At 40.9% G+C, this 144,179-nt stretch overlaps 2 protein-coding genes and 2 pseudogenes across 8 annotated transcripts; 1 reads left to right on the plus strand and 3 right to left on the minus strand.

The window, feature by feature from the left end:
• Window positions 1-19,484: 19,484 nt before the first annotated feature.
• On the minus strand, window positions 19,485-83,408 carry FAM114A2 (family with sequence similarity 114 member A2). Of its 5 annotated transcripts, none has more exons than XM_012521231.4 (14): window positions 83,352-83,408; window positions 79,612-79,856; window positions 79,172-79,271; window positions 78,661-78,753; window positions 70,094-70,182; window positions 63,785-63,919; window positions 63,133-63,291; window positions 61,992-62,115; window positions 42,914-42,993; window positions 36,277-36,396; window positions 35,631-35,770; window positions 33,433-33,505; window positions 28,751-28,804; window positions 19,485-20,809 (listed from the first exon to the last, which is right to left on the minus strand). In XM_012521231.4, exons 2-14 carry the CDS (start codon window positions 79,840-79,842, stop codon window positions 20,714-20,716), a joined length of 1,494 nt encoding a protein of 497 aa, XP_012376685.1. In that variant the 5' UTR covers window positions 79,843-79,856; window positions 83,352-83,408; the 3' UTR covers window positions 19,485-20,713. The 5 variants fall into 5 exon arrangements, with proteins under 5 accessions (XP_012376685.1, XP_012376686.1, XP_012376684.1 ...); XM_012521232.4 differs by having other exon boundaries at window positions 83,331-83,386; XM_012521230.4 differs by lacking the exon at window positions 83,352-83,408 and adding an exon at window positions 80,602-80,705.
• On the minus strand, window positions 23,042-26,567 carry LOC101438762 (epithelial splicing regulatory protein 1 pseudogene; annotated as a pseudogene).
• Window positions 48,833-56,312, minus strand: LOC139439864 (histone deacetylase 2 pseudogene; annotated as a pseudogene).
• On the plus strand, window positions 83,387-101,317 carry MFAP3 (microfibril associated protein 3). 3 transcript variants are annotated; one of them, XM_004482603.5, is made up of 3 exons: window positions 83,387-83,508; window positions 92,381-92,844; window positions 97,047-101,317. In XM_004482603.5, exons 2-3 carry the CDS (start codon window positions 92,550-92,552, stop codon window positions 97,832-97,834), a joined length of 1,083 nt encoding a protein of 360 aa, XP_004482660.1. In that variant the 5' UTR covers window positions 83,387-83,508; window positions 92,381-92,549; the 3' UTR covers window positions 97,835-101,317. The 3 variants fall into 3 exon arrangements, with proteins under 3 accessions (XP_004482660.1, XP_004482659.1, XP_071066938.1); XM_004482602.5 differs by having other exon boundaries at window positions 83,388-83,476; XM_071210837.1 differs by lacking the exon at window positions 83,387-83,508 and adding an exon at window positions 88,368-88,419.
• Window positions 101,318-144,179: the final 42,862 nt, after the last annotated feature.

Below are 144,179 nucleotides of genomic sequence, written 5' to 3' on the forward strand. Positions count from 1 at the left end.
CCAGGTCCGATAATATCATGGCCCTGGAGTGCTTGTCAAAAATACAGATGCTCAGGCACCCCTGCCATTACCCGGAATCGCAGGCGGAGGTGATGTCCTAGGAGTCTGCATTTTAGCAAATTCCCATTTGGTGATTCTTACGCCGCTGCAAATGTGGAAGCCCCGGGAATGATGCAAAGGGCACGGGCCAGGGTCTTAGCCCCGGCTCTGCCAGAGCAGGCAGCCCTTGGACTGGCCCGATTTCCCCACGCAGGAAGTGAGGCCACGCGTCCAGGCGGGAAGCACAGAACCCCGCGACGCCAACGCCAACGCGAGGAGCAGGAGCGGCAGGAACTGCGCGCTACCTTCCCCTGCAGGGGCCTCTCCTTGAGAGTGAGGGGCCTGGGCACACGGGAAGCTTCTGGAGTCAGGTGAGGAGGGGCGCTGCTTCCTCAGGGCGCTCTGCAAAAGGCCAGCCACGCGGTTCTAGGGCGGAAGAGGGGGTGCAGGGGAGCTGGTCGCCCTTGAGCGGTGTAGCCCATCCAGCGGAAAGGAAGTTCCTGCTCCGTGAGAAGCAGAGAGAACTGCTCTGGGAGCCACGGGAGCCACCACAAAGGGCGAGCCCTCCCTGAGAACCCGGTGGGGGGGGGGGGGGGGCAGGAATCCTGGCTGTTCCTGGAGGAACGGCGCCTCTACCCTCTACCACCACCACCCCAGGGCCCTCCCTTCCTCTCCCCTCCTGGGTGCCAGTATCCTGGCTGGACTCGCAGCTCCCTGCACACTGGAGACAGATGGGGTCTCCCTTAGACTAGAAAATCAAGGCCCAGAGAGAAGGGAGTCGCTTGTCCAGCATCTCTTTGTGAATCCTCAGCCCAAGGCTCACAAATTCTTCATGACAGAGTAGACAGAAATGGATTATGATTTCCATCACAGAGAGGCGAGACCCAGATCAGAGGTGGTATGCAATTTGTCCAAGAACACACAGCAGAGTTGAGCCTCACGTGCAGCATAATTCCTACCAAGTCATGGGTGCTTTTCCCTGATTCAGGTAAGAGATTAGGCCAGGTGACCACTTGGGTCCCTTCCAAGTCTAGCTTTTGTGGTTCCAGGGCCCCAGCCTGTATACTTTCACAAACTGCCTCTCTGAGAGCCCGAACTCCTGAATAATCATGAGCCTACCAATTCTAAGTGTGGCTGTGGAACACTAGTCCCATCGGATGTTAAATAAGTTTAACTGAAAATGTTGTCAAGTACATGTGGGAAACACTAGGTTAAACTGTTGTCTTTGTGGCACAACTTCTCAAAGCCTTTATTTTTTTTAAAGGTTTATTTTATTATTTCTTCCCTCACCCCCACCCTCTACTCAGCCCCCCTTGTTTGCAGTCTCTGTCTGCTCTCTGTTCATCTTTTTAGGAGACACTGGTAACCAAACCTGGGACCTCCAATGTGGGAGGGAGACACCCAATGGCTTGAGCCGCCTCCACTCCCTGCTCCTTGTGTCTCTCATTGTGTTTCCTTGCTGTGTCCCTTTGTTCCATCATCTTGCTACATCATCTTGTTGCGTCAGCTTGCTGCACCAGCCCATTGCATCAGCTTGCTGTCTTGCTCATCTTCTTTAGGAGGCATGGGAACCGAACCCAGGACCTCCCACATCACAGGTAGGCGCCCAGCTGCTTGAGCCACGTCTGCTTTCCCTCAGAGCCTTTAATATGCTGGTGGGCCCTGTGGGTCTGTAAGAAGGAAAGAAACGTGCAGGATTAGCAAAACCAATTTGACAGCAGAACTCCTTTCTTACAGATCATCTCTCAAAGTTAGCCTTTTATGGAGTCTTCTTTGGATAACCAAGGCATCATTGCCCACAATTACTGTCTTTTTGTGCTTCCTGTGGAAACTGTTGGAGATTGAATCATGGCCCCCATAAAGACACGTTCAAGTCCTAACCCCTATTCGGGTGTGGGTGAATCCATTGGTAAATAGGACCTTTGAGGATGTTATTATTAGTTAAGTGTGGACTCATTTGTGAATAGGACCATCAAAAATCCCCTTTAGATGAGCCCAATCAGGGTGGGCTTTCAACCACATGGCTGAAGTCCTTATGAGGAAAGAAAATGGAACATAGAAGAAGGAGCCAGAGGCCAGCAGAAACCAGAGGAGCAGACACAAGGAGAGAGAGATAGTCAGGTGAAAAAGGACTGCCTGAACCACAGCCTGGGAGAAAGCAAGTCTTGCAAATACCTTGATGTTGGCCTTCTGGCCTCCAAAACCCTGAGACAATCTATACCTGCTGCGTAAGCCAATCCATTGCATGGTGCTCATCAGAGCAGCCCTGGTGAACTAAGACAGAAATAGCACTGACTATCCTTTCTTAGCATTTGTGGGCTTCACGCCAAGTTGTTTCTCTAGTAGACAAGACAGATTGCCCACAGTATCCTCATCCTCCTGCCTGGATGCCCTGGCACCAACCAGCTCATGGTTACTCAGGAGTTCGGACCCTCAAAGAGGTAGTGTATGATTCTCCAGGACTCCTCCTCCCATGTTCCATTCTTCTCCAGCTCGCCTCTGCCAAAGAATATACATATATATATATGAGCTATAACATATATAAAAGGGCAAAATTCTAATGGTGAGCTTTAGGCACTGGCCAGTGAAGCTGAAAGGGGAAGGAGAGGAATAGAGACATGAAATCTTTGCTGTCATTTACTAAAGCTACAACCTTTAGCAAGTTACTTCCCTTTTCCTGCCCCAATTCCCTGTTCTGTAAATGGATATTGTGGGGATTAAATGAGTTCCTAGATAACAAGCACCAGGAAGATTCTAAATAATGGACTATATTACTAATATAGCGATTATTATCTGAAATAATACTAACTTAGTGATTTCCTTTTCCTTATAACTCAGAAATATAGCCCTTTATATGACATAAATATGGAACAATGTGAAACAAAAGAACAAAGAGAACCAGTAAGTACGTGAAGGTTTAGAAAAGGAAAGGACTGATACGTGCCACAGGGTCACCGCAGCAGGCGTCCTGGAGGAGCCGACACGTGAGCTGGGCAGGCGGGAGCGGAGGGGACGGGCAGGCCCGTCCTGGGAAAGGAGGGGCACCAGGTCAGCAGAGGCCTGGCCGGCCAAGGAGCACAGCGTGAGCCTTACTGCCTTCGCTCCACGTGAGTGCTCCGAGGAAGATTGCTGCTGACAAGAGACCAGCCTACCCCTGGGAGCTGGCAGCTTTGTTGATGTTTTGCCCAGGAATAGAGTCATCTCCAGGTCTCGGAGGTAACAAGACGCGACAGATGATCTGTTGAGCAGAATGGAGCGTTTGCCTCCCCAGCTTGCAATATTTGCATCCTGGGCAGATCTGCCGGGGGCTTCTCCAAAGTCCTGCCAGGGTCAGCTTGGTTGGGAATCACTACGTCGCAAGAGTCAGAATCCCACTGGAGCTCGGCGGCGCTGCACGGAAGGGACTGCTGAGAAGAGTCAGGAGGACGTCCAGGAAGCCAAGGCCAGGAAGGGCCGTGGGACCTCTGAAGAAGCTAGGAAGACACCGAGTGCCAAGGCAGGAGCAAGGAAAGTCTCTGACTTTCTCTCTTCCATTCCCTCCCCCACTCTGACTCTGTCTCCTCTGTGCATGTCTCTCTCTTCTGTCTCTCTCTCTGGCTGGCTGTCTCTATTTATGATGGACTCCAATCTCCTTTTTTCGGTGTGCCTCTCTTTCTCTCTCTGTTTCTCTCTCGCCGTCCCTGGGACTCTGATCTCTACGCCAATCCGCTTCTCCCCCTCCATCCCCCTGAAATCCACAGTCTCCCGTGTCCTGCCTGCTTCTCTCGCAGGCGCTCTCTCTGCTGCTCCTCAGTGTACTTGGGCCTGAAATCACCACCTCAGCTGTAGCTCCTTGACCTCTCAGCCGTGCCCAGCGCAGAGGCCAGATGACCACGCCAAGTCCAACCAGGGTTTACCAGGAAGAGTCCTGTGACACCGGGATGGTTTCAGGGGCCTGTTCCTTCATCTAAGAAGGGGTCTGGGACAGGCGTCACCCTACTATGGGACACTTACAACAGGACAAAATCGCATGGTGGAAAGAACTCTAAATTCAGAATCAGGTGTTTAGGTCTCGTCTCAGCCTTCTCAGCAAGGAACAGCTGTGTGACGGGCCAAGCTATGTCCTCTCTCTGGGCCTCAAAAACTCCATCTATAAAATGAGGAGTTGGATTAGGGGTTCTGTTAAGAATATGCAAAGTCCCAAATTCTATGTTGTTCTATTTAGAGAATATAAATGGAACCCAGAAGAAAGAGAGAACATTAAAAAAATGACAAAAGTTTTGTGTGATCTATATATCTTTTAAAAATAGATTAAACATACATTTTTTAAAAAATCAACCCAAATATGAATTGCCTTAAAATTCACTGATGAATTACAAAAAAAATAAATTTTTTGTGATGTTGGTAAATGTTAAAAAAAAAAAAAAGGTGCAGAAAACAACCATGCCCTGTGAGAAAACAGGTGATAAAACTGTATCTGATGCAAGAAGTAAGAGAAGGGGAGCTGTCATTTCTGGGTGCAACAGAGAGGGGCTGGTGGTTCCTAAAGCTCAACCTTCCTTACCTGCGGAGGTTGTTTTAGACACCAGTTCCCAGCCCATCCCCTGACAGTCTGATTCAGCAAGTCACCAGAGTTGAATTCAGTGCAAGTAATCTCAGCACCACTCTAGAAATGCTGAGTAAGACTTTCCAGGGAATTAGAGCTGCCTGGTGAGATCTGGGCTTCCTGGGGAGAGCAGTGGTCTCCCTACCTTTCAGGAGGCAAGCAAGGAAGGCAGGGCTGCGCAGGATGACTTCCAGTCCCTTATTTCCCCAGTTCTCTAAAGTTCAACAGAATCAAGCCTCCATTGGGAGCTCAAGGCCAAAGCTGGGGAAGGTTTCAATCTCTTCCTCAAACTGCTTCTCTGAGTCTCCCTCAGAGCCCACAGACCTGATGTCCAGCCAGGAGAAGGGGGGATGAGGGTGAACTTTCCTCCTCTGACGCTCCTATTAAGCTCCTGGATTCTGTGTCAGTGGAAGTGCCTCCAAGACGCTTTCTTGAACTTGAATTCACTCATCTGCAGAAAGGAGATTTGGGGAGGAGGGGATCTTGAGTCCTAATCTCCACCAGGGAACTGCAGATTCTGAGGCCAGAAGATAAGAAGAAGGGGTGCCCCCGGCCCTCCCCTGTCAAGGCTACCTCCTCTTGGAAGCCTGTGATGGGGTCCCAAAACCCTGGCCTGTGTTCAACACCTGGGGCTCTATGTGGCTTGGGACGGACACACTTTTTTTCCCCAAATTCTACTCAATTTATTCGTTTTTTTAAAAGATATTACATTAAAAAAATATGAGGTCCCCATTCGCCCCCACCGCCCCCACCCAACCACTCCCGCCACAGTAACACTCTCCCCCATCATCATGTCACATCCATTGCGTCTGGTGAGTACATCTCTGGGCATCGCTGCACCCCATGTCCCATGTTCCACACCATAGCCCACACTCTCCCATGTTCCATCCAGTGGGCCATGGGAGGACATACAACATCCGGCAATTGTCCCTGGAGCACCACCCAGGACAACTCCAAGTCCCGAGAATGCCTCCACATCTCTTCTCTTCCTCCCATTCCCCACACCCAGCAGCCACCATGGCCACTATTTCCACACCAATGCCACATTTTCTCGATTATTAACCACAATAGTTCATGAATAGGATATCATTAAGTCCCCTCTAATCCTTACTGTATTCCTCCTTCCTGTGGACCTTGGCTTGGTTGTGTCCATTCCACATCTATGTCAAGAGGGGGTTTAGATTTCACATGGATACTGGATACAATCCTCCTGCTTTCAGTTGTAGGCACTCTAGGCTCCATGGTGTGGTGGTTGACAATCTTCAACTCCATGTTAGCTGAGTGGGGTAAGTCCAATAAATCAGAGTGTAGGAGCTGAAGTCTGTTGAGGCTATCATATTGTCAGTCCAGAGATTCAAATCCCCTAGATATATCTTAAGCCCCAGCACCAACTACAATTCCAGTAAAGTAGCATGAAAGTCTTGTGAAAAGAGATCCCATCTGAGTCCAGCTCCATCATGCAGAAACACCAGCTCCAAAGAAGGGCCAATTGGCATGGCAGTGAACCCCATCTGCCATGACCATAGAACCTGTGGGTCTCTTTAGCCCTCAAAAGGACCAATACCTAGGGTTGTATCTACTTTATCTGTCTCTGAGACTCTGCTCAGGTGTGCATAAGGGCAACCCCTCTGACAACCTCCAGACTCTTTTTCAGAAACTCATAGCCATGTGAACTCATTTGTCTTTTCCATTTCTCCCTTACTTTAGGGACAGACACACTTTAAAAGAGAGCTCAGCGATTCACAAAGCACCTCGCAACAGCCATCCACTTAATCCTCCCAACAATCCTATGGGGCTGACTGGCTGTGTATCAGATGGGGAAACTGAAGTTTGGAGAGGCTGGGCTGGAGGAGGGACAGAGCTGGAGGAGACGCAGCTCTCTGCCGCCTCCTTCCTTGCCCATTTCCATCCCACCAGGAAAGCTCTGGCTTGGAGAGATGGAGGGATCACCATCCCCAGAGGGGGCTGGAGCTGAGACCAGCAGGCGTGGTTGTCATGGTAGCCAGTGGACCGTGCAGTCAAGGTTCATCTCCTCACTCATCGTGCAGACGCTCCTGTCTCAGGAGGAAGGGAGAAGTGATTGACTGGGATCGAAGCCTTGGAGAAAGGGGAAGCAGCAGGTCAGAGGGGAGGACAGCATGGATTTGGGTATCGGGGGACCTGGGGCCCACGCGTGTGTCCTGGAGACAGTCCCTGCTTCCCCCCAAGCCTCTGTTCCCTAGTGGACATTCAAGGAGTCAGACTTCAAGGTTACCTATGTCCCTTCCTACTTTGGCATTTCAGGCTTCTGTTGGGTTGACTGCCTCCTGGGTCTCTGCCTAGCCACTCAGAGCAGAGGACCAAGTAATAAGCACCGAGGAGGTTCAGAGTTCACAGCAGGTCCCTCAATTTTCAGAGCAGCTCTGCCTCTGCCTTCTCAGCACAGCTGCGCAGTAAAGTTGCCGGTGGACGGCAGCCTGGCAAATAGCTGCCGTGATCAGAGCCGACCAGAAGATGGCGCCAAACGCCCGTGAGATCCGGAACAGTCTCCGTACCTGGCTTTATTTCTAGGGCTACAGCTGCAGTAACCCAGCCCCAGAGCCGGTAAGAGGTGTCCTCCTGGTCTCCCGTCTGCTAAGAGGCAGGGCTGGAAACACAACCCCATTTCCTGCGCCTCAGAACAAGTATCCTCCTACTCCACTCAGCTTATGCCACAGGACTCAAATTGAGTTCATTGCAAGATGCTGGTCTCCTTATATCTCATTTACGTTGGTTGATGGGGACCAAGGAAGGAGCTCACCGTCCAGGGGAGCCAGATTAGCCAGTCAGAGCACCTGGACTCCATACCTCGGCTTCCCGCACCCCAAACCCCTCCCCAGTTCTTCATCTTCAGCTATGCAATGATGCTCAAAAACATCTGCCCTCAATCAAGGGTCCTGAGTGAAACACCATGAACTTTAAGTGGAGGGGGTGGGGGCCTTCATTGTTGCGGAGGGGTGCAGATAGACAATGTGGTACAAAGGGAAAGGGACTTTGATGCCAAACACCCATATTTTAAGCTCTTCCCCACCCCTCCCCCCACTCCCTACGTCACCCTATCGCCGACTCCCACAGCTGTGTTGACTTTAAGCAGGTCTCTTAAGCTCTCCAGACCTGTTTTCTCACCTTCAATTTAGAGCAATGATACTACAGATGTATTGGCTTGTTTTAAGGATTACAGTCAATAATTTATAGTAAAGCTCTGAACACAATGATCATTACATAGTAAATGCTCAATAAATATTAGAATTTTGTTGTTAAGACAGTGTCTTAGCGTGACACTTGCCAATGCAAGGTACTGCCAGTGGGTCAGCTTCTATAATGGGAATTTTATTTGGGGTTAGAGCTTATAGTTCCGAGGCCATGAAATGTCCACACCAAGGTACCATGGGAGATGCTCTCTCACCAAAGTCAGCCACTGGTGATCCTGGGGTCCTGCCACGTGGTGAAGATGGCAGCCCATCTCTGCTGGGGTCCCTGCCTCCCCCTCCAGAACCATCTCCCAGAGCTCAGCTGTGGGCAACCAGGCAAAGGGCTTGTGTTTTTTCGGGCCTCCTCTCTCTGCCTAATCTTCTCCGCTTTCTTCCAAGTTCAGCTGCAGACTGTCAGGCATCTGGCTCATCTCTTCAGCCTTGAGCTGCTCCGTGGGCCCAGCCTCTTGGGGCTTCTTGCTTATGTTTTGGCTGCTAGTGATCAAGTCCTCTCTCACATGGCAGGGTCAAAAATGACGGCTTGCTTTCTCTGCATGTGTCTCTGTGACTCAAATTTATATAAAACTCCAGTAAGAGGGTTGATACCCAACCTGAGTCACACCTCACTGATGTAGTTCAATTAAAAGGACCCCACAAAGAAAAAAAAAAAGGATGCCACACTCACAAGAATGGATTAGCTCAAGAACACAATCTTTTATGGGAGGGGTGGAGACTCGCCAAATTCAAACTGACACAGACACGTCAAAAATAATGTAAACAAAATGATAAAAACATGTATGGGTACCCAAGGCTTGGCAAGTGTATGTGGACAAGTCTGCTGTGGAACCATTTCTCCTTAACTCCTCCAGCTGCCCCTTCTCCAACCCCTCACCCCACCGCGTAGCCACTGCCCCCAGCTCCATTCTCATGTCACCGGTTCCTGCAGTTAATTAAGGCATTTTTCTTTTTCTTTGTGTCACCTCCTGATTCTGTGTGACACGAGAATAACTGTAAGAACTTACCAAGGATGTTAGGCAGTAGGGAGAGGCTGGGATCCCAGGCGAGGTTGTGGGGGTCGCATGCCCAAACCCAAGCCCTTACTTCACACCCTGGATTTCTCCAGAATTCAGAGAACAGTGTGTGCCATTTCCATTCCCTTCTCCACTCCAGACAGATCGCCTTCATCCCTCGATTCCTCTGACCCTCCCCTGAAGATTGTCCAGCACCCAGCTTCAGAAACCAGTTACTGGCCTGCCTCCTCACCTGCAGCCCACGCCAACCACTGCCTTCCCACACTGGATTCTATGGTGTCTCAGATTCCCAGGTATAGATGTTTCTCCAGTGAGGCACAAAGCTCCCTTCTGGGTATGGAGGTGGTACCCTCTCCTCTTGTCTCCTACATAGTGCCGGGCACAAGGCCGGGAAATCAGGCTGCTTAGGGCAGTGGAAGGAGCGCTGTTGCTAGCAGCCAAGGGGCCCTGTCCAAGTCCTGGCCGGCTCTGACATACTGTGTGACCTGGGGCACCCCCTTTGCCACCCTGGGGGACACCTGCCCTTCCACCAGGGCTTGCCCTGTGCCTCCCCATTCAATTCACTTCTGCCCTGGGCTTTAGCAACCTGGGGTTTGGGAATCAGTACTGCTTAGACATGGGACTTAGGCAAATGGCCCTTTGATGGAGCTGGGACTGTTTCCCTGACCAGCCAAGGTGAGGCTGGAGCAAAATCAGAAGAAGAGCTCGTCCTCTCTAGGGACAGGAATAGTGTCCTCTCCCTACCAAGTCCACACTTCCTTTCCCCAGGCCTGTCAGCCCTACTCAGTAATTTGTGTAGGTGGGGTTCGAGTCCACCCATGTGGCCATTGAACTTTGATTGGACCATTCACAAAGCACTGCAAGTTACTTCACGGGTGGCCAACAGCTTCATTCCTGAGTCCTCTTAACCCTGAGCAGAGCCCACTATAATCACACAAAGGTATCCTCAAATCCTCAAATCTAAAGGAACCATGAGAGGCAAAAGAAAAACCCTCAGCACTGTTTATCTGGGAGTCTTGTTTGATTGTGCTATTTTCCTTTCTCTGTTCTTTCACATGGGATCTTGGCATCTCTCTCCACTTGGCCTTCAGTGCAGCCTGTCCTGGCTTCCTTTCTGTGGTTCCAAGCACAGGACAACAGTCCACCAGGAGAAGCTCAAACCTGAACAGTAAGGTCACCACAGAGAGAGCATCTCTGGAGAGGCTGGCGACCTGGACAGAACTCATTTCCTGACCATCTTGGCCCAGGGAGGTACAGGGTCTCACCGTCTGCTCTACCTTCCCCCATTGCTCCCCACATGGCTTACTTTTCACCTTCCCCTTCTCCTTCTGTTGCTCCTTCTCCTTATCACCATCTCTGCCATATCCTGGAAGGGGTGGAGGAGAACAGGTGAGAGCCTGACTTGGAGGCGTGACTTGATCTTGTCAAGATGCACCTGCTCCCATACCCGTCTCTCCGCTTTCCCCTCTGCCTTGCACCTACATGCTCTTAAGCCTTCTCAAGGCCCTTACACATCTCTTATCCCATCTGACCATACTACTGCTTTCAGAGATGGTCAGGGAAGGGAATACAGACCCATTTTACAGAGGAAAATGTAGTCCAGAGAGGGAAGTTGACATCTCTAGAAACACACAAGGAAATTGGTGCCATGGTAGGAAAAGAAACTAGGATTCCTTCCTCCCAGTCCAGGGTCCGTCCCCAAGTCAGGCATGTCTACCAATGAAGGAAATGTCCCCTGCTCCCCCATCAAGCTGGTGGCCCTCCATCCAGGATGAAGGAAATAACCCGAATCCAGATTTGAACTTGTCAAAGTGTCTAAGAAGAGGCTTGGTCAGGGGTGTCCCTCACCCCACGACCCACTCCCTTCCCACATTTCTCACACTTCCAAACCCGAAATTTAAGATTCATTCCTCAACTAGGAAATGCAACCACAGATAGAGAGAGCAAGGGGGAGCAGGCTCTGACCTGGTGTTATGTCCCAAGGGCTTTATCGCCTGACTCCTCACTTTGAGAAGCAGATATTAGTATTTACGTTTTGCTAAGGAGAAACCAGTGTCAGTAGTATTCATTTACTCAAGGATACTTTTTAACATTTTAGACCTTATGGTGCTTTATTCTCCTTCAAGGCTTTATAGACATTATCTTAAGAGAGGCACACGATACCACAAGGCAAAAGAGGCAAGATTTTATGGGTGAGAAAACTGAGATTTAGAAAGAAAGGTTAAAGGACTCGGGCAAGAAGCCCAGTTTCTCCTCTCTCAACCTCAGTAACATCTCAGAGTCACACAATGAAGACAGCAACAAACCCGGCTTGCAGAGTGTCAGGAAGCTTGTTGGGCCTCATAATGTCCTCTGACATCTGTAGTCATGGTCCTCACAGCCTACAGGGACGGAGTGACTACTAGTTCCCAGCCACTGTGCCAAGCACATGTGCCTCATCCTACCCATTATACAGATAATGAAACTGAGGCAAAGGGTGTTTGAATGATTTCCCAGGTCACACACCCAGGGAGAGGTGGGATCAGGACTTGCACTGAGCCTGACAGGCTCCAGAGCTCACCCTCACTCTTAAACATTTTGCTGTCCTGTCTTCTAAGGGGAAATGAGCTGGGAGAGGATCGAAAGCCGAAGTGGCTTTTTATTTTATTTTATTTTTATTATTATCATTTTTTTTAAGATACATGGATCACACAAAATGTTACATTAAAAAATATAAGAGATTCCCATATACCCCAATCCCCACACCCCCCACTCCTCCCACATCAACAACTTCTTTCATTAGTGTGGTACATTCATTGCATTTGATGAGTACATTTTGGAGCACTGCTACACAGCATGGATTATAGTTTACATTGTAGTTTATACTCTCTCCAAGTCCATTCAGTGGGTTATGGCAGGATATACAGTGTCCTGCATCTGTCCCTGCAATATCATTGAGGACAACTCCAAGTCCTGAAAATGCCCCCATATCACACCTCTTTTTCCCTCTCCCTGCCCTTAGCAATTCCGGTGGCCACTGTCTCCACAAACGCCATTAACTGTATATACTAGGTGGCAATTGTCCCTCACCCTACTCCATTAGAGCAGCCCTCTCTTTAAGCCATGCCAATCCTGAAGATGCAGGAAAGGAAAACCAATAATCACGCAAAGGTATCCTCAAATCTAAAGGAACCATGAGATGCAAAAGAAAAACCCTCAGCACTGTTTATTTGGGAGTCTCATTTGATTGTGCTATTTTCCTTTCTCTGTTCTTTCACATGGGATCTTGGCATCTCTCTCCACTTGGCCTTCAGTGCAGCCTGTCCTGGTTTCCTTTCTGTGGTTTAATAGCACCAGTTGCATTTCCAGGTAGGTTTTATGCAAACTTGCTTGAGCCCACACCCTCTTCCCTCTGCCTCTACTTTAGGTAATCAAAAGAGACAGGCTGTGATAGCAATTTAACCCAGAGAAATCTTTAGGGACCCTAACTCTATCAGAGAAAAAAGTCTTATTTTTCACATTCAATCAGGTTATAACAGGAAGTCTTAAGTGAGTCACATCCCTTCAAAGGGTGAAAAATTGCTCCGTCATCCTCTCTGTGGGGCTGCATTTCTCCTTCAACCTACCCAGGCTTATCTTCTTCCCTGAAGCGCAAGACTGGCAGTTCTTAAATTATTTCTTTACTGCACCCGATTAAGTTCAGGTCAGAATTCTCTAATTGGCTCAGCATGCATTCAGGCCCAATCTAAACCTTGTGGCCCAGTCTCCTCTTTCATGGCTGAGAACTAAGGTGGTTCCAAGCACAGGCAGACAAGGCTTGAATCTCCATTCCATCTCTCACTGTATGACCTTAGGCTGATTTCTTAACCTCTGAGCAGGATGGGAAGAATGGGATCAGTATTTAAAAACTTTTGGCACTTTAGCCTGGCATATAGTATCTACTCATTAGTTTCAACATAAGAAAATCAATCAACATAATACACCACACTAACAAACTGAAGGGAAAAAAACACATGATCATATCAATCGACACAGAAAAGGCATTCTACAAAACCCAGCATCCTTTTTTGATGAAAACACTTCAAAAGATAGGAATAGAAAGAAAAATTCTCAATATGATAAAAGCATATATGAAAAACCCACAGCCAACATCATACTCAATGGGGAAAGGTTCAAAGCTCTCCCTCTAAGATCAGGAACAAGATGAGGATGCCCATTGTCACAATTGTTTTTCAATATTGTGCTAGAAGTTCTAACAGAGCAATTAGACCAGGAAAAAAAATTAAAGGCATCCAAGTAGGACAAGAGGAAGTAAAACTCTCACTTTTGTGGATGACATGATCCTGTACTTAGAAAATCCTGAAGTATCCATGATAAAGCTACTTGAGCTAATAAATGTGTTCAGCAAAGTGGCAGAATACAAGAACAACACGCAAAAATCAGTAATGTTTTGTAACTAGCACTGAACAATCTGAGGAGGAAATCGGGGGAAAAAATTCCATTTACAATAGCAACAAAAAACTCAAATTCCTAGGAATCAATTTAACCAAAGAAGTACAGGACCTATGTGCAGAAAACTACAAAACAATGCTAAAAGAAAATTCAAAAGACCTAAACAAATGGAAAAACATTCTGTGTTCATGGATTGGAAGAATAAATATTACGAAGATGTCAATCTTACCCAAGGTGATTTATAGATTCAATGCAATGCCAATCAAAATCCCAACAGCTTACTTTACAGAATTAGAAAAGGCAATTACCAAATTCATTTGGAAGGGAAAGCACACCCGAATAGCCAAAAGCATTCTGAAAAAGAAGAGCAACGTGAGAGGAATTTCACTGCCTGACCTAGAAACATATTACAAAGCTAAAGTGGTCAAAACAGTATGGTACTAGCATAAAGACAGACACATTGATCAGTGGAATAGAATTGAGAATCCAGAAATAAATCCTTACCTATACAGTCAATTGGTTTTTGACAAACCTACCAAGTTAATGTTAATGGGACAAAACAGTCTCTTAAACAAATGGTGCTGGGAGAACTGGATATCTATAACCAAAAGAATGAAAGAGGGCCCCTACCTCACTCCCTATACAAGAATCAACTCAAAATGGATCAATGACCTAAATATAAAAGCCAGAACCATAAAACTACTAGAAGGAAATGTAGGGAAACATCTTCAAGACCTTGTAGTAGATGGTGGTTTCTTGAACCTTCCACACAAAGCACATGCAACAAAAGGAAAAAGATAAATGGGACCACCTCAAAATTAAACTTTTGCATCTCACAGAACTTTGTCAAAAGGGTGAAAAGGCAGCCAATTCAATGGGAGAAAATATTTGGAAATCACATAGCCGATAAGGATTTAATATCCAGGATATATAAAGAGATGTTACAACTAAACAATAAAAAGACAAACAACCCAATTAAAAAATGGGCAAAAGACTTGAAAAGACATTTGTCCAAAGAAAAAATACAAATGGCAAAAAAAACACAAGAAATGCTCAACAGCACTAATAATTAGGGAAATGCAAATCGAAACTATAATGAGATATCATTTCACACTTATCAGAATGACAACTATTAAAAAGACAGAGGACTGACATTTTTCATTTTTTTAATACCCCAATTTATTTTTTATTTTATTTTAGTTTTTCTAAAGTATTGCATATTTTATTTCTTACCTTTAAGCTTAACATTATTTTTGCATTTTCCTATTAATTGAATTTGGCAATATACTAGGCTTCATTTTTTAAGAAGTTTTGGATAACAGAGGGATTCAGCTATGGCAGGGGAGGAGCACTGGTGTGGGGAGTCATTGATGGGGGATGCATGGGTGGGAGTTCTCCAGGGCACACATATAGGATATGTAGGTATTTTTGGATGTTTGTTGGTATTGACACAGTGGGTAGTTTCATACAACTGAGGGAGTGCTGAGTTCCCGTCCTGGGGAGCTCTGTAGCACTCCCCAGTGGAACAGTAACAATCCCCCAAGTGCAAGGGCAAAGACCAGTGAAGAAGGATCCAATGATGGCCCTTGATACTGATGACTATGCTTAAGAGCCTGTGTGCTTGAAATTTCAACTTGGCCTAAAGGTGCAGGATACCTAAGAGTTACCTCCTGAGAGCTTCCATGTTGCTTAAATGTGGGCACTCTCTAAACCAAACTCAGCATATAAATGCATTATCTTCCCCCCAGCATGGGACATGGCTCCCAGGGATGAGTCTCCCTCGGCCAAAGGATTACTACCTAGCACCGGCTGATGATGCAACTAGAAAAAGGCTTTGAAAAAAAGGGGGAAATGGTAAAGACAAATGAGTTTATATGGCTAAGAGACTTCAAAATGAGTCAGGAGGTCATCAGATGGGTCGCACTTATGCGTTTCTCAGCAGAATCTCAGAGACAGCCAAAGTAGATACAGTCCCAGGTAGCAGTGTTCCTGAAGGCAATGGAAACACCCAGGGCCTACAGTCATGGCAGATGGCTCTGGAGTTCAATGGCTTGCCAGTGGGCCCTACATTGGAATTGTGCTCCTGAGTGTGATGGAGTTGGACTCAGATGTGACCTCTCTACACATGCCTCTTCTGTCACTTTTACGGAACCTGTGGTTGGTGCTGGGGTTGGTGTACCCCCAGGAGATTTCAATCTCTGGACTGTCTGATGTGCCAGCTGGGCCCTGAACCTCAGCAGAATTTGCAACACCTACTCTCGAGTTTGTTGGGCTTCCCAGGTCAGCTAATAAGGTTAGGATGGTCAACCACCACACCAAGGCACAGAGAGAGAGTCTACAACTGCAAGTAGGAGAATGCTATCCATCAACCATGTGGGATCTAAGCCCACTCACAATTTAGAGGTTGAGTGGGCATCACCATCCCAGGGTCCTCAGGATGGAGGAATAAAATATGGATTAGAGTGGACTTACTGGTATTCTACTATAGAATTATTGTGACTCTAGCAATGGAAGAAATTGTATCATTGATGTGGAGACAGTGGCTACAGGAGTTGCTGAAGGCAGGGAAAGGGAAAAAGAGGTGTAATATGGGGGCATTTTCAGGACTTGGAGTTGTCCTGAATCCTATTGCAGGGACAGATGCAGGACATTATATATCCTTTCATAACCCACTGAATGGACTGGGAGAGTGTAAACTACAACATAAACTATAATCCATGCTGTGTAGCAGTGCTTCAAAATGTATTCATCAAATGCAATAAATGTACCACACTAATGAAAGAAGTTGTTGATGTGGGAGGAATGGGGGGTGTGGGGAGTGCAGTATATGGGAAACTCTTATATTTTTTAATGTAACATTTTGTATGATTTATGTATCTTTAAAAAGAAGATAAAAAAAAAAAAAAAAAGACAGAGGACTCCAAGTGTTGGAGAGATAGGAACACTCATTCACTGTTGGTGGGAATGCAGAATGAGTGCCCCTGTGGAGGAATGTTTGGCCATTCCTAAAGAAGTTGAAGGTAGACTTGCCATGTAACCCTGCAATATCACTACCAGGTATATACCCAGAAGAAATGAGAGCAGTAATACGAACAGACTTCTGCACACCGATAGTCATAGCAGCATTATTCATGATTACCTGGTTAGTATTAGCTATTATCATTATTAAGATTAATAGAATGAAAGTGCCTCAGTATAGATCCTGAGAGTTAGGGGCTGAGGCAGAATTGGAATCCGGCTCTCCTGATGCCTGGTACATTGGCTGCTGTCAAACCCTTGCTTTTATAAGTGACTTTAATTTGTCAAGTTTTCTTCACCTAATTGATTCAAGATATGGTTTGAGTGATGCTCAAAACAGAATTCTGTGAACATCTTTTCCACTAAATCAGTAAATTTTGATGAAGGGTGATGGATCAGAATCTCCCAGGAAACCTTTCCAAACCCCACATGCCCTCCTCTCACCCTGCTTCCTTTGACCAAAGAACCTGCTTGGGAGGAGTCAGATCAGGTCACAGTTTCCACCATCCCTGCTTCCAAGTGCCATGACAGGGAAGTCCAAATAGGCAATAATACCTACCTGATTTTTGTTAAATCGTCACAGGGAATAGGCAGCATTTCCTGAGTCTTGCTCTGTAGGCCCACTGCCTACATCCTTTTTTTTTTTAATTGAAATATTTAATGAGATAAGTAAATTCACAGTTATAAGAAATAATACAATTATAATGCTATAAGAGATTTCCTGTGTGCCCTTTAGCCTGTTTCCCCAAATGGTAACATCTTCCAAAACTAAAGCATAATTTCAAACCAGGATATTGACAGATACAATCTGCTGATCTTATTCAGATTTCTCCAGTTTTACTTGTACTTGTTTATGTATATGAGTATGCATTTAGTTCAACACAATTTATCACGTTTAGGTTTGTGTACCCACCACCAGTCAGGATATAGAACAGTTCCATCAATGGATCCCGTATCACCCTTTTAAAATCACATCGACCTCCTTAACCTCCCTCACCCCCATCCTGAACTCCTGACGACCACTAATCTGTTCATGTCTACAATTTTGTCATTTCAAGAACATTATAGAAATGGAATTATATTGTGTTGTAACTTCTTGGAATGGATTTTTTCACTCACCATAATTCCCTTGAGATTTATGCAAGTTCTTGCATGTATCAGTAGTTTGTTCCTTTTAATTTCCAAGTATTGATACAGTATGGAGTACCAGTGTGTTGAACCATTCACCTGTTAAAGGACATCTGCTGGTTTCTAGCTTGTGGCCATTGCAAATAAAGCTACTATGAACAACTATGTAACCCACACACACTAAGAATTAGCTCATATTATTATATGACAGGCACTGTTCTAAGCACTTCACACAGATTATTTTACTTAATCCCATCGATGACTTTATAATACAGGTTCTGTTAGGTAATCAGTTTGACAAATGACAAAACTGCGATTTAAGGGGCCAAGTCACTTGCTCATGGTCTTAGGACTGGAAAATGAGGGAGCTGACTTTCATTTTTAGTCTCTTTGCCCCTAACTTCTACACCAGCCTGCATTGCCCTGCCTCACAAAAGCAGTTGAGGATTACAGAGAAAGGTAAATTCCAAGGTATGTTGTTCTCAAGCTGCTCGTGGAGCATTAGCTTCCCCTTTTAACTATTTGTGGTTGATGAATAATAGATGATTCTGTAGTTCTCTATAGAGCAAAGATTGGCCTTTTGAGGCAAGACACAAGCCACCAAAGCAAAAGTAGCAAATGAAGCTATTGATGGTTGCATCTGCAATAATTTGCAATGCTGACCTGACTCTACAATCACAAAACAGTTTTGGCACAAGTCCATCCATCTCAGCCACTTTCTTTCTCAGAAGGCTTTGTAGCTACAATGCAGTAAGCTTGATCAGTCAGTTGGCACCAGTGTGAGCTCCTAGGGAACAAGCATCTGCATCTGTCCCCACAGCACTCAATCCAATGTCTGCAAGAGTAGCCTCTCAGTAAATATATGCAGAACCCCAGTTGAGGCTCTGGGTGTAAAAAAGACAGCCCTGTGTCAGGAATCAAAAGACCTGGATTCAGGTCTCAGCTGATCCTCCTCACCAGCTATGTGACTTTGGGGGAGTCACCTTCTTTTTCACTGTCTCTAGTTGTGAAATGAGGGCTTTCAATCATATATGCTCTTGAGTCCCTCCAGTTCTATATTCTCTGCTGGTAGCAGTGCACTGGGCCACTCTTTTTTTTTTTTCCTTCTCCTTCCTTCCCTAGTTCCTTTTCTTCTTCCTTCCTTTTTACTTTTTCTTTCAGCCAACCAACAAATATTTCCTATTATGTGCCAGACTATATCAGAAGCTGTGAATACAATGGTGAGCAAGATAAATATAGAAAAAAAGGGTAGTTATATGTTTGCTGATTCACTGAATACTAAGGAATATTTAGTTCTTATTTTGAAACTTTTGCTTCAACATACAAACCAACTATGGTTTTTGGTACTACCAATGATATGCATGGAAGAGGTACTAAACACTTGGGATAAAATTTATCAATTTGAATAAAAACAGCAACAATTATTATGTAGGCAATTCATGTTTAAACAGGTTTGGACTGAAACTGCCGAGGTTACTGCTCAGGTTACCCAATGGAGATTAGCAGGTAGAAACTCTGTGACAAACTCTGCCCAATTCCCAATTTACAAATAGCGCTTTAAAAAATTAAGCATATTAATGCATTCAGTCAAGTTGGGAAAATAATTCCTCTTTAGAACTAGCTTAATGGTATAATAATGGCCAATGTGTGAAGAACGAGACTAAAAACCTTGTTCAAGAAAACACCTTGCTTAGAGGATACAAGTTCAGCAGTTGAAATTGGGGCAACAGATCAGGCCTTTCTGATATTTCAGAAATATAAACCAGAAGGCAACTATTTTTCTGATATTTCAGAATTATTCAAGTTTTTAGGTAGGGAAGAGTGGAATTTTTCTCTAAAAGCAACATTTTAGTGCTGCTGTTATACCTTTTTAACTCAAATATATTTATTTTCATCCTTGCTTACAAACCATCCCCTATCCCAAATAAGGCGATTATATTAATTACATTAATATCAATCTACGTTACAGTTCTGCTTTTTCTTTTTTTTTTGTCAGTGAAAGTATTGGGACTTGTGTTTTGAAGAGTAAACAGGAACAACTGGCACAATTATTAAATTTTATTTTTAAGTCTTTAGAAAATGAATGGTGGGCTCACAAAAGTTACCTGAATCATTAAAAACAAGAAAGTTGGGGAACTTTTTACAAAGAGTGGATACTAAAATAGCTTTTTTGAAGATGACACCTTAATAGTCTCTTAAGTTGTTAAAGAAAGCAAAAGAAGGCTTAAGATCTTAAGGATAAAAGTTATATCTAAAAAGAAAAACATGAAGAATACATTTTTAAAAAGGGAGAAAAAAGATATATTGTGTTTTATAGGTTAAATCCTGTTATAAATGAACATATTTTTATGGGACTCCACCATCCACTTCAACAACATTCAAACAGTAAAAACCCCATTACAAAAAGAGTTTTAATACTCCTTTGGAGTTGGCTGTTAACAAATTTATCCTGCATATAGGGTATGCATGAAAAACATTCTGGAGAGACTCAGAATATCTGTAAACATGAAAACATTTTCTATGTTGCACTTACTGATCCTGAATCCAATTAAATGTGGGTCAGCTGTAACTTTGACGCTTATCATCCTGGGGTGGGGGTGGAGAAGCAATTTGAAGCCAAAGGGCACTCTGCTATATTTAATTCATGTGACCACAAGTAGAGTATACTTTCTCTCCAGTGAAATAGCAGATACAACTTCCTAACCATTTCTGAGAATTTATGGGATAAAGGTGTATCATTACAGTTTATACATACTCAATTTTGTTAAAGCCATAGATTTTATTCTAGAAATGAGAAAATACTTGGCATTAATAGATGAAGCATATGAATTTTGGAATATTAAATTAAGTTCTTTCTCTCTTAGTTAACAATTATATACATGGGTAGGATTTATATCCATAGCAAAGTTGTTACTGTGTTGCATCATGTCAAAGAAAGACTGGTATTTTTGCCTGAGTTTCCCCTAATCTTTCTCTAGAGTAATTATTCTTGGACTTCCACAAAAATTATTTTTCAAATAACTTATTAATCATAATAATTGGGAACAGTAATGTGAGGATCTGAATACTTCAGCCAAGCAGCAAACGCAACAAATTTCCTCTTAAAACTTGCTCTCTTGCCTGAATTTTTATATACTAAAATAATCCCTTCTCCTTCATTTCTGTAGGGGTACCCAGAAAAAAGAGGCATTTCTTGGCCATCACAAGTTCCAGGTCGAATCTTCTCCATTCTTCAATGTTCTAAGGAACACCTCTGGACCTGCAGCTCATGCCTATGGTAATTCAATCTTGTTCTCAATGAGAGAGATCTCCAGCACAGGTAAGAGGAGCTGAAAGGCATCCTGGATGTAGGAAGCACTGTTTGATGCCTGCAAGGATTGAAAAAATAAGAAAAAGAAAATATCACAGTCACTTAGAAGGAGAAATATACTATGATTCAACAAAAGAGCAGATTGATTTTTTTGCAAACCTAACTGAATTTGTAGCCTGGCAAATAAAAACACAGACATGACCATTTTAGTAAAGTTTATTATAGGGGGAAAACCATCTAATCTTAAGATACAAAAGCACCAAAAAGACTACCAGCATTTTTGTCCAATGTGCCCATCAGAAATGGTAACTCAAACTTAGAATTCAAGGCTTACTTATTCCCTGATTGAGTAAATTCTGTCACAGCCTTTTTGGGGGAGAGGGGAAATATTAAACAGGCAAATTTTAACATCAAATTTAACAATTCTACAAAAACTCAATAGTATTGTAGAGAGTGTTACTGTCTATTTTAAAGTCTTTCAAAGCTTTAGGCAGACAGCATCCTAAGGCATCAAGAATTTTTTTTCTGATCTTAAGTGCCAGTTATCACCGATTTTCACACAACATTTTTTTCTTCTATTGCAGTTAAAGGGCAATTACTGGTCAGTCAAAGAGCAAAAAGGTGAAGTGGATTTGGCTCAACTGATAGAGTGTCTGCTACCATATGGAGGATCCAGGATTCAAACCCAGAGCCTCCAGACCTGTGTGGTGAGCTGGCCCATGCACAGTGCTGATGTGCACAAGGAGTGCCAAGCCATGCAGGGGTGTCCCCCGTGTAGGGGAGCCCTATGCACAAGGAGTACGCCCCGCATGGAGAGCCACCCCGCACGAATAAAGCACAGCCTGCCCAGGAGTGGCACAGCACACACACAGAGCTGACGCTGCAAGATGACGCAGCAAAAAGAAACACAGATTTCCAGTGCTGCTGACAAGAATGCAAGCGGACACAGGACACATAGCAAATGGACACAGAGAGCAGACAATGGGGGACAGGGAGAGGGGAGGGGAGAGAAATAAATAAATAAATCCTTTAAAAAAAAAAGGAGCAAAATGTTTGGCTTTCCATTCAAGGTAAGGTGTTAATGAAAGTAATGCAAAATAAATAAAAATAGCAACCACATAAGTCTTCATGGCACAGTATCCAAGCAAAGGACAATAGAGTAACTTAAAGAAATATGTGCGTTTAGTTAATCAACTCCAATTTTCTGCTTTGGAATTACATGAGGCAGCAGTACTAGCTAGTATCTACTTTTATAGAAGAAATACACCTAAACTCATAGTTTTAAACACTGACAGCATCAGTACCTGCTCAGTGTTTACTTCTCAGTCTAGCATGTAGACTATATAGTCCTATGCCTTTAAAAGTTTTAATTAATTGACATTAAGGCATTAGAAGAAAAGGTTTCAGGCTATTTTAATATATATAAGCATTCACTTCAGTTCAGTTAGTATATTGCTTTCTAGAATACAATGTTCAAATATTCTCATTTCTGAATCATTAAAAACTATGGAATTTTTAAAGTCCAAACCACAAATAATGAAAAAAGTACATTATAAAATATTTATGATGTTACAGTTACAGTCCAAACAAGAAATTACTAAATATATATAGTTGCCTCATTTTTGGTTTTGCATTTTGGCCCCTATTTCATTCTTATTTACAACTGGTACCTGATGAAAAAGAATTTCAATTATTTAACTATGTATGCTTTGTGGGAAGTACACCATATGTCTTCTAATTTATCCTAAGGTGTTTTAAATAAATTTTTTTAATTCGACATCATGATGACCAAGAAACTGGGAAATATTGTTTTATTTCATTCTTTTTCTTAAGTTTGTGAGTTAAGTATTCTAAGAGCTTATTCTTGAATTACTTAACTTAGAAAAGGGCACAACTGTACAGAGGATGGAGAGTGAATGAGTGGCAATATAAAAAAATTAATTTTCCATAACAGAGTTCATGGTAGAGATGGTCAGCTCTAGTGGACTATTTTTTCCCCAAGACTTTTAAATAAGGCACCTTATCATGTGCCACTTATGGTGCCACTTAATCTAGAAGTAATGAAGACATATGACTTCAAATTCACATTTTAAATGCCTACTTTCAATCAGCAAGAAAGGAGCCAGGTATGTATGCTGCATGTTGCTTGCTAGGATTTGGCTTCATTGGGTCAAATTTTTCACTCCACCAAAGGTTAGGGCACAGACCCCTGTCCAATCATGTTTGCTGAAAATACTGCAGCCTGAGTAAAGACAAACTTTGCCTGAGGTTGCCAGAAGTCTTCTGTCTGACGGTTTCATGATCACTATTTATCTTTCAAATCCTTCTTTCCTAAGGATGGTCAAATTTCTGGGGCCCTTAAATACAAACCCATTCTTTGGGCAGAGTCCTGGCCTGGTCATTTGTGTGTACAGGTCCATCCTTGGTTGCAAACTGGGAACCTCGGAAGAAGTTAAGAATTTCCTTAATTCAGTATTGTAGGCCAGGCCCTGCATTCTGACCACCACACCAGGTTGTGGAGGGATACCACTAAGATCAGCAGCTGTAGAGAAGTAGCCAATACTATCAGGTGAAGCTGAGGGCCCAGGATAGTATGCTGTGTAGTTCATGAAGAGCTGAGTGCCAGATGGATAGCATGCAAAAGTGCAGAGGGCTGATAAACAGCAGTTTCAGTAGGAATAACTGCTGCAGGGACTGGAAATGTGTAGGAAGGAGGAGAAAGCGTGGTAACTTACAGTGGGGATAGGCATTTTTATTTAAATTGCCCCCCTTTAATACAAAGTTCATCTCCATGACTAAACACTGAGAGACTTCAACATATCTGTCCTACATGGGGGTTTTGTTGTTGTTGTTTTATATATTTTTTTATTGAAGTATATCACTCATACATAAACATACATAAACAGTAAGTGTATAGTAATAGTTGTGAACTTACAAAACATATATATCATACAGGATTCTCATACCTCATCCTACCACCAATACCTGGCATTGTTGTTAAACAGTTTTAACCAATGATTAAAGAGCATCGTGGGAATGTAAAGAAGCATAAGAAAAATACATCTGGAGGCTTATTTTGTTCCTTTAACTGGGCCATATCTTTCTGTTTCTTGGTGTGGATTGTAATTTTTGTTTGGGGTTTTGGCATTTGGATTACAAGAGTATTTGTTCTGGGTGCAGTTTTTCTTTTTAGTTTAGGGCTTCCTGCCCTTTCTCTCTTGCTGGTTGTACAGTAGGAGCCAAGGATGTAATTGGTGCTATGAACTGGAGGATCAAGCTGCGCTCATTGCCCCAGGGGCAGGGATGGAGCTGCAGATGTGGGCAGCAATCTATGCAGTATGGGTCCAAGATGACCACAATTGCCCTGGTAGATTTCCGATTATTCAGTCTCTGCAGTTACCTGGATAGGCTGGTGCAGGGCCTGCCAGCCTCCTCCCTGCCAGATGTGGGACTGAAGCCTAGACTAGGGCTGCAGGCTGATGTGAGTGAAAGAAATTGTCCCCACTGTCACCATGATTTTTGGTTAGCCCGTCTTCCCCTCATGCTGGGGGTGGAGTAAAAATGGCAGCTACCAGCCTCTTTCGCACCTGGACAGTTTCAAACTAGCTGTCCCTAGGGTTATATTTTAGCCAGCCTAGTTTAGTAATCAGTGGCTGAAATTGGTGGCCAACAGTCTCTTCCTCCCGTTTTTGAGAAATGCAGCTTCCAATTTCAGCCACAGAATAGCTCCTGGGGCTTGCACTGCCAAAGTAAGATCATCACTGACCTCCACAGCATGGCCTGTAATTTCCCGGAGAGGCTGGCTCAGGTCCCCCAAGCTTCCTCCCTGCTAGAGGTGGGGCTGGGGCTTATGTTAGAGCTACAATCTGACCTGGATGGAAAGAAGCCGATTCCTACCTGCACTGTGATTTTCGGTCTGCCCTGCTTCCCCTCATGCCAGGCGTAGAGTTAAGATGGTGGCTACCAGCCTCTTTCTGACTTGGACAGGTTCAAACTTCAGATGTTCTTAGGAATATACTTTAGCCTTCCAAATTTACTATCAGTAGCTGAAGTTGGTGCCTCGCTGTCTCTTCCTCCCCCATTTTCGGGAAGTGGAGCTTCCAATTCTAGCTGCAGAATAGCTCCTGAGGCAGCTTGTACCTACAGTGAAGCATGGGCACCAGCCTCTGTGGTGCGGACCTCTCTACTTACAAATCTTCTCTGCAGATGGGCATTCCCCTCCTTCCATTTCTTCAAGGATGTTGTAGGGTGCTCTTCTGGTCTCCTACAGTCCCCAAACAAGTGCTTCAGATAGCTCAGGGTGTTTACTAACTGCCCTGTAGTGGGAGCTGACTCTAGGGGTTCCTAACTCCACCACCATTTTACCGGTTGTCCCATGGGTTTTTTTTTAATGACACTTCTGCGCAGCCATAAATGCTTTGACTGAAGACTTCATCTGGATAAAGGCATCTCCTGATGCTGGCCCTGGTGATTCAATAGCATGTGAACCCCGTGAGTTTGAATATCTGTGGAGAACTTCCCCAGGAAATCCAGGATGTCCTCAATTGTGGCTACATTAAGACCCTGAAGGGATACACAGTCTCTAACATTTGTAGGGGGCACAAAATGCTGAGGTAATACTGGAATAATGGTAGGGGTTCGAAGTGGAATAAGAGGAGCTAGAGGAGGATTGATTTAGCACCTGCTGAACTTCAGCTCCTGTGCTCCTGAAAAGCTCAATGTATCTTCTACCCAACAAGTCCTTATGCATCCGCCATGCATTCGCATATTCCTCAAAAACAAATAGGACAAAAGCATCCTGTTGGCCTACCATCTGGGCAGGTGACAAGGAGGATGCCTTCCTTTCCCTCAGTGATAGGGCAATATTGTCCAAAAAAGGCCACCACTTCTTCTGCTATGGCTGTGAAAGGCAGCCCCTGCAGGCAGATAATAACTTGATTTTCCTTGGAAAGAAATTGGGCTACTTCATTAGATGTACCACCAGCAATTTTAAGAAAATCTTCACCAGTTGCTTCATAAACCTCAATGTATCTGATCCCCATGTGATGTTTGTGCCTCTATAGTGCTAGTTGTCTGTGCTCTTCACTTACAAACCTAACTAGACTTTAGAAAGGTTCTCCATTCCGTTTCTTCAACCCTGAGCATTCCAGCAAAATGCAGCACCTCCCTTGGCAATAATGAATCCTTTGAAGACTCTTGCAATATCTTGATCTGAAAACTGCCATGGTAAACCCCGTGCCCTGACTACAGTGTTATTATCAATAAATTTCATCCTGCCACAAGTGCCATTTTCCAATTTGTAATTTACTCTATCTGGATCTGAAAACCTGTGATTATAAAGCTCTGAAATCATTGCTAAAATTATATTCCCCATATCTTCAACTTGAGAGGCTCCATATTGGGAGTCTGAACTATTCTCGTCAAAACTCAAACACTCTGTCATTGCATCAACATCCAGTTTGTCAATATCAGGTGAACAAGGGCAACACTCCTTGAATCCTTTTCCAAGAACAAAAAAGGAATAGAAGCATTCAGGCAATAACACATTCTTCTTGGAAGCCTCAAGGTGCAGAATTTGCCTGAAATGAAGCAGCTCATTAGTATAAAGACAGAAGGAAGTCTTTACCCCAATATTCAGCTCATTGCTCACTGACTGATTAAACCGTTAAGAGGGCTTGGTCCACCTCTGGTGCCAAGGAAAGGCTTTTGCTATCAATCCTAGTTTCTTCTTTGCAATGCTCTGCCAGTTCCAACTGTTCCTGTCTAACTAGTACTTCGTGCAACTGTCCCACCTTCTTGTTGGCCAGACCCACCATGTTCTGTAACAGCAGGATCAGTAACTTCTCATCCAAGCCAAAATTGGCCTGGGTAGCCCCAGCAGTGATCCTTGGGTAGCACCACCAAGTAATCCAGAGGAAGCTGTCATGAGGATAGGTGGGAAGGGAGAAAAGAGGGGATCTCCTGAGGTGGGGTGGAAGTAAGAAAGGGAAAGCCTGTGCTAGAGCCTCTTCTAAGAGAAAAGAGTGCCAACCCCCTCTCCTTGCCATCATCTGTGCAAAAGGCAGTAACCAATCACCCAAGCCCACACCTGGCCCATGCTTCACACCCATGGTTGGGAATGTCACAGCATTTTACAGTTAGTTACTCAGATGGATTTCAGTAGGCTGTGAATCCTGCACCTATAGGATTTCCAGCCCAAAGCAATCAGGAAACATGAGATGGCTGCTTACTGACATAAACAAGGAACACTCCTTTCAGAGATGACATAGTATAAATGTATTTCTATCTGGCACAAAAGACATTTATGAAAAGTGTTATGGAATCATTATGCTCAGAGTTTCCCTGGCCTTCATTTGTATCTGACAAGCTCTCACCTTCCATAAAAATAATAACAGAGATTCACTATATTAAGACAAAAATTTATAATTTCAAGGACAAGAGTGTTTCATATCTACAAAGAAAAACAACTCAAAATAGCAATAGGGTGCCCATATGAAGTGAGATAACCTTTTTATTATATTTATCAATTGCAAGTATTCACTTCTACTTAAAGTTGAGTGTGACATCTGGTACCAAATTTCCAAGCCTAAAGAGATCTCAGAGATCATCTAGTTAAATCTCTTATTTTGCACATGAAGATGAGACAGTTAAGGAGGTAGATGCCCAATCCAGGTCAGTACTGGACTCCTGGTTTGGAAGCAAACCTCTTTCAACTGTACCACTCTGCCATTTACTAAATCATAAGCTTTAAAAAAACAAGAACAAAAACAAAACCTCAAATGATCAAAAGAATTTTTCTGATAATTCAGGGAAAACTGTACAGTTCAAAGCATTCCTTGATGGTAATTTTAAAAGCATTTAATACAAGAGGTAACTGGCAAGTAGGAAAAAAGGTTTTCAATTCATATTTAAAACCTAACCAATTATCAAATATATATTTCTCCCCCTTGATTTGCATAAATATGTTTTATACAGATCATCAAAAGCCTAAATTGTTTGGATAATTACATTTTTTTTTTTTAAGATTTTTAAATTTTATTTTATTTATTTTTATTTATCTCTCTCCCCTTGCCCCCTGGTTGTCTGTTCTCTGTGTCTATTTGCTGCGTGTTCTTCTTTGCCCACTTCTGTTGTTGTCAGTGGCACTGAAATCTGTGTTTCTTTTTGTTGTGTCAGCTCTCCATGTGTGCAGCGCCATTCCTGAGCAGGCTGCACTTTCTTTCGCGCTGGGCGGCTCTCCCTATAGGGTGTACTCCTCGCGCATGGGGCTCCCCTACGCGGGGACACCCCTGAGTGGCACAGTACTCCTTGTGCGCATCAGCACTGTGCATGGGCCAGCTCCACAAAGGTCAAGAAAGCCCAGTGTTTGAACTGCACACCTCCCATGTGGTAGAGAGACGTCCTAACCACTGGGCCAAGTCCGCTTCCCAGATAATTACATTTAGAGTTCTTAAAATACGGAATCCAGAAAGTACCACAGAGGGACAGAATCAATCATAGTATCTTCTCATGCCTCCTTCTTCTATGGACTTACGTCTTCCACCTCCTTAAGTCATTCTAACTGAGACAATATAAAGCTAGATTTCATGGTAAGGAAATTAACAAAAGGTTTTGTTTTTAAACAAATTCCCAATAGATAAATCTGAGTCCTTTAGAAAGCAGTGTTTGCCTGTTTGAAATTTTCAGCCCATGTTTACCAGCTGGTCTCCAGAAAGTATTTCATTACTGAGAATTGTCCAGTAAGCTACCAAAGGGTAGTACTAAGTAATGATAACCCACTGCTTCTTTCTTTCCACTCTACCCTGCAGCTTCAAGTTTTTGCTTTATAATTAATGAAAAGGGCATACATCAAATGCATACCATTTTGGCCATATCTGTATCAACATGGCTAAACTATCAAGGGGGTAAAAAACAAACAAACAGAAAAGCTAAAGACTTAAGAAGAGTTAATTAATATACAACACCTTAGGAGTCAGAGACTTAAACAATTACCACTAACCTCTAGAAATACTGCTGTGATTAACGGGTTGAGGATGTCTGCCTTCTCTTTGACCTAGAACAAAGGTACAGTGTTAAGTGAGGAGAGCAGGTTAAAAAAAAACAGTAGGTCAAGTATGATCTCAACTGTGATGCACACACACTCCCCATACATAAATATAAATATAGAAAAAATCTGGACTGACAGAAAGCAAAATGCCATCTCTGGAAGGTGAAATTGTAAGTGCTTTAAGTTTCCTTCTTTATACTTTTCTGTGCTATCTGAACTTCATGCAGGGCTGAAGGAAACTTTGGCCAGAAAACTTGAGAACAATTTTAAAACAAACTATGTAGCTATGGAACTCAATTGTTTTTAAGAGGTGTTATCTGGAAAAGTCTCATTTCATGGAAATAATCCAAATTTAATATTTTCATGTTAGCACCTTATAATTGATTTGCTGGGTTAAAGTATCTTATGGAACATGTGGAAAAATTTGGCTTCAGAAGATTAACTTCAGGAAACCCAGGAGCTCTTTTAAAGAAAATACAAAGTAAAAGAGCAACAGTATCACAGGGTTATCTTTTACATGAATAATCTAAAGTCAAAGTAAGAAAAATTTGTTTGGGCCATGATCTTGATTAAAACAAATTTAAGAGCCCAGAATAATTTTATTGCCAGCACTGAAATATTTTCTATAAAGCAATTTCATTTGCTTGTTTAAATATCCTTGATTTTATGCTAATTCATGATTACTGGTTCCTCAATCATCTCCCACAGTTTGTACACCTTCAATAAATTACTACAATTTCATTTTTTAATAGAAACTTTTAGCTTTAAGTGCAGCTTTCCCATTGGCTGCATAATATGAGAGTCACCTCAGTCTAAATAAGGAGCTGCACTTTAAAGCCAGAGTCAAAATTGGGGGATTTTTATCTTATCAAGAGGTCTATATTTCCAGTAAAGGTCTCAAAGGGAAGCACAAAGCAAACTGCAGACTTCATAAAAAAAGAATAAAAATGAGTTGAAAAAATCAATTAGACATAGAAAGCTGATCCTAAGTTCATTTAGCACAAAACTGATGTTCAATAAATATTTGTCTAATTAAATGTTTTCTAAATTATCTGCTTCAGACAAGAATAAAGTACAATACATGGTGGAAAAAAAAAAGGTTGAAGGATTCATACTTCTTGATTTCAAAATTTATTAAAAAGCTACAGTATTACAGTAGTGTGGTACTGGCATAAGGGTAGACATATACACCAATGGAATAGAATGAGATTCTAGAAATAAGTTCATAGTTCTATGGTCAACTGATTTTTGACAAAAGGGTAAAGAATTCAATGAGGGAAAGTCTTTCTAATAAATAGTGCTGGGACAACTGGATATCCACAGGTGAAAGAATGAAGTTGAACCCCTACCTCACACAATACATAATAAAATTTACTAAAAATTGATCATAGAAGGATATAGTTGTGCAGTGGATGGACATAATAGTGGTGCAGTGATGCTATTGTGCTGGGTGGTCCTGGTTTGTGAGGGTGGTAGAGTGGGGAGGGTGGGTTGGACTGTCCATGGAACTGGGGGGAGGGTTGGGGGAGGGAGCAGGTGAACTATGGGGATTTGCAGGTATATGGTTGAAACTACAATGTTGGCAAATGTGGCAGGAAAGGGTTACTGGTTTAGGGGGCTGGATGTGAGGACATACAGGATAGGGCACATCAGGGGCAGGCAATGTGTACTGTTCATCTTGTCATAGTGTGTTGTATCAGTGGGTGGAGATTCACATAATGAGTGGGAAGATGTTGGACTCCCATACTAAGGAGTCTTGCTAGGAGTCTTTTGAGAGCATAGGCAGTGCATAATTGGGGAGAAAAGGCCAGTATGTCAAGCCCTTGATGCTGCTGCAATTAACTATGAATCTTGTCCTTCAATGAGTTAAACTTAGTGGTTACAGTCGGTCCTGAGGGGATGGGAAGGTTGGAACAGAAAAGATGGAATGTGGGACAATTTTGGGGGGATGGAATTGTTCTACATCATCTTGCAATGATGGATGTAGACCATATTAAACTTCATCGAAATCTATAAAAGTATATGGCCCAAAATGTAAATCATAATGTAAATCATTAACTGTGGTTAGTAGTAATGTTTCAATATTTGTACATCAATTGTAACAAATGTACCATCCACATGTAAACTGTTATTAATAGGGGAAAGGGTAAAAGGGGGAGGATGTTGGGTACACAGAAATCACCTATATAGTGTACGTAACTTTTCTGTAACCTAAAGCTTCTCTGAAGATAAAATGAAAAAAATAAGACACTGGGGGAATAAACAGAAGAAAATGTCACTGTACATATAAGGCAAAAGAACTTACAGTGATGAAAGATAAAATGTCAAAAAATTTTTTAGTTTTATGTATTTTTTATTATTTCAAACCTATAAAAAATTTTGTATTTTATTTGTTATCTTTAAAACTATCATTATTATACCATTTTTCTACTAATTATAGTCAGTTCTTTTGTTGGCTTTAATTTTGAAGACATTTTGAACCACAGAAGGGTTACAACTGTGGCAGGGGAGGATCACTGGTGCAGAGTGTCTGAGATGAGAGATGCATGGGAGGAGGTTCACCTGGGGCATACCTATAAGGCATATGAATGTGTTCAAGTGTTCATGGGATACTGTCACACTGGGTGGAGATTCACATGATAACCAAAAAAATATTGAATTCCCAACCTGGGGAGCTCTGGCACATTTTCAAATGGAACAGCAAGAATCCCCTGAGTATAGGGACAGTGACTAGTGAAGGAGGATGAACCACTGATGGTCCCTTAAAAGTGATGACTGTACTTATGAATCTTTACTTTTGAAAGTGAAACAGCCTAGTATTATAGGGTACCTAAGAGTTACCTCCTGAGAGCCTCCTTGTTGTTCAAATGTGGCCTCTCTCTAAGCATATAAATGCATTACCTTCCCCCCAGCATGGGACATGACTCCCAGGGATGAGCCTCCCTGGCAATGAGGGATTACTACCAAGCACCAACTAGCAATGGAACTGGAAAAAGACATTTGACCAAAAGGGGGAAAGGGTAAAAACCAAATGAGTTTACATGGTTAAGAGACTTCAAAGTGAGTCAGGAGTTTATTCCAGAGGTTACACTTATGTACGTCTCAGCAGAAACTCACTGTCTGCCAAAGTAAATACTGCCTCATATAGCCTACTCCTGAGAGCTCTGGAGACATCCAGACCCTAAGGTCAGGGAAGACAGCTCAGGAGTTTGATGCCCTGCCAGTGGGCCCTACTTTGGAATTTATGCTCCCCAGTGTGACAGAGTTGGACTCAGTTGTGATTTCCCAACACATGGCTCTTCTGCCCCATCTAGTTGGACCTATAGTTAGTACTACAGCTGATCGGTGTATGTCCAAGAGACTTAAATCTCTGGGCTGTCCATGTACCAATTGGGCCCTGAATCTCAACAGATTTGCAACACTTACTCTCCAGTTCATTGAACTCACCCAGGACAACAAACAAGGAGATGATGTTTGACAACAACCATCTCAAGGAACAGAGAGAGTCTGCAACTGCAAGGAAGAAAGTCCCACCCATCTGGCCCATGGGATCCAAGCCCCCTCTCACTTAGAGGCAGAGTGGACATCATCATCCCAGAATCCTCAGGACTGGGGAATGAATGATGAACTGGAATAGACTTACTGTTATTCTACTATAGACTTATTGTGGTTCAAGCAGTGGAAGAACTTTTATTACTGATGTGGATGCAGTGGTCACTGAAGATTCTAAGGGGAGGGAGAGGGAAAAATAAGTGTAATTTGGGGGTATTTTCAGGACTTGGGCATTGTCCTCAATGACACTGCAATGACAGATACAAGCCATTATACATCTTGTAATAACTTACAAAAATGTGCAGGAAAGAGGGTAAACTACAATGTGAATGCTTAATCCACGCTTAGTGGCAATGTTCCAAATGTGCTCATCAATTGTAACAAATGTACCACACTAATGAAAGATGTTGTTAATGTGGGAAAATGTGGGAGGGCTAGGGAGTGGGGCATATGGGTATCCCCTATATTTTTTTACATAACATTTATGTAATCTTAAGTTTCTTTAAAAAATAAAGTATATTTTAAAAAAATGATCATGGGCATAAATGTAAGAACTAAAACTATAAAACTCTTAGAAGAAAACACTGGAGTAAATCTTCATAATCTTTAGTTAGGTGATGATTTCTTAGATACAACACTAAAAGCCAAGTGATAAAAGAGATGAACAGATAAATAAAAGGTGGTACATCCATACAATGAGATATTATTTGGTAAGAAAAAGCATTAATGCTACATGGATAAACCTTTAAAAAGTTCTGTGAAAGAAGACAGAACAAATACCACACAGTATATGATCTCACTTATATGAACTATCTAGAACAGTCAAATCTATAGACAGAAAGCAGATTAGTGTTATTTAGGCTGGGGGAAGAGTGGGAAAGGAAGGGGGTAACTGGAGCGTGACTCATCATGGTATGAGATTTTTCTGAGAGAGAATGAAAATGCAGCACAACTCTGTAAATATACTAAAAACCCACTAATTGTACACTATAAACAGGTGAATTTTATACTAATGTAAACTATATCTCAATTAACTTGTTTTAAAAAAAATACCAGACCCAATAAGTGGTATGAATCCCTACCCCAGCAGTTGATAGGCAAGTGGTGAACTCTTTAGATAGAGAGGACAATTCTTTACACAGCACAACTGTCATCCTAAGAAAGAAGAGAGAAAAGTCAAGTGGGTTCATTCTTTTTATTTTCCTTTTTTTAACTTAGCTTTATTTAACAACTTTTAGAAGAAAGGGAGTATATATGCCCAATTCAGCTACCTAATATATGTGGGACCCATTTGAGCAGGCATTCATGCTACAAGGAAGAGAACGTTCAGTCCCTAGGAAAATATTTTTCCCCCAAATCCTTTACAAAGCACTATACTATCAAGTTAAATCAAAGGAAATAACTGAAATGCATTTTAAGGAAACAATGCAGCATTTAAAAGCTTAAAAATCATTTAGAAATATATTTAAAATAAATATGTACTCATTCATTCACTGAACAAATATTTACAGAAAGTCTATGTATCAGGCACTACGAATGTATCACTGAACAAGCAAATTTAAGTTTTCATGGATTCTAACTTACTTGCTAATTAAGTGGAAAACTCTATATGAACAAATAAAATTAAATATATATTATTATACATACCAATCTATAAACATATACATATACATACATAAACAAACTAGGTGGTGTTAAAAGAAGGCAGAGTAACAACTCTAAGCAGGAGACTCGCATCCATCAACCATGTGGGTCTAAGCCCCCTCTTGATATAGAGGTAGAGTGGACATCACCATCCCAAGGTCCACAGGATGGAGGAATAAAACATGGATTAGAGTGGACTTACTTTTATTCTATTACACAACTATTGTGACTAGTAATGGAAGAAACTGTAGTATTGATCTGGAGAAAGTGGCCACAGTAGTTGCTGAGGGCAGGGAGAGGGAAGAAGAGATGTGATATGGGGCATTTTCAGGATTTGGAGCTGTCCTCAATAATATTGCAAGGACAGATGCTGGACATTATATATCCTGCCATAACCCACTGAATGGACTGGGGGAGAGTGTAAACTACAATGTAAACTATAATCCATGTGGTGCAGCAGTGCTCCAAAATGTATTCATCAAATCCAATGAATGTGCCACAGTGATGAAAGAGGTTGTTGATGTGGGAGGAGTGGGGGGTGGGGTATGTGGGAACCTTTTATATTTTTTAATGTAACATTTTTCGTGATCTATGTATCCTCAAAGAAAACAATTTAAAAAATTATTAAGTGAAAAAAAAGGCAGAGTAAAGAATTAAAGAATGGTGGGATATACTATTTTAGATTTAGCGATGAGAGCAGGCTTCTCCAAGAAGGTGGCATTTGAGTTAAAATATGAATTCAATGATGAAGCAAGCCAAGCCTGGAAGAGCATTCGAAACAATAGGAAGAGCCATTTTTTCCAGAGGACAAGCTGCTTTGGGATTGTAAGTCCCTCATCCTTAAGGATGTGCTAGATAAAAACAGTTCTCCCTAGTGGTATGTTGTAGAGGAGACAACTTAGCTGCAGATGAAGAGGAAGTCTGGATAATATCAAGGCACCCTTCCAATCCTAATATACTAGATACTCTCACACATGTTTTTTTCAATGAAAACTCTATTTAATCAGAAGACTTATTCAGGAACTCCTGGGACTATTTTAAAAACAGTCTACTATTTTTGAATATTTTTGTTAAAAATCAGCCAATCGATCAGGAAAAGAAATGGGTCTGAGACTCAGCTAAACTGGGTTTTATATCCTGATCTACATAACATGGGCAGATTACTTAACTTCTCTGCATCTGTTTCCTCATTTTTAAAACTAGACTAATCACCTACCTTTAGGTATAACATTAGAAATTGTATATGTAAATCCCTTAGCATGTTGCTTGGCATATAACTGGCACTTAATAACTAATAATTATTAACAATTGAGATTCTTAAAACTGTTTTCTCTTTTTTACTTATGCCAAAATCCATTCCTAATAACTAATAAAGTGAGAAGAGCTAATTTTCAGAGCATGAGTTGGTTAATAGAAAAGGGCAGATATATCCATGTAGATTTATCATGACTCAATGAAGAGAAACACCACCCTTGGCTACTTATTAACTAAAAGCCAAAATGAACAAACTGTTAATATGTGAACAGGTTCGATGTGAACAGCATGTTGTTGAGAGGGAAGTTTATAAAACTCTGGAAATCAACTGAGAAAACTCTTTCAGCAATTTGCATCATTTAGAGGGATACTCATTACTTACTGGGAAAGGGTTCTGCTCCTTTCTTTGGCTGTCACTTCCTGCTTCCCGCCATGCAAAACCAATGCTGCCGTTTTATGGAACAGTTCAATTGAGCAGGCAGTCAGTTCTGCTAGGCTCCGGATTGCAAATGCATGGATATCCTGGAAGGAAAAACAAAACAAAGCAAAGCAAAACAAAACATTGTGTTTTTTATCATCTAGGAAATGATACCACCTTCCTTCTCACACACTGAAAATACTGAAGATTCAATTTCTTAAAAGTAGCAGAAACTAATAGTTGCCCTCAATAAACATTCTCCTCTGCCTCCATGGCAGTAACAGCTGGGCTCATAGCTCCAAAAAAGAAAGCCTCCTCTGAAGTAAGGTATGGCCATATGCCTAAGTTTTGGCCAAAAAGATTTAGACAGAGTGCCTTGTGGCAGCTTCTAGGAAACTTCCTCATGACAAACACATATGTACTCTCTGTATCTTTTCCTTCACTCCTACTTTCAGCCTATAGCCTGAAACTAAGATGTTGCAATTGCAGATCACTGGCTGAAACTGTGCATAGCAGTGCAACCATATATAAGGAGAATAGTCCCTGATTGCTATACCCATGTCTCAAATCTATTAAAAAATAATAATAAAGGCTTAGCTGCTTTGGTTACCTCTATTGAATTTTTATTAACTTGTTCAGTACTTTCTCCTTCTAACTGTTTTTCTCCTCCTTCCTTTCCTAATGGCTTGGTTAAAGATGTCCTGATCCAGTCACAGGTAGTATTTCTTGCCTAAAAGAGAAAAAGATTATTGTCCATCAACAAATCGATTCATCTTATCGCATATTACAGAGCACACTGAAGAGAACATCTACTGTTTTTACCTGGCCAGTCTCCATATCTCTTTTCTTTTGGTGGCAGATTCTAGATTTTTCTCAATTCATGTGGTTTGGGTGGGGCTGCCTCAATCCTCTGGCTCCAAGAATTGGCAAATGACTCACGTTTAGCTACTAACACTATTTTATCCCTTTGTCTACACAGTGATTGGTTCATTGATGGGAAATTGACCCAATCCAAGTCAATGGGTATCAGCCCCAGGATGTCTAGTAAAATTACTAGGAAAGGGAAGCCTCTTTCTATTGAAACTACTTGGCTAGAAAAGTCCCCTGAAGCTCTGGTGGTCATCTAACCACCAGGTAGAAAAGCTTCCCTAAGAATGAAGCAGAAGAAAGCAGAGCCTAGAGATGGAGAGTGGCAGGCTCTTGGGTAGAGCCATATCTGAAGCTAGTCATGCCCTTAAATTTTCTCATTTCTTGAGCTCATGGATTCCCCTTTTTTCTTAACCTAGTCTGACTGGAGTCTCTGCCATTTGCAACTAAGAAAGACCTGGGTTCTCAGGAAATGCTTACTGCAAAAGTAATTTTATATAAGATAATATATTCAAAGCTGTAACCAAGCAATAGGAGTCCAGACAAGATCTTGAGAGACATTCCACTGAGATCACAGTTTTTATTATTACAGATATGGCATTGGAGTTGGGACTTTAAGGATCAACAGATAGGGCTACACTCAAGACTAGAACATGAATGAGCCAGAGCAGAACCTATGTTCCCAGATATTCACTTCATGTTTTTTCCCCTAATATATATTATAGCACAAGAACCCTAGTTCTCATCTTTAACCTTCCTGCTACTTAAGCATTAACCTCTCAAATTCCAAAAAATCAAACAAATAGAATGATGAACTATATAAAAGTTCAGAAGCAGGAAAATACAAGATATGCTAAGGAAACTGAGATATCTGGCAGGCATTTGTTAATTCATTCATTTATTTATTGCAAATAATTACTCCACACTGTGCTAGGTGCTGGGGATATAGTGGTGAATAACACAAACTAGGCCCCTGCTCTGAGGAAAGACAATTAACAAGTGAACAAATAAATAAATACGCAAAGGAAATGAAATGGAATGATGAAGAGTGTGGCCTGGGTGAGCAGAGGGCAGGTTTAGTTTGAATATTTCAGAGGAGAGATATTTGAGCTGAAATCTGAAGGATAAAAAGGAGTTAGAAGTCAGTGACCCAGTGGAATTGGGTGGGTTGGGGTATCAGCGCTCTCGAGCCCTGCCCATTGCCCTGGCAACACAGGAACTTCCTTTCAGAATGCAATCCTTTTGCCCTTTACAAGCAGTAAAAAAATCTACCCTCACTGGATGTAGACAACAGAAGAACAAATATTGGACATGTAGTGCACGACTTCTTTTACATTTGCCTAACGTACCAGCACCACCTACCTGGTAATAGTCGTATTAAGAACTCTTTATCATTGGTGTAAAGGCAGTGGCCACCAGAGGTTCTGAGGGGAGTGAGAGGGAAGAATAGGTGGAATATGGGGCATTTTCAGGACACTAGATTCATCCTGCATGACACTGCAGTGACAGATATAGCTCACTGTATACCTTGTCAAAACTTACAAAATTATACAGGACAAAGTGTAAGCTGTAATGTAAACTGGAGTCCTTGATTAGTGGCAAAGCTTCAATATGTGTTCATCAATTGTGGTACAATTGTAACAAATGTACCACAGTAATGAGGGATGTTGTTAATGTGGGAAACAGTGGGGCATATGGGACTCCCTTATATGTATATTTCGTGTGTAACATTTGCATAAATTAAAGCTGTTTTCAAAATAAATGAATTATTAAAAAAAAAGAGTTAGAGGGAGTGGATGTGGCTCAAGCAGTTAAGCTCCTGCCTCCCACATGGGAGGTCCCAGGTTCAGTTTCCGGGGCCTCCTAAAAAAACAAAAACAACAACAAGCAAAACAAATGAAAAAACCAACTCAGAGGAGCTGATGTGGCTCAGTGGCTGAGCACCAGCTTCCCACATATGAGGTCCCAGGTTCAATCCCAGGCCCCTGGAACATCAAAAAAAAAAGGAGTTAAACACACAAATATTTAGGAAATAAAGTTGTAAGCAGAGGGAAATCAGCTTGGTGTATCTAAGGAAAAAAGCTAAAGTCAGTATGGGAAGAATACAAAGGGTAGGGGAGCATGAAAGGTGACATTGAAGTGGTGAGATTTATAGAAGAGGACAATGAGAGATGAGGCTGGAAAGAATCAAAACAGTTGACAATATTCAAACACTATTTAAAACTTTTTGCACTCCTTTGAAGACAGAATAATGAGAGGGAAAAAAAACAAGATTACCTGAGATTTTAAAAAAAGAAAAGAAATCAGATTATCTGAGATTTTAAAAAAGAAAAGAAAGATGGAGAAAGATAAGGCCACATAAAAGAAAAAATAAACTAATACTGTAAACTTAAAATACTTGAGACATTTTAATAGGTATAATGCATACCCAAAGTGACCTCTCTTGTAATAAACACACTAAATGAAATCACCATGAACAACTGTGCCAACTCAAGGCAATTTATCATCTCTTTCTAAAATTGTTCATATCAACTCCACAACTCCTCACTTCATTTCTCCCCCCCAGATGATTCAGCCTGCAACTCCCTCTGGTGGAATATGGAGGTCTGGCAATAGAATAGGAGTTATCCAAGGTCAGACCACACGTGCATGTCATAGTAAGAATCAGAACCATGTCCCCAGACTCCTGCTTTGGTGCTCTTTCCCCTACATGATTCAGCCTCCCATATAAATCCATGAGGACAATCAGGCTCTGGTCCTTAATGATTCTACATGTTAAGGCTTAATGTCCCAAATTTAAGCAATCTGAAGATTGCTTTCAGAGGAACTACCACGTAAAGTTAGTCGCCTTTTAAAAATAGTTTATTTATTAACATGATCTCCTTGAGCACAGAACCTACATCTTTCTCATTATTGTTTTTCCCTAGCACCTATAAAAGTATCTAGCATAATAAAGGTTAATTGAACATATATATATTTACTGAAGACCTAAATATATAGGGCATTGGGCTAGTTTCTGTAGGGCCATCAACAATGAACACTGATTATATGCAAGGCATTTTTGTTATCTCCAGCTCAGAGAGAGAAGAAACCGAAGTTAAGCAACAGAGAGGTTAAGCAACTTGTTCAAGGTCACACAGAAACAGAAAGTAAGAGGTAGTAGGGTTGGTATTTAAAGGCCCGATCAGGCAGAGAACCTTCTTCAAGAAACTTAAGGTTTAGGATGGCAGGTAAGATACACACATTTAAATAAAAATAAAAAAATAAAATATAATACATTAATGAAAAGACATATAAACAAGGTTAAGTGTATATAACAAGTTTTATACATATATAAAACATATATGTAATATGTTAACTTGTATATAAGAAGAAAATAAGAAAATATAGCTACTTATCTTTATAGAAAGAAACACAGGAAGGATAAATCAGGAAACAATGAAGTTAGATACCTAAAAGAAGAGGCGAATATGGAGTGGATGGGAACTGGGAGGGGATGATACTTCTTAAATTTTTTTTACAGTATTGTCTTTTGGAAATATAAATTAAATTAACATGGCAAGGGGGGCAGAGCAAAAAATCAAATTCTTTTTAGTAAGTTGGTTTTATGGCAGTAGGGGCAAAGCAATGAAATTATACGAGATGTATTATAATATTTGAGCAAAAAAGGAAATATACTCATGTTGTTAGGAGACAGGGTTCTTACTGTGGAAGAAGGAAGATACAAATGAGAAATGTGGAAAGGCAAGGTAGAACCCTGTGAGAACTGACTGAAATTGGAGGTATTTGTATACTTGTGTTTTCTAACTGTGTATATGTGTGTGTGTGCACATTTATATATGTGTATACTTTTGTGCACACATACTTGTATATGTATGTAGATGTACACATATACATGTGTGTGCACGTGTATGTGTATACCTGAATCCATTTTCTAGCTCTGCTGATCTAGAAGCAAAGACCCTTCAGTAACAATGAACACACTTAGCACCCAGGCCCTGGTCTGTAATACCAAATAGGACATAGGGTTCCTCAAAGAAATGGCTGATTTTAGAGCTAGGGCAGGAAAGGTACAAGATTATCTGGAATATCTTGAATATCTAGTTTTGCCAGAAAATAGGAAAAAGTTAGAAAAAAGTACTTGGGCATGTCACAAGGAAATAAGAGCTAGCTAGAAGAACAATTTGAAGACCAAAATAATTAAGGACTATGATGAATTATAAACCATTGGGGAAAAATAGAAATCCATGAGGCCTTAACAAAAATAGAAAAGAAAGAAATGGGGGAGAAAAGAGATCTCCTGACTACAACATAATGCTGAAAGCTAAATGTATATACGGATAGAGTGCTGGGGTTGAAAAAATAATTTGCACCATCACAGTGAAGTGGTTCAGCAAGTATCAATAGATGCTAAATCTCAAGAGAGAAATTATGAGGAGTAGGCATATGTATGGTCTGAAGGTATATCGCCAAAGAATGCTTATCAGTAGCACAGGAAAAAAAGTAACTATATAGTGAGAAATTAAATGACACATCACCAGTGAGCAGCAGAAGACAGGACACCACATCACTTATAGAGTATCCTGGTCAGGAATGCATAGCTGACTCTAATCTTGAGAAAACATCAGAAACACTCAAAATGAGAAATGTTCTATTTTTACAAAGGGGGGGCACTGTATTTTCAAAAATGGATCAATGTCATAAAAGACAAAGAGGAAGTACCTGACAATGAAATACAATTCATGTTCATGTACTGGCTCTGGTGCTAAAAGAAAAAAGTTGATATAAAGATTATAAAGGGAAGCAGATGTGGCTCAAGCAGTTGGGTACCCGCCTATCACATGGGAGGTCCCAGATTCGGTTCTCAGTGCCTCTTAAAGAAGACAAGCAAGACAGCAAGCTGACACGATGGGCTAGAGTGGCAAGAAGACGCAAAAAGATGATGCAACAAGATGACACAACAGAGAAACATAATGAGAGCAGAGGTGGCTCCCCATTAGGCGCCTCCCTCCCACATGGGAGATACCAGGTTTGGTTCCTAGTGCCTCCTAAAAAAAGAAAAGAAGACGAGCGCACATCAAATGACACAGAGAGCAGACAGTGAGCACAAACAACGAGGAGTAGGGGAAGAGAAATAAGTAAATAAATAAATCTTTTTAAAAAATACCTTTAAAGCTTATTGGGTCAACTGACAAAAGTGGAATATGGGCAACAGATTAAGTAAAAGGATGGTACCAATGCTAAATTTACTGAAGTTGATAACTATACTATAGCTATGTAAGGAAATACTGATATTCTTATGAGATTCATATTGGAGTATTTAGGGATAAAGGGCTATCTTGTTTGCAATTTACTCTCCAATAGTTCCAAAAACAATCATATGTGTATGTATACATATATATATATTTTTTTTTTCTTACAGAGAGAAAAAAGAGAGGAAAAGAACATACGCAAGCACAAGTGATTACACAAATGAGGTATAATATTAACGATAGATGACTCTGCATGAAAGGTACCTGGATGTTGTTTTGACTATTTTTTCAAACATTTCTTTAAATTTGAAATCTTTTCAAAATTAAAAAAATAAAAAGGAAGTGCTGTGGTAAAATGCTATGGTTCAGGTGAGGGAGATGAGCTGCCAGGGAGGTGATCTGAAAAGCTTTCTTGGAGAATGGCGCATTTTCACTGGGCATGGGAGAGTGAAACCAAGCATCATTTCCATTACACTGGGGAATGGGGGTGAAGGAAGATGGAGAGATCTCAAGCAGCCCATGTCCCAGGGAATAGTATCCCACATGCTGGAGCTGGCATATATGCTATTGGGTACTACTCTGGAAAAAGGCCCTTCCTGCCCACTCTGAGCTTTGACTAAAGTCCCACCATGTTCCAGATATGTGAAGACAGCTCAGGAATTATCGCCAAAGGTTAAGGCTGGGGCCATGGGACTCTCTTATTTCCATATGCTAAATTGTCATTATCTAGATCACTGGGCTCTGGGAAATGGCAACCTCTAGCTCCTTAAAGCCAAGGGCCACATCCCATCATCTCTGAATTGCTCAGTGCCCTGAGGACCATGAGACCTCAAGAGAAGCTTACCCTTTGGTGTCATGCAGCAGCGCCAACTTTAACTAACCAAAAATGTGGCCTAAATTAAGCTTTCAGACAAGCAAACAATTCCCAGTGAAAACAGGTGAGAATGGGAGACAAGTTGGGGGGCAAATGTGAGATCAGTATGCTAACCTGGAGGAGCAGGAGGCAAGCAGAAGGTGGGGAATTCAGAATATACTCATGATATTGGCCAGGAATTTACAATCTTATGCTTTATGCCAATAAATCCATATTACTGAATTAATGAAAATCACCAAGAGGTAATAACTTACCCTGGTCAGTTTCTCTGGTTTGGAGGAGATGTTCAGCTGGGAAAACAGCTCTGTTATCTCTTTGGTAAAGTCTTCATCCCCTGAAAAACCAAGTTCCATGTAAAATACCATAGAAAGGAGGAAGAGAAGGAGGGGAGTGGTGGTAGCAGTAGTGATTAAAAATGGCAGCAGGAGCAATTTACATGAGCATGGTACATTAGTGCTTACAAAATCCTTTTAAGTACATTATATCAAGGAATTCTTTCAAAAGTCCTGTAATAAAAGTGGTATTACCTCATTCTAAAGATGAAGAAACTAGGGCTTAAGAAGGTTAGGTGATTTCCCTGAGATCTCATAGCAAAGACTAAGAGTCAAACCTTGGCCTTCTCACCACTGTCCAAGTCCAAGGTTCTCTGCATTACATCCCAGAGCATGAATGGAAAACTGCTAAAAGCAGAGGACCAAAAAGGTACTATGTACATGTTTCCAGGTAAATGGAATAGAAGCCAGGATCTAAAAGATGAGTATAGGCTAGTCAGCAAAATAGGAAGAAAGTGTCATGCAGAGGAAACAAGTGCCAAGATCCAGATGTAAAAGAATATGTTAAGAAGTTTAATACAGTGGGAGTGTCTAGTACAAGAGGAAGAAGGAGGTGGAGTCAGGCTGCAAAGGTAGGTAGGTCTCAGATAATGAAGGGTCTTATAAACCACAGTGAGGAATTCAAACTTTATACTGAGAAAATGGGGGGCCAATGGTTGACTTTAAGCAGAGACTGATATACTCAGATTTGATTTTTACAAGATCACTTTGGCTGCCAGAAAAGGAATGGATCAAAAGGCATAAAAACAGGAGGCAGGAAGGCTGAGGCAATAATCTAGTATACAGGTAAGATATAATGGCAGATAAAAGTAAAGAAGATGAAAAGGGGATGGTAAGGAAGCTGTTAGAGTAAGCGTGGTGAGAGATGACAGGGAATACCAAACATCTATACTTAGGAAACATGTAAGCAAATGGATGAGTTAGCACCAAAAACCAATCGACACATGCTCTCTTTCCCTTTCTGCTCATTTAAATGCTATCCAATCATCCTTTTGAGACCTAGACCAAGGCTCCTCTGTACCCCAGAATGCAGAAGAAAACTCTTGTACACAGAAATTTTTTAGCACTCACTACCATCTATATGACTATTTCTCAATCGCTAGTCCATGGCTTAACAGTACAAATTATTACTGCTTCATACCTGCTTCCTCCCCAAAACCCCCAGAAAGAAATAATTGTACCTTGGCTCCTCTTTCTCCCTCTGCTATCCTTTTGTCCCTCCCTCTTAGCAATTGAGGCAGAAAATTAAATAGTTTCATGATCACAGGTATAATATGGTTTGGGAAAAGCTAATCTAACTGATGCAACTCTGACCTACATCTCATCTAAACAACTCCTAATCATATCCTACCATCTGCTTCCGTGTTATCGTTTGAGCATCCATTTATATAGCCTGTCAAGGGGGGAGGGGCTCAAACTGAGTCTCCTAATGACATGGTCAAATCAAACAAAGCCCTAATCTTAACATAATTTAATCAAAGGCCTCTCAGCTGTACCTAACACAATCAAAGGGCAGCACACCTAGAGGAATAGATTAGTTTACAAATATAACCTCTTTTTGGAATTCATAAGTAATACCAAACTGCCACAGAGGGGCTCTGCAGAAAGGCTGGAATCTTTCCAAGCAAGACATGGCCTGTGGAGGCCAAGGGACCAGGTGCATAAGACAGAGAGGCAAGGGCTAAGTATGTTGATGAAAATGAAGGCGACCATCACCAGAACCAGGTTCTCTCCCCTCTGCTACCTTCACTTTTTTTAACAGCTTTATTTGTACATAATTAAATACCCAAGGTCATTGTTACATTCTCAACAGAAATCACTGGGAGAGTTACACAGGTATACTACGTGCTATCTTTTTGGAGTCCTGATCTCTAACAGGTAGGGGAGAAAAAAAAACGAGACACAAATCCATTTCTTCAGAAAACCCAGGATATTTAAAGACTGGGATTTCTGATTACTTATACATAGTCAGATGCTGGCTAAATTAAATACTGTTAATGGCACCAAGCACAAATAAATAAAGCTTATAAATAACTGAGGAATGCTTGGTTAGGAAAAATACAGCAACATAAGCAAATCAAAATTAATGTATGGATTTCCTTTTAAGCAAGATATTCAAAATTAAAGTCTTTATCTATTTACTTATGCTTTCCTATTAAAATAATAATAGCCACCTTTGTTTAGTGCTTACTATATGTCATACATTAAATAATATATCATTTACTCCTTATAACAATTTGAGAGACATATTACCCTCTTCTTACAGATAAGGAAACAGAAACTCAGTAACTTCCTGAGGTCATGTGACTATTAAATTGCTGAGCTTGATTTTGAACACAATTCTAACTCCAAAATCCATGCTATACCACCTGCTTATTATCTCAGGACAGCTTTAAAAACTTATATTTAAGAACTATTTTCTAATGGTGATCAATATCTTTACATACAATAAGATTTCATTTAGTGCAATGTTATATATCCTGTCAGTTTGCCTTCTTAGAACACAGTATGGAATACAAATATGAACAAGTCTCTGCAGAATCTATAAACTTTAAATCCTTCTCTGGCAGGAGAGATCCTAACATCCTTACTAAGAGCTCTTTGCTCTTAATATACAACTCAATAAAACTAATTATCTGGTTTCCCATAGTCGGCAAATTAGAAAAGAAAACCAAATCAAGTTCAGAGAATATCAGAAGCAAGCTCACAGACAATAAGAGAAGTAAAAGATAAATGCACAAAAGGAGATAAAGAAGCACAACACTAAAAAGCAATTGGAGACATTTTAAGGTCATAATAATTCAGGATAATTTCATCTAGCAGTTCATAAACTTTTAGGTCTCAGTACCCTTTCACGCTCTTAAAACTTTTTGAAAATCCCAAATAGCTTTATTTATGTAAGTTATATTTTTTTAAGGTTTATTGTACTAAAAATTAAAACTAAAATGTCTGAAGTATTTAACTCATTGAAAAATAAGAGTAACCCCATTACTTGTTAATATATTTAATATATTTTTAAGAAAAAGAGCTGTTTTCTAAAACAAAAAAAAAATTAGTGAAACGAGTGTCCCTGTTTTTTACAAATCTCTTTAATGTCCAGTTTAATAGAAGACAACAAGATTTTCTGCTTTTGCATTCAATCTATTGTGATGCATTATTTTATGTATATGAAGAAAATTCAGCCTCACAAAAAAAAAGGTAGTTGGAAAGGACAGCAGTCTTTTCCTAGTTTTTGCAAAAAACATCTTGGTATTATTCTGAAAAGAATTTTGACCTCTCTGACTCCATGAAAGGGTCTTGAGGGCACAGGGATCTGTAGACTACATTTTGAGAATCACTGATTTAATCTACCACTTGGTAACTGGAACTATATATCTTAATGGACACTAAGGGAATTTTTCTATTCACTTTTTTTTTTCATTTTAAAAGCAACTTATTGAAGTATATCACTCATACATGAACATACATAATAAGTGTATAGTAAAAGTGTGAATTTACAAAACAAACATGCATAACATCATACAGGGATCCTATACATTATCCCACCACAAATACCTTGCATTGTTGTGAAATATTTGTAACAAATTATGAAAGAACACCATCAAAATATTACTACGAACTATAGTCTGTATCTTATATTTTTTATATTTTTCCCCAAACACACCCTATTATTTTGTTGTTGTTGTTCATAAACCATGTAATTTACCTAACATGTACAATCAATGGTATTTGATATAATAACCAAATTGTACATTCATCAATTCAATCAATATTAAGGCATTTTCATTTCTCAAAAAAAAAGAAAAACAAACCACTTACATACTCATATGTTAGAACTACTAAATACAAATCCTATAATGTGCTTTCACCATTTCTATTCATTTCCAAATGTTTACAAACTATTTTTTTTACCAATTCTGCACAGAGTAAACCTCAGCTTCCCTTTCTCTAACCAAATTCTTTTCTCTAATGACTTATATTCTAGCTATTAGCTCCATAAGTTTCATTATATTTAGGTCATAATAGTGAAATGATGCAATAATTGTCCCTTTGTGCCTGGATTGCTTCACATAATGTCCTCCGGGTTCATCCATGTTGTCATATGCTTCACGGCTTCATTTATTCTTATAGCTGAATAATATTCCATTGTGTGTATATTCCACAGGTTGTTTATCCATTCATCAGTTGACGAACACTTGGATTGTTTCTGTCTTTTGGCAACTGTAAGCAAGGCCACTATGAACATCAGTTTGCAGATGTCACCGCTCTCAGTTCTTCTGGGTATATATGTAGTAGAGGTATTGGTGGGTTGCATGGTAAATATATATCTAACTTCCTTAGGAACTGCCAAACAGATTTCCACAGTGGTTGTACCATTATACATTCCCACCAACAGTGAATAAGCATTACTTTCTTTCCACATCCTTTCCAACACTTAACAGTTTTCTGTTTTGTTAACAGTAGCTATTCTAGTAGGTGTGAAATGATATCTCATTGTGGCTTTGATTTGCATGTCCCTAATAGGCAGCAATGAACATTTTTTCCACATGTTTTTTCACCATTTGTTATTTCTGCTTTAATTCAGGTCTTTTGCCCATTTTTAAAATCAGGTCATTTGTCTTTTTATTGTTGAGTTGTAGGAACTCTTTATATATCATGGCTATTAGACCCTTGCTAGATGTGTGATTTCCAAATATTTTCTCCCATTGACAAGGCTGCCTTTTTACCCTCTTTACAAAGTCCTTTGATTGAGGTGCAAAAGTGTTTAATTTTGAGGAGGTCTCATTTATCTATTTTTTCTTTTGTTTCTCGTGCTTTGGGTATAAGTTTTAAGAGACCCTCATCTACTACTAGGTCTTACAGATATTTCCCTACATTATCTTCTAGGAATTTTATGGCCTTGGCTTTTATGTTTAGGTCTCTGATTCATTTTGAGTTGATTTTTTTATCGGGTGTAAGATAGGGTTTCTCTTACATTCTTTTGGTTCTGGATAGCCAGTTCTCCCAGCACCATTTGTTGAAGAGATTGTTCTGTCCCAGACAAGTGAACCTGGAAGGCTTATAAAAAAAAATCAGTTGACCATAGAGGTGGGGTCTATTTCTGAACTCTCAGTTCGATTCCATTGATCAATGTGTCTATGTTTAGGCCAAATGCCATGTTGTTTTGACCACTATAGCTTTATAATACATGCACTTCAAGATCAGGAAGCGTTGAGTCCTCTGGCTTTGCTCTTCTTTTTTAGTATGCTTTTGGCTATTGAGGACCCTTTCCCCTTCCAAAAAAATTTGGTAATTGACTTTTCTATTTCTGTAAAGTAGGCTGTTGGAATTTTGATTGGCATTACATTGAATCTATAAATCAAACTGGGTAGAAATGACATCCTCACAATGTTTAGTCTTCCAACTCATGAACACAGACTGTTCTTCCATTTGTTTATGTCTTCTATAATTTTTTTTAAAGGTTTATTTTTTATTTCTCTCCCCTTCCCCTCTCCCCAGTTGTCTGCTTTCTGTGTCCATTTGCTGTGTGTTTTTCTGTGTCCGTGTTCTTATGTGTTCCTGATCTTAGAGGGAACACTTTCACCCTCTCTTCATTAGGTATGATGTTGGCTGTGGGATTTTCATATATGCACTTTATTATGTATTGAGGAACTTTCCTTCTATACCTATCTTTTCAAGTGTCTTTTTTTATGGCCTTTTTTAAAAAAAAGATACATAGATGACAAAAAAATGTTACATTAAAAAAAATTAAGAAAAATAAAATTAAAAAACAAAAAATATAAGAGGTTCCCCACCCCCACCCCACTCCTCCCACATCAACCACCTCTTTCATCGGTGTGGCACATTCAATGCATTTGATGAATACATTTTGGAGCACTACTAACACAGCATGGATTATAGTTTACATTGTAGTTTACACTCTCTCCCAGTCCATTCAGTGGATTATGAAAGGATATAGAATGTCCTGCTTCTATCCCTACAATATCACTCAAGACAACTCCAAATCCAAAAATGCCCCCATATCGCACCTCTTCTTCCCTCTCCCTACCCTCAGCAACTCCCATGGCCACTGTCTCCACATCAATGATACAGTTTCTTCCATTGCTAGAGTCACAATAATTTTATAGTAGAATAATAGTAAGTCCACTCTAATCCATATTTTATTCCTCCTTCCTGAGGACCCTGGGATGGCAATGTCCACTCTGGCATTGGGGTTGGTATGTGCTCAGAAGTCTTGAATCTCTGGACTGTCCATGTGCCAGCTGGTCCCTGAGCCTCAGCAGAGTTGCAACACCTACCCTCTGATTCATTGGTCTTACCCGGGTCAGCTAACAGGGAGGTAAGGAAAGTTAGCCACCACTCCAGGGAACTGAGAGAGTCTATAACTGCAAGCAGGAGAATCTCATCCATCAGCCATATGGGATCTAAGCCCCTTCTCAATTTTGAAGTGTTTTTTATCAAGAAAGGATGCTGGGTTTTGCCAAATGCCTTCTCTGTATCAATTGAAATGATCACGTGGTTTTTTTCCCCTTCAATTTGTTAATATTGTAATGTCAACTGATTTTTCTATATTGAACAAGGAATAAAACCCACTTGATTATGATATATAATTTTATATGTTTTTGGATTCTATTTGTAGTATTTTATTGAGAATTTTTGCATCTATGTTCTTTAAAGATTGTAATTTGCTTTTCTTCTAGCTTTTCTTCTATCTGGCTTTGGAATTAGGGGTGATGTTGGCTTCATAAAATATGTTTGGTAATTTTCCCTCCTTTTCAATTTTTTGGAAGAGTTTAAACAGGATTGGTATTAATTCTTCTCTAAAAGTTTGGTAGAATTCATCTGTGAAACCATCTGGTCCATTTCTTTGTGTTGTTAGGAGATTTTTGATGACTGTTTCAATCTCTTTGCTTATAATTGGCTTGTTCAGTTCCTGTATTTTGTAGAGTCAGTGTAGGTTGTGCATTTCTAGGAATTTGTCTATTTCGTCTATTTTGTTGGCATCTTGTAATATTCTCTTATGATCCTCTTCATTTCTGTGGGAACAGTTGTAATGTCCCCCTTTCCTACCTGATTTTATTTGAATCTTCTCTTTTTCTTTGTCAATTCTATTGATTTTCCTTAAAGAACCAGCTTTCAGTTTTGTTGATTTTTTTGTTGTTGTTCTCCATTTCATTTATTTCTGCTCAAATATTTTTTTCCTGCTTGCTTTGGGTTTGGTTTGCTGTTCTTTTTCTACTTTCTCCCCTTGTTCAGTTAGATCTTTGATTTTAGCTTTTTCTTCTTTTTTAATATAGACATTTAGGGCTATAAATTTCTCTCCAGCACTGCCTTTGCTATATCCCCTAAGTATTGATAACTTGAGTTCTCATTTTCATTTGTCTCAAGATATCTACTAATTTCTCTTGCAATTTCTTCTTTGACCCACTGATTGTTTGGGAGAATGTAGTTTAGCCTTCATATATTTGCAAATTTTCCCCTTTCCCACCTGTTATTGATTTCCAGCTTCAATCCATTATGATCAGAGAAGGAGCTTTGTATAATTTCAATCTTCTTAAAATTATTGAGAGGTATGTTGTGGTCTAACATGTGGTCTATCCTGGAGAAAGATCCATGAGCACTTGAGAAGAATGTACAACCAACTGGTTTGGGGTATAATGTAATGTATATGTCTGTCAGGTCCAACTCATTGATCATATTGTTCAACTTCTCTGTTTCCTTGTTGATCTTCTAACTGGTCTATTTTTTTTTTTTTTTTAGGACAAAAATGTAAAATTTTATTTCCTGCTATTTATAAAGCCTACCTTTCTAACGTCCATAAAAGTAATGCTATAACAATGTCTCTCTTAAAAAAACAATTAAATGATCAAATTATCCCAATGCCTGTAATTGAAACACAGAGATGAACTACTGCAATATTCAAATTCTATTTTTGATGTGAATGGAATGTTGAAATCTCCCCCTATTGTAGAGAAGTCTATTTCTCCTTCAGTTTTTCCAGAATTTGCCTCATGTATTTTGGGACACCCTGGTTAGGTGCATAGAATATTTATGACTGTTACCCCTTCCTGGTATTAATATATAATGGCATTTTGCATCTTTTATCACTTTTTTCCTTTTAAAGTATGTTTTGTCTCACACCAGTAGAGCTACTCTTGCTTTCTTTTGCATGAAATATCTTTTTCTAACCTTTCATTTTCAGTCTATTTGCATCCTTGGATCTACATTGAGTCTACTGCAGATAGTATATGGATGGCACGTTTTCTTTCCTATCTATTCTATTAGTCTATGTCTTTTGACTGGGGAGTTTAATCCATTAATATTCAATGTAATTACTGTAAAGGCATTACTTTCTTCAGCCATTTTATCCTTTGGCTTTCATACATCGTATCTTATTTTGGTCCATCTTTTGATCTTTTTGGTTAGCCTTTCTGTTAGTCTTCACTTCCACACTCTTCTCCAAGCCTCTCTCTCTTCTCTTTTCTGGCTGCACAACTCCCTTTATTGTTTCCTGTAGAGCTGCATTCTTGTTTACAGACTCTTTTAGTTTCTGTTTATCTGTGAATATTTTAAGCTTACCACCATATCTGAAGGGCAGTTTTCCTGGATAAAGAATTCTTGGCTGGCAGTTTTTCTCTTTTAATACCTTAAATATATCATACCATTGCCTTCTTGCCTCCATGGTTTCTGAAGAGAAATTCATACCAATTCTTACTGGACATCCCTTGTATGTGATGTGTTTCGCTTTTCCCTTGCTGCTTTCCAAATTTTCTCTCTTTGGCATTAGGCATTCTGCATTTTATGTGTCTTGTGGTAGGTCTATTTGGATTTATTCTAATTGGAGTACACTGTGCTTCCTGGACATGTATAATCATGTTTTTCATGAGAGGTGGGAAATTTTCAGCCTTTATTTCCTCAAATACTCTTTCTGCCCTTTTCCCTTCTCATATCCTTCTGGAACTCCCATAACATGTATGTTGGTGCACTTCATTTTATCATTCAACTCCCTGAGACCCTGGTCAATTTTTTCCATTCTTTTCTCTGTTCTTCTCTTTCTTCAATTTCAGTTTTCTTTCCTCTACATCACTAATTCTTTCTTCCATGATTTCAAATCTGCAGTGTTCTGTGCCGCTATTGTATTCTTAATCTCACTTATTGTGTCTTTCATTCAAGTTATTTTTCTATCCAGGATTTCAAATTTTTCTTTGTGCTCAGTGTCCTACTAATGTCTTTTATTTCTTTAGCCACATTGTCTTTCAACTACATGATTTGATTTATGAGATTTGTATGAATCTCATTGATTATTTCAAGTCCTGTGTCTTGTCTGGAGCTTTGATTTGTCACTTTGCCTGGGTCATACCTTCTGTTTTCTTTGAATGGCTTGTAATTTTTTCCTGATGCCTAGGCATGTTGTTCTGATACTGAGTTTATTCTAATGTTCAGTTTCTCTCTTACCTAGAGATTTACAGTTAAGTAGCTGTGAGGTACCACTGTCCTTTGACTCCTGATTCAACTTGTTGTAGATATTTAGGATTGCCTGTTTAACTGCTGAAACCCATTACTGGTTAAGGACCCAGTAATGGGGTGCAGGCCAGTTTTCAAGGGCCTTGGAGAGGATGGCAATAAAGGCACTTGCTTGCCTTTTATTTATTATTTCTTTTTTGTGTGCACTTTTATAGTCTGGTCCGAAGATGGTGCTCATTAGCAGACCGCTCGGCCCAGACTCCAGGCACTTGGTGGGGATGCATTCAGAGTAAAGTCTCAGGTGGGTGGGCAGTGCAGATGCGATATCCTCAGGGCTGGCCAAGCCTCACAAACAAGCTTTCTCAAAAGCTGTTCCCCACCCTTCACCAGTCACACCTTCCCTCCTTCTGCCTCCTCAGCAACCAGACTATAGCAGTAGGAGGGTGTTTGAGAAAGCAAATTATCTTTAACTCCCTGCAGGTTCTCAGTAGAAATAATGTCACAGTCTTACCTGACCTGAAAGTGCAGGACCCCCAGTGCAGCAACCAAGTGGCTGGTCAGTATCTGAATTTGCTGTAGTCTATGTCCCCCCCTTTCTTCCCCACCTTTTTGGGGGAAAAGGACCCCTGCAATCAGTCCACAGCCACCGCAGGTCCACAGACTGCTATTTGCTCCATAGGTGGGGGATGGGCACTCACTGCTGCTTTTGCAGTTATACTCATGGGATTTTTCAGCCAGCTGAGACTCCTTTCCTTTGCTCCTCTCACTTCTGGGTGGTGTCTCACCTTCCCCTGCTGTCCTGAGCCAGAGCAGCCCTCCTGACAGTCTCTGCCTGTCTTCTATTTTTTTCTCAAAGGGAAGTGATCCCTCCGCCTTGCTAATCCTCCATCTTCCTGAAAGCCTCTCTAATAATTTTTTTTCAAGTACCATTTTAAATAAAGATAGTTACAAAAGATAGAAAAATCAGTTCAAAAATGCCAATTACTTCTTTAATAGATAAGTTTTTTGGATATAATAATTCACATGAATTTAAAATATTTTCACATATAGCATGGCAGAGAAAAGAAATTTTGCTTCATAATTCAAAAAACTCACAATAAAACTGGCCAAGAAAAAGAAAAAGGAAAAAAAGCCACTTTGAAAATAAATACAGTCCATGCAAAATAGTATAAAAGGAAGCCAGAAGTCTCCTTCAAAAAGAAAACATTTTTCTTCCCAATTGTTCCTCAATTTTTAATGGTTTCCTGAAATTGGTAAGCCTCTCAAGTTCAGAGATTACTGAACTGTTCTGTATTTGGCTCCTTTAGTATCTGTCTTTTTCACCACTATTGTCCTTAGATTTATCTTCTTCCTTAACATCTGCTTTTTCATCCTCTGTTGTCATCTTTTCTTCTTCAATTCTTTCTTTGCTCCCTTCTTATGATCAGCCACATTTCTACAACCTCCTTCTCCTTCATCCTCAGAATCTGAGAATTCTTCATCCCAAGCTATGCACTTGTCTGATGCTTGAATAGAAATTCTCTTGTCTGGATCTTCTCCATCTTCATCTCCACTGTCTTCATGAGCTGCATCTTCTAGAATAGCTTACATTTGGACACCAGGTTCATGATGTAACATGAACAAATTTTCAAATAAGTGCTGTTTTATATTTTCTATATATTCTGGAGTGTTCTGGTTTGTCATGTTTGATGGACTTATATGCAGTATGCAGTCTGGTCCGAAATACTCAAAGTAATAATTATATGGCAACTCATTGGGAATCTTGCAATCAAGGGTAACTGTAGTCTCATATATCCAATGTCAAGCAACATTATGGATTGTACATCCACCTCCCCCAAGCATCAGTAATGGTAAGTTGAAAGTTTTTACAATTTCTCCACATTTAGCATGATCTTTGATTGATTGAAGCAACCAAGTCTATTGCCAGATAATGAGTCTATACCACATTATAATACCACAGAACTGGTTTGATATATCTCCATGAGATAACAGGCTTAAATATCTACCATCTCACATTGGGGAATTGACAGCATAGTACTTCCCTTTTCCTGCACCAATATTCCTCAAGTCTCCTGTGCCAGGAAAGTTTTCTGCATATTTATGGAATGATACAGGCATTATATGACACACTGTATACAATGTTTCTTCTATACCATCATCATGATGGATATTAGTATCAATATATAAGACTCTATGATGATACTTTAGCAATTCAATAATAGTAAGCACAATATCATTAACATAACAGAATCCTGATGCTTCCAATTTCTTAGCATGATGTAATCCTCCAGGCCAGTTAACAGCCATATTAATTTGTTGTCGGTTTCACTTCATGGCCCCAGCAACTGAACCACGAGCTGAGAGGTGACAAAACTCACAGTCTGTCAAACACTAGACAATCTTCTCCAACATTAAATTTCCGCATCCGCTTACTATACTCAGGAATGTCATCCAGTACTAATGAATGTAGAAATTTGATATACTCGTTTCTGGGGTATTTTGTCATTTCTTCAGCAATGGCTATATGGGGCCTATAAATTTCCATTTCCATAAGCCTTAAGTTAGCAGCAAGTTATGAGTTATGCAGATTCTATGGTTTCATTGTATGAACCTGTCCATAATAATAATTTCCAATATCACCATCATAATAGCAGCAGACTTTCTTCTTACCGTCTCCCTGACGGTACGCCTTGGATGCCCTGGCTGCCTCTGGGCTCCAGCTCCTCTCTCTTCCCACTGCTGCAGGGAGAGAAATGGGCCATGGTGCAGGTGGAGGTCGCAGTCCTCCAGGAAAAGGCAGTTTGGAGGGAGGAGAGAAGGGGGCAGTGGGAAGGGTCGATATGGCCCCACTGAAGGGCCAAGAGAGCGGAACTGCAGGCAGCAGCAGCGCCAACTCACAACTCTATTCACTTTTAATATTTATAAGTGATTGTTTCATCAGAAAAGATGAAATTACATTCATCGATACTACCACTAATTTTTTTAAAAAGCCAGCTGGTGTGTAATATATCTTAAAATTGTTTCTAGCTCAATCTTCAAATAAAATAACCCTTGGAGTTGAAGAGTCAGGTACCCAGATACGCTTCACTGAAACCACCTCATTCCATTATAATTCCGCAAAAATGAGTAGTTACCATATTTACATTTTAAATGAGTAGTCACTATATATATTAGTCAGCCAAAATGGATGCTGATGCAAAGTATCAGAAATCTATTAGGTTTTATAAAGGGTGTTTATTTGGGATAGCAGCTTACAGTTACAAGGCCCTAAAGAGTCCAATTCAAGGTACCATATGAGGTACTTTCTCACCCAAAGTCTGCTGCCACGTGTTGAAGCAAGATGGCAGGTGACATCTGTGAGGGTTCAGCCTCCCTCTTCCTCTTAAGGTTCCATGGTCCACCTTCTTCCATTCTCAGCTGTAGGCTGGCATTGGGCTCCCCTCTCTTCCCAAGGCTCATTTCTTTCCAGGCTCAGTTGCTCTGTTCTTTTCACAAGGTCAGCTGTAAACTATCAGGCTCTTCCTGGGGCAGGATCCTCTGTGTATTTTCTTTGTGTGAGTGTCCACCCAGCAAAGGAGTGGAGACTCAAACTGAGTCCCCTACTGGCATACCCAAATCAAGTAAACATAGCCTTTGAATTTAATATAATCAAAGGTTATCATGCCCAGAGGAACCAAACAGTTTACAAACATAATCAATATCTCTTTCTGGAATTCATAAATAATATCAAACTGCCACACTACACTTACATTTTCTGAAGGATGCAGATATTAATATTGAAATATAGAATAAAAAAACTCTTGAAAATGAAAAAGATAAACCATCACCCACATTTCTGATAGCTGCCATACTGCATGCCTCAATTCAAGATGGGGTAAAAGGCCACAGGAACAGACAGGCATGGGTGAAGGGTAGGAGTATAATAGCACACAGGGACTATGGGAAAATATGGCATCGGATTAGGTAGATAAGGCTCAGCTCTCACAAAAACAATGGAGAAAGAGCCAAAGGCTGCCCAAGGGACCTGCTTTGGGGATCAGCAGACCAGGACAGTGCTTCAGAACTCCCAGGAAGGTGAGAACAGTGAGAACAAGCAGCCAAAAAAAAAACAAAACTGTGAGTTACTAAACCTCCTGGCTGCCAAGAAGGGCTTCCCACGCCCAGGTATTCAGCAGGAGTAAATACCCTGGCTCATTTCAGCTGACTGAAAGGGGAGCAGGCATCTTCCTCCCTCCCAGCCTTTATAAAGGAAAAAGGAGAGGGAGTCAGGGAGCTTTTCTTCAGTGAATTCGGCCAGTGGAGCCCACTTTGAATCTTGGCTCTGGCCAGACAAAAACAAAGGAAAACCAAATGAGATTTACCTCTTAGAAAAGATGCACCAACAAGCGCCATCAGCTGACCAGTCTATAAATTACATGGACAGAAACTGCTTTTAGAGCTCTCTTTACCCCACCCCTGGGTATAAGTCTGCACCCCATTAGTGAGCACAATTTTGGTAACTTGAGCAGGGCAATTTTAAAGACTTGGGATAAGTTTAACCAAATATCAAAGAGCTGTGAAAGGCAAGAGAGAGAAACTGGCCATGAGAGTAAATTCACAAAGCATATCAGAAGCCTAGACATCAGCGAAAAATTACAAGCCATATTAGAAAACAGGAAGAGATGGCTCAGCCAAAGGAACAAACTAAATATCCTGAAGAGATTCAAGATTTAAGATGATTAATCAATGACAATCACACAACTCTCCTAAATAATTTTAAAGAACTGAAAGAAAATAAGACTAAAGAGATAAAGGATATTAAGCAGACACTGGGTGAGCAAAAAGAACAATTTGAAAGTCTGCAAAGAAAAGTAACTGACCTTATGGGAATGAAAGACATGATGGATGAGGTTAAAAATTAGAGGCACATAAGAGCAGAACTGAACTTCTTGAAGAAAGAATTAGTGATTTTGAAGGTAAAACATCAAACTAGAAAAGACAGAAGAGAAAGAGAATGGAAAAAAATGGAACAGCATCTCAGAGAATTGATTCACAACGTGAAATGCAAAAAACAATGCATTATCAACATCCCAGAAGGAGAAGAAAATGGAAAAGCAGCAGAAAGAATATCTGAGGAAATAATGACTGAAAACTTCCATGCCCTTATGAAAGACATAAATATCAATATCCAAGAAGGACAATGCACCCCAAACACAGTAAACACAAACAGACCTACCCCAAGAAACCTATTATTCAGAACAACAAATACCAGAGATAAAGAGAAGATTTTGAAAGCAGCAAGAGAAAAGCAAAGCATCACATGCAAAGCAAACTTGGTAAGATTAAGTGCCGATCTCTCATCAGAAACCATGGAAGAGAGAAGAAAGTGGTATGATGTATTTCAGGTATTCAAAGAGAAAAACTGCCAGCCAAGAATTCTGTATCCAGCAAAACTGTCCTTCAAAAATGAAGGGGAGTTCAGAGTCTTCATAGGCAAACCAAAAACTAATAGAATATGTTACCAAAAGACCAGATTTACAAGAGATTCAAAACGGAGTGCTGCAGCCTGAAAAGAAAAAACAAGGGCAAGAGACTTGGAGAAGAGTATAGAAATGAAGACTACAAGGAAGGGTAAAAAAGATAGACTGTAGTATGATATAACAACAGAAAGCCAAAGGTCAAAACAGATGAAGTAAGTAATGCCTTTACAGTTATAACAATGAATGTTAATGGCTTGAACCCCCCAATCAAAAGACACAGACCATGAGCCATCTATATATTGTCTACAAGAGACTCACCTCAGTCATAAAGACACAATCAGGTTCAAGTGAAGGGTTGGAAAAAACATTCCATGCAAACAGTAACAAAAAAAGAGTTGGAGTAGCAATACTAATATACAAAATAGATTTTAAATGCAAAACTGTTATAAGGGATAAAGAAGGTCATTATATATTAATAAAAGGGGCAATTCAATAAGAAGAAATAACTATTCTAAATATTTATGCACCTAACCTCAGTGCCCCAAGATTCATGAGGCACACAATGGCAAAGCTGAAGGGAAAAAAGAATGTCTCTGCAATTAATAGTTGGAGACTTCAATACACCATTCTCAGTATTGGATAGAACATCTGGACAGAGGATGAATAAAAAAACAGAGAACCTGAATAATATGATAAATGAACTAGACCTAACATATCTATAGAGCACCGCACCCCAAAACAGCAAGATATACATTCTTTCCAAGTGTTCATGGATCTTTCTCCAAGATAGACCAAATGTTGGGTCACAAGACAAGTCTCAAGAAATTTAAAAAGATTGAAATTATACAAAACACCTTCTCTGATCATAACGGAATAGAGCTGGAAATCAATAATGGACAAAAAAAAGGGAAAATTCATAAATATATGGAGATTAAACAACACACTCTTAAACAATCAGTGGGTCAAAGAATAAATTTCAAGAGAATCCAGCAAATATCTTGAGACTAATGAAAACCTACGGAAAACATATCAAAACCTATAGGAAACCACACAGCAGTGCTGAGGGAAATTTATAGCCCTCAATGCTTGCAATAAAAAGAAAAAAGAGCTAAAATTGACCCTCTAATTGCACATCAGGAAGAACTAGAAAAAGAACAGCAAACTAATCCCAAATGAAGACAAAGGAAAGAAATAGTAAAGATCAGAGCAGAAATAAATGAAATCAAGAACAAAAAAAAAAACAATAAAATTAATGAAACCGAAAGCTGATTCTTTGAGAAGATCAACAAAATTGACAAACTCTTAGATAGACTGACAAAGGAAAAAAGAGAGAAGACACAAATAAATAAAATCAGAACTGAGAGGGGGGACCATACCACTGACCCCATAGAAATAAGAGAGATCAGAAGAGGATACTATGAACAACTGTATGCCAAAAAATGTAGAAAATATATAAATGAGATAGACAAATTCCTGGAAACACATGAACCACCTACAGTGACTTTACAAGAAATAGAAGACCTCAACAAACCAATCACAAGTGAAGAGATTGAAAGAGTCATCAAAAACATCCCAAAGATTAACCCAGGACCAGATGGCTTCACAGGTAAATTCCACCATTCATTCAAAGATGAACTAATACCAATCTTGCTCAAGCACTTCTAAAAAACTGAACAGGAAAGAATGCTACCAAACTCATTCTCTGAAGCCAAAATCACCTTAATACCAGAATGAGATAGAGACTACAGAAAAAGAAAAGTACAGACCAATATCTCTAATGAATATAGATAAAAAAATCCTAAGCAAAATACTGGCAAACAGAATCCAAAAGCACATTAAAAGAATTATACACCACAATCAAGTGTGTTTTATCCCAGGTATTCAAGGGTGGTTCAACACAAGAAAATTAATTAGTGTAATAAAGCACACTGATAAATTGAAGAAGAAAAATCACATGATCCTCTCAATTGACACAGAAAAGGCATCTGACAAAACACAGCACCCTTTCTCGATAAAAACACTCCAAAAGATAGGAATAAAAGGAAGAGTTCTCAATATGGTAAAGTGCATATATAAAAAAACCTACAACTAGCATTGTACTCAATGGTGAAAGACTGAAAGCTTTCCCTCTGAGATGAGGAACATGACAAGGATGCCCACTGTCACCATTATTGTTCAATATTGTGCTAGAAGTTCTAGCTAGAGCAATTAGGCTAGACAAAGAAATAAAAGGCACCTAAATAGAAAATGAAGTAAAACTTTCACTCTTCACCGATGACATGATCCTATTCTAGAAAATCCTGAAAAATCCACAACAAAGCTACTAGAATTAATAGCCGAGCTCAGCAAAGTGGCAGATACAAGTTTAATGCCCCAAAATAAATAGCATTTCTATACACTACTGATGTGCAATCTAGAAGAAAATTTTTTTAAAATTCCATTTATAATAGCAAACAAAACAGTCAAATATCTAGGAATAAACTTAACCAAGGACATAAAAGACCTGTATTCAGAAAACTACAAAACATTTCTAAAAGAAATTGAAGAAGACTTAAATAAATCGAAGGAAAATGTTGGAAAACATCTTCAAGATCTTGTGGTAGGTGGTAGTTTCTTAAACTTTATGCCCACAGCATGAGCAACAACAACAAAAGTAGATGAACAGGAACTCCTTAAAATTCAATACTTGGGCACCTCAAAGAACTTTAAAAATCCTTAAAGAATTAAAAAATGAGCAAAAGACTTGAAAAGACAACTGCCCAAAGAAGAAATACAAATGGTAAAGAAACACATGAAAAAATATTCAATATCACTAGCAATAAGGATTTCACACCTATTAGACTGGCCAATATTAAAAAGTTAGAAAACGGTAAATGTTGGAGAGGATGTGGAGATAGGAACACTTACTCAGTGTTAGTGGGAATGTAGACTGGCACAACCACTGTGGAGAACTGTTTGGTATTTCCTAAGAAAGCTGAATATAGAATTGCCATGGGATGCAGCAATACCATTGTTAGGTATATAACCAGAAGAACTGAGAGCAGTGACATGAATAGATATCTGTACACTGATGTTCATAGCTGTGTTATTCATGATAGCCAAAAGCTGGAAACAACCCAGATGTCCAGTAATTGATGAACGGATAACCAATTACAGAGTGTGCTCACGATGGAACATTATGTAGTGGTAAGAAGAAATAAAGTCATGAAACATAACAACATGGATAAAACTGGAGGACATTATGTTGAGTGAAGCAAGCCAGACACAAAAGGACAAATACTGTATGACTTCCCTATTACGAACTAAATATATTATGTGAAATATAAATATATCATGTGAAATATGAATATGGGTAGAACTGCAATATATAAGACCATTTTTCTTTGAAGCTGAACAAATGTAAGTTAATAGTACAAAATGTTAATACCAAAGACCAAAAAAAATTATACTAAGTGAAGGACACCAGACACAGAGTATTAGAGATTGTATAATTCTATTTATATAAAATATAAATATAAATCAATTTATAATGATGAAAGATTAGTGGTTATATAGGACTGAGGAAGGAATGATAAGGCATGTGATGTCCTTCTTTTTGGAATAATGAAATTGTTCTAAAATTTTGAGATGATGAATGTACAACACTGTGATTATACTAAAAGCCACTGATTACACACTTTGGATAGAATAGCCAGAAACAGCAACTATGTACAGTGGGGGAAGCATAGAGAGATTGAGAGATAAGGAAATTTCTTGTCTGTTTTTAGTTTTTTATTATTATTGAGAGAATGACAATGTTCTAATGATTGAAATGATGAACACACAACTATGGGATTATAGCAAATACCACTGATTTTGCACTTTGGATGAATTATATGTTTATTAATATCTATCAATAAAATTAATTTAAGAAAAAAAAAGCACATAGGAATGACCAGTCAGATTTGTGCATGAAAATTCTCACTGAAAAAAAGTATATTCCAGATAGTGTAATTAGAGAGATCATTTATTTCAAGAGCAATGCACTGCATACAAACACACTGCAACCTCCCCACTAAGATGAATTTCCATATTACCTTTTTTCTCTTCTTCTTCTTCCTCACAGAACTCTCCTAAGGAAAATGCTTCTTTGAGTTGCTCCAATTCAAGTTTTAGAGTCTCTAATTCTTCACCACTCAGAGAATTAAGGATAGAATTTACCTGGGTAGACATAAAATAATAGTAAAATTTTGTGGGAGTATGAAAAAAAAAAGGAAAGCATTCTCAAACGGAAAAGAGACAGTACTTCAATTTGAAATCAAGATTATGAGCCCAGCAGCTAATATAAGTTACTCCTAGGGAAGAAGACTTGGCCCAGTGGTTAAGGCGTCCGCCTACCACATGGGAGGTTCGCGGTTCAAACCCAGGCCTCCTGTGGAGTTGGCCCATGCGCAGTGCTGAAGCACACAAGGAGTGCCATGCCATGCAGGGGTGTCCCCCACGTAGGGGAGCCCCACATGCAAAGAGTGCACCCCCTAAGGAGAGCTGCCCAGCACAAAAGAAAGCACAGCCTGCCCAGGAATGGTGCCACACACACAGAGAGCTGACGCAACAAGATTACACTACAAGGGGAGGCACAGATTCCCAGTGTCGCTGATAAGGATGGGAGCGGTCACAGAAGAACACACAGCGAATGGACACGGAGGGCAGACAACCGGTGGGGGGGGAATAAATTAAAAAGTGTAAGTTACTCCTTGAAAGAACCTTAACAAGAGGTCACTTGTTAAAGAAAGGGGATAGTGAGAACTTGTACTTCCAAAAATAATAAAAGCCAGAAATGTCTGAAAATTACTAGTGCTTAACAAGTTTAGAAATTAAGGAGAAATGAAATAGTCTTGAATCAATTAAAAGGTAAGAGGTGCCTATATCCAAACTGGCAGTTTAACCCAAAAAAGAAAAGAAACAGAAAGTCCAATGCAAAGGAAAAATAACAATTGTGTTATAAAGACCATACTGTTAGTCTGCCCTTTTTAAAATAGCACTTGATTCACTCTATTTCTGACAGTTAAGTCAAACATTAGATTCTTTTTTGTTTCAGTAAAGTATTTCCAAAGATTCTTGAGCCTCCTAATCTGAAATGCATCTCACATTCCAACCATATAAAGAGAAAAGAAACTAGGTACCATTCCTTTGCTTGAAGAATTTTTTCCAGTTAAAAAAATGTTTGTTTGGAATTACCTTTATTTCACTTTCTTGGGAAAGCATCTCCAGAGCTTCTAGATGTGAAAGGCCTTGAAATTCATCAAAAAGTAGCCCATAATGAGTTTTCTTGTCCATTTCCATGGTAACCTCATTGGATGCCCATAGTTCTTCTTTCTCTTTTGCCTCTCGTAAAACCTAAAAAGAGAGGAAGGCATTAGAGTGAAACAAATAATGAGAGCTCAAGGGTGAGTTTTGAGAGTTGAGGGAAGCAAAGCTGAGATGGATTACAATATAGTACACTGCCCTTTGATTCAAGGCTCAGGAGCTGCAGAATAAAAATGATCACAAGAAATTTGATCATAAACAGTGTATAACACCCAAGGAACCAGGTGTTTCTCCAAAAGTGATTTAAACATTAATCTAATAAACAACTCTGACAGGGCTTGGCATCTTGTATGTACTGAAAGGAGGCTTCTGCAAAAAAGAAAAGAAAAGAAAAGAAAATGGAGCTAGACATTTTTCTAAGCATTAGTGCTCTTGCTATAAGAAAAAAATTTTTCATTTTAAAAAGCCTTAATAAATCATTGAAAATTCATCAGAAGGAAATATTAACAAGGTCTCAAGTCATCACAGGCAAAATTACATCTCAAAAAGAAAAAGGAAGTAAACAGGTAAAAACAAACAGTACCTGAGACAGCGTAGAATTCCGATTCATCAGACCCTTGGTTTTTCTAAATCCAGGATCCCCTTCTGCTATTACATCCATTGTCTTTTTCCCAATGAATTCCAAGGCATCCAAACCCCCACTGATGACACTCTTTCCCTAGGAAACATATGCAACCTCATTACAATATTGAGAAAACACTTCTGTGTTTGATTATACAAAAGTAGTGGCTAACAGTACCAAAAATTGACAAGAATATGAAACAACTAAAATATTCACATGCTGCTTGTGGGAATGTAAAGAAGTACTAACACTTTGGAAGCCTGTCAATATCTTCTACAGCTGAAGATATGTATATCCTATGACCAAGCAATTCCATACATCCAAAAGAAACGTGTTCATCAAAAGACATGCATGACAAACTTCTGGGAAGATAGTATACTAGAAAAGACACGGGACTCTTTTTTACTCCAGAAAAAGAGCTAGAGAACAGGCTAAAGATCTTCTAAGGTTTAGGAAACCAGGTGAAGACTGGACACCATCCAGAAGAGAGAGGGGAAAAGGAGGAGAATCATGACGGCAAAACTGTGAGTTGAGTGAAGCAGATGTGGCTCAAGGGACTGGGCTCCCGTCTATCATATGGCAAGTCCTGGGTTCTATTCCGGAGGCCTCCTGGTGAATATGAGCTAGCCTACGCAGCAAGCTGGCCCATGCAGCAAGCTGACACAAGATGATGCAACAAAAAAAAAGACACAGAGGAAGGACAATGAGAGACACAACAAACTAGGAGTTGAGGTGACTCAGGTAATTGGGTGCCTCTCTCCCAAGCCAGAGGGTCCCAAGATCATTTCCCAGTGCCTCCTAAAGAGAAGAGGAGCAGATGCAGAAGAACACACAGCAAATGGACACAGAGAGCAGACAGCGAGTGCAAGCAGCAAGGGGGGCAATAAATGAAATAAAAAATCTTATACTAAAGTCAGAGAAAGACATCACACAGAAGGAAAACTACAGAACAATATCTCTTATGAATAAAAAAACTCAAAAAAAAAGCCCCTAAAATTAGCAACTGTATCCGATATATAAAATATATTACACACCATAATCAAGTAGGATTTTCCCCAGGAATGTAAGCTTGGCTTAACACCTGAAAATAAATTAATGTAACATCTGAAAATATATTTAGTCATATGACAGAAAAAAAAAAAAAGAAAAACATCTGATCATCTCAATAGACACAGATATGCAAAGAAAACATTTGTCAAAATTCATTAGCCATGTATGATAAAAACTCTTAAACTGGGAATAGAGGGGAACTTCCTCAATTGACAAGAAGCATCTGTGAAAATCCTACAACTAACTTCATACTTACTTTAGTTTGCCAAATGACTATGGATGCAAAGTACCAGAAATCTGTTGGCTTTTATAATGGGGATTTATTTGAGGATAAAAGCTTACTGTTCCAAGGCTTTGAAATGTCTAAATTGAGGCATCTGCAGAGAAGCTTTCTCACTGACATCTGCTACTGTTGATCCTGGTGTTGCTGCCATGTGGTGAAGCAGGATTGCCATTGATCTCTGCTGAGGTTCACAATCTCCTGTGAGCAGTTCAGTGGCCCCAGCCTCTTGGGGCTTTGTGCTTGAATGATCCTCTCATTTACATGGCAGGATAAAACATGCCAGCTTCCTTTTGTGTGTATGTGTCTGTCCATGTGTGTCTGTGTTTATATAACACCCAGGAAGGGGGTAGATTTCAACCTGAGTCACACCTAACTGACATAGTCCAACCAAAATGCCCTAAATTGATCTTATCAACTGATCTAATCAAAGGCTACTCAGCTGAATGCAATGCAATCAAAGGATATATCACCAGAGGAAAAAATTTAGTTTACAAACATAATCTTTCTCTTTTTGGAATTCATACAAAAAATCTCAAACTGACACAATACTTAATGATGAAAGTTTGAACTCTTACTCCTTAAGAAGGGAAACAAAACAAGGGCTATATAAAAAAAGCTAGAAATGATCTTTGTATGACCTGTGTGTTGTTTGCTTCTTCAAAGCCTGGGTCTGTTAGAAAAGTCTGCTGGTACCAACCTCAAATTCTTACATATGTAACTGTTCTAAAAATAACCTAAGTTAGCAATTTTTAGCCCTTTAGAGTTAACCTGTTTTAAATACCCTGCAAAACTTTTCCCAGTGTCTGCTCTCAGTTGATAAGCTAAGACCCTGCACTTAAACGCACCACACAATTTCAGCACCTCAGTTCTCTGGCCCAAAGACACCTTCCTGTGCTACTCTGCATTATCACCCAGACAGCTCCCCGTCTCCTTTGATTGTTTTTTCATCCTAGGACTTTGAAGAGTTTTACATTGCTATGCTTCTCTTGTAACTCCTTTGCACTGTTGGCCTCTGGATGGCTTCCTGCTGTGAGGACATCCCCACCATGCTTCCTGCAATAAACAGTTTGGGAAGGAGTGGGGTGAGGGGGGTGATGGGTATATGGGGACCTCATATTTTTTTAATGTAATATTAAAAAAATAAAGACAAAAAAAACCTACAAATAAAAATAAAATAAAATATTACTTAAACTTAGAAAAAAAACCAGTTTGGTTATTTTTTTTAAAAGTACACAATAAAAAAAACCTTAAAAAAAAAAAAAAGCTGTGAGTTGAAACCAGTGGCTGGTACTGACAGCACACTCCCCACACTAAAGACACTTTAGAATCTCAGGCCTCTGAGCCGGCTACAGACAAAGAGAACTCCAGGGATACACCACCCCAGGAAAGAGGAGAGAGAAAGACAGAGCCTAGGGCTGCCTCAGCTTTTGAGCCACTAATTTGGTCTGCTTGGAAAGTGGACCTGGCCCAATGGACAGGGTGTCCGCCTACAACATGGGAGGCCCATCATTCAAACCCAAGCCTCCTTGACCTGTGTGGAGCTGGCCTATGCGCAGTGCTGATGCGCGCAAGGAGTGCAGTGCCATGCAGGGGTGTCCCCCACGTAGGGGAGCCCCATGCGCAAGGAGTGTGCCCTTTAAGGAGAGCCGCCCAGCGCAAAAGAAAGTGCAGCCTGCCCAGGAATGGCGCCACACACACGGAGAGCTGATGCAGCAAGATGATGCAACGAAAGAAACACAGATTCCCGATGCTGCTGATAAGGATAGAAGTGGTCACAAAAGAACACATAGCGAATGGACACAGAGAGCAGACAACTGGGGGGGAAGGGGAGAGAAATTAAAACAAAAAACAAAGCACCATAAGAGGTGCTTTCTCAAAAACACAAACAAACAAACAAACAAAAATTTGGTCTGCTGTGTTCCATCAGCCCTTCCAGGCCAGGTGGGTCCGCGCAGTTGTTTGTCCTGGGAGCTTACACAGGACTGGAGAGATCTGACCCACTCAATCTCCCTCTCTTCTAACTGGGACTGACTGTTGAGGAAACACCTTCCCAGAAAAGGGGAGAGAGAGGGATACAACCTAAGGCTGACTCAGCTTTTGACCTACAGATTTGGTCTGCTGTGTCCCACAGCCCTTCCAGGCCAGGTGAGGCTGTGCCATTGTTTACCTGGGGAGCCTGAAAGGGACGGAAGAGATCCAGGACTAAAGAGATCTGACCCTCCCAATCTCTCTCCCTACTAACCGGAACTGACCTACCCAGGAAAGGGGAGGAGACTGCCAGAGAAGGCTGCAGAACTGTCTCTGAGAAAGCTGAATTACAAGTCTCTTAGCTCCAACATAAGAACCTATATCACATTAATCCAGTCTAAAAAAAGAAGAAAGAGCTAAACTCAAAGACTTAACTGAACAACCAGAGAAACTAGAAAAAGAACAGCAAATGAATTCCAAAGCAAGCAGAAGGAAAGAAATAAAGATTAGAGCAGAAATAAATGAAATTGAGAACAAAAAAAAAAACCAATAGAGAAAATCAATTGTTTAAACTCTTCCCAAAAAAGTGAAGAGGAGGGAAAATTATCCAACACATTTTATGAAGCCAACATCACCCTAAAACCAAAACCAGATAAAGACACTACAAGAAAATTACAGACCAATCTCTCTAATGAATATAGATGCAAAAATTTTCAACAAAATACTTGCAGATTGACTCCAACAGCATATTAAAAAACCTATATATCACAACCAAGTGGGATTTATTCCTGGTATGCAAGCCTGGTTCAACACTAAGAAAATCAGTCAACGTAATATACTACATTAACAAAATGAAGGAAAAAAAACCACATGATCATCTCAATCGATGCAGAAAAGGCATTGACAAAATCCAGCATCCTTTCTAGATAAAAACACTTCAGAAGATAGGAGTAGAAGGAAAATTCCTCAATATGATAAAAGGCATATAAGAAAAACTCACAACCAACATTACACTCAGTAGGGAAAGGATGAAAGCTTTCCCCTAACATAAGAAACAAGGATACCCACTGTCACCATTGTTATTCAACATTGTACTAGAAGTTCTAGCTAGGACAATTAGACAAGAAAAAAAAATTAAAGGCATCCAAATAGGAAAAGAGGAAGTAAAACATCACTGTTTGTGAATGACATGATCCTATACTTAGAAAATTGTGAAATGCCTACAATAAAGCTACTTGAGCTAATAAATGAGTTCAGCAATGTGGCAGGACACAAGATCAACATGCAAAAATCAGTAATGTTCTTATACATTAGTATTGAACAATCTGAGGAGGAAATCAGGGGAAAAACTTCATTCACAATAGCAACAAAAAGACTCAAATACCTAGGAATTAATTTAACCAAAGTAGTATAGGACTTATATGCAGAAAACTACAAATCAATGCTAAAAGAAATCAATGAAGACCTAAACAAATAGAAAGTCATTCCGTGTTCATGGACTGTAAGACTAAAGATCGTGAAGATGTCAATCCTACCCAAACTGATTTATAGATTTAATGCAATACCAATCGAAATTCCAACAGCCTGCTTTAGAAAAATATTAATATAAAAGGCAGTTACCAAATTCATTTGGTAGGGAAGTATACCACCTGAATAGCCAAAAGCATTCTAAAAAGAAGAATAATGGAGGGGGGGAGGATTTCACTGCCTCACCTTGAAACATATTACAAAGCTACAGTGGTCAAAACAGCATGGTACTGGCATAAAGACCGACATATCAATCAGCAGAATAGAATTGAGAATCCAGAAATAAACCCTCACCTCCACAGTCAATTGGTTTTTGACAAACCTACCAAAGTCCATGTTAATGGAACAAAACAGTCTCTTCAACAAATGGTGCTGGGAGAACTGGATATCTATAACCAAAAGAATGAAAAAAGACCCTTAGCTCACTCCCTATACAAGAATCAACTCAAAATGGATCAAGCCAGGACCGTAATACTACTAGAAGAAAATGTAAGGAAACATTTTTAAAACCTTGTAGTAGGTGGTGGTTTCTTGGACCTTGTACCCAAAGCATGTGCAAGAGAAGAAAAAAGAGATAAATGGGACCTCCTCAAAATTAAACACTTTTGTACCTCACAGGACTTTGTCAAAAGGGTGAAAACACAGCCAACTCAATGGGAGAAAACATTTGGAAATCACATGTCCAATAAGGGTTTAATATCCATGATATATAAAGAGATGCTACAACTAACAATTAAAAAAAAAAAAAGACCCAATTAAAAAATGGGCAAAAGACTTGAATAGACACTTTTCCAAAAAAGAAATACAAATGGCAGAAAAAAAAAACATATGAAAAGCTATGAGATATCATTTCACATCTATCAGAATGGCCACTATTAAAATGACAGAGAACTACAAGTGTTGGAGAGGATGTGGAAAGACAGGAACACCTATGTTCATAGAGGCATTATTCATGATAGCCAAAACTTGGAAACCCAGGTGTCCATTAACTGATGAATGAATAAACTACCTGTGTATTCATACATAGAATATATGCAACTGTAAGAAATGACAACATGGATGGAACTGGAGGACATTATGTTGAGTGAAGAAAGCCAGACACAAAAGGACAAATACTGTATGACTACATTACTACATACTATGAACTAAATATATCTTTTAACATATTACATAACTCCATTTATTTAAAATGTAATATAAATCAATTTATAAAGATGAAATTTGATTAGTGGTTATGCAGGGCTAGGGAAGACATACTACGGGATGTGGAGATTTTCTTTTTGGAATAATGACAATGATCAGTGACTTATCAGTGATTTGGACTCTCATAAAACAATCGATTCCCGTGGCTTCTCAAGGAAAGGAGAAAGAAAGGACTGAAGATACACAGATTGCTTATAATAATGGAAGGAAGAACAGGTCACCTCAAACTTTTTACTCACTGTGCTCTGAACTGCAGTAGAGATAGATGAGAATACACCAAATGGTCCAGCCACTGGAGAGGTTTCATTCTCTCTGACATTTGTTTCTCCTGCAGGATGGAGGAGATGCATAAATATGAAGGGAAAAAGTATTAATAATTTTGCTTTATAAGCATGTGAGTTTTTAAATATTAGATCTTGTTTCCCATACCCAAGATCTTATGCTTTTGGTTTCATTATTTTAAACCACTGCCCATTTTAAAATCAAAGTAAAGAAAAGCAGTTACTTTTTTTCAGTTTTTCATTTTCATTTCATTTCAAAAAATAAAATCCAGACTTTTGTAAAAAATTACCTATATAGGAAATTACAGCAAGATGGTGGTGCAGTAAGGAGCTCCTAGAGTCAGCTCCTGCTATAGGGCAGTTAGTAAACACCCAGAGCTCTCTGGAGCTAGCTGAAACACCTGTTTGGGGGCTTCAGGAGGCTAGAAGGGCATCCTGCAACATTTCTGAAGGAATGGAAGGACGAGACTGCCCATCTGCAGAGAAGACTCGTAAGTAGAGCCCTCCATGTCGCGGATGCCGGTGCCCATTCTTCACCAGAGGCACAAGCCGCCTCAGGAGCTGTTCCACGGCTGGAATTGAAAGCTCCACTTCCCAAAAATGGGGGAGACAGTTGGGCACCAACTTCAGCTACTGATAAGTAAAATTCAGTAGGCTAAAGTATAATCCTGAGAACAACTAAAGTTTGGAGGCTGTCCCGGTCAGAAAGAGGCCGGGAACAGCCATCTTAACTCAGCACCTGGGACAAGGGGAAGCGGGGCGGACTGAAAATCCCAGTGCTGGTGGGGACCAGCTTCTTACCATCTAGGTCAGATTGCAGGTCTGGCCTAAGACCCAGTGCCACCAAAGGGAGGAAGCTGCAGGAACCTGTGCCAGTCTCTCCGGAAAATTGCCGGCCAAGCCGCAGAGGCCAGTGATCGTCCTACTCTGGTGGTGTAAACCACCCCAGCAGCTATTCTGTGACTGGAATTGGAAGCTATATTTCCCAAAAACAGGGGAGGAGGAGACGGTTGGCTGCTGATTTCAGCTACTGATTAGTAGACTTGGATGGCTAAGGAATAACCCTAGGAACAGCTGGGGTGTGAATTTGTCTAAGTCAGAAAAAGGCTGGTGGCCGCCATTTTGACTCCACCTCCAGCCTGAGGGGAACCCGGCCTGACTGAATATCACAGTGATGGTAGGAACCAGTTTCTTTCATCCGGATCAGCCTGCAGCCCTAGCCTAGGCTTCAGTCCCACCTCTGGCAGGGAGAAGGCTGGCTAGCTCAGCACCAGTCTATCCAGGTAACTGAGGGTACCTTTGGCTGGCACAAACTGAATAATTAAAAGTCTACTGGGGTGGGAAGCAGATGTGGCTCAACTGATAGAGCATCTGTCTACCATATGGAGGGTCCAGGGTTCAATCGCCAGGGCCTCCTGACCTGTGTGGTAAGGTGGCCCACGCACAGTGCTGCTTTGCACAAGGAGTGCCGTGTCATGCAAGGGAGCCCCCACGTAAGGGTGCCCCAAGCACAAGGAGTGCACCCCACAAGGAAAGCTGCCCTGCGTGAAAAAAGCACAGCCCGCCCAGGAATGGCACCACGTACATGGAGAGGTGACGCAGCAAGATGATGCAACAAAAAGGAAACACAGTTTCCCAGTGCTGCTGGATAATGCAAGTGGACACAGAAGAACACACAGCGAATGGACACAAGAGAACAGACAATGGGGGTAAGCGGAGAGAAATAAATTTTAAAAATAAAGTTTAAAAAGTCTACTGGGGCACCTGCAGTCATCTTGGACCTGCACTGCATAGATTGCGGCCCACACATGCAGCTCCATCCATGCCCCAGGCAAGGGAGAAAGGGGTGTGAAGCTTCATCAGTCTCTCCAGGCAACTATACTCTAAGCCTGCATGACTTGGATTATTCCACACAACTGTGACTCTGTCCCTAACTCTGGGAAAGGAGAAAGTTGGGAGAAGCTTCATCTGTCCCTGGGGCAATGAGTGCAGTTTGATCCTCCAGTTTATAGCACCAATTATACCCTTGGCTCCTACTGTACAACTAGCAAGGGAGAAAGGGCGGGAAGCCCTAAACTAAAGAGAAAAACTGCACTCAGAACAAATACTCTAGTAATCCAGATGCCAAAACACCAACCAAAAATTACAATCAACACCAAGAAACGGGAAGATATGGCCCAGTTAAAGGAACAAGAAAGCATCCAGATGACATAAAGAAGTTGAGACAACTAATCACAGGTGTTCAAACAAATCTCCTTAATAAATTCAGTGAGATGGCTAAAGAGATTGAGGATATTAAGAAAACACTAGATGAGCACAAACAAGAATTTGAAAGCATGCATAGAAAAACAGCAAATCTTATAGGAATGAAAGGTACAATAAATGAAATTAAAAAAATATTGGAATCATATAATAGCAGATTTGAGGAGGCAGAAGAAATCACTGGCGAGCTTGAAAAAATGACCTCTGAAAGTGAGCCTACAAAAGAACAGATGAAGAAAATAATGGAAAAAATTGAACAAGGTCTCAGGGAACTAAACCACAGCCAGCGATGTGCAAACATACATGTCATGGGTGTCCCAGAAGAAGAGAAGGGAAAAGGGGTAGAAGGCATATTTGAAGAAATAACAGTAGAAAATTTCCTAACCCTATTGAAGGACATAGATATCTATGTCCAAAAAGCGCAATGTACTCCCATCTGAAAAAATTCAAATAGACCAACTCCAAGACACTCATCAGAATGCCAAATGCCAAAAACAGAGAATTCTGAGAACAGCAAGAGAAAAGCAATGCATAACATACAAGGGATACCCAACAAGATTAAGTGCTGATTTCTCACCAGAAACCATGGAGGCAAGAAGACAGTGGTCTGATATATTTAATATACTATGAGAGAAAAACTTTCAGCCAAGAATTTTATATCCAGCAAGACTGCTCAAAAATGAGGGCAAGATTAGAATATTCACAGATAAACAGAAACTGAGAGAATTTCTAAGCAAGAGACCAGAGTTTCAGGAAATACTAAAGGGTGTGCTACATCCTGAAAAGAAAAGACAGGAGAGAGAGGCCTGAAGGAGAGTCTAGAAATGAAGATTATATCAATAATAGTAACTAAATGTGCCAAAAGAGTGGTGAAAATAAAACATGAGAGATAAAACTCAAATAGTCAGGAATAAACTTAACCAACGATGTAAAGCACTTGTGTTCAGAAAACTGCAACCCAATGTTAAAAGAAATCAAAAGTCCTAAATAACTGGAAGAACACTCCATGCTCATGGATTGGAAGACTAAATATCATTAAGATGTCAATTCTACTCAAATTGATACACAGATTCAATGCAACCCTGATAAAAATTCCACCAGCATTTAAAAAAAAAAAAAATTGAAAACATAACTAGCAAATTTATTTGGAAGGGTAAGAGGTCCTGAATAGCCAGAAACATCATAAAAGGAAAAGTGAACCCTAATCTCCAGACTTTAAATCATACTATCAAGCTATAATGGTAGAAACAGCATGGTACTGGCATAAAGACAGATACATAGATCAATGGAACCAATTGATGGCTCAGAAACAGACCCTCACATGTATGGTCAAGTGATTTTCGACTAGACTGTCAAACCCACACAGCTCGGGTAGAACAGTCCATTCAGCAAAATGGTGCTGAAATAACTGGATATCTATAGCAAAAAGAAGGAAAGAGGACCTCTAACTCACACCTTACAAAATTAACTCAAAATGGATCAAAAACCTTAAAATAAAAGCAAGGACTATAAAACTTTTAGAAGAAATTGTAGGAAAATATCTTCAAGACCTGGTGGTAGGCGGTGGATTCTTAATGGAGATAAGAGAAGGACTGAGATGGACTACTGATGTTTAATGTATGTAGAAGTTTTAATTAGCTTTACTGTAAAAGTATGGAAATGTATAGAATGGATGGTAAAAATAGTAATAGGTAGTTTATAAATAGAGATGTGGCTGAAAATAGTAGTCTAGTTATATAAATGCCAATTGGCAGAATGCTAGAAAATAATCTAGGAACTGAATAGCACAGTAAACCAAGAGGTGGATGAGAATTGTGGTTGGTGGTACAGATGCAAGAGTGTCCTTTGTGAGCTAGAGCAAATGTATATCACTACTGCAGTGTGTTGGGAATGCATGGGGAAAATACAACTGGAATGACCTATGGACTGTGGTTAGCAGTAATAATATTCTTGCATCTATGCCAAAGATGTGTTGATAATGGGACAGTATGGAAAACGTGAGCCAAATGTATACTATGGACATGGTAACAATCAGATGATATTATCTTATCTGTAACAAATGTTCCACTCTGTGTAGATTGAGGGGTGTTGCTTGGGAATTCTGCTTATGTGCATGATTGTTTCATAAATTTACAACTTCTATCATAAAAGATATATTTAAAAATAATAATAAGGTGTGTTGGGGGAAAACACACCAAATGTAAGATAAGGACTATAATTAGTAGTAAGATTTTGACAATATTCTTTTGTAATTTGTAACAAAAAGCTCATGACAATGCAAGGTGTTGGTGGAGGGTTGATGTATGGGACCCCTGTATGATGTTACGCATGCTTGCTTTGTAAGTTCACAACTTTTACTATATACTTAACTGTTTGTGTATTTTCATATATAAATGACATAAAGATAATAATAATAGGGAGGGTTGGGGAAAATACTTTGGTTAGTAGTAATATTTTGACAATGCTCTTTAATCGTTAATTAAAAAGGTTTAACAACAATGTACGGTGTTGGTGGTAGGGTAAGTTATGAGAGTCCTGTATGATGTTATATATATTTGTTTTGTAAGTTCACAACTATTACTATATACTTACTGTTTATGTATGTTTGTGTGGGGGTGATATATTTCAATAAATTAATTTTTTAAAAATTACCTAATTATACAACAATTTGGATGAATCTCAACAACATTTTACTAAGTGAAAGAAGCAAGATTCGAAGGGCTACATAATGTATGATCCCATCTACATGATCTTCTGGAAAAGACAAAACTAGAGTCAAAAAACAGATCAGAGATTGCCAAGAGCTAGGAGTGAGAGAAAGGATTAAATACAAAGGGGTATAAGGGAACTTTTATAAGATAACATTCTATTATTTTGACTTTCTATACAGATATAGAAAATATTCTACATTTATATAATCACAATTTGCTACTGATTATGCAGTATAAATAGTACTATATATATTTATCAAAGCATATAAAACTATACTTAAAAATTAAATTTTATTCTATGTAAATTATACTTCAATAAACCTGATTTTTAAAAATCCAATCATTTTAAATTTTAGCCTAGAAAATTGTTTATTAGTAGGTATCAAACAGATATACATTACAGAGATGTTTCATTAAAAAATAATCTATTTTATTAACTCTGGAATCTCAAACAGGAGAGCGACAGATAATCTGTTATAGGGAGGATTTTTGCTTCCTGCTATGGTGGGTTAGCTGGGAATGGACTTGCCCTCCTCCCGTAGCTACTAGAAAACTCAGCAAAACATAAAACAACTGTCTTTAGAAAGTAGACAATAGGCAGTAGAGGACTTGATCCATGAGAGAAGAAAAACAAAGGTGGTCACCCTGCAACTGTCCTGGCTTTCTGTCTGGACAAACCTTCCAGACCATGGCATAGGGAGGGAAAACCCCAGCAGAAAATGGCAGTCTCACACAGTTGAAGAGACAGAGACTGGAAAGGAAGGCCAAGGCTGCTGGAAATAGCAGGTCAGAGTATTGGAGAGGAGGGAGCTATGTAGGTAAAGAGCTCCAGATATCTATGTAGACCTGCCCTTGAGAATTTGGCTGAATACTAAGCTGATCATGCACAGGGAGACTCCATGAAGCTAGGCAAAGAACTACCAGAGAGCTGTAAACTAAATAATCCCACGAGCTCATGATAGGCTGAGAGACATTTGACTTCCCACTAACCAGAGTAGAGGGACCTTGTTAAATACCTGGGAGTTTAACTGAGCCCTCAGAACTGTCAGCCTTAGTAGTATAGCAAAACTAGCCCTTAGAGTAAAGTCTACTCTAGATTCACCCTAAGGACACTTAACAACAAGCCTTAAAAGGACAAATCTAAATATAAATGCCTTAACTGTCTTCTCAAACAAAACTCACATTCTTTTTTTTTTTTCTTGGAAGACATCAAATGTATTCATCTCCAATCATCACATTTGGCTTTTAGCCCAATTTAATTTTTGTTCATGAAAAAAATTTTTTTTCATTTTGTTTACTTTTGTCAACAGAAACTGAAAGTGAGAAGCAATCCCTCATCCACAAAACTGTGCACACATCAGACTCTACCAATGTCTGCAGCACCTCCCTCAAGCTAATTCCTCTTACTGAGGTTTGTATTCATCCCAAAGTATGACCATGCTGCCCCCTGCCCCTTGAGACAGGAAGGAGGACACTCAAAGAAAACATTAAACGAGAAAAATCCCATCAGTGTGGCCTCAACTCAAAGCCTCTTTCCCTGGAAGGAAAACTCAAAAAGGGAGATATGGTTCTGGGGCCCACAAACCATGACAGAGGACCAGCCTTCAGCCACAAGTGAATGGCTAAGGGAAAAATTTACCAATTGAGGAAAGGTGGTGCCAAGAGAAAAAGGCTTTGAAGTTTTTGGAGTAAATTCATTACCAAAAAAAGGCTGTTAACTCAAGTTCTTTAAAGACAACAAAATCTACTCAACAACGTAACATTCATAATGTCCAGTATCCAATCAAAGAGACAGAAAAATATGATTCATAACCAAAAAAATAGAAAGGTCAATTAAAACAGACCCATGAATGACGAAGTTGATGGAATCAATAGACAAGGTCTCTAAAACATTAACACAAAGAGATGCGAAATGGATGATTAAAAAAAAAAAAAAAGAACCAAACAGAATTTCTACAGTTGAAAAATACAATATCTGAAATTATAAAAAATCATTTAATGGGCTTAACCACATTAGACACAGCAGAAGAAAAGATGAGTCAACTTGATGACATGACAATAAAAACCATCCACACAAAAAACGGTGATGTGGAACCCAATCTTCAGGGTCATCTTTCCATCTCTACACGAAAACTGAGCCTCAGTTTTCCTCGAATACTCTCATGCCCTTTCACTTTCTTTTATTCATGCTGCCCCCTTCACCTTGAAATCCCTGCACCCCAAATTCTCCATCTATCAAAGTCATATGTATTCTCAAGATTCAACTGAAATATCTTCACTAAGACATACATCAGTAGCTCAGAGTTCTCACTGCCCTTTGCTTTAACCTCAACCACAACATTTAATTTCACCAGATTTGTGCTCTAATGAGTCTTTTCCATGATGGGTTCATCCATTAGACCAAAACACCCAGACACCAGACTCTGTGTCTAATTCATTTCCAAATTCTCACAAGAGCAGGCACTGTGCTTCGCCCATGACAGGTACTAAATATTTCCCTCACTGTATTTTTCTTCATTTCACTTTACCAGGTCAACCCAGAATCTTGACATCATTGAGCCACTAAATTAACTCTAGAGCAGCCTGTCTCTGGAGTTCTTGTTATGTAAGAAGAATAAACTCACTTGTAGTCACATTCATTACTTGTGGCCAAAGAATCTAACTAATGCAGACATCACTAAGAATGGTGCACCCCACTTAAAAAGTAAGGTAGTCTCTTGTAGCCATGTTTGTATAATGTAGCCTTGTTCTGGTCATGGCTCATCAGTCCAGGGATGAACATGTGACCCAAGTTTAGGCCAGGCTAATTCTCTCCTGGGAATTGAGACGTGGAAATAACTGATGCTGGTTAGTTTCTGATGGGCACTTTTACGAGGACTCAGTATAAAGCTGGAGCTGGAGAAGATAAGCAGATAAAGTCAGTCTGATCAGGGAGAAAAATGATACAGATGAATAAAGAGAATCACAAGTGGAAAACAATAAGCCCCTGAAAGATGGAGAGAGCAAATCTGGCCCTCAAAAGCTTTCTATTTTCTGGCCCTATAGTCTCTTGATCCCTACTTATAATTCTGCCCTTATAGTTTAAATTAGACTGGATTTCTGCTCGATCAAGGCAAGCCTCCAGAATTCACCTACATAAAAATCAAAACACAGTAAAATAGGGCTCCAAACGAACACGTTAAAATATTCTACCTGCCATCACAAATTCAATTTCAGTTAACGCTTATTTGGCTCCTAGGTAGTTGTGCCAGGCATAATGCTAAACTCTTCTTACATTTTACATTCATGGCCTTATTTATTTAATGTTTATAACAGTCTTTTGAGTTATAAATTATCATCTCATTTCATAGATGAGGAAAGTGAAGCCAACAGATACATGAGTGTTTGAAGGACACAGGCCTCTAATTGGCAGTCGAGGATTCCAAATCCTATTTATCACCATATATGGTGCCCTGACTGTCACAGATGTTCAGTAAATATCTACTGAAAAATGAGCTCAACTGTTTCATTTTAATCCATAATTTTAGGTCTTAATGTTTTCATATTACTAACCTGTTGCACACTGGACTTGAGTTGAAATTTCACTGGGACTAGGAATGCCAAGGGTAGTCTCGGCCTTCTCGATGACATTTGAAATACCTTGTCCTAATCAGAAAATTGGTAACATTTTATATTCAAGTATTATTTGCTATTAGCTACCAAATGAAGAAAAAATCAAACCTGCACATTTTTTTAAATCATTACAATCTCAAGATGAGTTATTTTACCATATATAACTAAACCTTAGGCTAAAAGCTCTCCCCTCACAAAAAAATAAAATAAAATTTATTTATATATTTTGTCACCACCAAAGAGTAGTTTTATATTAACAACTCCTAGATCTCAACCTTTTAATGAGAAAATATGGCAAACTCTAATGACAGTTAAGCAGTTCACTATCCTTAAATTAAATGCATCCTTAAACTAAAGTCTTTGATTAAACATGGAAGATTATTAACCAAGTCATTTTTAACACCTGTAGCAAAATGCACACAAAAACTAATAAAATGACTGATAACCTTACCTACTGTGGCTACTGTAGCTGAGGCTGAAGACAGTAAAGACTTGCCCCAGCTGCCCCAATAGCCCCATCCAGTCTGAGGTACGTTTTTGGAAACAGTCTCCTAATCATTTGCCATAGGCAGGGGGAAGAAAAGGCAAAGGAAAATGGAAAAATTAGTGGCAAATCAGAGTATAAAGACAAGGGATCAATTATTAGCCACAAATAGGTGGACAAATACATATATGACTAAAGGAATGTATTGTTTGACCTACAGGTATATGTTACCAGCATTTAAGATCCCCATAGCAAAGGAAACTACTCATAAAGGCATTTATAGACTAAGAAAATTGACTTTTATGTTTGTAAAGGGAAAGAAATACATGCAAGACTGAACTGACACTGATTCCAAATTCTTTTAACCCCAACATTTTTTAACAGCAATATTTTAAGAGATACTCTACTTTGCCTGCAGTCTGTGATGCCTCAAAAGGGGGAACTTCTGAAGTCTCGATATCAATGGGAAGTTTGGCCTCTGGTCTTTTCCGAGTGGATGCTACAAGTTCTGATTTACTATCTGGCTTGGTGCTTTGGTCAAGAGACTCAGAATCCTTGTCTGGCTTACAGTTCTCATTCTCAAAGATGGGTGATGCTTCAGTTATCACTGGAGTCTTGGTATCACCATTATCCGACATGATTAGAACATTGCCTGGTAAAATAAAAGTCCTATATTTATATAGGCTTTTTTGGCATGATTTTCTTAAACTTTTTGAGATTATTGTATTTCGTGTAGGTTTAAGAAATAACACAGAGAAATCTCATATACCCTTCACCTAGTTTCCCCTAATGGAAACATCTCATCATAACAGTAGTCTATCTCACTGGGAAACTGATGTTGATACTTTCCACAAACCTGATTCAGATTCAGGTTTTACCAGTTTTACATGCACTCATTTGTGTAAATGTGTGCACTAAAGTTCTATGCAATTTTATCATGTATATAAACTCATGTGTTCATAGTTATGGTCAAGATACAGAACAGTTCAATCACAAGGATCCCACATGCTGTACATTTTTAGCCACAGCCATCTACTGTCCCTTCCCCCAACCCATAGCCACTGATCATAGAGATGAAGAACTGATCTGTTTCCCATCTCTATAGCTTTGTCATTTCAAGAACGTTGAGAGCGGATGTGGCTCAAGCAGTTGAACGCCTGCTTCCCACATGGAAGGTCCCGGGTTTTGTTTGCAGTGCGTCCTAAAAACAAACAGCAAGCAAAACAAACAGAAAAAAAAAACCAACTCAGGGGAGCCGATGTGGCTCAGTGGTTGAGCACTGGCTTCCCACATACAAGGTCCCAGGTTCAATCCCTGGCCCTGGAACCTCAAAAGAAAAAAAAAAAAAAGAATGTTATATAAATGGTATCATACATCATGTAACCTTTGAGACTGACTTTTCTCACTCAGCAGAATTCCTTTGAGATCCATCCAAGTTGTTGTGTATTTCAATCATTCCGTTCTACTGCTGAATATTATTACAATCATTCCTTTTTATCGCTGAGTAGTAGTCCATGGTATGGGTGTACCACAGGCTGCTTAACTATTTACCTGTAAGAGGATATTTGAGCTGTTTCCAATTTGGGTCTGTTATGAATAAAGTGGCTATCAACAAAGTTTTTGTGTGACCATATACTTTCATTCCTCTGGGGTAGATGTCTAAGAGTATAATTACTGGGTCATATAGTATGCGCATATTTATTTTATAAGAAACTGCCATACTCATTTCCATAGTGGCTGTACTCTTTACATTACCACCGGCAATGTGTGAGTGGTAAAAGTTTCTCTACAATCTCACCAGCATTGGTATTTTCATTATCTTCTATTTGAGTTATTCTGATAGCAGTGTGGTGATAACTCCTTATGGTTTTAAATTGCATTTTCCTAGTGGCTGATGATGTTGAATATGTTTTCATTGCTTATTTGCCATCCATGTATCCTATCTATCTGTATCTTTTGCCCATTTTCTAATTATTTGCTTTTTTTAAATGAGTTTGAGAGCTCTTCATATATTCTAGATACAAATCCTTTGTCAGATATGTGATTTACAAATACTCTCTTCCAGTCTGTAGCTTGTATTTTCATACTCTTCACAAGTTCTTTTGCAGAGCAAGTTTTTAATTTTGATGAGGTCCAATTTAACAATTTTTCCTTGTATTGAATGGGCTTTAAAAATCCTCTTAATCATTCCTACAATTTTTCAAAGAGAAATTAGGAAATTTAAGCCATTATATAGTATTTAAATCAAACCACCTTTCGAATATGATAACCAGTGCAATCCTTTGGAAGTACAACTCTTTGATACATTAAAGTCAAGACACTATCAATGTTTCCAAGATACTGGTTTCCAGGATAACTCAAATAAAACCAGAGGAAAAATAACTGTATCTTATTCATATATATACACACATACACACTGAGGCCTTAGGTATGTATTAAAAAAGAAAAAAGAGGGAGCGGGTGTAGCTTAAGTGGTTGAGCACCTCCTTCCCATGTATGAAGTCTGGATTCAATCACAGGTATCTCTTAAAAAAAAACACACACACAACACATTTTCAACTCTATATAATGCTGATATGTACTATATGCAAGGCGCTGGACAGTTACAAACATGAATTAGACCCAATCTATGCCATCAAAATGTTTCTGATGTACTAAAGAGAAACATTAATAACAAAGGCAGACTTAAGCATTACAATTGAGGTACACACAAAATGCTAAAAAAGCAAAGAAGAAAGAGAAGGCAGTTACAATAGGGAATGAGTTATGGACAAAGTATCTGAAATAAAAGAGCAGTGGTCACAAACTGGGAATATGAGTGCTAAATCCATCTTACATATGCCCGTTTTTTTTTTTCAATTTGGTTTGCACATTAGTTGCTAACATTTGAAAATCAGATTTCATACAAAAACATAGATTTCCAACTTCCCTTGTAAAACTGAAAAACCTGGCACCACTGGGCCTGCATTTGAGCTGGCAATAATTAGCTGGCACCAAACAGCTGCTGCAATCTAAAGGAGGGTCCAGTGCTCTACAGTTCCCCACAATCTCCACCCAAATTCACTTCACTCCTTCATGTTACCTAATTAGCCCCTGAAGACATCTGAGTTTGCAATATCTGTCTTAAAGCGTGTGATGGATTTTGACAGATGAAGATGCCAATGAGAGAATCCAAGCCTGTGGAAACAGCACAGGGGAAAGCTCAAAGGCCTGAGGTGTGACAGAATGAGATATGGAGCAATACCTGGAGCAGCTAATATGGTAGGGATAATAATAGTGGGGAGGCACAGAGAAAAACAATCCAGGTAAACTACCCATAGTACCCAGATACATGGAATTGTCACTATTTCATGTTTTTGTAAGTTTTCCAGATTTTCTGTAATAACTGTGTGCTATTTGAAGAAAAGTCCAGTATCTGTAACATAACAACACATTAAAAGTACATGGCTGAGTCATTTTTTTTTTTTTTAAGTAAAAATGCATACACTTAGACATTACATGTCCCCCTCATTTTCTTCGGGAACTTCCAGCCCCTCAGTTACCACATTGCAAGGTGGTAGAGCTTGGTGGCTAAGAACACTGGCTCTGGAGTTAGGCTGACTTTCTTCTAACCCTGCACTGCAGTGTTTGGTAAGAAGTCAGTTCACCTATCTGCGTCCTGGTTTCCTCATCTGTAAAATGGGGGTATTTATATGCCGGGTTCCTATAAAGACTTAAGGGCATGTGAGAGGCTTGCAACAGTGACCGACTCAGCCGCTCACAGGTACCAGCTGCTATTAGTATTTGTGGTGGTAGGTGTTTATATCACGATTACTGTCGTCTCTAATGGTTCTGGGCGGACAAACACACGCTTTCACGTCTTCCTACATACAAGAAGAGATTCAAAACGGGAAACGAGGCGTAATCATGAGCTTGTAACTAATTTTTCTGGCCCTGACAACGACGGGAATTCCCCACAAAAACACAGCATTTCAAAAACCAAAGCGCTTTCACAGCCTCCGGGTCCAGCCGTGAAGTGCCCGCCGCCCATTCCCGGCCGCTCCTTCCCCTCCTCAGAGATCCCAGCGGGCGGGGCCGGCCCCGGGACCCCACCGCCCCTCCGACCTCCTCCCGGGAAGCCCCGCACCGAGTCCGCCGCCACCCTCACCGCCGCCGCTGCGCCGCTCCTACTGCCCCGGAAGTACTCCTTCAGCGCGGGGGCGGGCTCACCCGCTCGCTATCACTTCCTGGTCGAGCAGCCGCCTCCGTCGGAAGGAGCTCGGAGTTGGTCTGGTGAGTGTGAGTTCGGTCGCAATTGCTGCGAGGTCGGTACTCGGGGCGCCGAGGCGTGAGTCTGAGCTTGTGGGCCGGGGTCCGTTATCCTTTCGAAGGCCTGGGGCGTATTTACCGAGCGCCACCTATCTGCTAGGCAATACAAACTGAACGCTAGGGTGCAGCTGTGAAGGAGCAGGCAGGAGCTCTGCTCCTGGCGAGCTGGCATTCTAGTGGGCGCGGCAGCCCGTAAACAAGCCATCAAGCAACAGTTATCTAAATGGTATGAAGTGATTTCAAGAAAATTAAATAGGGTGATGTGACAGAACGAAGTGAGGGAGTAGGCCACCAGATCCAGAAGAGCATAACAGGAAGAGAGAATAGCAAGTGCAAAGGCCATGTAGTGGGAATAAACTGAGGGAATTCAAAGAAAAGGAGAAAGGCGCTGTGGCTGGAGCAAAAGAGCACGGTAAGAATGGAGGGAGATGAGGCGAAAGAGAGGCAGGGACCACATCTGATAGGTTCTATAAGCCAGGAGACAAGGAGTTGACTTGTATTGCCAAGCAATGGAAAACTTTTGGAGGTTTCTAAGCAGAAAATTGACAGGCTTTGATTTATGACTAAGATTACTCCTGAAAGTGTAATCTCCTGAAAGTGATTACTCCAGAAAGGTGCATCTCTTCAGTTTCCCTTGATCAGTGGGAATGCATAACACCCAGACTGACAGAGCCACGAAAGGCAGAAGTGAAAAACTCAGTCCCACAGAGGTGTAGGGACTTGCACTTTCAAGAACTCGGGGCTTCACCTCCATATAGTGCCTTCAGAATTATCATCTTTATATAATAGATGTAATTGTCACTTCCTAAAACCCTTAAGCCATTTTCCATCACTTTTGATGTAGTTCTCTAAATTTAGAAATGTCACTATCACCTATCACATTTTAACACCTGTTAAAAATGTGTATTCAAAAAAACGGGATGAATATAATATGGATAATTTTCTCTGATTTTCTTTTGCAATGGAAAATGTATCAAACTTGGGGTTTAAGAATAGAATCATGGTGAGCCACTGTGGCTTCATCTTCACATCTTTAAAATGCTACTTATGATCATTGTAGTAGCAGTTCTCAAACTTTTTGGTCTTAGTATCCCTTTACACTTCTAAAACTTATTGAGAACCTAAGAGTTTTTGTTTCTGTGGATTATATTCATATTTACCATTTTAGATATCAAAACAAATTTCCAAAAACAGTTATCAATTCATTTAAAAATAATACTCATTACATGAAAACATAAATAACTTTTTACGAAGCATGTTTTCCTAAACAAAAACGATTGAGAAGAATGGCATTGTTTTATATTTTTACAAATCTCTTTAATGTTTTTCTTAATAGAAGACAGGTAGATTCTCTTATCTGCTTCTGCACACATTCTCTTGTGATGTCATGTAGGCCCTGAAAATTCACACCATTTCATGGGAGAATGGGAGTAAAAAAGGCAAATAATATCCTAGTAGTAGTGTGAAATATTTTTGAAAAAGTCTCAGGGACTTCCCCTGCCCCCCCCCACCACACACACACACCCTCAAGAGGTCCTTGCACTATACTTTGGAATTGTGGAATAAATATTGTCATGACAATCAAAAGAAATATGGGCGTGATTTGGTAAGTCATTCAAAATGAATGACTGTTAAAAATGCAGATGCCGACTTTTCACCCATAGAGATCAGTGAGTCTGAGTGGGACAAAAAAATCTGCATTTTTAGCCACAGATTAATTTAACATAGGTGATCCAAAAATCTCAGTTTGAGAAAAAACAATTATAGATCAAATTCTCCACTTAAAAAAGAAATCTATGTTTCTTTATCTTAATCTTTACCTCTCATTAACAGTTTCCAGAGCCTGAAACTCTTTAAAAGTAAGGAGAAAAAAGTTTGCAGCGGGCACATTTCTGACCACCAAATTGATGGGTGTCTGAATTCAGAATGTTGAGCACAGCATTTGCCATAGGCAGTGGCCCAACAGCAAGGACTGAGAAGTTTTTAGACTGTCATCCGTTAGCTTACTGTCTTTTGAACAGATAGATGATTGATAGAAGAGGAAAACTGGTAAGTTTTACAATATTTTCAGTGTACTAAAGAGTTGGCAGAGTTAAAGACACTCAGCTGAAAATAAGAGGATGGAGGTGAAAGTATAGGTGTAAAGGCTTCTTGAATAAAGTGAAATTAGGGTTGGATATTGTACGGAAATTAGAACTTCCACGGGAACATATTGGTGGGGAAGTTATTTGGCAAGAAGGAGAGTAAAACAAGTATAGTTGGAACTTTGAGCTTTGGCAAAGAAGCAGGCAAAATTATAGGATTTAAGCAAAGAAAGAATTGATAAGGATAGTTAGGGTACAGATGAGAATGCTAAAGACCACTAGAGTAGGTCCTAGCCAACTTGTGATAGAGATGTAACTGAAAACCGTTTATTCTTTCAGCAAGCAGTTGAACATACAGGCACTGCTGGGCCTTAATAACTTCCATTCTACCTCCTGAACCTATTGCTAGAAAATTTTGGATACCAGGCAGAATTTGGAGCTTATGTCATGGGCAGTGGGAAGTCACCAATAGATTTTTAAATTGCTATGAATGGCTTGGATCTGTGTTTAGGGCCAATTCTGAGAGAGCTGGTGTTTGGGATATGTCAAACACTTAACTAGAGTTAAAGAAACCCATTTAGAAATTAAAGAAATATGGGGTACTCAAGTGAAGTAGAAGGACTGTGACCTAGGGCAGAGACAATAAGACTTAATTGGAAAACATCTATAAGGTGAAATAATAATAAAAACACACATTACTCGTCTAATCCTCACAAACACCCTATGAGGTCTTTACTCCTATTCAACAGATATAGAATCTGTTGAATAACCCTATTCAACAGATTTAAAAACTAAGACCAAGTAAGCCCACGGTCTCACACAAGGGTGCAATGAGGCAATCTGACTAGAGATTTTATGTTTTTAACCAGCAAACTTTAATGATCCTATAATTTTGACCTTGCAAAACTGTTGTTGCTCTCATCCAAGCTGTGTGGATGGACATGTAGATCTGAAAGTGAGATCAAGAAATTCTGTTTAAGTCATACTGAATTTGAGATACTGGAGGACATTTCAAACTTTAGAGAAATAAACTTGGGTGGGGAGATTATAAATCTAAGCCTGTTGTATCAATCTCTGTTATTTCCATCCAGTAGCTATTCAGCAAATGATTCTGACAATAAATATAAAAATCACAAGTATACCTGAAACAATCCTGGGCTTAGAAAGATATTTTCAGTGTGCCCGAAAATATGTTGAAGTTAGAACTGAGACTGCCTTAATGCCTCTTACCAGGTTATGAGGTGCATGATGGCTCTAGGATGCTGTAGAGAGTATGAGGGCCATTTTAATTAGAAACTTAAGAAAAAAAAAATGACCCTCAAAATGGTGATTTCTGTCTGAATATTACTAACCTTTTAAAACTTACAGATCCCTATAATAATGTTTCAGAATAAGGAGAACAGCTTTATGTTTGTTCTTTGCAGAGGATAACGGGAGTGCTAACAGTCTGCTTTGAATTTGTTTTTTCTCCCCCTTTACCTATTCAGAGCACCACTTTGACTATTTGTATTCTGGGTGTATGGGAGTGTGTCTGTTTTCCAAGTGTGATAATGCAGGCAAATATGAGTGGCTGAGCCATAAATACAGCAGAAAACACATTTAATTTGGAGAATGAAACAATTAATATGCCACTCTAAAAAAAAAATATGCCACTCTAATTGGAGCAAAAAACAATACCATCTGGAAATCAGTGCTTCCCCCCTTTGAGTTATTCCAGAACTACTTCTGCAAACAGCAGTTTCCTCAGCCAGCTTACTATTGAGCCACCAAACAGAAATCAGCCACATTACTTCCTTATTTACTTCTGTTGAGAACTAGAACCGAATGGAAGTGTTTCTTTTCTCAGAACTTGGCAGGAACAGTAACAAGGCAATCTGTTAGAGATGAGAGCTATAGACTCTTCTTTTTGTTTCTTTCTCATTTTATCTTAATAATTTAATCAAGAAACAGAATACTTCTTGAGGGTAAAATCGTCAACATTCCTAAGTGTTCATGATCCCACGATACATTCTACTATCCCTAAAAGATGAAAAAGGAGTTGAGTTAAACTTGACTGTCATACTTACCTGTTATTCGTATTAATGTTGAAGAAAGGTGATATAAAATTCAACTGAGTAACTTCATCCACAGCATAGCAAATCCCTTTTTGGCTGTTTACAGGAAGGCAGCACTTTTATTTTCATTTTTTAATTCATTCTTTTGCTTCAAATGTCACTTGCTGCGTTGAGAATAACAGGCATGAAATTATGGGAAGTCCCAAGCTTACAAACGGATTACGTTCCTAAAATTTATAAATTCCTCTTTCTTTTTTGCCTTCACAGCACAATTATACTTCTGTTCAGCACTTCTCTGTCTTGTATATTTAGATGTTTCTGCTCTTTCCTTGCAGACTAGTTTGTAAATTCCTGAGGCGCTAATTCATTTGAGCATCTAGTAGCACCCAGTATGTCATCTTGCACACGATGGACCCTGATTTAGCTGAGCTGTTTTAAAATCATTAGGCCAGAATGTGTAGAATGTTGTGATCAATGCAGTTTTTGTTCCAAGTACCAGAAAACTTACACTGACTTAAGAAAAGGGAAATCTTTTTTTAAAGATGTATTTACTTATTTATTCCCACCACTACCTCCCTCATTGTTTTTGCCCTCACATCTTTTTTTAAAGATGTATTTATTTATTCCCACCACCACCTCCCTCATTGTTTTTGCCCTCACTGTCTGCTTTCTATGTCCATTTGCTGTGTATTCTGTGTCTGCTTGTCTTCTCTTTAGGTAGCACAGAGAATCGATCCTGGATCCTGGGACCTTCCGGAGTGGGAGAGAGGTATCCCTTGCACCACCTCAGCTCCCTGTTCTACTGCATCTCTTATTGTCTCTCCTCTATGTCTCTTTTTGTTGTATCATCTTGCTGTACCAGCTCTCCAAGCACACCAGCACTCCTGCGTGAGCCAGCACTCCTGTGTACAATTGGTTCTCTGCTTTGTTTTCTATTGATTTCACCTTGGACACATACTTCTGCTGGTGTTTTCTCTCTATTCTTCAGTATCCTTTTATCTGTACATGGGTTGTGCATGTAGCTCAGCTCAGAAGTTCTTTGTGCTTAGGATGCCATGGTATGAATATGATGTGCCCAAGCTGAGCCTGCCTTAATTGATTACACACTTGTAAGAATATAATAGGACCTGTTGCTCTCCTGGCATGAAATAAGTGTACCAGGCTATCAGTGTACCACCTTTGGCCTAAGAGCAGTTTAAGGGTGTTCAGTGTTTTTCTAGCCCCACTCATAGATTTCTCTAAACTTCAGCTAGTACAGGCAAATGGTTGGGCTCTGTACAGAACAGGGACCACAGATCTTGGCCACATAGACAGTTCGTTTGCCACACCCCAGTGTGTAAAGAAGAGAGGCGTTGGACCTGTGATGGGGATTGCCCTGTAGCAATAGCCACAGCCACAGTTCAGTCACTTTTGCTTTATCATTTTTCAAACCTGTTTTTTCCTACCTAACCATTTTTCCATTCATGTTCTTGTTTGTACAGTGAGTCTCATATTTGTGGTTTTAATTTTGAATAAAATGGAATAAAGATGCTTATGTCTTTAAAAAAAAAAAAAAAAGTTATATTGGCGCCAGGAAATAGAATGCTGTTGGAAGCCAGAGCGGCATGTGTGAGTCTTTCTCTTCTCCCCATTCTCCCCTCTAGTCTCCCACCCTCTTTCCTCCTTCCATTCCTTTAATCTATATTATTGCAGAATATTAATTTGCACTGGAAAAAAAATTGTTGAATTTAAGTTTTAAGATTGAAATAATAATGGTGTTTTAAATGAGTGCTTCGATAGTCTTGAATAAAAGTGTTTATCTTAAACAATGGTTTAACTATCAGGTATAGATTTTAGCACAATAACGGGAAGAACAATCAAAAATAATGACTTTTTCCGTGATTACTGTTGTCAGACTCTGTGCTTTACATATCCGCTCTTATTCAGACCTTATAATAGTCCTGTGAGGAAAAGTACGATTATATTCCCCATTTTAAAGTGAGGGTACTGAAGCACAGAGAAATGAAATCATTTACATAATTTGCAAGGCTAGTTGGAGTCAGAGCCAGGATTCAAATCCAAAGTATCTGGCTCTAGAGTCAGTACTCTGTACCTCTTTGCTACCCCATCTTTATCAGATGTCTGTGATTAGGCTGTTCCAGTATAATCTCAGTGCAGAATGGAATGTTATTGGATCTTTCAAACAGTCTGGACCACCATTAGGCAGGGATGTTGTAGAGGAAATTAGGAACTATATTTGTGGTCCCTGGATGGTAGTCCATGGACCAGCTATCTCAGAATCACTCAGGACCCTAATTAAAAGGTGTAAATTCCAACCAAGCCCCAAACCGTGAGTTATGATATACTGGGTCCAGGGTGAGGACCCAGGAATCTATTGTTCTAACAAGCTCTCCAGGTGATTATGATATTCAGCCTGGTTGGGAGACTCTGTAGCAAGTGTTCTTAACAAGGGGTCAATGAGCTTGAATTTAAATTCAAAAAATTCTTGTGGGGATGTGTTGGTGTGGGTGTGATATATTTATTAAATAATACACAGTATAGTACGGACTTAGTAAGGGGTCCATGGTTTTCACTTGACTGGCAAAGGGGTCCATGGAACAAAAAAGGTTAAGAACCCCTGCTTTAGACAGTGTGTTATTTTGCCAGGGCTGCTCTGACAAATTCCACACTAAGTAGTGGTTTAAACCACAAGAATTTATTACCTTGCTATTTTGAAGGCTAAGTATCCAAAATCAATGTCTCAAACAGGCCATGCTTTCTCCCATAGTCTGTAGCATTCAGGTGTGCTGACTTGCCACAATCCTTGGGATTCCTTGGCTTGCATCCCTGCTTCTGTCACATGGCTTCTCCTTCTGACTTCTATTTCTGGCATCTACTTCTGCACAGTAGCCTGTGTCTCTGTCTAGATTTCTTCTCCTTATAAAAATTTTCAGCCATATGAATTAAGGCCCACCCTGATTCAATTTGGCCTCATCTAAATATACTTTTTAAAAAAATATTTATTAATTTTCTTTATTTTCCCCCCTCCCTCCATTGTCTCCTTTCTGTGTCCATTTGCTTTGTGGGCTTGTGTCTGCTTGTATTCCTATTAGGCAGCTCTGGGAACCGATCCTGGGACCTTCCAGAGTGGGAGAGAGGTGATCATTCTCTTGCACCACCTCATCTCCTTGGTCTGCTGTGTCTCTTATTCTCTCTCCTCTGTGTCTCTTTTTGTTGTATCATCTTGCTGCACCAGCTCTCCACATGACCCAAGACTCCTGCACAGGGCAGCACTCCTGCGTGGGGCAGTACTTTGCACAGGCAGCACTGCATGTAGGTCATCTCACCACACGGGCCAGTTTGCCTTCACTAGGAGGCCCTGAGTATCGAACCCTGGACCTCTTATATGGTAGACGGGAGCCCAATTGCTTGAAGCACGTTTCCCCTAAATAGACTTGATGATCCTATTCACAAATCAGTGCACACTTAAACTAATCTCCAAAGATTCTATTTTACAAATGGGTTTGTACCCACAAGAACTCGGATTAAGATTTGAATGTGTCTTTTTAGGGGAACATGATGCAATTCTTAATAGGTACTTTTAAGGTCTTTTGAAGTTGTTGGCATTGTCCCTTTCTGTAAATGCATGTTGATTTGAATAATTATGTCCCTGTTGTGTAACATTCTTCACTTAAAGTTCCGTCACATTCTTTATCAAATATCATTCCCAAACCTAATTATATTGGGCCTTTACAAGAAGTAAAGCAAGGCTTAAAAAAAGAAGTCGAAGATTTTCTTTGAGAGTTGGTGATTTAAAAGGGGGAATCACATTACCAAGACAATAATCATAATCTCATGGACTCATACACTACAATGTTGTTTTGCTTTTTATTTGTAAAATTTTGTTGTTCTTTTAAATTTCTCTGACATTCTTCCTCTGTAGTTTTATATTTGCATTTCTACCACCTAGATACTTAAGATGTCAGTTCCTCCCATAGTGTATTTTATAGACTTTTGAGGTGGAAATTTGGTATTTTTACGAACTGTTAAATATACTGTAAGTATTTCATCTCAGTATTGAAGAAGCAATTAAAGAAAAATTCTTTTGGCTGACATTCTTGCAATACAGAGGTTCTGTAGCCTCTAAGGTCAATAATTCTATTTATGCATGTGCAATAAGTGCAATTTCTAATGTTAAAACAAAAAAAAACCTCAAATGCTGCATTATTTATATCTAATATATCTATGTACTTGAATTACTGAAATTTTGAGCTCCATGATTATGATTATGATGTACCATTTGATTTACATTATTGATATAACAACAGATGGTAATGGAGCAGGTTGAAATAAAAGCTCATTAAGCTAAATATTTTAGGCTACATTGGCTCCCTGTTGCATAGAATTTGTCAGAGTAAAATAGAACCCTAGCATTTCAAAACTGGAAGAATCCTTAGAGATTGTCTCATCCAGTCCCTCATTTAACAGATGAGAAAACAGAAGCCCAGAGAGAATGCAGTCATATACTAGTTAGTAACAAAGCTAGGGACCAGAATGTAGGTCTGCCGTTTCCCAATCTTTTTGAGACTTTTAGATGGCATTCTCTGTATATATCACTTTTATTCAGCTTGCTGGTGTCAGCACCAATTATTCTAATCAATTTCGCATCACTCTCACATTTCTAGAACATACACATTTTCACTCCATTATGAGGCTTGGTGGGTTAAACTTTATATCTGGTTTTCTTTTAGGTTGGTCTCCACACACATCTTTTAATCTTGAAGACTTCAAAGTACATCTGGATCTACCACTTTTTCAGAAAACTCCAGTACCAAGCAATAAATTTCCCACTGTGATCTTGTTAAACTATAGAAGTTTTTGAGTTCTCTAAATCTAAATAAGATTTTCACCCATTTTCCCATGAAGCCACATTGTTGTTTATTCACTTTAGTGGTGAGTGTTATTGTACCATCTGCTTTTGTTTTGGAAGATGTAGCCTTCAACCAAATGGTCCCACTAGTAGCAAATCATAGCTCTTACAATACATCATTTCCTCCAAGTTTTGAACTCTCAGCAGACTCCCACTCAGGTGATGATGTCATCATAGCCAAGGAGGGAACCAGTGTTTCAATAGAGTGTCTTCTCGCAGTCGACAACTATGAAGATATCCATTGGTACAACTCCAAAGGACAGCAACTGGATGACAGAGGCAGAGGTAACTGTTTTAGGGTATAATTAATCACGGTTACTCATTTCCTGTTAGTGCTGTCTTCTTGGTTTTACGGAGGAGTGTTAGATACAAGAAATCTTGAAGATGCATTGCCGAGGTCAATAGTTAAAATTTTTGAAAGGCCCAAAGTATTGTACCTATCAGAAGAAGCAAAATAATTATAATTCCCTAAGCAGAAGAAGAAAAAAATAAAGAATAGTTCTAAATTAAAAAGCTGTTTACATTATTACAGTAACCTATTTTTCCTACTCTCGATGAGTTGGTTTCCTTCTTCACTGAAGGTAGACTACATCAGGGCTGCTATGTACAGCTGTGCATGCTGTACGCTGCACAATGCCAGGGGCACCATTCACCTAGACTTACCATGTGAAAAGTACAGTGGGGTGATCCTGTAAAATTACAGTAAGAAGGGTTTCATTTAGACTTACATAAATGTATTAATGACGAAAAATAAATTTTGTCTGAAGTGAGTTACTAAAAATGCAGGAGAAAATTCAGGATGTTTTTATGATGAGGGTAGGTCTGTGCAGAAGAAAATTTTGAGTCTCTCTGAGAATTAGAAGGGTACTGAGGAGAGGCCCTGTAGGCCCTTCCAGCTCATTCTTTTTTCTATTCTGTACCTGAGATATGTACAGAGCATTTCTCTGACATTTTTGTATGTCAGTCCTAAAAAATAACATAAGCTTAATGGTTATGTGACCAACGTCTACTTTTTTGGCAAGTTTTTATTTTTGCTATTTATAGTCTGTGAACATATCTTAATCCAGACTACTATCTCCTTAACCAGTATTCTGTTATATCTTTTTGACCAGTACTTGAATTAGAGCACCTCAAATACAAATCATTATGAAAAACCAGTGCGATAAAGATTATATTCTGGAAACTCCACATGCTACACTTTCAGAAAAAGCATCCTTATCTTTCTTGTTAGAAAGATAGCCTATCCTTTTGAAAAATAAAACATATTTGGCTATTCTTAGTAGGGTGGAAAACAGAAAAAGAAGAAAATATTATTTCCTTCAGAAATATACACTAAACATTTTGACCTTCTATAAGCAGAGTAACCGGTAACAAATGGATTGAAAAGTTTGAATTGTAGGAAGAATAGTCTGGCCTAAATTTAAGTGACTCCAGAATAAAGAGATCAAAGAAAACAAGAGGTATTTTTAAACAGAATTAAAATACTAATTTTTTTTTTTTTTTAATCTGAACTTCAGCTATGCTATTGTGGCCAACATAGGGCCTTCTGAAAATTTTTTCTTTAGGGCTAATTTTTGCTGGACTGTCCATATAGTATCACTAGCCACATATAGCTGTCAAGCACTTAAAATGTGGCAAGTCTGAATTGAGATATGCTGTTAAGTATAATATATACACAGGATTCAAAGCTTTAGTATGAAAAGTTTAAATATAAAAAATATATTGATAATTTTTATGCAGATTATATGTTGAAATAATTCTTTTGAAATATTGGGCCAACTAAGATATATTATTGAAATTTTACCTATTTTTACTTTTTAAAACATCTATTGAGGGAGCAGATATAGCTCGAATAGTTGAGTACCTGCTTCCCATATATGAGGTCCCAGGTTTGAGTCCCTGAATCTCCTAAAAACAAACAAAAAACCAGCTCTCATTGGAGAGTAGATATTGCTCAGTAGTTGAGCACCTGCTTCCCATGTACCAGATCCTGGGTTCAATCCCTGGTACCTCCTAAAAAATAATAATAAAATTAATATCTATTTGAAAAATTTGAAATTAAATACGTGACTTGCATTTGTGTCTTCGATTATATTTCTAATACAAGTACTGTTTTAGAACCTAACATCTATTCCATAAAAATAATTTAGGTGAGTCTGATCTCTTGTTATCTAGTTCCCACATATCTGGGATTTCTTTATGAGTGTAACTTCAAGAGGTAGAAATACCTCAGAATTATCCATCACAGTGCAAATTTCCAGGCACTGCACTGGAATGTCTGATTCAGGAATTTTTATATAACAAACACTCTACGTAATTCTGATCTTTGACCATGCTTTGAGAAACACTGTTCAATAGAAATAGCATGGAAATGATAAGGGGCCTCATCTTCCATCTGCTCTCAGTGAACCTAGAAATTAGTTGTCAAAAAGATTTGAAAAGCTAAGCTAACTCTCTTGTTTTTTGCTCCTCTCCCTCATTCTTCTTTGCCCTTCTACAACCCACCCTATTTTCTCTTTCACTCAGTTACCTGATTAAAAATTTATTGAGCACTTACTGTGGGACAGAAGTATCCCTTTCTTCTTCCTTATCTCACCCAAACCACCTTTTCAAGTGGCCTTCTCTTTTCTCCTCAGATTCATTCACCCAATTATATTGCACTTTGTTCTAATTCCTTTTTTGACATCTACCCTGGAATGAAACAAATTAGCAAAACTGAGCTAAATATCAGCTTGTTAAAAATACAGACCTATGGAATCAGAATCTCTAGAGAGGTGCCCAGAATGTGTATTTTGAACATGATTTGGGATTCCACATTTGGGACCAACTGAAATGCTCTTATCTCTTCAGGCTCTACAAGGTCCCAATCAAATACAACTGAGATTTAAGTTATTTAATCCATGTGATCGATACAGTTTACACACTATTTGCATAAACAAAGCCTTATGTTACTATGAGACTAGCCCGGAGTGGCAGTTTCATTTTCATAGATTGCCTTTACTTTGGAAATCACTAATATCTATCATTGATGCTTTCAATAGCAACTCTGGAAAACTATTACATTTTAAGATTTTCAAGTGAGAGGAGTTTAAAGAGTAAGTCTCTAGTATAAGGTTCATAAATCTTGAGTTATTATCAGCAAGTGAGCCAGAGAGTTTAGATTGTGGCTGTAGTGCCATGGTTGGTAAGTGGAGTCTATAGTTTATAATATCATGGGTTCATAGGGTGTCCTTTTCACAGCCTCATGTTTATAGAACAGAAGCTTATGGAATAATGGCTATATTCATAGCTAAATATTTTTCTCTTTTTTACATTAGTAAAATGTTGGCTCTAAAATCAAATATAGAATGTAAGTAAATTTTGATGATGATAAAAATGGGCACAGTCCAGAGTGTTTACTAATTTATGTGCCTATAAAACTATGCAGAACCCTAGAATCTCAGGAATGAAAGTGCTCTTGAAGATTGGGCACTCAGGTGATGCTTAACAAGCAGTCACCCAGCCTCCCCTGGATCACCACTGCAAGCCATTGGAATTCACACCACAGGTTAGCCCGTCCTTCCCATCTTTAAATGGCTTTCATAGTTAAAACACAAAGTACTCTGGGACTTTTCCACAAAGGTGAAAATTGTGAAGGCAGAGCCAAGTTTTTGAAAGATGTTGAATCAAGGCAGGTAGTCAGTACACTTTGCTTTTCCTATTGATATACTTTTGTGTATGTGTTCCCTGAATAAAGATACTTTCATGTATGGAAAAGAGACAGCATGTTTTAGGTTTAAAACAGAAGCATAGCATCTTAAGGGCAACTTTATTCTCTTTGCCAAGCTGTTCATTTACACTGACTTCTGAGACACATCTTTTAGCTTGTGCATCAGTTAACTTTTGCCAGAAAATCATGATCATCCATCAACAAGCCTTTCCTAACAAAACAAATGAATATGTGCAAGCCATGCCAGATTAGCCAGTTATTAATTAAACAGCATTAGATTGTTAGGTTTTTTAAAAAATAAGTTGCTTCTTATTATATAAATTATGGAAAGTGAGCACACACAGTTAGATAAAAAGAAAATTTAAATTACTCATAAACCATCACTCCAGAAATAACTGTTGTTGTTTTGTGTGTTGGTTTCTTTGGAATGCATATCCTTTTAGTTTATGAAAACATAGAGGTAGACATGGCAGTATAGACACACACGTAAAAGAAAACATTTTTTTTAAACAAAAGTCATTTACCATGGTATACCTTTCTCCCTGAAAGACTTTTTACATCTAGCAGTAAAAAGGTGACTAGGATAATCATTAGTGTCAAGAAGGAAGATCTTGATTTCCTTTTTAAGTTCCAGCCTAATTAGATTCTGACTCTGGAAATTATAATCTGCCTTTTTTTACATGATTTAAACAAATAGAACTTTCATGAAGAGGTGGAATGTTGTTAAGATAGCATATTTAGTCATATTCTTTTTACTGAGATTTTTTTTCTTTAATAGGTGGAAAATGGTTGGTTTCTGATAACTTCCTGAATATCACCAGCATAGACTTTGATGACCGTGGGCTCTATACATGCTTCATTACATCTCCAATTCATGCCTCCTACTCTGTCACCCTACGCGTTATCTTCACCTCAGGAGACATGAGTATCTACTACATGATTGTTTGCCTGATTGCCTTTACAATCACTCTCATCTTGAATGTCACACGGTTGTGCATGATGAGTAGCCATCTTCGAAAGACCGAGAAGGCCATCAATGAATTCTTCAGAACGGAAGGGGCTGAGAAACTTCAAAAGGCCTTTGAGATTGCAAAACGCATACCCATCATCACTTCAGCCAAGACTCTGGAGCTTGCCAAAGTCACACAGTTTAAGACCATGGAGTTTGCTCGTTACATTGAAGAACTGGCAAGAAGCGTTCCTCTTCCACCCCTTATTCTAAACTGCCGGGCCTTTGTTGAGGAGATGTTTGAGGCTGTGCGAGTGGATGATCCTGACGACATGGGAGAAAGAATTAAAGAGAGACCTGCATTGAATGCTGATGGCGGCATCTATGTCATTAACCCAGAGATGGGACGGAGTAATTCACCAGGAGGAGATTCAGATGATGGCTCTCTGAATGAACAAGGCAAGGAGATAGCCGTTCAGGTTTCTGTCCACCTTCAGTCAGAGACCAAAAGTATTGATACAGATTCTCAAGATGGCAGTCATTTCAGCCCTCCTGATGATGTAGGTTCTGCCGAATGTAACTACAAAGATGGGGCATATGAAAACTGCCAGCTGTGAGCTATCCCAGCTCCGACAAAAAACAGCTCTCAGAAAAAGAACCTGTTTCTTGGAAGAAATTTTATTTTCACCACAAGATGACTGGAGTTTTCCCCCTTGTTAATAGCGTATCAGAACATGAATTGCCAAAATCCTGTAAAAATGCAGTGTTTTTCCTATCTGATATTTCTTAGTCACGTTCCCCAAGCTTGATTAAGTGATACATGTTAAGTTTGTTTTTGTTGTTTTTTTGTTTGTTTGTTCATGTTAATTTTGAAAGAAGCCTAAGAAGTAAGCATGATGGGGGATGTACCAAGCTAAGAGTCTCTTGGCTTCACTTCTGATCATGATACTTCCATTGATTAGGTCTAGCACTTACCTTGAGGTCTCAGTTTCCCCATCAGCAAGATGAGAGTCTTGTGGTAAATGGTATCTAGAGTCATCTCTGGTCCTATAACGTCTTAATTCCTTACCTTTAAGCTGCCAAAATCTTCAATATATCTCTAAGTAAATCCTTCCCTAGACTTTTAGTCTCCTTTTATGGAAAGGACCAAACAGACTTTATTCTGTGAATTAGTGTTCCACTCCAATGCTATAATGCATAAAGGTGTGGGTGTTTTTCTGTTATTTTGCCTTGTGGAGTATACAATTGAATGTGCAACAATTCAAGGATGAATCTTTTCAATATAGTGGATGTCTGTTGTTACGCAGATATCAGAGAGCCAATTCCTCTTAGCAAACTACTTTCCACGAGTAAATTTATCCTATTTGGGGGTATATCATGTCTTGTTAACTTACTGAGGCATCAGTCAGGTCATTGAAGCTGTCAGTCTCCTAAAGTGAGCAGTTGGTTCCTAAGGAGTAATATCTTCAATGCCTTTAGAATGAGAAACAATGTCAAGTTGTCGGTCCCTGGCAAATCATGCATTTTGACATATCTGTAGGTAAGATTTCTCAGGCTCTCTAAGTGGATTCCATGTTTGGTACCCCATTTCAGGGAAAATCCCAGAGCTGGATTCCTCTTTAGGCTTCCGTCAACTCTCTTCCCCTCTGTGGTCTTAAATATGGTGCTAATGGTCGCCTGCCTCCTTATCATGTGTTTGTTATGTTGGTGTTGAGGGACTTTTTTTTACTTTTTGTGTACTTCAGATACAGTCTCCTAAGCTTGGGCTGCTTTTGTAGCCTTTCTGAGACTTCAGTAACCTGGGATTAGATTAGATAATAGTGTGTGGTATGTTACACTTTATGTAAATGATCTAAACATGAAGGGAGAGAAATTATGAGTGATGCCAACAGTTCAGCTGTGTATAATAAACACGATAGCATTTCTTGTCTGGCAGAGATCTGATATAATGTAATTGTAAATACATTTCAGAATTTCTTTAGCTACAGGAAGCTTGGTGTCATATAATTTTAAGAATTTGGCAGTGGAGCACTATTTGGTGCTTCACATTTCTTCATTTGGCTTCTGATTATTGAAGCATTACTTGAACCACAGGTTCCTGAGGGAAATGTTCAGAAGAGGTTTTATCTGGAATTTAAGGTTTCAAATGGAGAAAAGCAGGAAATTCAAAGCGTGGACAGCTAGAACTCATGCCTCCCTTTGTCCAGGTTTATCAGAACTAATACCTCTGCTCTGGATAGCACGAATGAATCCATGTACAGTTTTATCAGATGGCATTACAGATAAAGATCATAATACTGCCTTTTCTGTCTCAGGCTGTTTCCATGGAAACCCCCAGAGCAAACAAAAGCTACCAATCATTTAGCCAAAGCTTGCTTTGGCTCATACCTTGTATTTCTTTAAGGAAAACTGTTTTCATACATTTAGCTATGAGAGCAAGGGCTCTTGAACATATCCTAGATTATAGAGTACTTAACCCTTTCCTACAATGTTGCCTTTGAAAAATTAAAAATTTTAAATATCCTTTGGGGCCCCTTGAATATTTCTCAGATCTTCAAAATGAGTGTAGCAGGTTTTGTATCATTTCTTGGAATGTAGCTTGGTACAATAAAGAGTATAATTTTACCCCATAATCTCATAATGGAAGTGTTTTTGGAACCCTAAGGTCGATGCATTTAATGATCAAATCCTGGGAAATAGGACTTTGAAAGAAATAAATATAGAAGAAAATTATGTTTGTACAATACTGTATAATAAATATAGGCTACTCCAGTATATCCTGAATTATTATGGAAATATAAAAGTGACTAGTTTGGTGACCAAAGTAACGGGTTACCTTTCAATGTTGTAGGTAATGGTGCCATTGATGAGGGATTAAAGCAGGTCAAAAAAGAATTTTTTTTTTTCCCCGAGGTACTGTGGGCCAGAGATTGAACCCAGGACCGCATATGTGGGAATCCCGTGCTCAACCGCTGAGCCACATTGGCTTCCCTGAGTTTATTTTTTACATTTGTTTTGCTTGTTATTTGTTTTTGTTTTCTCAGGAGGCACCAGAAACTGAACCTGGGACCTCTCGTGTGGTAGGCGGGCGCTCAGCTGCTTGAGCCATGTCTGCTTCCCAAAGTAGGTCAAAATTTAATCAGAGTTGGTACTTCCTAAAGCTAGTTTTCAAGAGGAAGAAAACCACACTTGTTAATATTATCCGTATCTAATTACATACTCTTCTTATATAATAAACAGTTTGTGTTAAATTTTTGTAGAATCCTTAACCTTTTGAGCTTATATACTACAGTCTAAAGTATTTTGACAGTAGCTGTAGTGTAAATATCCTTTTGTTTCACTGGATGTTATAGTTATTGAAAAATCCCATTGCCCAACAAAATATATTTGAAATAGTGCAATTATCTTATTAGAAAATGTCTTGTATTGTGATTTAATGAACCTTATTTTCCTTATGAAATGCAGTGGTAGTTTTGTGAAATAAATTTACCAAAAATAAATGTTTAGAAATCTTTATAGATTCCTTACTTTTAGACAGGCATTTTTTGAGCTGACGGTTTATTTCTTGAGTCAGGCCTGGCAAGCATTTATAGTTCCTACCAACTACCTTGATGACTGACTTAGGAGTTGCAGGCCTGGGATACTTGTGAAAGATCAAGGCAATATCTGCTTTCCCTTCAGTTTCCCAGCTCCATTGAGCCACATATGTCCAGTCCTCAACATACCCAGCATGTAGTTTAACCCTAAATGAGATTTTTGTCTCCTGGGTCCCAGAGAGGCATGGGAGCTTTGCATGCTTGTTTTCTAGAGCTCAGCCAGTCATGGGTGCTAGCCTTGTCTCCACACACCAGCGACTGTAATGCAAGTGCATTGTTTCTTGAATCATCAGTAAGAGAACACAATATTTTCTCTTCTAGAACAGAAATATTAAAAATGCTCAGCTTTATACATAAACTCCTAGGTTGTCATTAACACACTTTGTAAAAGTAAATGAATGCTATTTAGCATGGTTCAAATGATGTTTAAGTGGCCCACATTTTAATAATATTTGCATTATAATTTTGTCCTTTTTTAAAAATAAAAGTCATACTTGAAATGTACTTGATTATTAAGTGGACTATATTTCATTCATCTGAAATGTTCTATATTTTTTGTGTGACAATTAGAAAATGATTTTAAATAGGAATAAATTTGATTCAAACTTGGATTCCACCATGGCTGCCCATTTCAACTTTATACATATGTACTAAGCATCTGTATGTTTTTTGTTCTTTGTATGTTTTTTTTTTAAGGTACCAGGGCCAAGGATTGAACCTGGGGCCTCATGTGGGAAGCTGGCACTCAACCACTGAGCCATATCAGCTCCCCTGAGTTGGTTTTTTCATTTGTTTGCTCGCTGTTTGTTTTTGTTTTTAGGAGGCACCAGGGACTGAACCTGGGACCTCCCATGTGGGAAGCAGGCGCTAAACTACTTGCACCACTTCCACTCCCAGCATTTATATGTTTTTGATGCTTTGAGCTATACTGAAAGGAGTGCTGTGAAACCTGAGCATGGCCTGCTGCCTTTCTCTTGGACCCACAAATAAACCCTGTGCTCAGGATTAGATATGTTAGCCTGGCTCCTAGGAGGGTAATAAATGTGGATTGACTCCCTTCTTGGGGCATCTCAGGTTGCGGTCTGTTGCTTGTCCCTTCCCTTTTTGCACTGAGCACTTGTAAACATCCCCAGACTAAGTATATAAATACTGTGGCATCTGACCCATCCCTGCTGCTATATCTATTCCCAGTGAATAGGAAATGATGACATTCCATTATGGCATAAGAGGGACATGCATCAATCAGATCTTTTCCCTGTGTTGGCCGTAGATTGGGACCTGCTGGCCACAGGGGCCTGATACCCACATGTGAAGCTGGCCTTGCTCTGTCTCATCTCTGTCTGAGAAAAGCTTGTGTGAGTCATGGTTTTACTGGTGCCTCCGCCATCTGTGTAAGAGTGGGTTGACATCTCTTGGGTGTCTCTCTGTCCAGCAGTTTGTTGCAACAAGCTGGGTGCCAACAGCCCAACAGGGGAAACGGACTTGGCCCAGTGGTTAGGGCGTCTGTCTACCACATGGGAGGTCCGCGGTTCAAACCCCAGGCCTCCTTGACCTGTGTGGAGCTGGCCCATGCGCAATGCTGATGCACGCAAGGAGTGCCGCCCCACGCAGGGGTGTCCCCCACGTAGGGGAGCCCCACGCGCAAGGAGTGCACCCATAAGGAGAGCCGCCCAGGGCGAAAGAAAGTGCAGCCTGCCCAGGAATGGCGCCGCCCACACTTTCCGTGCCGCTGACGACAACAGAAGTGGACAAAGAAACAAGACGCAGCAAATAGACACGGAGAACAGACAACCAGGGGAGGGGGGGAAATTAAATAAATAAATCTTAAAAAAAAAAAAAACAGTCCGACAGGCACCTATCCACAAGCTGCAGTCACCAGACTATCATCTCTAGGCCCAAATACAGCGATTTCCCACTTCTAATGAAAAACATTCCTGGCTAACGCAAAGGGAACAGCTTGAGCAAAGGCCTAGAGGTAAGAGGATTTGGCACATGTTTTGGAGAACATGTGATTAATTTGTAAAGCCTGTAATGAGAGTTGGCAGGTGGAAGGGGTAGCTCTGGTAGAAGCAAATGTCTGAATAATAATGATAAAAAGGCTGGTGATAGGAAATGGGCATAGAAAAAAGCACAGGATGTTGTATGAAAGTAATAGGTAAGAAGTATGACTCATGCTCGAATGCCACAGACTCAGAATGAAAACATAGTCCCTACTTCTCTCCAACAAAAGATCACTGGATTTGGAGTCCTAATTCCACCACTAGCCTTCTAATCGTGGGCAAGTGTCTTCTTCTCTGCGACCAGTAAAATGGAGTTGATAATACCTATATCACATATTTAACAGGATTAAATATGGTTACATGTAAGCAAACTCTGTAGCTGCAGCATGCCATACAGGGTGCGGGTCTAGTAATAGTACAGCCAGAGTCTTGGGCTTTGTTACGTTTAACAGATGACTGCATTCATACTCAACTAAAAATTCCTCCAGATCTCTCTGTTAGATTGCATTTGGTTGTGTGCCATAGAAACACCCAATCACAGTGGCTTAACCTTAATAAGAGGTTTTTCTTGAATAACAAGTCCAGAGGTAGGCAGTCCATACTGGTGCAGAGGCACAAGGCAAACATCAAGGACTCAGACTCCTAAATACCTCTCCATCCTTAGCATGTGGCTTTCAACCTTCTGACTACAAGATGTCTTAGTTTGGATTCCCCAAAAGCAGTCCCTGAGACAGGATTTATGTGTAGGTAGTTTATTTGGGAGGTGATCCCAGGAAGCAATGGTAGGGGAGTGAGGAAGTGAGACAGGGAAAAGAAGGCCAATACAGGGTGCCCTAATGAGTAGGCTGCTGCTGGGGGGAACTGGTGTTCGGTCCTGCTTGGGATATCAAGGAGGCAGTGTAGCACATGCCTCAGAATTGTCCCACCTGAGGACCAAGGCGCTGGAGTAGTTATCCACCAACTTCCATGTCATTAGTTGAAGCCTGCTCCCTGGGCCACTAACCCCCTGGCACTTCCAGCTGCCAACTATGGGCTGAGCATGCTCCTGCAGCCAGAAAGAGCCCTCGGGTACAGAGGCCCCAGGACTTTCGGTAGAAAGCCTACAGCTTGCGGTGAATATAGGAACCATGACAGTCAAGGGGGAATAGGGCAAAGCACTGATATAACCGGCTATGCAGGACAACTCCTTCACTTCTAGCATCAGGTCTGCATTCCGTGGCAGGAAGACGGTGTAGAAGGTCAAAGGACAAAAGATACGTAGCAGCTGAGTCTATACCTTTTTATCAAGTGAGCTGAGTCTGTACTTTTTTATCAAGTGAGCAGTAACTTTCCCGAAGCGTCACCCAACTTCTGCTTCTAAGTAACCAGAACTGGGTTACAAGGCTGCTATAGCTGCAAGAAAGCCTGGGGAGATGAGTATGTGTTTATTATACATTTAGGGGAAAGTTTGATCTTTCAGTAATGCTATTCGTTTTCTCCTAAAGTCAACGAAAGCTGGAAAATGATTGTGCTAGCTTTCTTTAAGGAATTAAATTTCTTCAGAGTCCCTCAAATTCCAATCATGTTCTTGAGTTTTCATGTTTTCACTGGAACCTATTGATTAGGAAATATATATGTAAATATGCATATGTCGCTCCATCTGCCTGGAGGATCCTCAGCTGCTGCCAGCGTGCTTATTCCTCCTGACAGTTGGGAACACTCTGCTTTGCCTCCCGCTCAGCTGTGCGAAAAGGAGGCCTTAAGTGTCCTAAGTGATAATAAATCAGCCTTCGAGGGGCATCCTTCCAATAGAAGAGCCATCCTGTGGGAATTTGTTTGTCCCTGAGCAGAAGGGACGTTCATCAGGAGGAACTCCCTCTGTGTGGTGTTCTGCTGAGTGAATTTCACTGCTCTCGGAAACAGCAGGCAGACAGTTGGACCATTCCTTAGGCTACTCCACTCAAAATCCTTTGACCCCATCAACACCTAAAACCATGCCTTTTTATTCAGTTTTTCAACAAATGTTTGTTGTGCGCAAACTGGAAACACTACCACCAGCAAAATCAGAGGTGCCTGTGGGGGAGGACAGATCTTATTCAAATAGTCACACATAGGGTTTAGAATTTTTTTAAAAAAGGATATTAGGAGAAATGATTCTATGAGAGCCTAGAACAAAGAAGCCTGATCCAATCAGAGATCAGGGAAGAATTCCCTGAAGAAGTCATGCTTGAAGCAACAGGCATTGCTTGAGGGCTTGTTATATTTCTAGCCCTAAGCCAGGAGCTATGAATTTAAGTCATGGATCCAATTTAGATGGAATTTACAAACCAATTGAAAAAATAAGATGTTTCTATCATAAACTGTCTGATACAGAGACTTGTAATCAAGTCTAAGTGTGTTAAGCACTGGATAATAAATGCAGAAGAACTTAAATATGAAAACAGTAAATAGAGGGCAGGCAATACTTTGTGAACTGGGTGAGAGTTGAGCTAGGCATCAGATGAATAAACCATGGATAGGGAAGGAAAGATGTTCATCTGATTATGGAACACAGAAATTTACACTGATGCCCTGTTGCCTAAGCAGGGGAAAAAAAAAATCCAATTCCTTGACCTCCATGATCTGTTCCCAACCTGTCTTCTCAAATTTATCTTTTTAGGATTCTCACAATATCTTAACATTGTACCTTTTATATTATCATTACTCTCTCCTTTCCAGTTTCTGAGCACTTTGAGGGATGACACCATGTATGAGTCACCTATTTTCATAGCCCCTACTTGCTTTGGGTAACACATTTCTTCTAGAATAGACTCAATAAATGTTTGTGAATTTAGTGAAATGGGAGGGATGAAATTGCTATGCTGTGGTCTCTGGCCATGTCCAATGGTACATGTGGGAATTAGGGGTAAGAGTATGGGAGGTGAGGTGCCCCTTCTCCAATAGCACTCTCTTCCTTGGTGACATCACCCACTCCTGAAATTTTAAATACCACTTCACACTGATGACTCCCAAATATATATTTCCACCTTCAAATGCTCCTTTCCAGATCTGTGGACCTAGCACCTCCTGACTTCGCATCTCCACTTGGCCAGGCATCTCTAAAAGGCATCTCAAAATTAAAGTGTCCAAATCAATTTTTTTATTCCCTCCCCTGATAACAGAAGAAAATAGCAGTTTCTCCCTCACCCTGAACTCACCATTTTCTCATGTAAATGGAATCAATATGGACTCATTTGCTCAAGCCAAAAATCAGTGTCATCCTTGACTCCCTATTTGCCTAACTGCCCAAACCCAGCAGATCAGCACGCCCGGTTGTCCTGCTTCCACCCACTATGTTTCACTTCCACCATCATCTCTCCCCTGTACTATTTGATGGCCCACACCATCTTCCTGCTGCCACTTTTGTCCCCAGGCCATCCATTCTTCTCACTGCCACCAGAATGAATTTTTGGAAACATAAATCACTTCATCACCCTCTGCTTCTAATCCACAGCATGGCCCTGCAAGATCCCATATGCTCTGGCTCCTTCCTGGGTCCCTGACTCACACCCACCACCCTGCCTCCCTCTGTGCGTCTAGCACGCCGAGTCTGCACCCAGAACCTTTGGTCTGGCTGTTCCCTCTGCCTAAAGTCATCTTCCCTCAGATGCTCCCTTCTCTGGCTTCCTCTTGGCCTTCTCAGCTCAGCTGCCGCCATTTCAGGGAAACCTGCCTGACCATACCAAAGAAGTCACTCCCAGAGTTGAGGTGAGGGTCAGGGTTAAATAACTGTCATTTCTCTTTTAATTTTGTCATAGCATTTCTCATTATTCAATGTTAAGCTTTTTGTGTTTACTTGACCATGGTCTGTCTCCCACTTCTGGAACATGAGCTCCATGAACACACGGACCTTCTCTATTTCATTTCCTCGTACATTCCCAGCACCTTAAAACAGAGCCTGGCTCCAAGCTGGGAATCCCTCATGTGACTAATGAAGATGGGTGGATGAATACTGATTAATTGTGTGGAGTTCAAGTAGTCATTTAGCACCTCTGCCTGATGTATCTCCTTACTTGATGAAGATGAAGGTGATATACTACTTGTTTCTTCTGGAACACAAAGGAGGTGGTTAAGATAAATGATAAGGCTGAAGGCTTTACCACTTATTATGAGAAAAATATTGGAGTGTATGGGCAAGGAGCCACTTGAAAGTGGCAATGACAGGCTAATGGAACAAAGAAATTCATTTGTTTTATTACCCGTGAACCTCCCAGGGACTAAGATGGGGAAAAATGAAATGTACCCATTTGCAATTTAAAATTTCATAAATATAGCTTACATTAATTCATAGTAGAGTAACACTTTGTTTATCTGGCATCAATAGGTATTTCCCTAAATTGGTTTTCTTCCAAGCAGTTAATGTTCCCATTGTAAGAAGACATTTTTTCAATTTGACAATTTTAATGGAAATAGTTTTTAAATGAATTTCACTGCCACTTTCTCTGGCAGCACACTGAACAGAGCCTTTTGTCGATAAATTGAGGACATCATCGTAAACCTGTTATTATATTTGGGTATAAAACAGTGATAAGCTCTGAACCACGAATGCGTAGAACTGTCATGCTTTCTGCGATCCGTCATGTGTATTGCATAGGGTGTTTTCTCTTTCCTCATTCATTTAAAGTATTTGTAAGGCTCCTCGCTCTTGCCAGGCAGGCTGCTGAGGGCTCTACCCAGAGAAGTAAATGAGATCAATGTGCTCCCTGCCCTCCTCGAGACCACTGTCTGCTGGGAGAGACAAGCAGTGATCAAGTAAGTGCAAGTGTGACAGGGTCCCAAAGACCTAATCTGGAGCTTGGGAAAGGGTTCCCCAAAGAATTGGCCTGGAAACTGATTCCTTTGAAGGAATTGGTCAGGGGAAGAATGTTGCACAGATGGAAAAAGCATGTGCGAAGGCCGGGAAAGGCGAGAACAGAGGTGTATATGAGCAGACCTAAGCAACAACAACAAAAACAACAAAAACAAAACACACACATACAAACACCAGCATGGTTCCTGATGCTGCTACAGAATTGGTCAGAGTACAGCACCCCCCATAAGCCAAGGCTGGGAATTTAGTCTTCATTCTAAGAGCAAATTAAATGGTCAGAGGAGAGGGATGTGATCAGCATTGCACCTCAAAATATGTGTTAAAAGAAAATTATATAACCAAGAAAACTGTGCGTTCATGCTTTAGATAAAGTAAGTGGTACCATAGTAATCCACCTTCCACAGACTGATGAATTGACAGGTGGTGCTCACAGAAATGGAGATCATACAAAAATCGAAAAGTGGATATTTGGGTTTGAGAAGTGCAGTTTTCAGAAAAGAACCTTATTATATTGCGCAGATCAGAACCCCAGTTTAATTCGCCTCAACATCATCTGAAACACCTGCTGTACATGCAAGGCCTCAGGGGAGGATATGTTAGGAAGGAAGAGCAGGGCGTGGGAACCACTACATGGATCTAGGCCTTGGGCAAGTCTCTCGCAGTGGACCTCCGGTTTAGTTTTCCCTTCCGTAGAATAAGGTGATGTCTAAGGGGCCGCCCCACTCTGGAATGCGGACAGGCAAACAGCGTAGCAGGCTGGCGGTTCAAAGGGCGGCTCCACCCTGTACTCAATAAGTCACTCCGACAACTAACTTCTTCAGAGTCTCAGTTTTCTTATTTGTGAAAACCCCTCTTCCGGTTGTGAGGACTAAAACACCTGGCACAGAGAAAGCAATCAGTAAATATTAGGGTCCACGGGTGATTTTATAGCTTAAAATCGGATAGCTCATATTAGACATTAAAATAGGAGAAAGAATTTGGAAATGAATGTTTCCTTAAGATTAAAAAAAAAAAAAAGGCCCCTAATGAATTAAGAATTTGTGTTCCATGTTAAAATGTTCCCCATCCTTCTGAGACTTAGTAACATTTTGGGAAGCATCTTGTACCATCCATCTGCCCAACATTTGTGCTCTGGAGTATCTTTCCTCTAACAGCTTGGCCAACCTGTTTTGGGTATGTTCAATGCCGCTGCCTCTGGTTTATTCTGAGAATGTTAGTAACCTGTACTTGCATGTGTCAGTATAAATTCTGCTGAGAGCCAACTTTTTCTTAATTTCTGAGCATCAGTGCAGAAATAGGCTTGCATGGTTTCTTTGTGATCTCTTTATAACCCCCAAGAGTGCTAATAATAACTCACATACTCTCCATTTTTAATATTTTTAAATAACTTGGTTTTAAATTATAAGTTTAATACATACACATTGTTAAAAATACAAACAACATAGAATGTTTTTAGGTAATATATATGTGTGTGTGTGTGTGTGTGTGCTTTTCTTTGCCTCCTAGCCCTTTCTCCCAAGTAATATTCCTCATATTTTGGTGGTATTTTATACATTCTTCCAGAAATTTTCTCCTTCCTTCCTTCCCTTCTTTTGTTTCTATCTATATTATGACTGTCTTTATTTTATACAAGATTATACTTTCCTTCTTTTCCTGCCTTCTTCCCTATATATATTTAATACATTTATTTTCACAAATGGGATCATACTGTATAGATCCTGTATCTTGGACATTTTTCCATACCAATACTTATAGATTTGCCTCATTCTTTTTAGTGGTTTCTTGGCATTATATTAATGGAATGTGCCGTTTAACTAATCCCTATTGATGAACATTTTAGATGTTTTCAATTTTTCCTTTTATAAACAATTCTGTAACAAACATTTTTGGACATATGTCTTTGTACTTTTGAGGAACTTTATCTGTAAGATAAATTCCCAGAAGTTTTAAAACTCAAAATAATACCCTCCTTTATGTTCATCAAGCATGTCACAAAAAGAGCTCCTTCCAGACTGAGAGGCTGCCGTATCAGACTATGCAGGTACAATCAATACCTGGAAAGGTATCGTTAATCTTACTGTGAAGACTGGAGATAATGGAGCAAAGTGCTTAACAAATATCTGGCACACCGTAGTTGCCCAGTAAATGGTCGCTGTGAGTCATATTGCTTTTATCCTTGCGAACCAACCAGTTGAGAATTCATCTCTAAGGCCTGAGGCTAAATATAACTAGCATCGATTGTTATCATAGTAGTAAATTTTAAGTGATCCTATTTTTAGGAAACTTGGCCATTTACTTAAAGGAATTGTCCAGTGAGATAGAAAGTCCTTTTTAGGTGCTAAATGAAAATCTACAAAACATTCTGCTTCAATCTTAGAAATTTTCTTTGGCCAAACTCTGCAGGGTCTTGACATTTTCAACAACACAAAATCAATCAGTAGCTGGTAGGTGCTAACCTGAGCATCTGGAGAGAAGGAATTGCCAACTTAAAGTAGTATCAGTTTTAATCTTAGCAAGCCTTGAGGACATTATTTGAAGGAATCTTGAGCTGGAGATCAGGCATTTGGGTTCTATCCACTCATTCATGCAACAAATGTTTATTGAGCATCTACTACTCACATATTCTCTAGGCAGACTTCCAGGTACAGGCATGCAAGGTGAGCCAAGCAGATAACCTGTAATTAAATAGCCATGTAACCTCGGGAAAGCCCTTTGCCTTTCCTGGACTTTGCTCTCCACGTCTTTGTAATTAGCTGGCAGACCTATATTATCTTGGAGGATCCTCCCAGTTGTATCACTCTGTGACCCTCCTTGATGTGTTCTCAATCCGATACAGCACTAATTGATGTTCATGGCACATAGGCGTGCCACGAAATCCTTCACGGGTATGCTGCCAAATTTTGACCAATGAGTACTTCTTTTTGCCTCTGCTGAGGATATGCATAGGTACAGCAGCGTCAGTCAGCAACATCGAGCTGGAGGGGGTCGTGTGGCCTGGTGCAGAGAGGGGCATGACAGTGAGAAATAGGTAGGGAGAGCATCAAGGCTGGCAACAAAGGAAGGGGGAAAGTTTATTGGGACCCGCAAGACCTATGCCTTGCAGAGAGGTGAGACAGTCCAAGCACCTCAGGCTGAGCACACAGGATGTTCTGGGCAGTAAACAATGCCACACAACAGCAACAGGTTGGGGGTGACAGAGCAGACAGTGAGGTAACTGGGGAAGCTTTTCTAGACACTGGTCAATTTTATAACATAGTGCTGTCATCAGGATTACTTTGAGCTGATGGTTGATTTCTTTGGTATTATTTTGAGTCACTCCATCCCTTCTAGCTGAGTAACAAAAAACAAGGTATTTGAAAAGATCTCCCCTTAAAGTGAGTTGGGAAGCCATTCCAGAGGTGATGCTTATGCACATCTCAACAGGATCTCATTGACAGCCAAAGTAGATACTACCCCAAATAGCCAAGCTCCTCGGGGATATGGAGACATCCAGACACTACAGTCAGGGCAGACAACTCGGGAATTTGGCCCCTTGCCAGTGGGCCTTAATCTGGTATTTATGCTTCCCAGTGTGGCAGAGTTAGACTCAGCAGTGGTTTCCCTAAGCATGACCCTTCTGTCCTATTTGAACGTATAATTTATACTAGAGTTGCTAAGTGTACATCCAAGAGACTTAAATCTTTGCTCTCCACGTGCCAACTGAGACCTGAATCTCAAGGGAGTTGTAACACCTACTCTCCGGTTCAATGAACTCACCCAGGACAACTACTGGGGAGGAGATGATGGGCAAACAACATACCGAGGGAGCAAGCAAGCGAGTCCCATCCATTGAATATATGTGATTGAAGCTCCCCTCAACGGCGGAGGGGGCATCACCATCCCAGAGTCCTCAGGATTGGGAAATGAACTATGGACTAAAATAAACTTACTAGTATTCTGCGATAGACTTATTGTAATTCTAGCAATGGAAGAAATACCATTGTTGTGGAAGCGTGACCCATGGACATTCTGGGGTTAGGGAGAGGGAAAAACAGGTGTAATAGGGGGACATTTGGGGGACTTGGGAATCATCCTGAATCACATTACAACGATAGAAAGAGGCCATTTTATATCCAGCCATAACCTGTAGAGTCAAATGGGAAAGAGTGTAAACTACAGTGTAGACTACAATCCATGCTTAGTGGCAATGCTCCAAAATGTGTTTATCAATTGCCATGAATGTAACACACTGATGAAAGATGTTGCTAATATGGGAGGTGTGGGGAACAGAGTATGTGGGAATCCACTATATATTCTCTATAACATTTATGTAATCAAAGTTTCTTTTAAAAAATAAAAAAAGTGGTAAAAAAACTGAAAAAAAGAAAAGGATCTCCCTTATGCATCCCATAGGCAGGAAGGCTCATGGCTGGCCTGGGCAGAGCAGGGATTAAGGACTGTAGCTCCAGAGGCCATTCCCAGGTGGAATCTCTGCTCTCCCATGGCATTGGCTGTGCCTCTTTGTGAATGTTAGTTTACTTCTCAGAGCACAGGCTCCCTCTTCTATAAATTGGAGATAATAATAGAACCTCCCCATAGGATTGCAGTGAAGAGGAAATGTGAGGAAAATAATTTATGTGCGATGTTAAACAGTGTCTGGAGCATAAAAATATGCTTAATAAATGTCTGTTATTATTAAGATATCTACCAATTTTTCCCTACACTGGAGGAACTTTCCTGAGATACAAATATGCTGTTATTTATCTAAATTTTTTTCTAAAAAAGCCCCTTTTCGACCCTATTCTCCTCCAACGACCTCACATCACAGTAAAACACCATATCAAAATGTCTATATACCTGTCTCCAATTCCCCTCTTCCCATCCTACTAACAGGCCTTGCCCCTCCCCGACCCCACTTTCCCACTTTGTGGTCCCCAAGCCTCCAGGGGGTCGATTCTCAGTCCTCCTCTTTCTTGACTCGTCAGCAGCTTTGACAGCTGACACTTCTTCAAACACTTTTTCCTGTGGGCTCCTGGAACACCTCTGGCTCTTGGCTCTCAGCCTACTTCCTTTAAGCCTTGGAGTGCCTCTGGGGCTCCCTCAGACTTCTCTTTTCTATCTACACTCTCTGTCTATGTGAGCTCACCCAGCCTGACGGCTTGAAACACCACCTAGCACTGACAACTCGCAAACTTAAATCCTCAGCCTGGACTGCTACCCTGAGCAACATCCATTCCACATCCCCATCCGGATCTCAAATAGACATTTCTAACTTCACATCAAAATCAAAACTCCGAGTCTGCTCCCTGGGGAAACCTGCTCTTCCCACAGTCTTCCTCACCTTAGGAAATGGAAACTGCATTCTCCCAGGCACTCAGGACCAAGACCTGGAAGTCCTTCTGATTTTCACCTTCTCTTACACCCGACATCCGATCCATTAGCAAACCTTAATGGTTCTACCCTCACATGGATCCAGAATCTGACCACTTCTCGCCAGCTCCATGCTGCCACTCTGGTCTGAGGCGCCATCATCCCTCGCCTATATTATAGCAATAGCTTCCCGCCTCCTCCCTGGATACCCTTCAAACAGTTTTCAAGACAAAAGCTGGAGTCATCTCGCCTTGGGCTGCACGTTGGAATCACCTGTAGGGATTTGAAATGCCAATGTCCAGGCTACATGTTAGACTGATTAAATCAGAAGCTCTGGGGCTAGGACCCAGGCACAAGGTTGTTTGTTTGTTTGTAGTAGTCGGTCATGTCATTCCTCTGCCCAAAACTTCCAGTGGTTTCTCACCTCGGGATAAAAGCCAAAGTCCCTACAATGGCCCACAAGGCTTCGCATCAGTGGTCCACCAGCTGGCAGCTTCAGACTCACCTGGAGGGTTTGTTATTAATGAAACACAGAAGGTTGGGCCTCACGCCCAGAGTTTCTGACTCAGTAGGTCTAGGACAGGGCCCAATAACTTGCATTTCTAAGGAGATCCTAGGCGATGCTGATGCTAGTTGTCTGGGGACCACCCTCGGAAAACCTTATAAAATCTGGGCCGCTACCCTCTCAGACAGCGTCTCCTGGTACTGTCCCCTCGCTCAGTCTGTTCCAGCCACACTGGCCTTGTTACTGCTAAGTCAGGCCAGGTGCCCCCTCATTCAAGGTCTTTACCCTTGCTGCTTCTCCCACCTGCCCCCACCCCCACAACCTCTCTCAAGTCCCTCTCCGATTGTCCTCTTCTCAGTGAGGCTTTTCTCAATGAGGCTATTGAAAATGGCTGCCCTCCTCCCCCTCCCTATGCCTCTTCCCTGCATGTTTTCGGCAGTGCTGATGAACACCTGCCATCTATTTATGTATGCATATTTTTGCCCTCACACAACTAAAGTGTAAATCTAATAAGGGCGAGACCTTCGCTTGTTCACCTCTCTGTCGACGGTGTCTAGAGTCAACCGTGCCTGACACACAGTAGGTCTCAATAAAGATCATTGGAAAGAATGAAGGAAACCCGAACACCTGCTGAGCGCCGAGCGCGTGCCTGCAGTTCTGACGGCAGGCTCGAGGGGCCGCTGTCGTGCCGCGCACGGAGGGAGGGCGCCCGGCGGCTCCCCCCGCTGCCACCCCGCTGAACCCCGAGGCCGCGGGCGAGGCCGCGGGCGGGCGCCAGGCCCAGCTGCGACGTGGACACGCGCCCACCGCCGCCTCGCCTCGGAGAGCCCGGCGCGCGGCGCCCGGAGATCAGCTCCAGCCCATACCCAGTAGTGACAGCGTTTCGAGACCCCAAAGAGGTGTGATGGATACCGGCTCCTGGAGAAAGGCCCAGAAGAAGGAGTGGACTTGGCCAGATCCAGCTAGACGCAGGCCAGGGTCTGAATTGTAAGGAGATTATTAGTCACGCGTAGTCCCAGTCTGGAAACTGAGTTCCCAAGAATTTCGGCGGGGACAGGAGAGGAACGGACCTTAAGTGCATCTCTTCCTGCATCTGGGGCCCACTGCTGGCCCTTTTCTCCTTAAAATATCACCACCTAGCTATCCACATGTGTGTACATATATATACATGCACACATCTGAAGGCTCCAAGGGGACAGAACCAGTTCTCTTTAAAACTCAGCCATTTACATTCTCTGTGCACAGTAAATGAAAGTTCTAGACAGGAGAATTAAAAAGAAAAAGAAAAAGAAAGAAAGCAGCTGCCTTCTGTCCCACTCTCCTGTGTGACTCAAACCTTACCTCTAAAAGGTGGTAGGCATGTCTGTGTCCCCTACCTCACGGGTTTGTTGTGACCTGTCAATATTGACAAAGAGCTTTGTTAACCGTCCAAGGTCAGCAGTTCTGATGATGCAGGAAGTGACTATTCTTATCTTTCAGAAACTGCGTTTGAAGCCAGCAGGGATTTACCAGAACACCCACTCAGCTGTAAAACTTAGGGGAGCCAAGGGTTTATTTGCAGGTGGTTTGCATATGATTTAGGAAGAATAATATTAGCTAAAAATGTGAAGCCCTTACTGTGGGCACATAACCCTGTTACATACTTAATCTTATTTAACCCTCACAACAAACCTTTGAGATAAGGGTTTTTCAATCCCCTATTACATAGATGAGGAAACTAAAGCTCAGAGAGTACCTTGCTGCGAATGATGAGACTTGGACCCAGGCCGTCTACCCCTCTCTCCTGCCTCTCTCACCAGAACCTGTTGTATGAGTTAGAAGGATCGTGAAATCCTTTGTAAAGGAGCTCAGTGTAGTGGACCCGCCCTGACCCTTAGGGTCAGAAGGATGGGTGCGCAGCCCAGCTTTGCTACTTCTGAGTGGTGTGCACTTGGGCAAGTGGTTTATTGTCTCTAAGTTGTTTCTTCCTCTGTAAAATGAAGATGATATTTGCCTTGAAGCGTTGTTGTAAGGTTTAAATGAAATAACACTAAGAGTAACCAACCCAGTACCTATCAGAAAGGAGACATCCATGAAAAGCCCATTCCTAACTCCCCATTAAAGATTAATTTTTAAAAAATAAAGTACTAGAGGTTACACAGTGTGCTTCCCAAGACTTTGTGGTCAGTTCTCAGGCCATATCCTTGCTGCAGTTGGGGACCTAGGATCTTGACTTTTCTCAGTTCTCTTAGCCAACCTCTTGTCCCGCCAAGGTGGGAACTTGAGAGCTAGTGTCTACTGGACGCTTTCCCCAGCCACCCTTACTCTTGCTGCCCGTTTTTTCCTGTCTCCTCTCCATAGCTCAAAAATGGGAAGTGGGACAAGTAGCGAGTTAAAAGCTTCCTTGTTATCAAGAGAATTAAGGCAAGGAGAAGGGATAATGTGGAGGGAAGAGAGCAGTGGCTTGGGTCATATCTGCTCTCCAGTCAAGAGCCTCTTAGCTCTAAGCCACCCACTTAGGCACAGCAAGATTCACTTAGTGACACGGTCTAGAATCACATTTGGTATTAGACCCAAAAAAAAGACCCTAGAGATTATTCGATTTTCAGTCAAGCTTTTTGGTTGATGTCGTGTCTGAGGGTAATTAACTTGCCTGGAGTCTGGCATTAGCAGAGCTTGCCTCCAGTCCCCTGTGCTTTGGACCACTCTGACTTCCACAAACTGGCCATTCCCAGCATCAGCAAAACCTAGGATCTTGTTAGAAATGCAAATTATGGGGTCCTGCCCCAGACCTACCGATCAGAAACTCTCAGGGTGGGGCACAACCTTCTGTGTTTTAGCAAACCCTCCTGGTGAGTGTGATGCTGTAGCAGTCTGAGAACCACTGATGTGTGGCTCTTGGCCATTGTAACGACTGGCATTTGTACTGAGATGGGAAGCTATTGGGAGGTTTAGGGCAGTAGAATGGCATAATCCACCATTAAAACAACAACAGCAAAACCTTGTGCCTGGGTCCTACCGCGAGAGCTTCTGATTTAATCAGCCTGAGATGTGGCCTGGACATTGGAAATTTAAAACCTTCCCAGTGACTCTTTGCAGCCCAGGGTGAAGTCACTCTTCTCTAGAGCTTGGCGCAGTGAAGCTGCAGTGCTGGTAGTGGCTTTCCCAGTGCCATCTTTCACCCCAGCACTCTTGCTCTGCTGGCACCAATGAGTCAGGCCTCCTGGCAGCCCAGGACCCTATACAAAAGTAATTCCTTAGACAAAAACCCATGTCTCGAAGCTTCCCCTCTGCCCATTTCTCTATTGAAACTTCTGAAGGAAATCTGCTAAGTAATAAACTATGCAATGCTTATGAGTGATAATGGATTTCAATGGTTATATGGTTGTTTATTTTTAAAACTGGTCTCCTAAAGGAATGAAAATCTACCCAAAGGGATTCTGGGAATCTGAAGCTGAAAATCCTCCCCAGCACCCCGTATGTGGTGGGGACAGGCACCAACGTGGCCCACATGTGATACCAGCCCTGTGAGTGCAGGTTTCACGCAATATCACTTTAATTAATGGTCTAGTCTCGTTAATGAATCTATGAAATCCCTTGGTGTTCTTATCATACCAGAATCTGAAATCCTTTATCTCCATTTCCTTGAAACAGTCTTTTAATTTCTCTCTCCTTTTTCACCCAGTGCCAGTAGTCAGAGGATGAAGGAAAGGTGAGGAGGGTGCTGGCTGCCCTTTTAACTTCTGCTACTTCTAGTAGCTACTCTACAATTGAATTCACTCCTTCCTAAAAATCTCAAGCACCCAATCCCAAGTGCCTCATTTCCACTGGACTTTATCTCTTTCCTAAGATGTTTCCTAAGCTCAATATAAGTGTGCATTGTAATAATAAAAATAGTGGTGGTGCCAGATGTAAAAGATTTCCTCTCCATGTTTTCATGATTCACATTGGACCTGAGGGTTGGGGAGAGCCCTTGACGGGAGAGCAGGGTGTTCACGTGCTGGGGTGACCACACCTCTCAGTTTATGCTGTCCTGGCATACTTATTGACTGTGTCCTTTTACTCTCAAAAGTGTCCTGGTTTAATGATAAACTTACATGATCACCCTGTTAAGAGCATGGGGCTTTGGAGTAAGTTTGACATGAATTCAAACTTCAGCCTTGCTTCTAACTAGTTGAGTGACTTTGGGCAAGTTACTGAAGATTTATGAGCTTCAGTTTCCAGATCTGTAGAAAGTGGTTACCATTTTTCCCAATTTGTAGAGTTGTTTGGGAGGACTGGATATGCACAGTGCCAAGTATGTGATAAAAGTGCCATATGAGTTAGCTCTCATTCCAGAATTATAGAACATCCACATACATCCTACTCATTTGTGGACTCACTTTGGAGAGAATGTAGACTTGTTTAAGGAATGTTTCCCATTGGGAAGAGGCTGGGTTTGTAACCAAGCAGGCTAGCATTCAAATCCCAACTGCACCACTTACTAACTCTGTGAACTTGGACAATTTAAATGACCTTTCTGAGCCTCACTCTTGCTCATATATGCAACAGGGATAAAAATCTTAGAGTTGATATGAGAATAAAATGAGATAAAAGTATTGGAAAGCACTGTGTCCTTTGTACAACCTTAATTTTGCTTCTCACCACTATATTTAGGGAAACTGAGGCACAGATAATTAGGAAAACCTGCCCATGTACATAGGTAGGGTTCATCAGATAAGGATAGAGCAGGTCTCCAAAGTTCTGGTCCTGTGCACTTCCCACTATATCTTGTCTCCTCCTTAGTTTCAAATTGTGTCCTAAGTTTACCAGCATCATTTCCAACTCTAAATCAGTAGTTCTCACGCTCTGCCCTTTATCATGGAAATGAGAAACAGGAAAAGAGAGCATCGTGGTGACGTACAGCTGGCCACGGGTGTCTGGATTAGAACCAAATTTCCCGTTTATGGTATTGATGCCACCGTGCTGGTTGTGTGGCATTGGGCAAGTTACTCCACCCTGCTGAGCTGTAATTTCCTCACGTATAAAAAGAAAATAATACCCCATGCAGGGTGAGCAGCTAACCCAAGTTGTTCTGATCCCTAAACCCATATTTTAAATTTCATTCTGCCTCACATTCAGAAGCTGTTCATGGCCTTTTGGGGGAAAGTTAAGATAATTGTCAGGTAAAGTAAGACTGGTTTCTGAATTACAACCTATACTTTAAGTATATGGGATTGACTTCTAAAATTTGGGATTTGGGTTAAGGTACATGCTAAGTATGATGCTACCTCATGTCTCTAAAGTGTTGGCCTGCTTTTCTTTTCCATCCTACAGATTTTTAAGACAGACAGTTTTTGTGGATAGAATTTTATGGGATCATAGCCATGCCCATTTATTTATGTACTGCCCATGGCTGCTTTCTCACCACTACAGCAGAGTTGAATGGTTGCAGGAGACACTGAATGGACTGCAAAGGCTAAAATATTTACTATCTGACCTCTTACAAATAAAGTCTGCAACCCCTTTATAATAGGGTATAAAACACTTTAAATTTTAGTAATGGTATTTACAATAATACATGATGCTATTGGTTGCTTACTGTGTGCCCAGTGCTGTTCTATGGGGTTAAAATGTACAAACTTATTTAATATTTGCAACAACCCCAAGAGTTACATGTATATACTATTATTCCCATTTTATATTAGAAGAAACTGAGACAGAGATTAAGTAACTTGCTCAAGGTCCCGTAACCGGCAAATGGCACAGTAAGATTGTGTCCCAGATGGTGCTAAGCATTATATGTCCTGAAGCTCTTTCATGTCCATTTTCTTTCCTGATCAACTTGATCACTCATGTGAGAGAGGATTTTAGGCAAGTCACAAACACGACATTTAAAACATCTGTTCCTATGTTAAGAAAGCTATTCCCTTTTAAATTATGTTTCAGTTCCTCTTTAACTTTATTTACCTCCCTTTTAACAGAGAGAGTGAGCAGTCTCTTCACACACGAGTACTTGCTAAAATTTTACCGTGTTGCTTTGTTTCACAGAATTTACTTTTATGGTTGTCTTCTATTTGTGACCAGCAACCCTTGTATTCCCTTTGTGGTAGTTTCCTTTAAAATTAAATTTATTTTGGATTTTAAAAAGAATCGATTCAAGGGGAAGTGGATGTGGCTCAAGCAACAGGGCTCCCATCTACCATATAGGAGGTCCAGGGTTCAATACCCAGGGCCTCCTGGTGAAGGCATGATGGCCCATGTGGCGAGCTGGCGCATGTGAAGTGCTGCCCCAGACAAGGAGTGCTGCCCCATACAGGAGTGCTGGCCCATGTGGAGAGCTGGCACAGCAAGATGATGCAACAAAAATAGACACACAGGAGCAACAATAAGAGATGCAACAGACCAGGGAGCTGAGGGAGCACAAGAGAATGATCGCCTCTCTCCCGCTCTAGAAGGTCCCAGGATCGGTTCCTGGAGCCACCTAATGAGAATACAAGCAGACACAGAAGAACACACAGCAAATGGACACAGAGAATAGACAATGGGAGGGAGGGAGGAATAAATAAATAGATCTTTAAAAAAAAAAAAAATCCTGCACAAATCTGCCCATTAAAACAAAATATCAATTTATGTCTTAAGGAAACCATGTTAATGGTGATATGGGTATTATGTAGCTATGACAAAAATCATGACTGGAGAAGATACATGAGTGGCAGACTTGGGAAAGCCTACCCAGAGCACTGGCCCAGGAGTCAGGCCTTCGTTCCAGCCTGACAGCAGTTTGGTATGTAGCTGTGGACAGCCCCATCCCCATCCTGAGTCTCAGCCTCCTTATCTATTGAATGAGGGAGTTGAATTAAATTATCTCTAACATTTTGTGACATCCCAGTCTATTCTTCCCCGCCTAGAATTCATCGTATTTTAACTTGAGCCAAGATTAAATTAGGCTTGTTAGAGATCCATCCTTTCGAGCTCTATAAAAACAAAGGACTTGATGGTACCCCCTGCTTCTTTCCTTTGAGACTGGGCCTATTAATCCCCATCTAGATTCCTGCAGAAAACAGGGAGGAAATAAATGCATGGGATGCAAGAGTCAGTATGTGCTTCTTCCCTATAAGTTGAATAGGTCCAGGGTGAGCAAGGGCATTACCAGGAGGAAGAGAAAGCCCCTTGGCCTTTTCTCATTCACACTTATTCCACCTGGGCCCAACAGACCTGGCGTGATGGGCTCTCCCTCCCTCTGGAGGGCTGTGTCTGCTCACCCAGAGATAACCATGGTGGTAAGCTCACTAAGGCTGGAATGAAAGAGAAAGATTCTAGTAAGAAAACAAAAGATGCAGCAATGCAAATGAGTTCCAAGAGAAGTAAAATAACCCAACCCGAAGTAGCAAGAGTGGAAAGACTCTCCTTACCTTTAAGAATACTTAAGGGGTACTGGGGGAGGTGCCCAGGACGGGCCAGGTACAGTAACCTATCGACAGCATGCTATGCTGCAAATCTGCTCTATTTCTTTAACCCCTGTATCAATACTGAGAAGTAGGAGTTATCATCATCATCATTTATCAATTTTATTACTCTTTGTAGTAAAGATGAAGAAACAGAGACTCAGAAAGATTACAGACCTTTAGCTTCAATGCAATCCTAGTAGGTGTAGGTATTATCCGTTCCTATTTTCTAGGTGAGAACCTTGAGATTCAGGAAGGTTAGTTCATGGGGCTAAGTGGTAGAGTCAACTTTGAACCCAGGTTTATCTCCAAGTCTTTTCACTGTGCTGCATCTCATGCAGGCCTCAGGGAAACTCTGCCTTCTTGCTTCTAGCACTTATCAGGAGAAAGGATAAGAGGGAGGGAAAGAAGCACCAGGCTTGATTCCCATGGAGAAGATAGTAAGAGAGAGCAAGGCCTCATGTACTAAAGATGCAAGAGAATGTCCCTCACCAGCAAATCCTTATGACACTGCCCTCTACTCAGCAGCCTTGTCATTTTTCATTCCTCACTGTGTCAAGAATTCTTACATGATCAAGACAATGCCCCTTTTCTTCCAGGCACCGTTGTGGACTTAAACCATCTGGCATCCTTCCCAATGACAGCTGATGTAGGCATCTTTGGTCAAAAGCCAGACGGGCCCGTCTCACGCCCAGCAACACAGTGCAAGCAAGGAGCAGGGAGCAGCCATGCTTTCTGTCTTGGTTAAAATTCTTCCCCACGGGCTCTTACCTAGGCTCGCCACAGTCTGAAAGGGCACACGTGATCTGAAGGGCTGGAACCTCTGTCTTCAGGGAGTCCCCATCTGTAGGGAACACTGTGGGTGCTGCACCCAGATGCCTTCAGTTCCCCTGCACCACTTCTGTGACGCCTCTGCCAGCTGCTAATGGCTCAACTCCCGTGACTGTCTTCAGAGGCCTTGCCCTTGGGCTGCCAGATCTGCTCTGCCCTCACTTCGGGAGAACGGGAAATGCCTGGGAGCCAAGGACCAAACGGGGCAGGAACAGCAAAGCCCAGATGTCCTGCCTCAAGTTGGGCAAACTCTGAGGTATAATGTGTACTCCAGAGCACCCCATGGGGTCAGGCTGATGGAGGGATTTCGCCTGGAGTCGCACCTTGGCCTCCTCTTCCTCCTGCCCTGCCCCACTCCCTCACCAGGTCTTGTCAGAGCACTCCCTTACTAAATCACAGTAGATACATCATCTTCTCACGGTCAGCTTCTGGGGAACCTGCCCCAGGACACCATCTCTCATCCATCAGCTACTTCTTGTCCTCCATGCCCGTGAACTACCTTCCTTGAATAGCTTTCCCTTCCCCATCATCTCCTGAATCAATCCGCCTCATGGAGATTTATCTTGTGGACACAGACAAGGTAAATGCGAAGGTCATTGTCAGAGTTAACTACTCCACCATCTGCTTTCCAGACATTAAACTCCACCCCGGTGGTGTCCATATCCATCTTATAAGTAAAGACTTCCATTAAATGAATTCCACTCTACATATTGATGGCCTTATCCCATTCCTTTAATAGAAAGAAGAAATTTAGATTTGAGTTTATTCTGATCTATCTGCTTGTTAATAGGTAAACTTAGGTAAGGGACTGAACATTTATTTTATTTAAAAAGGGAAAAGTATCTTTTTCTTCTCCCTTATTAAAGTCAAATATGTTCTTTATGGAAAATTTTAGAAAATTTAGAAAAATATAATAATCCAGATACCCTTATATCAACCTGTGCTTTTTGGTAACTTTCTACCCAATCTTTTTTCCTATGCACATATTTTAAAATAAATTGTGATAGACATTATTTGTGTTCATCTGGTCCTTGTTTCCTTCCAGAAACATGGAACAATTACATTTCTCTTCCCCCTCAGTATCAGGTGTGTGTGGTGGTTTGGAGCTGTATGGACCCCAGAAATATATGTTCTTCCATTCAGTCCATTTCTGTGGGTGTGAACCCCTTGTAAGTAGGACCTTTTGATGAGGCTACTTCAGTTAAGCTGTGGCCCCCCTCCGTCAGGATGGGTCTTCATCCTATTATTGGATCCTTAAAAAGCAGAATGAAATTCAGAGGGGGAAAAAAGACAAGGGGAGCAGCCAGAAGCTGAATCTTTTTTTTTTTTTTAAAGATTTTATTCACTTATTTATCCCCCTCCCATTGTCTGCTCTCTGTGTCCATTTGCTGTGTTCTTTTGTGTCTGCTTGTATTCTCATTAGGTGGCTCTGGGAACTGATCCTGGGACCTTCCAGAGTGGGAGAGGGGCAGTCATTCTCTTGCGCCACCTCAGTTCCCTGTTCTGCTAAGTTTTCTTATTGTTTCTCCTCTATGTCTCTCATTGTGTAACCTTGCTGCACCAGCTCTCTGCTTTGGCTGGCACTCCTGCATGGGGCAACACTCTGCGTGGGCCAGTTCACTGCTCCAGCCAGTTTGCCTTCACCAGGAGGTCCTGGGCATCGAACCCTGGACCCCCTATATGGTAGACAGGAGCCCAACTGCTTGAGCCACCTCCTCTTCCCAAGAAGCTGAATCTTCAGGGAACCAGAAGAGAAGGAAGAAACCAGGAGATGCTGCCATGTGCATTGCCATGTGACAAGCTAAGGACCAAGGATCACCAGCAGCCAGCTCCTGGTGCTCAATGCCACAGTCTTCAGGGAGAAAGCATTGCCTCAATTTGGACTTCTGTCTTAGCCTCAAAACTGTGAGCTAAGAAGCTCCCATTTTATTTTTTTTTTTAAAGATTTATTTTTATTTATTTAATTCCCCTCCCCTCCCCCGGTTGTCTGTTTTCTGTGTCTATTTGCTGCGTCTTGTTTCTTTGTCCGCTTCTGTTGTCATCAGCGGCACGGAAAGTGTGGGCGGTGCCATTCCTCGGCAGGCTGCTCCCTCCTTCGCGCTGGGCGGCTCTCCTTATGGGTGCACTCCTTGTGCGTGGGGCTCCCCTACGCAGGGGACACCCCTGTGTGGCACAGCACTCCTTGCGCGCATTAGCACTGCACATGGGCCAGCTCCACACGGGTCAAGGAGGCCCGGGGTTTGAACCGCAGACCTCCCATGTGGTAGACGGACGCCCCAACCACTGGGCCAAAGTCCGTTTCCCGAGAAGCTCCCATTTTTAAGCCAGCCCACGGCATGGTATTTGCTTGAGCAGCCTAGGAAACTAAAACAGCATGGTTGTATGACTGGCTTTGGCCAGGGAAATGTGAGTAATGTATTTAAGAGCTGTTGTGCCATTCTCCGCGCCCTCTTCCCTTACTGAGGTGAAGGCTGAAGCTTCAAGTTGCGATGGTCACTACTCCATCAGCGTGGATACCTGAAGGACCATGATAGCAGAGCCTTTTGCTGACCAAGATGGACAAGTAGCAATGCACGAAATAAACCGTTGTTGTAAGCCAGGGATTTTTAACCTTTTTTGTTCCACAGACCCCTCTGCCAGTCAGGTGAAAAAGACAGACCCCTTACTAAGTCCACACTATACTGTGTATTATTTAATAAGTATATCACACCCACACCAACATGTCCCCACAAAAATAGTGTTTTTTTGAGTTTTCAATTCATGCTCACGGACCCCTTAAAATCTTGCCATGGTTCCCTGGGTAAGAACCCCTGTTGTAAGCCATTGGGATTTTGTGGATGTGTGTCACAAGAACATAGCTTAGCCTGTGCTGACCAATATAAGGATCATACTTCTATGCTGTTTTTCAAACCTCTGTTTTCACTTTAAGGTAAAATAACTCGCCTATGGTCATAAAGCCAATAAGAGGAAGAACTGGGAATCAAATCCAGGTTTTTCTGATTCCACAGCATGTCATTTCAACAACCATCAGCACTTGATTCTAGATAGTCTGAGCACTTTGCTGTTCACCAGAATTCCCACCCTTCTCCCCTTCCTGTCAGACACTGAGGCTGTGCCTTTAGGCCTATCCTGATTACTTTCTTATACACAACCCAATTTGCTCATTTATATTACCTGTTTTCACCCTGTGGCCATTGCATTTGCAACCTTGCACTATGCTATAGTTCCTCTCCTTAATTTTAGAAGGGTAACCCAAGCTCCATTTTTTTCCCCCTTGCCCTTTTAATTTACCTTGCAGGTCACCAAAAACCCTGGGGTCATTAAGGCAGGCCAGGCAGCTCTCACCCTGAGTTGAACTGCCTTTGACTCTCGGTTCTACCTTCTGAACGCAGATGCGTGGGCGAGGACCCCATCGCCATCTTGTACTTGCTTTCTGCTGGGCAAATTTCTCCTCGAATGAACGAGGCAGAAAAATATTTGACTGGTAACAGCAAATGGGCTGTCAGGAAATGGCAGCTCTTCCTGTGTACATCTTTTATCCAATCTCCCCATTACAAAGGACTCGATCAAATGGCCACTTTCTCTCATTCCTGATGTTCACATCTTCAAGTGCAGAGAAAAGAAAATCCACTCTGTGAAGCCTATGCCCATGCAGTGAATCACAGACGTTCTTCAATCCCTTACTGCTTTCTCCCTCTTGCCATTCCTATCGAGCATGATGTCTTTTTTATCCCATGCTGAGGGGTTTTGTGTGTGCTACTCCTCATTAATTTGATCACAGAGGGCAGGTCTAAGATGTGATTCAAGTAAATGAAATGTTCTCCAGAAGCTATCCTGGTAGAGGGATTCCTTTCTAAGCCCTATCCGTGCCTTTGAATTCATTAGCTTGGAGCACACTGTGCCTCCAAAGAGGCACATACACCAAGTGCACACACCCTGGAGAGCCCCACTCTGCAGGCTGGCACTGAGTTACCTTCTCCCAGCCCGAGATGACGAGGCACACGTTGTGTTTACTCCAATTTTCTCATTAATTTTGCTGGCTGCCTGACAGCCTCTGCCTCCCCCAGATTAGATTTCTGGAACTAGACTGATCTCAATGCTGCAAGAGAACAGCAGACCCAAAACCTCCCATTTTGAAAACCCCATCCCCGTTTTGCAGAGTAACTGAAGCTCTGCCAGGAAAGATGGCTCTGAACTGGGAAGCACTGGGGGGACTTGCCGTCATGTGTAGGTCAAGTGCTTTGCCTTACCAAAACCTCCCTCAGGCTGCCTGCCACTGCCGCAGTTGTACAGCAGTGATCCACAAGGTAGAAGGGGCTATTTTAAAAATGCACACTTACCCAAAAGGATTGCTGTAATAAGTCATTAATACCTTAGTGAAAATGAATTTGATGAAATTGGCTTCAGTCACCTGAGAGGGTCAGGAGGACATACTAGGAAATTTTAACGAAGGAAAGGAATTTAAAAAGACGGCAAAGACAATAGTAATAAGGACTCCAGGGCCCAGGAAGAGCAAATGGACATTGGGCACCAGGTGGGGGTATGAAATGGAAAAGGCAAAGAGAGCATGAGGGGCAGTGGTGGAGAAAAGCAGGGAACTCCTTCCCACCCCACAATCTTAAAAGGGACTACGGTCCTTTCAGACATAGCTCAGAGCATCCAAGCTCCGCCACTCTGGATGCTCCCCTTAACATCGCTTATCCCAGTGCACCTACCAAAAGAAAAGAATAATGGCTTACCTGCCCAAAGCCAGAGGGGTGAATCAAAGAACCCTGGAGGACCCTTTTTCCAAGAAGGTTCTTTGAATCTGAGCATACTACAGTCAGTGAAGAAATCTTCTGGTTTACTCCTTCCTAGCTTTAGCATCAGCTTCAGTTCTAAGCTCTACTACTGAGCTACTTACTGAACAACCTTGGATAAGGTCTTAAATCTCTTTGGGTCTGTCCCAAGTTTATCATCCACAAATGAATAATAAAATCCACGTATGGTAGGCTTAATTTTTATTCCATGTTGCTGTGAGTGCAAACCCATTTGTAAATAGAACTCTTTTCAAGTGCATTATCAGATAAGATATGGACTTATTTGTGAACAGGATCGTCTAAGATCCTATTTAGATGTTGCCCAATTGAATCAGGGTCAGCCTTAGTCTATACTACTGGAGTCCTTTAAAAGCAAAAGAAATTCAGATTGACACAGTCAGAGAAAACCACAAAGGAAAAGACCAATGACAGTGCCATGTGACGGAGGACTGCTATCACCAGAATGCTACCTATCCCAGGAGAAAGCTCGGTCTTGCCAACAAACTTGATTTGGAATTTCTAGCTTCAAAAACTGTGAGCCAATAAATTCTTGATATTTTTTTTAACCAATCCATTGTGTAGTATTTGTCTCAGCAGCCTGGCCAACTAAGATACTGCCTCACTAGGTTGTTAGAAGACTTCAATAGAACAATGTATGTTAATCACTTAATAGGGTCTGGCACAAAATAAGTGCTCAATAGTAACAATTTAGCTACCATATGATAAAACAAAAATTTTCATGTTATTTAGGACCTCACAGCTTTATTGAAGGATTCATGAATTGGAAAGCAACCCAATCAGAAAGTAGAAGGAAACTCCACCAAGGGTGGACAAGGGACGCTCATAGGGGGTGAGTGTGGAAGCAAGGGAGGAAAGTTCTGATGGGCAGACACAAAGTTTCCATTTTACTTCGGGGGGGTTCTCTCTAAGTGGGAAGCAAGTAGTTGCTTAGGAATGAGGAAGTTCGCTGGTGATAACTGATTAGCTGTATTTAAATGTGGTTTTCTGGGTGAGCCTGGCATTTGCAGGAAATAGAGACTAGCTCACTCTTTTGGTTTTGCTGAAGTGGGGCTAAGCATGGGTACCTCCATGTTGGGCCTACTAGATTTTATTCATCAATTCCCCTTTTCTGATCCAGCCCTCAACCAGGCCAAGGGCTGAGATAAAAATTGAAGGCATTAGCACCACTCAGTCACCATCTGCTGGTTCTGGACGGCTCTCTTAGGTGATTAACTTTAGGTTGCAGATGTTGAGGGGTTGGTTGTCTTAGTTCTGTCGGTGCTTGTGTCATTCTAGATGGACGGACACTATTTGGTGAGACAGCTGAGTGCAACCATTTAAAACTTTAGAGAAGATACACTATACCAGGGAGACTATTAAGATTACTATGAATAGTAAAATGCCCAATGTTTGGAGCATGTTTCCAAGCCAAGGACCCCAGGACCCAAAACAACCAAAATCAAAGAGATCAAAGAACCATCTTAAGGGAGGAATTATTTGCTTGAACCATGTGTCTTGTTTGATTATTTCACGTAACTGCATTTAGATGTCCAGGTGTAGCACAAACTCCGTCAGCAAGTAGTCAAACACAACTCTATTATCTCAAACAATTCTAGCTAAAGAATCTCATGAGTTTTGTTATGCAGCAATAGCTTTTGCAGTGGACTCAGCAATTTCTTCTACTGATAAGTTTCTGATCATATTTCCACATGGAAATAAGAGTCCAAAAGATGCCTATCCAATGTCAGTAACAACCTGGAGCAACTCATATGTGTCTTGCGAGTGTAAATTAAGAGAGGTAGTCCAATATGAAGCTTCCGATATTTTATAGGTTTCTAAGGGAACTGCTAAGAGGTCCAATCAATGCACATGGTCCTGACAATGTACCATCTATACATTGAAATGACCAGGCATAGGGAGAGTGTGGATCATGGGCACATCCATGTTGGACCTACTAGATTTTACGTATCACATGTATCGTTATTGTTGTCATCGTCCCGTACCCACAAGGGATCTTGTGCCCCCTCCAGCAACATCATGGTGAAGGGAACGGGACCCAGAGTTAGACCATCCTGGTTTCAAATATGGGCTTTACTGGGGACCAGGTCTGTGACATTGAGCAAATTATTTATTCTGAGTTCAAGTTTCTTGCTTAGGGTGGTGAATGGTACACAGTAACAGCCCAATAAGTGGAAGATTGTTGTTGTTAGCTCTGAGGGCCCCATAATCCCTTTCTCTGCTGCTCCCTTCCTCTCTCTCTCTCTTTCTCTTTGCTGACAGCTGTGGTTGAGTAGGGAGAATGAGGTTCAGTTCTGTGGATGATCAGAATAGATGCAAAACCCCTGCTTTTCAACCAGAGAGACAAAGAAGACCCCATAGGCAAGCTCAAAAGCCAAATCTGGTTTCATCCAGCTCTTGAAGTAGTATCCTGGCTTTGGGGTTGCAGTACAGAAAATTAGTCTCCCTGAAGTCACCTGCTTCAGAGTGATGCTGGAGAAGATAGAGTGGCTAAAGAGCTGTGAACAATGGCTAATCCGCTAATTAGCACTTCAGAGAAAAGTGATAACAGGAAGCCACTAAACTTCAGGGTACAGCAAGCTCTAATCAATGTAGTTTTCTTGGAATCATATTCAAAGCCACTGAACTACTTGCTTCTAAGTTTGTGTCTCCCCCCTGGCGAGTTGCCCTCTTCCCTTCTTTTGTCCGCTCCTCTTTTCCCTTTGTTTCCTAATTCCCTTCTGACTTTCAACCTCTGCTGCTTTCGCCTCTTCCTCTTTTAACTGCATCTAATATGGGAGGTTGATTCCTTCATTCATGGGACATTTACTGAATATTTACTGGGTGCTATGGACATAGATAAAAATTTCAAGGAGATGGATGAACAAACAATGGAAAATACTTCCCAACAATTATAGCAAATTCTTTTTCAGCAAATGTTTTTCCAGAAGTATAAAGGGGGTGGGTAGATACAAGAAGTGCCATACTCTGCCTAGTTAGGGCAGAGAAAACTTTTCCAGAGGAGCAGATGTTGAGCCTGAGGCATGAGGGATAAGTTTAGGTTTTTAAATAGTCTAATGATTCGATCAATAGTAGATTTTGGTCTTCATTCAAGACAGCTGTGACATAAATATGCATTTATTATCAAACTGAAATCAACATTCTTAAACCAACTAATTGGGTTGTTTCTGACGTATATATATATAACCCTCCATTTTTTCCCTCTTATGACCCATTAAGAGAAGGAATTTTTCCTTTGAGAACCTTAATCCAAATGGGTGACTAAGGTGAGGACAGGTAGAAGACCGAATTTGGGCAAGCTAGTGAAGGCTCCTCCCCATAATTTCGGTATAATGAGGGCTCTATACATTACAGACTCCAAATTCATTCCTTGTGATTAAGCCAAGGTTTTCAAAATAATCCAGTGACTTCTATTCCCCATCCTTTTCCCATGCCCAGAGTTAGCAAGTAAGAGAAGCTTTTTCACTCAGGAGCCTGTGCCTGGACTTGAAAGCCAGATAACTCCCACTCTCCACCCGCTGCTTCCATCCCTCCCCCAACCACTGATCCATCTTCACTCCAACAGATAAATGGTTTGAGCAGTTTCTGAGTGACAGTTCACAGAGATGGCATGTTACATTTAAGCCATTTCCATTTTGATGCCTTTGAAGTCTGTCAAAACAATGCCACCCCCCCACCCCCGCTGTGTCCCTGATATAATAGCCTTGAGAAGGGCAAATCTTGACTCAACTTCCATGTGACCATTTTAATGTGCAGGGATTAAAGGAGGGAAAAATTTGTTTGTTTGGTTTTTGAATCCTTAACAAATGCAGAGACCTTTTGGTCCAGTTTTCCCTCTTATGCAATGTCATGCACCAGTAAATCAGGATCTAAGAAGGGCCCAGTTTATCTTGAAGTACTAAGGATTTACTGAAGCAAAGAAAATTCACTCCCAGAGTTCAAAGGAAGTTAAAGAAGATCCAGCTACCTCTACAGAGCAAGGACCCTAAATGACTTATTCGCTTTTGTATTCCATGGCTTTGCATAGTGCTTGGTATATAGTAGATGCTCAAAAACACTTTATGAAGGAATCAGTGTTTTCAACCACACCATCTCTACCACCCTCACACAAGTTATCTTCCTAGTAGTCCATTGCTTGTAGTCTTGTCATCTATATCAGCTCCTCAGCTTTCTTAGGAACATACTTTGGATGATGCATCCCCAATTCACCTCTGAACAGATTTCCATCTTGCAGATGAAGTCATTCATTCATTCATTCATTCATTCATTCATTCATTCATCAATCCTGTTGTATGGAGGGCCTGTTTGGACCAAGCCCCAAATCAGTGATAGGAATCCAAAGATAAGAGACATGTGGATGATGCCCTTGAAGAGATTACAATATAGTAGAGGAAACAGGATCGTGGATATCTAAAATCAAGAAGGATGAGCCTAAACAGAAATGAGTAAAGAAGGAAACAGGAACTAGAGGGCAAGTTCTCAAGCGAGACCAGTCAAGGAGTTCAGAGAAATGAGAGGTGTCTACTTTGTGTGTGTGTGTTAGGGGTTCAGGTTGGTTATGGACCAGATGACCAGAATGAAGAAGAGAGGATACAAAAGTGAGCAAGACACAGACTGGAGGAAATGAGGAATACAGCGCAGAAGAAGGAAGATGTGCACCAGAGTCTTGGGCAGTGGGCCAGTCAGGGAGGCTGGAACCTCTTCATATAGGCCCTTTGTGGTAGACCTCTGCTGCATTCCCTCCTGCCCACCTCTCCCCCATCTTCTGACAACAGTACATCAACATTTCTTTAGAGGAACCTCCTTTTCCATGGCATACATTCTGGTGGGCCTGTCAGTCCTGGACACTCACTGGCCAAGGAAAGGGCTCATCCAAGCCATCAGAATCTCCCAGGTATTTAAACTGGGAGCAGAATGGCATGGAACTGAAAATGATTGGTGCCAGTTCTCTGGAATGGAATCCCCAGAGAATGAACTGGTTCCTGCCCTGGATCACAGAGCTGCCTTTACTTACCCTATCCTCACCCTTTCCTTTGATTCTATGAGCAGCCCCACAGCCTTCCATCTGGTGCCCTTTAAGCTTGAGTTAACTTAAATCAGTTTGGTAGCTTGCAAGCAAAGAAATCTAAATAGTAGCCTTGAATGCCAGGCTGAGGCTCATTGAGTGAATGCCATACCAGGGCAAGGGTAACATTGGAACCTGTGCCTTTCATCTGGATGGTACAGTTTCCTCACAACATGCCCCTGAGGTAACCCAGTTGGAGGCTGTACCCACCTTAGAGATACAGAAAGTTGAGATTCAGAGACTTGGGGACCACCTGACTAGCCTCAGATTCCAGCTGAAGATGTTTGATCAGAGAGAGATGTGTCGGTTATTAGATTTGGCTCTTCATCTTCCCAATTCTATGTTGCCTCTGAAGCTTATAAAGAAATCAAAGTTCCATGTGCATATTGGTGTGTTTCTGTGCTGAAATGTCCTTGGATAGTATTCCAAGAAACCATGCAATTTATCTATCATTGTCAAGCACAGGCATTGCCCTTCTTGATAAAATTCAAACCTGGCACATCCTCCAGAGCCTATTTACAATTCCTTTTCCCTAGATGCTCTGCCTGGGATCAGGTGTGCTTCAACCCTGCTCTGTGCTTTTTTTAGCAAGGTCCCAGAGGTGAGGAGATACTTAGCATTACCTCAGAGGAGGCCCTCCTGAGCAAAAACCTTGAATCTTCAGCTTTGCCTGCTTGGAGCCAGGCAACAAGCTGTACACTCCCATCTCCTCCTCAAATTTCACTTCAAAGAGTAGAAAAGAGGAAAGAACCACTGGTGGGTTTTCAGAAACACAAGAGATGTCAACTCTAAAACCCTTGAGGAAAAGGGCAAATTGAGCAGTTGCTGAGTCTCTAACCCCGTGATGTTGTGCATAATCAGCATCAGCAGATGTTCCTCACTCACCTTCAAGTTTTTTGCCATCAAGTATAGTTGCCTTCGAGCCCATTGTCATCTTACCAAAGACACATTCTGTGCAATGCATACTGAGTAAGGGAAATTAAATCCAGGCAAGGAAAGACAACTCAACTCTCCTGCTATTACATATATGGTCTAATTAGTGAGTAGTCTTTTATCATCTTAGAATCTCAGAGCCAGAAGCAAATTTTAAAGGCCAGCTATTTCAAACTTTTCTAATCATCTAAAATTAATATATATACATATATATGCATGTATATATGCATATTGAATGCTTACAGGCACCATGCTAAGTATTTCACAGGGATTCTCTCTTGATAAACTTTTTTTTTCAATGTTCAAAAGAATCCCCCTTTTTAAAAGTTAGCATTTATTATAGACACCCTGCTGTTGCCCAGCAGGTGATCTCATGCTGTCCAGTTGCCTGGTGACTCCTAAACCCAACTTCATGGCAGTGGAAGATGCTTCTTGCTTAGGTCTTGTTAGCTTTTCAGGACCTCCATAGACCCTAGGGGCGTATCCAAAGCCAGGGCTGGCTACTCTTTTTCTCCTTTATAAATTTTTAAAAACTTATTTTTAAATACTTTCACACTCACAGGAAAGTTACAAAAATGATACAAACCCCTACAAAGAACTCCAACATACTCTTACCACCATACCCCCAGAAACCCAGATCCACCAATTTTAATATTTAGCCATGTTTGCTGTATCATTCTACCTGTTCTATCTATCTATCTATCTATCTATCTATCTATCTATCTATCTATCTATCTATCTATCTATCTGTCTGTCTGTTTGTCTATCTATCTATCATCTACCTACCTACCTACCTATCTGTAATCCCTTGTCCCAGGCAGCATGACTTGACTTCCCTCCCATAGTGTTCTGTAGGAGAGGTCTGTGAAAATGTAGGCCAAGTTCTGGGAAAGTAGATCCCTCAGGCCACCACCAGACAGACTGGACCACACAGACATGCTCCCAGTATGTTTGTGAGGGTTACTCTGCTCCCTCCAAAACCAGTATCAGAGATTTGGCCAGGGAGTACTGGCCACTCCACACTGAGCTGGAAAGGGGTGAGGGAGGGGCCAGCTTGGACACCAGGAGAACCTACTACTTTTTTTTCCCCCAGTTTTTTATTGTCTTTTTTTTTTTTTAAGATATGTATATCACAAAAAACGTTACATTAAAAAATATAAGAGGTTCCCATATACGCCACACCCCACCCTACCCACTCCTCCCACATCAACAACCTCTTTCATCATTGTGGCACATTCATTGCATGTGGTGAATACATTTTGGAGCACTGCTGCACCACATGGACAATAGTTTTACTTTGTAGTTTACATTCTCCCCCAGTACATTCAGTAGGTTATCGCAGGATATATAATGCCCAGCATCTGTCCCTGCAATAGCATTCAGGACAACTCTAAGTCCTGAAAATGCCGCAATATTATATCTTCTTCCCTCTCCCTGCCCTCAGCAACTACCGTGGCCACTGTCTCCACATCAATGATACAATTTCTTCCATTGCTAGAGTCACAATAGTTCTATGGTAGAATACCAGTAAATACACTCTAATCCATATTATATTCCTCTATCCTGAGGTCCCTGGGATGGTGATGTCCACTCCAACACTAAATCGAGAGGGGGCTTAGATCCCACATGGCTGATGGATGCAATTCTCTTGCTTGCAGTTGTAGGTACTCTCGGTTCCCTGGTGTGGTAGTTGACCATCTTCACCTCCCTGTGGCTTTAAGTGGCTTTTATTCTTCATTCTGTGCTATCTTGTCACAGCAGTTTAACAGTTTCCTGGAGTTTTGAGAAAGATGTTTTTGCTGATTGTTCAAAGCTGGAGCCCTGAAGCTTCTCACATCACCATCTTTAACAGGAATGGGGTTCATAATATACTTTTTTTCCTTTAGGAGTTACCAGAGATTAAACCTGGGACCTTGTACATGTGAAGTGGGTGCTCAACCACTGAGCTACACCAACTCTCCTCATAACATACTTTTTTTTTAGGTATGGGAGCTGGGTATTGAAGCCAGGACCTCGTATGTAGAAAGCCGGTGTTCAACCATGAGCCATATCAGCTCCCCAAGATATACTTTTTTTTTAAGATTTATTTTATTTATTTATTCCCCCGGCCATTGTTTTGCACTCACTGTCTGCTCTCTGTATCCATTTGTTCTCTATTCTCTGTGTCTTCTGTCTTCTTTTTAGGAGGCACCAGGAACCAAACCAGGGACATCCCTTGTGGGAGAGAGGTGCTCAAGTGCTTGAGCCACTTCTGCTCTCTGATTTGTTGTATCTCTCATTGTGTTTCCTTTTAGTGTCTCCCTGTTGCATCATCTTGTTGCATCAGCTCACCGCACCAGCCCATCATGCCAGCTTGCTGTCTTGTTCTTCTTTGCTAGGAGGCACTGGGAACCGGACCTGGGACCTCCCATGTGGTAGGCAGGAGCTCAGTTGCTTGACCCACATCTGCTTCCCTCCATGATATAGTTTTAATCCTTACAACAACCCTCCAAGGTCACCACTGCTATTCTTTCCAATGTACCAACCATGAACCTGAGGCTCAGAAGTTTCCATCGGTCACCCGGGTCACATAGAGAGTATGTAGAAAAGCCTCTTCAGAAATGGTAGCCTGGCAGCTCTCAAACCTGACCTCCACATGGCTTAAAAATTTTTAATATATTGCCAACATTTTAAAATTGGGAATTTGACATTTTAAAATTCCAGATTTCCAGCTTTCCCTGAAAAATTGGAAGACTTGGCCACATTGGGCTGATATTCCTACATGGCAATTCTGGGCTGAAGCTGAATGGCAGCCACCCCTTTGGACACAAATCAGATCATGTCAGGAAACTGGGTCAGCTCTCCAATAGCTCCTAAATGGCCTGGAGTAAAACCCAAAGTCCTTGCCATAGCCCAGAACCCACAGGCCTGGCCCCTGCTGTTGCCTCGCCCTCATCTTGCCTCCACCCTGGCATTTTCTCCAGCCCTTGGCTTAAAAAGCTCTCTCCTCCCTAAGGTCCTTTGCTTTTGAGTTTTCTCCACCAGGAAAGCTGTATCCTCTATTCTTCTCAGGTCTGCCTTGCACTGAGCCTTTGGGTGTCAGCTTAAAAATCACTTCCTCAGAGAGGCCTTCTTGACCACTATGGTAGGCAGAATAATGAGTCCTCATAGATGGCCATGTCCGAATTCCGGGAAACTGAATATATTGCTTTGCATAGCAAAAGAGACTTGGCAGGTGTGATTAAATTACGGATCTTGAGAGGAAGAGATAATCCCGGATTATCTGTGTGCCCAATGTAATCACAAGTTGGGTCCTCCTAAGAGGGAGGCAGGGGAGTCAGGGTCAGAGAAGATACAATGACAGGCATGGGTGGGAGTGATGCAAGGCCTTGAGCCGAGCAGGGGGGGGTGGCGTCTAGAAGCTGGCAGCAGCACAGGAATGGATTCTTCCCTAGAGCCTCCTGAAGGAGCACCGCCCTGTGACACCTTGACTTTAGCCCAGTGAGACTGTGACTTTGGACTTTTGAGCTTTGGAACTGTAATATAAGAAGTTTGTGTTGTTTTAAGGCACTGAGTTTGTGGTGATTTGTTATAGCAGCAATAGGACTAACACAACCATGGATTCTAAAGGAGTCCTTTCCCCCCTTTTGTCTCAAACGTGCCTCTTTATCCTTCCACACATACCACAACTTGAAAATCTTTTGTTTGTTGGTTGGGTTGCTTAGCTTTGTTCCCTTTGACTGCTAGACTGGAAGACCCAATCCAACACCATCCATCCCTTGTTCACGGCTGTCACCTTGGGACAGTATCAAGCACTCTGTAGGAGCTCAGGAGTTATTTATTGAATGACTGAGTTGATTATTGAAGAATTGGCCTCATTACCCATCCCAGGTACCCTTATCTGAGCCTATTTCAGTTTGAAAATGTCCCTTTTTAATGGAACTTAGAATTGAACTCAGTCAAGTGCAAGTATATCCCTGAAACATAAGGAAGAGTCAGGGATTTTAAGACAACAGGCAGCCTAATGACAAAAAAGGCAATAAACCCAAATAAATTAATTTCCTGTTTCCTAATCCTTGCAACTCTCAGCATCACTGGGAAACTTTTTAGAAATGCAGAATCTTAGGCCTCGCTCCAGGCAGACTGGATGAGAATCTGCATTTTAACAAGATGCCCAGGAGATTCATACGCATGTTAAAGTTTCAGAAGCATTGTGCCACATATTTATTTAGGGGACATGCACATCTGAAGGGGATGCTAGAGATACATTTGTGACAGGCAGGTGCAGCAAGCACTAACCACCCCTCACAGCCTGACTGAACTCCTGATCTGACAACTCATTCCTGCCACATCAAGTCATCTGCTCCTTATGCTGAATTCTCTAACTCTTCTAATGGCCCATCTCACTCCTATTCCCTACCCCCAACCACCTGCCAAGTCTGTGTAATCAGGCAAACAGATGATGACTTGTTAGGGACAAACCCAATAAGTATTAGGCTTGGTGGGTAGAAGGATCTCTTTCCCACCGAAGGGGGAGGAGGGTGCCTGACTTTGTGGAATTCTGCCCTGCATTATTTTATCAGGGAGTAGAAGATGCTAGAAACTGCAGAGGGTCTGGAGTGAACCTGCTTGAACCACTGCTGCCCCCAAATACCTCCCATCACTTCTGTATGTCCTAGTGTCTTAAAACTAAGATATAGAGCTGCCAATGCAAATTAGCAGAAATGCGTTAACTTTTTTTTGTCTTTATTTATTTTTTTAATATTACATTAAAAAAATATGAGGTCCCCATATGCCCCCCACCCCCCTCACCCCACTCCTCCCCCCAGAACAACAATCTCCTTCATCATCATGAGACATTCATTGCATTTGGTGAATACATCACTGAGCACTGCTGCACCTCATGGTCAATGGTCCACATTATAGCCCACACTCTCCCAATGTTCCATCCAGTGGGCCATGGGAGGACATACAATGTCCGGTAATTGTCCTTGCAGCACCACCCAGGACAGCTCCAAGTTCCGAAAACGCCTCCACATCTCATCTCTTCCTCCCATTTCCCACACCCAGCAGCCACCATGGCCATTTTCTCCACACCAATGCCACATTATCTTCGATTACTAATCACAATAGTTCATGAATAGAATATCAGTAAGTCCACTCTAATCCATATGCTATTCCTTCATCCTGTGGACCTTGGAATGGTTGTGTCCCCTCCACATCTATTAGATTCCACGTGGACGCTGAATGCAATCCTCCTGCTTTCAGTTGTAGGCACTCTTGGCTCCATGGTGTGGTGGGTTGACCTTCTTCAACTCCATGTTGGCTGAGTGGGGTAAGTCCAATAAACCAGAGTGTAGGAGCTGACGTCTGTTGAGGCTCAGGGTCTGGCTATCACACGGTCAGTCCAGAGATTCAGATCCCCTGGGTATACATTAAACCCCAGCACCGACTACAGTTCTGGTAAAAATAATAAGAGAGGCTTGTGAAAAAAGATCACATCTGAGTCCAGCTCCATCACACAGAAACACAAACTCCAAAGAAGGGCCAACTGGCATGGCACTGAACTCCATCTGCCATGACCATAGGACCTGTGGGTCTCTGTAGCCCTCAGAAGAACCAATACTTGGGGTTGTATCTACTTTATCTGTCTCTGGGACTCTGCTGAGGTGTGCATAAGGGCAACCCCTCTGATAACCTCCCAGCTCTTTTTTGGAGACTCATAGCCATATAAACTCATTTGTCCTTTCCATTTCCCCCTTGATTCAGATCAAAAAGCATTTTTAACTCCTGGTATTATATGTAGACTGAGATATTCTGCTGGTCTGAGTTGACCCTTTTATTTAAGGTCATTTTCTAGTTACATCATCAGCTGGTACTTGGTAGTAATCCCTCAGCGCCAGGGAGGCTCATCTCCGGGAGTCATGTCCCATGCTGGGGGGAAGGCAACACATTTACATGCTGAGTTTGGCTTCGAGACTGGCCACATTTGAGCAACACGGAGGTTCTCAGGAGGTAACTCTTAGGCACCCTACAGCTCTAGGCCTTGTTCTTATTTCAGGTGCACAGGCTCACAAGCATAGTCATTAGTATCAAGGGCTCATTGTTGGACCGTCTTTCTTTTTTGGTCTGTGCCTTTGCACTTGGGGGATTGTTGCTGTTCCTTTAGAGACTGTGATAGAGCTCCCCTGACTAGGAACTCAGCACTCCCTCAGTTGTTGTTTTTACTTGTATCCACTATGAAAATATCCAAACATTTTTATGTACCCTGGATATATACCCTGTAGAACTCCCTGCCAACCATGCGTCCCCTGTCATTAACATCCCACACCAGTATTCCTCCGCTACCATTGTTGAACCTGTCTGTGATCCAAAACTTCCTGAAAAGTGAAGCCCAATATATAGATTTGCCATATGACCCAGCAATTCCACAGCTGGATATATACCCAGCAGAACTGAAAACAAGGACACAAACCAATATATGCACAACAATGTTCATAGCAGCATTGTTCACTATTGCCAAACAGATGAATGGATAAATAAAATGTGGTATATACATACAATGGAATGCTACTCAGCTTTAAGAACAAATACACTACAAACACACTTGATAACATGGATGAATCTTGAGAACCTTATGTTGAGTGAAGCAACCCAGGCATTAAAGGACAAATACTACATGACCTCAATGATATGAAATAAGTAAACCAAGCTGCCTCAGAGAGCTAGAGACTGGATGACAGGCTTACATTAAATTGGGGGGTAGAGGAAGAATGTAAGCTGACACCTACATGGGTGAAATATATGATAAGCTAGAGGTAAGTATTTGTACAAGGAAGGGATAAAATGGGGGCATAGGGTTACCTTTGGGTGGGCTTTGTGGGCTTGAGGAGGGCTAGGGATGGGAGGATGGGTAATATTGCCCAAGAAATTGGGGGGAGGGTGGGGCAACATACGAACATAGGAGATTGTCAGGTATTTGGTTGAGAGTATAATGCTGGGAAAACCTTTTCAAAAATGTAATAAGGAAAGTTACCTGTTTAAGATGCTTAAAGGGGATAATCTGATGCAGGACAGGCTCCTAGGGAATATGTGAATGCTCATTTTGTCATAGTGGGTTATATCATTGGATTGAGACCCATATAATGAGAGTGAAGGTATACCCACATCCTGGGGAGGACTGATGCCATCAAATAAAGGGAACTGTATCTCTCAAGAGAAATAGTGGCTCCCAGTGCATTAGGGCAGTTGAGCATGTCAAGCCCTCAACACTGTTGCAAGTATCTCTGAACATGGCCCTTCAAGTGATGAAGATTGACTGTCACTGTGGGCCCTGAGGGGAGGGGGAAAGGGGTATTGAATAAATGGAACCAATGTAACTGTGTGGGCAATAGAAGTGTTTCACAAGAGTATGCAAGGATGGATATAAGATGTGTAATATTACACCAAAAATATATAGGGGCTGATAAGCTAAAATGTAAATCATAATGTAAAACATAAGATAACTAAAAATTTAGAAAATTGTATAGTCTAAAATATAAACCACAATGTAAACACAAATGTTACCTTGTTTGAAAGCTATTGGCTCAGTATCTGTACATCAGTTTCAGTAAATATAGTATGAATATGTGAAAAGATTATTGCTGTGGAAGGGAAATGGTTTTATGTTGGATATGTGGGAGCACTGTATATTGTATATATGAATTACTGTGATCTAAAACTCTTGTGAAGATAAGCTTAATAATTAGAAAAAAGAAAAGAAAAAGATAGGACGTAGACAATTTTTTGATACCAATTTACTTTTACTGTAATTTTTCCAAATTAATAAGTATTCTATATCTAACCTTTAAACTCATCGCTATATTGCGTTGGCTTTTATATTGGGCATTTCATTTAGGGTAAAAACCTACAGTTCTGAGGCCATGAAATGTCCAAATCAAGACACCATCAGAGATGCTTTCTCACAATAGCTACTCTTGATCCTAGCATCCTGCCACATGGTGATCAGGCAAGAGAGCGGGTCTGCCATTCTGTCCCTACTTTCTCCTTTTTTTTTTTTTTTTAAGATTAATTGATTGATTTATTTCTCTCCCCTTCCCCCCCACCCCGGTTGTCTGTTCTCTTTGTCTATTTGGTGCGTCTTCTTTGTCTGCTTCTGTTGTTGTCAGCGGCACGGGAATCTGTGTTTCTTTTTGCTGCGTCATCTTGTTGTGTCATTTCGCCATGTGGGTGGTGCCATTCTTAGGCAGGCTGCACTTTCTTTCATGCTGGGCGGCTCTCCTTACGGGGCACACTCCTTGTGCGTGGGGCTCCCCTACAGGGGACACCCCTGCATGTCACGGCACTCCTTGCACACATCAGCACTGCGCATGGGCCAGCTCCACACAGGTCATGGAGGCCCGGGGTTTGAACCGCAGACCTCCCATGTGGTAGACGGACGCCCTAACCACTGGGCCAAGTCCACCACCTGCTACTTTCTTCTTGAACTCAGCTCTCCCTGGGCCTCAGCAGGTTGAGCCTCTTGGGGTTTCTCTCCTTAAGCTCAACTGTGGGCAAACATGGCATCCTTTGTCTTACATGGCAGGATCAAATATGGCGGTTTCCTTTCTCTGTGTAGGTGTCTCTCACTGTGGGTGGAGACCCAAGCTGGCTCATACCTCACTCATAGCCAAGGAGGCTATGGATTGGATCAAAAGCCCCAAAGCAACCTTATCAAGTAATCTAATCAAAGTCCCTCAAATGAATTTAATACAACCAAAGGGTCCCACATCCACAGTAATGGATTCGTTCAAGAACATAATATTTTTTCTGGGATTCACAAAATTCAAACATTCACACCTATAATAGGCATTTACTAAAGAAGTATTGTGGAAAAGTATAGATGGGACCCCTGGATAACAGACCTGCAATTGTTCAATCTCTCTATTGCTTCAGAAGGTTCTTCTAAGTTCCTTTCAGTGTCCAATACCTAGCACAATATCTAGATTATAATAGATACATAGTACATATTTGAATAAAGAATCCCCATATAGTCTGTTGAAAAACTTTAACCAAACTGTCCTGGTGGTACCTACCATTCTCCATGTTTATAGACTAGTACCCTTTTAGTGTCAGTGCCAGAAAACCCAACCCAAACAGGCCTGAACAAAAAGGAATTTGTTGCACACATGATTACAGTTTGTTTGGGGGTGCATATAATTTTTCTTTTTCTCTCAATCCTGCCACATATGACCCTATTCTCAGACAGATCCCCCCTTGGGCAATAACAGAGCTGCAACTGCTCCAGCCTTTGCACCTTCTCAGCTTTACATCTATATATTTACACCAAAAATATATAGGGGCTGATAAGCTAAAATGTAAATCATAATGTAAAACATAAGATAACTAAAAATTTAGAAAATTGAATACGAGTCTCACTGGTTCTCATTAGGTAACATAGTTATCCCTGAACCAGTCCTCTGGGAAATGCAATTCACTGACAGGCTTAGGTCTAGTGTTATGCTTTCCTACTGCTATAGGGTGGGGGCAATTGTTATCTGTGCTTGAACTTCAGAGACAAAATTTGGAGGTAGATCCCTAAAAGTAATTGTTATCAAAGGTTTTGTAACTGGAAGATGGATGACCAAGGAAGGATATAACTGCCGCAGCTAGCCTTACACAGTACTTGTTTAGAGGAAGAATAAATCATTTGCATTTGTGTGGGGGACCGAGGCTTCATGAAATGGGTGGCATTTGAGCTGAAACCTGACATACTGCATAGGATTTAGATATGAAAAGATGGAGAAAGAGACATTCCTGGAAATAGAAAGTTTGACCAAAAGCTTGGGGAGGCGGCAGACTTGGCCGAGTGGTTAGGGCGTCCGTCTACCACATGGGAGGTCCCCGGTTCAAACCCCGGACCTCCTTGACCCGTGTGGAGCTGGCCATGCGCAGTGCTGATGTGCGCAAGGAGTTCCCTGCCACGCAGGGGTGTCCCCACGTAGGGGAGCCCCACATGCAAGGAGTGCGCCCTGTAAGGAGAGCCGCCCAGTGCAAAAGAAAGTGCAGCCTGCCCAGGAATGGTGCCACACACACGGAGAGCTGACACAACAAGGTGACGCAACAAAAAGAAACACAGATTCCCATGCCGCTGACAACAATGGAAGCGGACAAAGAAGATGCAGCAAATAGACACAGAGAACAGACAACCGGGGTGGTGGGGGGGAAGGGGAGAGAAATAAAAAATAAATAAATAAATCTATCTTTAAAAAAAAAAGCTTGGGGAAATGAAGGTTATGTGCAGGGAACAGCAAGGGCAGCAGGATATGGGAAAGAGAAGTCTGGAAAGGAAGATAGGTGATAGCTAGGCTATGAAGGGTCTGAAACTTCAGCCTAGTAGTCTAAGGAAGATAGGTGATAGCTAGGCTATGAAGGGTCTGAAACTTCAGCCTAGTAGTCTGCCTTCAAGAAGGCTATGGATTGGATCAGTTAAAAATGCAGATCGCTTTGGTTTAAATCTGGGTTCAGGTGCTTACAAGTTGGGAGTTTGTAGGTAGGTGGCTTTATCTCTCAGCACTAGTTTACTCAGCTCTAATATCAAGTTATTAATACCCATCTCATAAGGCTGTTGTGAAAAATAAGTTAATGCATGAAGTGCCTAGTATAGTCCCTGGTATCACCTAGCAAGTACTTGATAAATGTTACGCTCAGGAGCTGGGACGTGGGGAGTTGTTTGTTTTTTTTCTGTAAATACTCAAGAAGCCACTGATGTTTTATATCCCAGGAAGTTGCTGCTCCCAACTCCCCTTCGTAGTCTTCAAACGGCAGCTGCCTGCAGAGTGGATTGTTATACAGAGAAATTGGAGGCAAGAAGATAAGTTAGGACATTACTGCAAGAGGCATGTGGATGTGGCAGTAGAGATGGTGGAGAGGTAATGACGAGGAATATGGAGAGGGGCCTGGGAGGGGCCAGGGCGCCTTGAATGACTCCCAGAAATGCAAAAGGGGGCCCTCCCAGGAAATCAATCTGATGAAAAAACCAGCTGGGTCACTGGGATTGTTTACCCTTCCCCTCCAGCTGAAGGCAGCCATCCTTTCCCACTGCCATCAGAGGAGCCCACATCATTTCCCTGCTCCAAAGCAGAAAGTGGATTTTTACACAGAAATTTACCTGCCAGCTGTACTGCTGCCTTGACATTTTAAGTGGTACCTGCCCTTCTGTGTCAGACAATTCCCACAAATAAGAAAGTGACAGCTTCCCTAATGGGTGTTGGAGTGTTTAATGAAGTGAGAGCTCTGCTAGGGACGGGGAAATCTGGTGCCTGCAGAAGGCAAAGGGAACATCAGCAACAAATATATTTTGAGCAATTATCTTGGGACCCTCCCACCCAGTGTCCCCATGGTCAGCCAAGCAAGGTCTCCAGAAGGAAGGCTAGGCAGATGGGTGCCTCCTCCCTGCCTCCTGCTGAGTCACACTAGCAAATTGTAGCGGGAAAATAGAGCTGTCTTGCAATTGGCAAAACAAGGCCACAGGGAGCACCAATATTGGCCTTTTAGACTTGAAAATAGGTGGAAAAAAATCCTATTGACACCACATATGCTTATAGGAGAAAAAACTGTGCAGGTTTTGTGGACTGATTTTACCATTCCATGATTAAATCCCCTTGGTAACTTT

This window comes from Dasypus novemcinctus, chromosome 2 (assembly GCF_030445035.2).
Source record: "Dasypus novemcinctus isolate mDasNov1 chromosome 2, mDasNov1.1.hap2, whole genome shotgun sequence".
Taxonomy (NCBI): domain Eukaryota; kingdom Metazoa; phylum Chordata; class Mammalia; order Cingulata; family Dasypodidae; genus Dasypus; species Dasypus novemcinctus.

Excerpts from the sequence above, each read along its gene's own strand:
- FAM114A2 (XM_012521230.4), bottom strand. The coding sequence starts at position 80,635 with ATGGATCTCAAAGGAATTCTGCTGAGTGAGAAAA. Across the intron at positions 70,183-78,660 it reads TCAAGTCCAGTGTGCAACAG|GAGAAACAAATGTCAGAGAG; the intron begins GTTAGTAATATG and ends TCCATCCTGCAG. Across the intron at positions 62,116-63,132 it reads CCCAAGAAAGTGAAATAAAG|GTAAATTCTATCCTTAATTC; the intron begins GTAATTCCAAAC and ends ATGTCTACCCAG.
- MFAP3 (XM_004482603.5), top strand. The coding sequence starts at position 92,550 with ATGAAGCCACATTGTTGTTTATTCACTTTAGTGGTGAGTGTTATTGTA. Across the intron at positions 92,845-97,046 it reads ACTGGATGACAGAGGCAGAG|GTGGAAAATGGTTGGTTTCT; the intron begins GTAACTGTTTTA and ends TTTCTTTAATAG.